The sequence below is a fragment of the Lissotriton helveticus genome, chromosome 12 (genome assembly GCF_964261635.1).
Source record: "Lissotriton helveticus chromosome 12, aLisHel1.1, whole genome shotgun sequence".
Lineage (NCBI taxonomy): Eukaryota > Metazoa > Chordata > Amphibia > Caudata > Salamandridae > Lissotriton > Lissotriton helveticus.
In genome coordinates this window covers 85,732,235-85,848,976 of record NC_136073.1, presented here as the reverse complement: position 1 = coordinate 85,848,976, position 116,742 = coordinate 85,732,235, and the positions used below count along the sequence as shown (strand labels likewise).

The window sequence follows — 116,742 nt, the reverse complement described above, 5'->3', positions numbered from 1 at the left end:
AAATGACTTATTTTCTCTCCCTTTTTGATGAAAAATGTGCTCGTATAGAGAACAAGCTGGCCCAAATGAAAGGGGATGTTGACTTAACTAGAGTTCGATTAGAAGCTACCAATTCGATCCCTAGTGTTAATAACATCGCACCACTACCAAGGGATTCACTTAATCAACCTAATAAAGAGGTTCGGCCTGGCTTTCCCAAGGTACATCAACAAGAGAATCAAAATCACATAATCGAGGGCACCACACTGAAGGTTACTGACAGGAAGGAGAATTCCATCAACCTAGGGCAGAAAAAGGCGAACCTTAATTCCACCAACAGTATGCCCCAACCAAATATAGATTCTTTAAACTTGCCACCTGAATCCTGTCCCTACGATTTGGTTCTAACGGGTGTTCCACATTTGAAACAAGGAGTGATAGAGTCCTGGTTTTCCCTCCGGAACAAAGTGGTGGATTGGCTAGTTAAACACAAGCACTTCCACCCCCAGAAACCCTACCAAATTCTTATGGTTCGAAGAGTAGGATGGGTCGGTCCCTCCCAAAAATCTATCCAGGGTGACTGTATTGTCATACATGTCAATACCCCTAGAATTGTTTGTTCTCTCCTAGCTGACAATGAGGAAAACATCCAAAACACCTACAGCAATCTTGTCTGTCCCACTTGGCTTCTTCTATAGGCCGGTTCCCAATCTCACCTCGAAAACAAATGGTTCCATCCTAACGCAGAATAGGTTCGAACTCCTGTCATTAATAGAGGAGATGGATTGACAACCAACTTCTCTGATAGGATCTGTTCGTCCTAACCCTGAGAGAGTAAGAAGTGACGGTCAATGGACATCAGTCTGTGACCCATCCCAAGATATTCAATTCCGGGTAAACTCTTTGATTCCGCCCTCTAACCCTGTTCCGCTTCCTTTAGAACAGGCTCAAGAACTGCCTATATTCAACCATGATCACAAAATAAATCAATCAAGATCCCAAGAAACAAAACACTCCGAATTAGCCTAGGTTTCCTCAACTAATAGCACCCCTCTTAAAGAAAGAAGTTGTTTAAATCCATCCTCTCAGATTGATGTCGATACCTTAAGAGGGCTTACTATTAGCGTAATATTTTGGAATATTGCCGGTCTCCGATCTAAGATCAATCAAGAAGGGTGGTTAACATTTGTGCGGTGTTATGAGATCCTGTGTTTTCAGGAGACATGGGCAGTATTACCAATCCATTTAAATGGCTGTAAAACATTCTTCTCCCCGGCACTTACTTCAGCCTCAGGGCGAGCCAAAGGTGGGCTGGTGGTGTATGTTTCAAACTTAATGCAAGTTAGAGAAACAAGCTCCCTAAAAACCGAGGAGAACTACCAGATAATTTTAATAACTGTAAATAAATCAGCCCATATAGTGGTAGTTAATTTCTATAACTTACAGTAATCAAAACTAGTGGAGACATTGAAGGAAATATGTTATTTCCTCTCTCTTAGATTAAATTAACATCAATCATGGGAAAAATCCCACAATTATGTGGGGTGGTGATTTTAACCTATCGCTATGCGAGAAAAATAACAACATCACCTGTGGCCTTCTGGAACCCCAAGAAAGCAACATTACCCATTTTTCCCACTCTCTTAAAGGGGAGTGTACAAATGAGACAATCTCACTCCTTCAATTGGCTTTCGCTAACGAACTGTTAACACCTCCTGTTACCTTAAGTCCTACCTTTAACGGCAGAGGAGCTTCCAGCTGCATTGATTTCATCTTCATGGCAACTAGTGCTTCCAACCTCATTACCAACTTTACAACGCATGATTGCGCATTTAGCGACCATTTTCCCATTTCCGTCACCATGCAACTGGCAGGAGGTAGAATAAAGCCAACGACAAATTTTTTTCCAGGACGAAAACCTCATAATGAATAGATTAAATGGTTATGCAATAAAGTGGGCCCACTTAGACCCTGAAATAATAACAGAAAAGTTTGTTAGAGCATCTATGACAGCAGTTAGCTTATGCTTGGCGGACAGTTCATCTCCTCAGGAGATTGTAGACAACTTCAAAATAATAACTAAATCCGTAAACGATGCTCTAACTATTATACCTAAAGGGAAAAGAAAATTCAAGACTAGCTGGTTGAATTCATCTTGTTCCAAAGTGTATTCCGCCCTTAAAGCAACTCTCAAAAAATCCCCCAGAAATAGGACAGAGGTTAACCAATTAAGGAAAACATACAATAAAACTCTTCAGCAGAGAAAGAACGAACTAAAAGAGGAACATTGGGTCGCCTTACACAATAGCTGTAAAACTAATGATAGCATAGCATTTTGGGAAGTTATTAATTCATCATTCCTTTCGGGCCCAAGAGAGAGCAGTAACATAGAAGCTACTATCACTGAAACTGATTGGATAGCTCATTTCTCGCAGATGTTCGGCCTAACGGTGGACCCTACTCAAACTCTTGGCAGTCCCGGGCCAGGACTTAGAATACCAACAGCTTCTCTAAGTTCATTGGCCCTAGATTTTACTCTGGCCGAAGTCGAGCTAGCCCTGAACGCAAGCGGAGGAGGGAAGGCCCCGGACCCGGACGGGGCCCCGTGGATCCATATCAATTTAAAATGGATTTATGGGCCCCACTATTACTTAGGGTCCTAGAAGCCACTGGAAAACTTGGACTCTTGGACTCTTGGTCGGAGTCCATCTTGGTTCCGGTTTTTAAAAAGGGTAACCGCAATAGTCCAACGTGCTACCGCCCTATCTCCTTACTTGACTCGCTGGGAAAGGTGGAGAGCCGAATCCTGTTAGAACGTTTGCAGTACTGGACGGAAGATAATAACATCATATCTGACCTCCAGTACAGCTTCAGGGAAGGCCTCGGCACCATCGAGCAGGTCCTAAACCTTTCGTTACTTAGAGGCAAGTATGTAGACAGGAAGGGCGGTAGATTACACATGGCATATGTAGACCTCACTGCTGCGTTTGACTGCATGGGCCATGTAAAACTCTGGGACATCCTGACAGTAATGGGGGTCGATACTCTGCTGGTCAACTACCTGCGAGAAATCTACTCAAACGCAACTGCAAGAGTGAGATGTGGCTTGGGGGGCCAGCTATCCGCACCCTTTAAGGTGGAGCGGGGAGTATGACAGGGATGTGTCCTGGCCCCCTTCCTTTTTACATTATATACAAAGGGCTTGGAAATAGTCATGTTGGAGGGGAGCCAGGACCTTCCCCTAGTCCTGAATCGTCCAATGCCCGCACTCTTATACGCGGATGACGCGGTCATCCTCGCCCGCACTCCTCTTGAACTGCAGCGCTCTGTAAATCGCTACAACGTATTTATGCCAAACTTAGACTTAAAAATCAACATAAAAAAGACCTTCATTATGACTTCTGGCAAAAAGTTAGGAAAGGGAAACGACATTTACATAAGCAATTCCAGGATCGACCACACTCCAACCTATCCTTACGTGGGAGTGGTTATAGACGAAAAGGGCACTTGGAAAAGGGCAATTGAGGTCAGAAAACTGCAGTTCTTAAAAGCTACAATGACCTTAGTAGCATTTACCCAGAGGCTTGGAAAAAGACCCCCTGAAGATATGCTACGTATCTATCATGCCAAATGTGTTAACACAGACATGTATGGGGCAGGGGTCTGGGGGAATGCGCAGGTTGAATCCATCCAAAAGGTCGAAAACAGTTTCCTAAGATTATTACTTGCAGTACCACAAAGTACGTCAACATTCAGCTGCCATTTAGAACTGAGTTACAAAAAAAGGGTAAACCCGGAATCAATGGGACCTGGGTACAATACGATGTGTATAATAGTGGTCCCAATGTGTTAATTACTTGGGTCTGGGGAGATAAAAATTTTGGTGAAGACATATAGTATGAAACCACATCATAGAAGGAAAAAGAGGGAAAATCAGTCACCAATGTTGTTTAATCACACTGGGACAACACATTATATGAACTGATTTGCAAAACAACTTTAGTCAAGTATCACATTACAGTGTGCGGTGTCAGAGGAGGGGGAGGAAAAAGAAATGTTGAGTGTTGGATAGAGGGAAAGGTTAAGTGAGAGTGAAATGAAATCACAAACAGCTTTGGTATATATACATCATATACCAGAAGGTCAGAATCAACAGTTATTGTACATGTTTGCCATATAAAATATTAGGACACAGTTTGTCAATCACTGTCTATCCAGTATTGGCAAAAGTGGTGAAGTCGACGTTTCGACCCCTAGGACTGTAGATATCTTGATTCTTCCTGCTGGGGTCTTCTTCAGGACAAGTGTAGGGTTTGGTGTGGAGGGTGGATTTGATGACACCTAAGAAAGAAGGGGGGGAGAATTAAAAACCTAACCTGTATTACGCTGGAGTAAGTAAAGTGGGATCTTGATTAATTGAAAGAGAATTTACCAATAATGAAAATGGGAAGAAGGGGACTCTCACAGATCAGTTGTGTAGAGAGAAAGCTCTGAAAGCCGCCAATCTCATCTGGGCCGGGTAGGAGTGAGGTGACACCTATATGATAAAGGTGTCCATTAGTGTCAATGAAACAAATCTGAACCTCAATAATAATGGGTCAGTGGCCGGTAAACTTACTTCAAATGATTACTTGGTGCACAGAGATTTGAATTTCAATGATGCCTTCGCTGTTGGATTATATCAATAAAGTTCGAAGGCTCGTCCACCCGTCTAAGTCCAGGGTCAGGACAGAAGGATGAATCTAAAACAAGGAAAATGTAAAACACAGCTAAAACCCTAGTGTGAACCAACGTTGCCAGACACTCGCAAATACTGAGACACACCAAATAGAAAAAAATGTGAGTAAAAACAGAGGTTGGCCTATTGGGTTAATAAGGTCACTGTGTATATACGTTGTAATGGAGGAAAGAAAAATCTGTGTATGGATGTTATTAACGCTAACCGTTGTCTAAATTCGTAAGAGATAAGTGAAAGTTAGGACCGTAAATGTTAGTTAAAACCGCTGAGCGTGACCAAAAAGCATCAAATGAGAGGCATATTGTAAATTAACACAGGGGTGCATGAAACGGAAATGTGTCTGAAATCCGGTCTGTGCTCTCGAGATTATTACGTGGCAACAGACCTTTAATGAAAGTATCCTTGGTTGTGCAATATTAACGTATGCCAAAGACAGTTTGGACCTGAGTTCTGTGTCAAAATGTCTCGGAAGTGCTGGGGGTAAAAACAGAATGTTCACAATATTGAACATTGGTGTTGACTACATGGGCCTTTATTAATCTGATGCAGCGACTAAACGACGAGTCCATCGGCTTAGAAAACTAATTGCAAATGCTTGTGAGTGCCCGAAAATGGAACCACGCTTAACGTTTTAGGCGTTTGAGAAAACATTACACTCGAACCGCACCTGTACTCGATACAATTGCCATAGAGAATGATTAAACGGAGTCTCTTACCGCATGCCTCGCCAGAGTTCAGCCGAAAGCGGACAGCCGGCAGATGGCGAGCTGTTTGTTACTTCAAGGGAATTCCTACCCCGGAAGCGTGCACGCTGGGTTGTCTGCATGACGTATCAGGAAGGTAGGGAGGTGGGAGAAATTACTGTGAGGGACCGAATTTGGAACCAAGGACGTGTCTATAAACGACTGAGGTATTATATAGTTCCAAATGACAAAGAGTGCACATGAGAATAGCAAATTGGTGACATAGTTAGATAATTTCAAGGAACACATTCAACAGTTGTTAATAAAAAAGAATATCATATTCATGGCACAGTTCAGCAGTTTGGAAAAGACATTGAATAAGAGTGTAAGATAAAGTTCTGGTCATGGGTAAATGGATTGAACGAACTTGACACTAACAATGCACAATTGGCTTGCCTCAGCATAAGATGAGTACTATTTCTCCTCACACTAGTGGGTAATGGTCTCCCAACATAGCACACTCCGACCTTTATACCCATCTGTCTTAAATGTCTTCTATGAGAGTTACCCATGACCAGAACTTTATCTTACACTCTCATTCAATGTCTTTTCCAAACTGCTGAACTGTGCCATGAATATGATATTCTTTTTATTAACAACTGTTGAATGTGTTCCTTAAAATTATCTAACTATGTCACCAATTTGCTATTCTCACGTGCACTCTTTGTCATTTGGAACTATATAGAATATCACTGTATGAAACAAGTTACTTGTACATGAGAATACTCTTGCAAAGCCATTTTTTTCATGATTAAGGAACTATATATATGTGATGAGTATATTTTTTTGCTTTTTATATATTTTTTGCTTTCTGGACAGCTTCATGTCGAAATCAATAGTGAGGTGGATGAATTTGCCCACCATGTTATAATTGACTGTTTGTTCTGTCGCTGTTTTATGATCAGGAATTATCAGGTAAGGAGAGACACAATGTTAAGGTACGCAGGCTGCCATACATGAGCATTGCAAAACCCTTGGGGGCTCACTTGTCATTGGCTATGAAGGAGAAGATATGGAAGGGGAAGTACGTGGATATTTTGAAGCTCTTGCATCGTGAGCTGATGGCAAAAGAAGGGTCTTTAGAGGAGGAGCTGGAGTTAGCCAGGCATCTCCGGGTCCCCTTAACAATCGAGAATTGGTCGGCGGGTTTCTTGATCTTTGCCAGTGAGTAATGGGACAAGTACCCAGATGCGACAAGTACATGGACGTGATACGGCGGGCGCAGGTTACATATGGGGTTTATGCTTGGTCACATTACGATGAAGAGTTCAAAGCGCGTTTGGCCCGGGAACCAGAGGGAAAATGGGGGGAAATCAATTCGGATCTATATCAGCAGACAATGGGGGGGCAAAGTTTGGCAAAACAATATACAAAGTCAGCGGTTTACCGCTTGCGCCCTGCATCTTTCCAACCCGGGGACAGGGAGAGAATACTGTTGGTGTCGTGGTGGCGGCGTGTTGGGACTACAACAAGGGCGCTTGTACAAGGCAATATTGCAAGTTCCGGCACAAATGTTCCAAATGCGCAAACCGCCACCCGGTGGTGCAATGCTGAGGAATGGGGGGGCGGAGGTCAAGGCCAGCAGTCTGCGTCGACGGGGCAACAATAAGAGGGTAGTGGAGTTAGGGGAGGACAGGGGCCTTTGGGAAAGGACTCATACGCCAGTTAAGCAGGAGCGGATGGAAATCTTCTTGGCGTCTTACCCAAGGACCAAAAACACAGGCTGCTATGGCAAGGGTTTAGGGAGGGTTTCCGGCTGGGGTACGAGGGTCCGAGAGTTGCCAGGTGGGCCGAAAATCTGAAATCTGCCAATATGCATAAGACGGTGGTGCGGGAAAAACTGTACCAGGAGGTACGGGAGGGGTGGATGGCAGGCCCTTTTCAAGAGACCCCTATTCAGAACCTGATAATCTCGCCCATTGGGGTGGTGCCGAAGAAAGATCCTGGTCAGTATCGACCGATTGAACATCTGTCGTGGACGGAGGGGGCATCGGGCCATGGTTACATAGTGGTCAAGCTGTCGTCGGTGTCTAACTCCTCAGTGGATGTGGCGCGACGTTTGGTTGCGCCGTTGGGTACAGGGGCCCTCATGGCAAAATGTGACATCAAGTCGGCTTTTCGGCTGTTACCAGTACAACCGGAGTATTACCAACTGCTGGGGATTCAGTTCGACGGGTCCATTTTTGTCGACAAAAATTTGCCCATGGGGTGTTCAATCTCGTGCACTTTGTCTGAACATTTCAGTACCTTCCTACAGTGTTTTTTTTTGTGGTGCACAGGCAAGGAGATGGTGATGCAGTAACTAGATGACTTTTTCCTGGTGGGACTGCCCAGTTCGGCGGACTGCCAGCAACAGGTGGACAGTTTTACAGAGCTTGTGGGCTACCTGGGTGTGCCCCTGGCGCCAGAGAAGACACAAGGTCCCACCACCATGCTGTCATTTCTGGGAATAGCGCTAGATTCAGTGGCCATGGAGGCACGCTTGCCGGGGGACAAGAAGGTGCATATGATGTTGTTGGTGAACACCTTGTTGGCGAAACAGAAGGTGACGGTGCGTGAGGTGCAGGTCCTTTTGAGTCATTTGAACTCTGCGTACCGAGTGGTGCGGGCGGGACGCACTTTCTGTAAGCCTTTGGGGTTGTCCCTGTCCGGTTTGACACTGCCACACCATCATGTGCACTTGTCAGTGGGTACGAAGGAGGACTTGCGCATGTGGCAAGCGTTTTTGGAGCTAGCGCACCCAAATGTGGTATTCAAGGTGGACAACATATCTGTGGTACATGTCATCAATCGGCAGTCTGCCACGGATCCACAGGTGCTCAAGTTGTTGATGGTTTTTGTACTGCAATGTTTGGAACATGACATTTTGTTTCAAGCCCATCATGTGCCGGGGTTGGACAATGACACTGCGGATGCTTTGTCTCGTTCACAGTGGCAGAGATTCCATGGGTTAGCCACGGAGGCTGATGAATTGAAGACGCCGGTGCCAGCGATGCTGTGGTCAGTAGGAGAGAAAGGGTCATACAGCTGGTAAGAGGGTCTGTGGCCGCTTCCACATGGAAGGTGTATGAGCAGGCATGGCAAGAATTTCCGGACAGTGGCGCAGGGCAACATAACAGCCAATGGGTGCATGACAAACAGGTGAGGTGGTGCAGTTTATTTTGGCAATGATAGACAAGGGGATGTCAAAAGTGATGATTGCTGGGAAACTGTCGGCTATAGCATTAATGGGGAAGATGTGGTGGTGCTATGCACCGTCAGTGGGTGAATTGGCCGCATGTCTATTTGAAGGATGGGTGCGGGAAAGGGGCACCAAGGCCCGACCGTGCCGTCCCATTACGGGGGGTATTCTGGGTGGCTTGAAAAGGGCCCATGTCGAATATCTGCTGCAACCCAGAGGAGGTCACTTTGTTTTCCACAATCGTGTTGTGGATGTATTTAGGGGCATTTTGGGTGTCGGAGCTGGTAGGGCCAAGGGGTAAGCAGGGTTTGCGATGGGGGAAGGTGGAGTTGCGGTCCAGGGAGGTGGCGGTACTGTTGCGGCACTGGAAGACCGACCAAAAGGGTGTGGGGAAGTGGGTTGTCATGGGACCGGTGATGGAGCAAACGGTGTGCCCAGCAGTATGGGGGGATGTTGGCGTCTGGGGTGAGTGCGGTGGCAGGGGAGGTTTTTCGCCGGGCAGACGTTAGACCGGTCACTGCGGCGCAGTTGCTGTGGGTTCTTTATCACGCCCTGCACGTTATGGGTGAGGACCCCAGACATTTTGGGACGCACTCTATTTGCATAGGAGCCGCAACGGACGCAGCGCGAAAAGGGTGGGGGAGGGAGGAACTCATGCATTTGGGGCGGTGGAAATCAGACCGCTACAAGACATACATCAGGTTGAAGAGTTGCGGGATGGAGGAAGAGGCCTAATTTGCTATTCCCTTCTCTTACATGTGTGTCTTTTCAGGTGCGGTGGTGGGCCGGACGCAGCAGGACTGTCCATCCTCATCTTAGGACATTCTTTTGTGAAGCAAGCGAAGCAATCCGAATAGGATAAGAACAGGAATCTTAATTTAGAATTGGATCCTAGGCATTTCAGTTGTCATTGGCAGAGCAAAGGGGGCATGAGGTGGCACAGGTTATTTACGGCATTAAATAAGGTGGTCATGGGAGGTATTTGTCCGGATGTCCTAGCCATTCACTTGGGAGAGAACGATCTGGTGCAATGCAAGGGCTTGGCGTTGATGAAACAAATGAAGCAGGATTTGCTGGAGATTCAGAGGCAGTAGGCAATTTGCCATATAACATGGTCTGAATTTATACCTCAGAGGATTTGGAGAGGGGCTGAGCGGCGGGCAGCTATAGATAGCTCACGTAGGAAAATCAATAGGGACATGAGAATTTTTTTGCGACAAGGAGGGGTTTGGGAGGATGTAGCATCCGGAGCTGTGTTATGCTGCAGTATAATTTTGTTTGTGAGGATGGGGTGCATTTGTCCTGATATGGCATGGAACTTTATATAGTGCAGCTGAAGGAGGCTTTGGACAGGACGATAGATGTGCGCAGGTACCCGAAATGTCAGGATGCCTAAAGGGGGGGTCGAAAGCCAGCAGGGACGACTTTCGAGTGGCCTATTTCCTAGGTCATCCAGGATATAATGATGTTGGTTACAGTTATGAAGGAACATAAGAAGTTTACATAGTTAGGTAGGCGTAGAAAATTTAGGAATGGCAAGTTGTGTTTATAATTGTTGCAGGGGGGAATATGTTTATGGGAGGGGGTGGGGGTAAGGTAGGAAGACAATATTTAGTGAGGATTAGTTTTGTACGGCACAGGCCAAGGGATTTTGTTTGTAAGGTGCACCTGTTTCCAATAAAGCGGCCTTTTTCACACCAACAAGCTAGTCTGTGGTCTGTGCTGCCCCCCACCCCCTTTTCGGCCCAAATCTTGCCACTACCACATAAAAAGATGTGGAGTAGATCAGATCCATTTTTATGAACATAACTCAAGCACAGAAGTATGAAAAATACTTAAGTAGACAAGAGTATTTATCCATACTGACAGAATTCTATCTCTAGGTCTGAGGTATAGAAAATAAACATAGAGAACAGACTGTTTCAGTATAGCACCCTGCTCCGAGTATAAATAATCACCAAGCAGTGAGAGGGACAACATATTGATGGTGCTTTTTCTACTAATGTTAATTAAAAGTGCTCCTGATGGACTGGACCAGTGTTCATCACCTAGAGAAGTTGTTGCTCCTCAATCGGATCAAGAATTTTCAATACAAACTACAATGTAATGTTTAAAGCACATTAGGCTTTGCAATAAAAATGTGTAAAATACTAAGATAGAACCATGAAGGTTTAATACCAGTTGAGATCATTACAGAAAGAAAACTTGAATGGTTAGAAGTCATAGTGGGGAGGGAAACAGATGAAATGTCTGCTCCCAGTGGGCGGGAGCATTTTCCATGCTCCCACCCGCTGGGAGAGGACTCAGGGTTCGATTATGATGTCGTTGTTCGGAAAGCATTCTGACAGAATCCGTCTCGGAATGGTTTCTGACCGAATCGGATTCGGGGAGTTCGACCAACAGATGATGATGGTTTCGGATACCATTCAGTCTGACTCACATTGACTTCAGTGGGAGCCTGTGTTCCGACCAAATACACAGGCTCCCATTGAAGAACAGGGTGTTTGGGGAGAATCATGCACTCTGTGGCTGGCACCCCTTGGTGCATGCAACACTGCATGGTCTGAAAGGGGAGGCCCTTGGGTACCCCTATGAGCCCCATTTGGAAGGATCCTGCTGCAGACCTCCAAAGTCAGATTCTGACAACCGATTAGTGTCGGAATAACCGATCTGGAAAGGCTGTCCAAATCGGACATCGTAATCGATTGGCCGAATACGCGATCCGTAGACCTGTACGAGTCGGCTCCGAACAACTCAGTTCCTCTGAATGCCATCTGGAATTGACTCGGAAAGTCTGAACGCTTTCTGAACATCGTAATCGGTTGTTCAGAGAGTTTTCCGAATCAGTTGGAAAGATGGGTTTCGAATTGGATTCGGCTGACCCGAATTCGATTCGAAGTTGAATACGATGTCAACTAACGGGTCGACATCGTAATCGACCACTTATTGTTTGCTTTCACTTTGCAGGAGCTTTAAAATTGCTCCCACCAAGCAAGAGCAAACATGCTATGTCCTGGGGTGGGCATCCCAGGTCATAACTGGAGATAGGGTCCTCAGGGCCATTAGTGGCTTCAGGAGGAGGGGCCAAACGACCATCCTCACCCTGTGATATTTACGGCTGAGCCTCGGAATGTGTAACCCCTGGGCCAAACGCTGCCCATGGAGGGGGGCTTCGCACCTCCTTTCTCCATTTTTTACTTTGACCGGTCCTGGAGGGTGGCGGTGCCCCAGGCCAAAATCAGCCTTGGCTGGAGGCCTCATGCTACCTCCCAATATATTGAGAGACAGCCGGCCCCACGAGGATGGTAGTCCCAGGGGCCGAAACCAGCTTAAGGAGAGGGACAGCGTGCATCATCCTCCCCCCAGGTTTATGGAAAAAAGGTTCCCCCGGGGACCTGTGCTTAGGTTTTTTAACATTTTTGATGAAGATGAGCAATCCTCCCTGAAATAGCTGCAAAACTTTTTTTTAAAAACATTATGTGCCTCCGGTGGAATCGCTGTGGCCTAGGGGATCATTGTATCCCTCCCTACCCAACCTATAAAAAAAGTGTCAGTTTGCCTAAATTTCATGTGCTAAGTGTAGGACTGTCACACAATATTGTGCTAGCCCTTATTTGCACAGTTTCATTCTATGTTAGGATTTAGTTCATTGTACAATTGTATTTGATTGGCTTTGCGTCAGATGCTGAGGCTGTTTGTGCTGAACCATTCTCGCTCCCTCCCCTCATCTAGACTAGTATAGGGTTTGTTACTGCACAATGCAGTGTTTTTTGGCAGTAAGGCTGCATTCATGTTCAGCACAAAGTAGTTTCTTTATGCAAAAGTTGATCAGTGCTGCTCTTTGCACCACTTTGCGTTTGACACCCACAAGCTCCTGCAGTTAGATGTAGAATACTTGGGCCAAGGTCGCCCAAGGTCACTAGTTAGGGTCAAGGCTTTTAATATGGTTAAGAGAATGTCTACTAGAGAATGAGCTTCAATGAATAACTGAATATTGTTGAGATTAGGCAAAAGAAATCTCCCAATTTGAGGAGGAGCGAATGGGACCTTTAGTGCTGCACAACAGAGTGTGGATTTTCCACCATTTTGCACAAAAACTCACAATCCGCCTCATACACGGTTAGTGCCTCTATTTAAATTGTTTTCAATGTCAACATGTAATAGTCCAGGTGCACTCTGGTACAGAACGGATACCCCCTGATGTACACGTCTGTAGGACGCTACCCGGGGGCCTCCTGGATTATGACAAGGCCAGTCCAGGCTTTAGACTAGGCCGCGTGGCCGGCTGTGTTATGTTCTGTATCGGTCACTGCATCTGCACTTTACATTTAATGCTTCATTGAAGAACTAAGAGATGAGCTTCAGGAGGAATTGATGAAAAAAGGTGGGAAGATGGGTCGTTTACGAATTGTTGTAAATGGATATTTAAGTATCGACCTATATTGCCTTCCCTTTTCTTTTCCTTCTTTGGTTATTATTTTAATGTACACTTCTATCTTTATTGATGGTTTTATTGTGTTTATGATTTCCGTGGTGACGATTCATGCTGCAAAGAATAAAATAAATAATGGTGAACAATTAACATAGCACTGAAATGATACAGTCAACAATATGGCACCCGCCAAAACGAAGCCCTCTTTTCAGAGTGAACCCCAATATTTCGAAGCTTGGTTTGGAATACATGAACGTGTTACTGTTGTGGGGCGAAGGGTGCACGGAAGAGCACTGTCAGCTCTGTTTTGTTATTTTACATTCTTGCAAAACAAGAAAAAAAAACTTGATAATGAACGGAAACGCATCTTGCGAAAGGTGGGGTGGAATGCGTTTTCCTCCATAAGTGGAGAAGTCCCTTGATTGTTCATTAACCCGTTGTGTGGTGTTTTCCGGAGTCGTAATTACTCGGTCCTTCTGCTCGCTCTGACTCCGGCCCCCGGGGGACTTTGGAGGGTACATTAGGGCCCGGCCCCGCTGGCTGGTAGCTCTTCACCGGGAGGGCGAGGGGCCGCGTGACAAGGATCCGGCGGACCCGCTCAGATATCCAGAGGGGCTGAAAACACAGCTTCCCGAGTCCAGAAGGACACGAGGGAAGAAGAGTCAGCCCACGTCAGGGGGGGGCTCAGCATTCGCAGATTTTAGAAGGTAGGTAAGGTGGCTCAGGCTGTGCCAGCTCTTGCAAGGGGCCCATGGCGACCCTCAAACTGAGAGTTCAGGGTCCTGGAGCCTGCTGTGGGGTGACATCCTAGTCCTAGAGCATTATAGCCAGGTGGGCACTTCAGGCGCTAGAAGGGTCACGCACCAGAGAGATGCTCTTAGCAGAGACTTTTTAAGGCATTGGCAAAGTGGGCTCTGGCCCCAGCCTTTCAGGGCCCCCTGTTAGAGCCAGCTCTGTCTGCAAAGGCTCTTGCTCTGATGACCTTGAAAAATTCTCAGAGAGATTAAATAATGTTTCTCTTTTTTATATTTATAATGTGAGTGATATATGACAGTCTAATGTAGACATTTTGCAGCCAAATGTTGCATTTATGTTTGATGCAATATCCATAAAATTGTTTCTTTTAGACCAAAACAAGACCTCACATATGAGAAATGGGAGGGTGTCACAGAGATTATTTGGAGTAATATTGGTGAGCTGCTGCTGTGTTACAATACTGAAAACACACCTCACCATCCCTAAATATTAAATGTAGCAGCCTTAGAATGTGGAAAAGTGTTCTTGGGCACTGTCAATGACCTGGACAACGAGGGCATGAAAGAGCTGAAATACGAACAGAAATTCAAAACCTTTCAGAAAATGGGCCACCTAAAAATACGTTTGGCCCAGGGCCCCCAAAATTCTTAAGATCTCCCTGGCTCGCAGGGGTGGGAGGAAGAGGGTCCGGGTAAGAGGAGGACACAGAGGTTGAAGCCTGAGGGTCTCGGCGGGCACAGGGCGCTCCGAGCAGATGGCACAGAGCAGATGGCACTGAAGCCTCCTCCATACAAGCAGGTAGAGCCTTCCGGACCACAGAGGGGGCAGGGCAATACTGCCCAGTTCGAGGTGAGGGAGAGGGCCTGTGTTGCAAGGGGCACTCAGAAGAGGCTACCATTAAGGCCTGCTCAGCCCAGCTTGGTGGATGGGCACTGCACGCCTCCTACACCCTCATTACTGCATCTCACTGCACAACTCCCACAAAATAGATCCAGGCCACCCTGGGAGGAAGACAGATGCTCTGCAGAGTGGACTCCGGGGAGGAAGCTGTCCAGCTCTCACCTATAGGACTCAGGCAGGGGGTTGTGTCCTACTGATGTCCTGTGTTCATCTCCACTCTGAATGTATCTTAGACTCCTGCAGTGGTCCAGGCGCACCAGCGTGGCACGGATGCTGTGGGTGACACCAGGCGCCCTGGTGCAGGCAGAGGAAACAGCTTGGCTGGCGGTGGGGCAGTAAAATGCAACAATTATCAGGGTTCAATGTGCCCCTCCGGCCCCTGGGCTCCGGTGGCACTGCACCTGCTGCACCAGTGGTTTGGAGCTCAACACAGCTGGATGCCTCCTTCCTCAGGCAAGGGCACGAGCAATCCCTGTAAATGTGCTGCTAGTTTATCAGCAGACCCGAGCCTCTGAAACAAACTGCAGAACACCCTCCGCGTCAGGGACTCCCATTTCTTTTACGCACCCCCGTTTTTGGTTTATGGGCACATAACGTGGGGGTGCTCCTCTCAGTACTGATTGCAGTTGCAGCCAGCGGTGCTTATGCATTAAATGTATGACGCGGCCACTCTTTCAGATAGAAGTCTTCGCTCCCCTCTAGAGACTATATTGGGCTCAGCGGAAATCACCTACATGTACTGTCACAGGTCACTGTTTATCCTACAATAAACCCCATTATTCTCACACCCCGCGTTTTGTCATGTTTTACTGTAATAGTGGATATAGACAGCGCCAGATTCAAAGACTGAAGTGTTGCGCACGGCACTGTTACTGATAGTCGGAGGAAGGCCTCGAAGCACTATAAGGCTGAGTGAACAGGCATAGCATGGGGTTCAGTGTGACAACCGGGCTGCACCGTCCGTGCGTGAAACAGGAATGAAACCTGCTGCAGGAGCGGGGCCCCGTCGAGCTGCGCCCTCTTTCCTCCTGGGCACATACACAATGTACGGCGACGGAGAAATAAGGCTCCTGGACTGGCCCCCGGGGCTGAGCTCCAAGTACTGAAATAGTGCATGCGTTTCTATCCAGAACTGCCTGGAAAGCATAGTGTCTTTCGGTCAATATATCCGGAGAACTGTGCTGCAAATGAATTGTGTTGATGAATTAATAAACAAAATCTGGGTTGGACTCTGTCAAGTCCCGGTCCCTACTCTCTCGGGGTATTTGGAGATTTGCTTTCACACAGCAACCTGCTTTTATTTGCAGGTTGGTAGAACGCGAACTTAGTCCAAGGATAATTATATGCTTATAGAAAGTCAAACTTTGTTTATAGGCTCGGGGAGATTAAGTGATGATTTGCCCAGGATCACAGTATCTTACGCCGACGCCGAGACTGCACTCTCGTTTCACAGTTCCAAAGAGAACATCGCTTCCCCTCCAATTAATTGCCTCTTTCTTTTCCTTGGCTAACTTCCCTCGGCAAGAGCAACTAGGTGGTAGGGAAGCGAGGGCGCAGGGGGCACTGGGAGGGCAGGTTAGAGTGGATGGGTGGTGGAGGGTTGTACGTGGTGTAGAGAGCCATCCGGGCTCTCACATACATTGTATCCTTGCACGCACGCACGCACACGCAACCTTGGGGCGGGCTCGCCCCTCGGTATAAATAAACAAGCGGAAGACCGCTCGGGGTCTTTCCGGCTGAGTGCAAGCAAGTGTTGGTGTAATTATTCAGTGCACATCCATACACGTGGTAGGCCCAGCCTCACCATTCTACATTGGCGACGAGGCCGGTGTACCTGGATCCGCGTGTGTCTGCCTCGCGCGGCGGTGCCTGCCGCTGTGCTGCTCTGGCCCCCGTGCGCCTGAGACCCGCCCACGCGTCTCCCGTGAGGGTGCGCCTTCGGCTGGCGGGACTCGGGACCGGCGGAAGCTGACGTGCGGCTGGGTGAAGGTCCTGCGGGTGAGTGCTCATCTGCCCCGCTTGCGCGGCCCCTGCCTTCCGCACTCCGCCTGCCACCGCGGAGGAGGCGCGCCTGCTGACTGCAGGCCCGGCGAGCGCCACGTGACGACCCGCCCTGGGCCCGCCCTCGCTCTTCGAAGCTGCCGCGCATGAGGCGCCCTTGCAGAGGCGCGCGCTAGGCACGACGCCAGGCCCCTCCTGCTGTGCTCCTGCCCTCGTGGGGCGAAGGGACGTTCTCACGGACTGTGAGTCAATTAATGGGGACATTTGAAGGAAACAACACGATCAACAAAAACAAAATAAATAAATTAAAAAGGCAACAAGCATTGGCACATGCAACAAGGCATCTCCATTCACATTGGCTCCCACAAGGCCGTGCATCATTGTCCTTGCCGCCACAGCTGGTCCCTGGGGTCCTATCCATCGCCACTGCTGACTCTTCCCGCGTCACGCCCTAAGGCGCCTCGAAACGCTGCGTGGCCTGCGCCCCTGCCCTGCGCCTCACGCCGCCGCCATCCCGGAAAGCACCAGCAAGGCCAGAGTGACGCCTCGCCATGAACAACGGCGCTCCAGGAGCGGTCCAAGACGGGGCTGGCCAGCCCCCCCAGCCGGCTCTTCAGCAGCAGCCAGCTGCGCCCGCCGCTCAACCACAGGCTCAAGCACAGGCCGGAGCAGGCGCCCCTGCAGGTCCTCACGCACCCGCGCCCCATGCGCATCAACACGCCGGCGTAGCACCCATACCGCCATTCAGCGAATCAGCAGACCCGGCGACGGCGGCCGTCCGCTGGAGAGCATGGGTCGGACGCCTCAATCTGTACTTCAGGGGCACAAGAGAAACCGACGGTACGGTGAAGAGGTCGCACGAGTTGTCGGATGCCCGGGCGGAAGAGATGGAGGTCGCACTGCGCACCCCGGTGATCGCCCCGTCTGGGGCAAGGGCCCCGGCCATCAAGGAAGAGCGAGTGGAGGCGATCCAAAGAAGATTCCCGCCAGCAAGGCCGCGAGGTGGCCCGCCAAGGGACAGCCAGTGCGGGTACTGTGGTGTGGACCATCCTTCCACGGCCACGTGTGGTGCCAAAGGCAAGACGTGCCTCAAGTGTGGGCGCATGAATCACTTCGCTGCTGTCTGCCGGGGAGGGAAGTTCCGGGCAGCAGGCCCGCGCGCCAGAACGGTGACCCAACGGGTCCGACAACTGTCTCTTGACCAGGAGAGACCCCCTCCCGACACGGAGGCTCAAGACCGCCGGCCCAGATATGAGGACGACGAAGACGATGAGGTGTATGTCATCTCCTACGTGAGCCGGGCATCCACGAAAAGGCGACCGCCTCCAATGTGTTCCGTCTCAGTGGACGGGACGAGTGTCAACGCGCTGATAGACACAGGGGCGTCCGTGAACGTCATGGACTCGGACCAGTATGAGCGCATGTCCCCAAAGCCGACGCTGGCACCGTCCGCGGCACGCATCTACACCTATGGCGGGACAGAGCCCCTGCCTCTTCGTGGAGTGATTCAAACCACAGTAGTCAACGGAGAATATTCGACTGTGACCAGATTCCACATCACCGAGGGCAAGAAAGGCACTCTCCTGAGCTGCCACACAGCAGAGGATCTGGGACTGGTGTTTTTCGCCAACCAAGTACACCAGGCTCACGCTGACTTCATGTTAAAGGACTTCCCAGAACTGTTCAAAGGCCTCGGCAAGCTCAAGGGTAAAAAGTTTAAGCTACACATTGATGCGACGGTGAAACCTGTCGCTCTCAGACACCGGCGAGTACCGTTTAACCTCAGGCCCCAAGTTGAGGAAGAGCTTCGCAAGCTTGAGGAGTTGGGAGTGATCGAGAAAGTGTCGGGCCCGACACCCTGGGTCTCGCCCCTGGTGGTTGCCCCCAAACCGAAGCAGCCGGGAGCCATACGTCTGTGCGTGGACATGAGGCTCCCCAACACCGCTGTCAAGCGCGAACGACACATCACCCCCACTATGGACGATATTATAGCTGACCTCAACGGGGCGAAATGGTTTTCCAAATTAGACCTCAACTCCGGATATCACCAGCTGGAGCTAGAGCCGGCTAGCAGGTACATCACCACGTTTTCGACGCACGTGGGGCTGCGTCGCTACACTCGGCTCAGTTTTGGGGTCTCGTCGGCCGCCGAGGTCTTCCAGAACGCCATTCGCGAGGTGCTCTCCGGACTAAAAGGGGTGATCAACCTGAGTGATGACATCCTAGTTTACTCAACGACCCTAGAGGAGCATCACGCCAACTTGAGGGCGACCCTGCAGAGACTCGCCGATAGCGGCCTCACCCTCCACCGCGCTAAATGTGCCTTCTATCAGGAGTCAGTGGACTTCTTTGGATATATCTTTACGAGGGAAGGCCTTAAAGTTGACCCTAAGAAGGCCGAAGCCATCAAAGCGGCCAGCACGCCTAGAAGTCAAACAGAAGTCCGCAGTTTTCTGGGCATGGCCACATACTGTGGCCGGTTTATCCCGAACCTGGCCGACTTAGCGGAGCCTCTCCGTGCCCTCACCCGTGCTGATCAGAAATGGGACTGGACTGCTGCTGCACACAAGGCGTTCCAGGCCGTCAAGGCCAGTCTGCTTGACAACACCGTCATGGCCTACTTCCAGCCACGGAGACGGACCGAGTTGATAGTCGATGCCAGCCCAGTGGGATTGGGAGCCGTGCTGCTGCAGGAGTACAGGCCGGAAGAGTGGAAGCCTGTCGCCTATGCCAGCAAGGCCCTGTCCGACACGGAGACCAGGTATGCCCAAATTGAAAGAGAGGCGCTGGCCATCAAATGGGCATGCCAGCACTTTCACCTCTATCTCTGTGGACAGGACTTCACGGTGGTCACAGACCATAAACCCCTGTTACCCCTCTTTGCGGGAACATCCCGGCTTGCTCCCCCACGCATCGAGAGGTGGGCTGTCCAGCTGCAGGGTTACCGGTTCAAGGTGGTGTTCAGGCCAGGAGCACACAACCCTGCCGACTACTTGTCGCGTCATCCGGATGTCACACCCCCACCGGCCCTCGATGCTGAAGGAGATGAAGTGGAGGAAATAGTGCACATGGTCACCCTAGCGGCGTGCCCCGAGAACATGTCGCTCCAGGAAATTAGCGACGCCACTGCGACGGACGAGACCCTGGCGAAAGTTAGGGAGGCACTCGAAGGAAATCGTTGGGCCCATTTCCTTGATGGCGCTTCGTGCCTCCGGCCGGAGGTGCGTCATGCCAGGCAGCAGCTGTGGCAGATACGGAGTGAACTTAGCGTCGGAGATGAGGGGGTGGTGCTGCGTGGGCACCTAATCGTCATGCCCGAAAGCCTCCAGCAACGAGCCCTGAGCCTGGCTCACGTGGGACACCAAGGGATGGCAAAGACCAAGGCCCGCTTGAGGAGCAAGGTGTGGTTTCCCGCGATGGACAGCCAGGTGGAAGCCATGATACAGGCCTGCCACGCATGCACGATCACGGGCGGAGACCCTGCCCCAGCGCCCGTGCTCACGGAAGAAGCGCCCCAGGCCCCGTGGGCTCAACTCAGCATAGACTTTGGCAGCTTTCCAGACGGGCGGCACATGCTAGTGCTGGTAGACTCTTTTTCCAAATTCCCAGTTGTGGAAGTCATCGCATCCACTGCGTTCCCGCAGGTAAAGAAAGTCCTAAACCGAGTGTTTGCTACGATGGGGCTTCCTGAAGAAATCAAGTCCGATAATGGGCCCCCCTTTCAAGGGAGAGAGTTTCAGGCTTACTTGGAGGCTCTCCGGATCAAACATCGGAAAATCACACCCCTGTGGCCTCAAGCCAACGGGGAAGTCGAGAGGCTGATGCGGACATTAAACAGAGCGCTGCGGATTGCGGTGGATAACGGCGAAGACCCGGAGGCCGCCCTGGACGACTTCCTTGGAGCCTATCGGCAGACACCCCACTCAACGACAAAGTGTGCTCCCTCTCATGTTCTGTTCAAGCGAGCTCCAAGGGATGGCATTCCCACTGTCAACACGTGGGTGCCGGGAGAAAGGGACGCTGAGGCCATACAGGCCCGGCGACAGGCCACCAACATCAAAGCGAGCGCACATCGGCATGCCAAAGAACCAGCCCTCCGGCAGGGGGACACTGTCGTTGTCAAGGATCGCCATCCTGGGTGGAAGTTTCGGACTCCTTTTGAGCCAGAAGTGTGGACAGTGGAGCGAGTGCAAGGGACTATGATTACAGCTAGGAGGAATGGCCAAACCGTGACGAGGAATGCCTCATGTTTCAAGAAGGTACTGGACAATGTCAATGTGCGTCAACGGACCGAGGGAATGGAACATGGAGACCAAGAAAGCATGGACTTTGATAATTGTTCTGATCCAACACCTACTCTGCCGCGAATGGCCACCCCACCAAGGCCAGTGTCACCAGGCCCTGCGGTCGGGCGGAGTCAGCCAAGGGTCGAGGATGCGAGCGAGGGTCCGAGGACAACCCCGGCTGGGGTTGTCGAACTACCTCGGACCCAGGATCGTCGCTACAACCTGCGGCCCAATCCTAGGCCGAGTCAACGGTTGTTGGACTTTGCTTGTTCGTCTCCATGAGTAAGAGACTATGAATGTGCCTGCAGAAAGAGACTAAAATAAAGGAGGGATGTAGAGAGCCATCCGGGCTCTCACATACATTGTATCCTTGCACGCACGCACGCACACGCAACCTTGGGGCGGGCTCGCCCCTCGGTATAAATAAACAAGCGGAAGACCGCTCGGGGTCTTTCCGGCTGAGTGCAAGCAAGTGTTGGTGTAATTATTCAGTGCACATCCATACACGTGGTAGGCCCAGCCTCACCATTCTACACGTGGTGCAGATGCCACGGGTAAGATTTTATCACCTTCCTAAAGTTGAGGGGGTCAGAGACAGTTCAGGCCAGCGGATTCAGAGACGATTCAGAGGGGTTGGGGTGGGGGAGGGAGATGTAAGAGACGATGCTTGAGGTAACTGAATGGGAGTTTAACTTGAGGGGGCTGTTTCTGGGCCCGCTGAGCAAGGAAAGCGTGTTACTCAAGTAGTCACATTTTTCCAAAGGCAAATCTGGCTTTGTACAAATAATGATTTCTGATGCACATCCATTATTTAACCAGATTCCAGGGCAAGGCTTTACAGTTTGCTAAAAGAAAAAAAAAGACCATAATTCTTATTTTATAGTCCGTTATGTGCCGTTTTGAAACTACAGAGAACTAATTCGATGAAACGTATTAAAATAGAACAACGTTTATTAGTGGTCTCTCCCCCAAGAATTACAGGTGTCTCCTTACAGTTACGCACAACATGTTTTATTCATTCAGGTTTCAATAACATTCCCTAAATATGTTAAATATGGTCAAATGTTTCAAGGTCTCACTAGCCATATTGCATAACAAGCGCCTGGATACTCTCTTCGATGATTAGTGCGCTATACAAATCAATATAACACAGCATAACAACACCTCCAGTTTGGTAACTGACTTGTTGTGTGTTCCAGGAAGAAGTCACTGACTTATTTGGTCTTTTATAGCTTTATATTTACTATATAAGGGTAAGTCAGTATCTTACCATAAATCAGCCAATTTTCGTTCACCAACCACGGTTTATCAACTCCTAAATAAAATGAAAGTCCAATAGGATTATGAAATTCTTATTTATTGATTTAAATATATGTCTCTCTATTCATCTAATAAAGGTCAACGCTAAGAAAAACTGATGGATTGATCCTGAGAGAAACCGAAGAATATGCAAAGGAAATAGAAAAAAAAGTGTAACACCCATCTAAGAAAGGAGAATGTGAGCAAATAATACACGTTTGGGAGCCTTTCTAAAAAATATCAGAAAATCTCCCTGAAAATTTTTACAAGCCCTACACAGGTGATGTAGTCTAGAACTGAAGTGGAAAGGTGATTGGTGTGCAAATAAAAGGCAGCTGCGCAGAGCAATGTAGTCTAAAAACAGAACACGACAGACAAAAGGTGGCAAGACAGGGTATATTTTAAATGGATAGAATAAAGAAGACAATGTCGATGGCATAAAACATTCATAAACATAAGACACTGGAAAATGAAATGGTGACTTCTTTTTTCTGCCCTTTTGTTTTCTCTCTTTTTCCAGTTAATTATATCGATCTGTCGCTAGCCAATGCAAACACCCCCTGACATCCAATATCTGCAGGGTTACCCGGTGTGCAGAAGGCAGTGGAAGTTTGTCATTGGACAGCCAAAGGTACCTAAATGAGAGGTTACCTCACATGGCTGCTGAAGCCATAAAAACGCCGAAGTGAAATGTATTTATTTATCCCAGTAAAGGAAGAAAACAATTACATTGGCGGATTGAGAGGGTGTTTTAAAACGCCAATATTCTATGCTTTTATTAGAATATTGTAAATGTCCTTGTCATTTTTCTAGTGGCGCATATATTTTTTTACAATCAGTTTTGAGTAAAAATGAAGGTGAACGCGCGAAAGCGCTGTGTTGATGTTACAAAAGCGAGCAATACTGAAGCAGGGAATGTCTATTGTAGTTTGGGTAGGTAGGACCAGTCAGGAACTGCATTTGTATAGATTCTAATTTTACATCATGTTAATAAGTATTTTTGTAATGAAACCGTATGATGTATTGCTTCAGTAATTGGTAAATGTGTGCGTTTCGTTGATGATAATGTATAAGTAATATTCAGTTTGATTTTTATTGTGAAATATTTACGGGCTTTTATTTAGTGTTTTTGCTATGGTAGCCTGTCTAGAAAGCAAGAAAACCCTAACTATTTAATATAGCGTTTCACACTGCCTGTTTCAAGATTCTCTATTTTGGCAGGTAAGGGACATGGAAAATGGGTGTATTAAGTGATGTGTCCAAGAACACCCATTTATGTCAATTGTGGGACCTAGGGTTAGAGAATCGGGTATATTCATTGACATGCCCAAGATCACACATGTGGTCAAATGGGGGAGCTAGTGTTAGAACTCGAGTTTCAGGTTTCTTCAAGTCACAATGCATATGCTGAACTAAATGACTACTTAAAGATGTGTGTAGCTTGCATGGCCTCACAAACTCATGTAATTTTTGTTTTTTACGTTGTTTAATCATGGGCAGAAAACTCGAGCTTCGGTACCAAGGACAAGTGGACGATGGGGCGGTGAAACGACGGTCCGATTTCCAGGCCGCAGAAAAGATGGCCACCAGGAGGGTCAACACACCTCTCCTCTGCCGCAGAGTTGTCTTGTACCTGGTGGTCAGCCTGGCACCCTGGTCCGCCTTCCTGAGCCCGATGCCCAAGTGCCAGCTCCAGACAGCGGAAGTGAGTGGGTTCTCGAGGGACGGGGACATCCTGATTGGTGGAATCTTCCCCATCCATGACCCCAGCATCTATCCCGACAACACTTTCGAGCTGAAGCCTGCCCCGCCCACATGTCAGACGTAAGCAGACCCGTCTTCTGTACTGTTTTGCATTTTGTGCTCTTATTTATTTCCAATTATTAGACCAAAGGGAAACCTTTACTAAATATTCACACAATGCAGGGCAGCGAGGAAAGTTGCTGCATTGTGTGAAAGGGAGAAAGCAGTAATGCTCCATAGTTACCAAGATGTGCAGCATTCCTCCTTGCACTGCAGCCAAGCGCTAACACAGGCATCCGTGCACCATACTGCGCAACAGGCGTGATTTTGTTTTCTGCAGGAAGGGACACCTTTCTGTACAAAAACAACCCTCAGCAGCATTTTTCTCTTTCTATGTGTGCTTTAGAATGCAGCACACACGATACATGGTTAATCCTCACTTACTGTAGCATATTGAGGCATTCCTAGGTTTATGTTTTGTAAATCTGGGAGTTTGCCTTAATCCATGGTTGAATGCATTGGAACGCTTAAGTCCACCCATGGAACGGAAAGTTAGTTGAAATGTAACATGATGAAGCACAAGCAGCTGCCTTGCGTTACATTTCTTTGCAAAGCCATGCAAGACCACGCAAATCAAGTCTCGTGTGGCTTTATAAATATTACTGTCCTATTACTATCCTATCGTCGCCTTGAGCAATGCAAGGACAACTGAAAGGCTTCATAAATATTGGCCCTAGTTTCCACCTAGTGTCCACAGGGATGTCCTGGCCACAACCCCACTTCTGCCTTCTCCCCAAGAATATGTCCATTTTCTCTCCTTACACACATGTGTTTTTACTGGGTCTAAAGATCCAGACAAAGGCTGGGTTTTGCCTATTTTTCCATCTCTTAACAAGGGGCGCCGGCATGACAGAAGTGGAGTTCATTAAATGGAATGTGTGTAGATCTCAGTAATGGAGACACAGCAAGTATCACAGGTCAGGGTTGGAAGACTGGTTGGGTTGTGTGCTTCTAAGCACTGGAAACACAGAATCTGCCACGAAGGCTTGTGTAAAGGTCTCCGTACTGGCATGGCAGGTCTTGCCAGAGGTCAGTAATGAGGCTTAATGGGAAAGTTGCGTGTGAATCACAATATGGGAACCACAGAGGGGGCTGCAGGCCAGGACTGAGGTAGATTGGAAGGGCAGTGCAGGCCTGAGCACAGCAATTACAGAGGGTTACCCCAGTACATTGTAGGGCTGTGTGTGGGCCCCAGTACTGGAGCCACAGAGATTGCTGCAGGCCATAGCAAGGTCATGTTTATTTCAGGGACTTTGTTTCTGAGGGTGCTACAAGCTGTGCTTAATATAAGCTTCTGTGTGGCAGTGAGGCCCACTAGCTCTCATTTTGGGGACCAGGACGTCATTTTTTTTACAATAATCTGTTGGGGTGCCATAGGAGGGGGAATGAAGATTCAATGCTGGCTGGTGTAAAGTCATGTTCATGGCGCGGGGACGACTGCTGCGTGGGAGGAGAGGCTGAAAATCGCACACCCCGGGCACAATTTCAGATTATCCAGTGGTAACTGCATTAAATGGCAAGAGGAAAGTTGGGGTACACAGGGAAACGTGTAACTTCTAGAATAAGGAACAGCCTTGGCATTGAACACAGCTCGTGTGAGGCCTTAGATGAAGTTTTGTGCCACATCTTGTATCCGTTTTTGGTAGCCAGAGCTGAAATGCTGAGACCTGTTCTGGAGTGTCGGTTCCTGGAGGGTACAGCTAATGGTTGTGCTCACTTCAAGAAGCTCAGCTGGAATAGTGCTCCGAATCTGGAGTACTCCCTTCCAATCACTCCTCCTCACACCTCCCCCTCTCCTCTCTCTTTTAACTCCCCCACAGCACCTTGCTCGACCTCCCTTGCTGTCTCATTGCTCCTCTGCCCTCTCTCCTCCCCCCTTCGTCGTCTCTCACTCAAACGTGCTAGCTTAATTATTGGCAATCTTGTCAGCTTAATGCTAGCCCTCGCCTGCAGCAGCCCCTCGACCCCCTCCTACCCGTTTCATTCCTTCTCTGTCCTCTCTTTCCAGCCCTCTTTGTCCTCTCTTCCTTTCCCCACCTCACTCCCTCTCCTGCTGTCAATCCCTCCTGATCCACCCTCCCCTTACTCTCCCTCTCTCTTCAGCCCTTCTCCCTCTATTCCAGCGCCGACCTCCCTGCAGCTCTTGAACACTCCTGCTCTGTTCTCTCTCCTGCATCCTTTGTTCTTTCCCTTCTCTCCCTCTTCTTCTCACACTACCTTCTTTAACCTTTGTCCTCTTCTTTGATCTGGTTTCCCACCGTTACCGGCTCACTCTTCTTTTGTTCTCTTTCCTACTCACTCCATCCTCTCGTCCCTTCCTCTTCCTCACTCCCCCTATGCTCCCACTCCCTCCCCAGCATGCCTCCCTTCACCCCCTCTACCTCCATTCCGACTTTGCCCTTCTTCCTCCACCTCTTGACCACTGTGGCTCTCTCCTGTTTGTTGCACTTCCTGCTTTCCTCTTTCCCCTCTTCTCTTCCTCCCCTGCTCATCTGTTCCCTTCTTCCCCCATTACTCGAGTTGTTGTAACCACTCCCTACTCTTAGACACATGCCTCCACTGTCATGTTATCCACTTGACTCACATTGTCTAGGTTGTGTTACCTGTATAACTACTGAGTCATTTATGTTCTTCTTAAAGTGCTCTCAGACCGCTCTGTGCTTGGCCCTATGTGAAACCAATAAATACATAAATTAACACAATTTATGGAGGACGCTCCTATAGGGCTGCACCCCTTAATGGTGACTACATCCAATATGCACCGTTTTTGTATTATTGGTTACCTGATTGTTTTTTTGGTATTATATCTTTACATGACTGCTATCCTATTATGCTATTCACTTACTACTGATTACTATATTGTACCCAATAATCTGTTTAATCACCTTCCTGTTGCCCCTACCCCTGTTTCTGTAAAGCGCTCTGATATCTGCAAATATCTTGTTCGCGCTATATAAAACTTTAAAATAAATAAATAATAAATATCTCATCTTCAGTATTGTATCCATTTCTGGAGGCCACACTTAGACTATTGTGCCAGTTACCAACAGTGCTGCTGAACAATTTTCAGACAGGGGTTGCTGACATCAATGTTACATCACTGAAGTCACAGGGATTGTGAAAAGTACAAGTACACACAAGTATAGCAAATGAACCACGCCAATTTAGCAGGCGATTGAAAAAGATGCGCCATATGGACGGTGGTGCATTTTGAACACAAAGATTACTAAAGCAGGGTAGCACACTGATATTTACAGAAACCACCTTTTCCTTTTAAATGGCATCAACATTTGTAGGGTTTTTTACTGATAACACTGTATAGTGCACAAATGATAATATGCCGAAATCAGATTTCAGCAAATATTTCTAATTTGCACATTACCAATGGAAGTACAACTGGTGCTTTGTAAAGCGCTCTAAAAAGTGTCTTACTTTGTTTAACTCCTATTAAAGTCTAGATTTCTATCACACTTCAAAAGTACAAAAAAATGAGCTTCGTATTTTAAAAAAAAGCAGCAATTTGTCGGAAGACATACCCTGACATTAGACCTCCGCCTTTGAACACATGGCAAAAAAAAAAGCTAAAAATAAAATGTAAAGACATTTTTATTGCAGATTCACCTTGTAAACTCCAGTATTTTTAATTTGAGAGAACTGTGGCATACCCAGGACCCCTACTTCCAGCACCTAAGGTTAGCAATGGTCTTTTTTGGCGAGTTCGATCCAGTTTTGGAGGCCACATATAAAGGTTATGCATACAGATTTGAGGGCCAAGCTGGAGTAAAGTGTTCAGTTCTCAGGGACCCTTCGGGGGTATGGTGCCCAAGGGTCTCACCTAGGGTATTGCATCCAGTTCATGAGGCCACATTTGAAATCTTGTGCCAGGACCCAAAGGTCTCACCTAGGCATTTGTGCCCAGTTGTGGAGGCCGTATCTTGAGTGTGGTATTCAGTTCCAGAGCTCTCATTTGGAGTGCGGTGTCCAGTTCTGAAGGTTGCATCTCCTTAATAAAAGGAATTCCAAAAACAGACTGCTAACTCGACATTGGGCTTACTCCATACATCCTATAATGAGAACATTAGAAATGTAAATGTTTGCTGGTTGCAGAAATAAAGGCTTTATTAGTTAGACGTTTAAATTCATTAAGCAGGTAAACAAAATACAAGCCAATGTATTCTTGCCATTGGAAAGGCTCTGCAGTAAAGTTCATGCATGTTTTCCCAGGCTGCTTTGTAAGGCCACAAAACAACCACTTAGCATAAGGGATATTTTAAACGGATTGCTTAAAAAATATTCAGATTCATGGGCCCAGATTCAACCACACTTTCAGCCAGGCGTGTGTCACAAAAGTGATGCAAACCCAACACAATACGTTGTGCCGTGATTTACTTTCAAATGCATGTGTGTTGAAAAGTTGACTAAAGTAACACTACTTTGCATCAAGGGGCATTCCATGGGTGGTAACTCGGTGTTCCCATGTAATAACCCATGGGTTTAATCGCAAATCCCTATGAACTAAGATTGGTAGACAGAGAGTTGTGCTAAAAACCTATGCCTCCTCTGGGCAGGCATAAGGGTGGAGCAAGTTTGAAAACTTTCCACATTTTCCCAACTTTCCTTGTGTGCTGCACTGTAGAGCTTTATACTAAGTAAGACAAGCATTGACACACACAGTTACTGTACTGAAAGGGCCCTTTCCAGTGCAAGAATTATGTTTGACAGAAGGCACACTCCCTTGCACTATGGTGAAAGGTGTGTTATCACCCAAAGACACTCCTCTATCAATACCACTCATATGGGTTGGGTTGGAATATTGCAAGACATCCTTTCTAAGATACCTCCGGGGATATCAGCAAACCCTCAGTAAAATGTCACAAAACCAACCAGAGTCTGGGTAATCAAACTCCTCCCTATACAGAGAACTTCAAGTAGAAAAGCTCACAACAGAAGGCTGAAGTTTGCTCACTAAAGTGCCAAGACGAGGTCAGATAACTGGCGAAACTGTGCTAGGCAAATATCCAGTAACATTTGTAACATAAACAAATATTCTTTACAACATAGCAACACTTGGAAGCTTTCCTAATGCCATACATGTGGACACCTGAGTTTGATGATCAGAGCAGTGTAAGCTTTAAGTATTACTGAACTGACTGCATATGTTTCAGCAACTTTCAGTATGTGATTGTTGACCGCTTGTTGCAGGTTTGTGTATGATTACTACCTGTGGCTCCAAGCCATGGTGTTCTCCGTTGAGAGCATTAACAGAAACTCTGGCCTCCTGGCCAATGTCACCCTGGGCTTCCATATTTACAACTCCTGTCGGATGCTGTGGCCAGTGCTGGAGGGGACCCTGTGGATACTCACCGGACGAGGGCAGCCGGTGCTGAACTACCAGTGCTGGGGGAAACGACAACCAGTTGCCATCATTGGAGACTCACTGTCATCACGCTCAATCCTCATGGCACGGATCCTTGGCCTGTACAGGTACCCTCAGGTAAGAAGAGGACCTGTTATGCAGGATGCAGGTCTGTCGGTGGCAGAGACAGACGCATCCACTGGCGTGAGCTGGCTGCTGTGAAAGAGCAATTTTAGTCTGGCGCTAATTGCTGCTGCTAATGCTGCTATATTGAATTGTTTTACCTGCATGAATTTTTAAAACTTTTAAAATTGGCTACCACTTCATAACTGTTTAAAATCAAAATAATTGTGTGAACTCACTGTGTTCAAACTTCTGAAGCCCGCCCCGGTCCGCCGCGTCCTTGTGGGCGTTTGAAAGCAGAGGGTGAGGCAGCCCAACACTTCCGGGCTCTGCAGGAATCAGGTTAGCACTCTAGTCGCGCTGTCCCGTCACTGTGCTTCATTAACCACTATAAATGCAGGGGAAGCAGCGGCCACGCAGCAGGCGCGCCGATGGCGCGCCGAAGGCATGCCAAAGGTGGGCCCGTCTGCGCCCGTCCGCGACTGTACGCGGCCAAGGGCCAGAACCCCTGCAAGTGGCGATCGAAGAGGATCAGGTAGAGTGTCTTATTCCAAAGAACAACTTCTCTACTTGTGTCCTAAAACCAAAATAAGTTGTGAGCATAAATTTCAGGCAGATACTGTACCATTCTGCTGCCATGAATGCTCTTTCATCTCCTGCCCCCTTAATGATATGCGGAAAGAGGTCGGCAACAGTCAAAATGCTTTTGCTGAATTGCCGCTCTTTGAAAAAGTACACAGTCGAAATCCACGAATTAATAGTGGATCGTCGGCTTGATGTGCTTTTTCTTACAGAAACTTGGTTAGATGAAACTTCATCTCCAGAAGCCCTTGACGCCATTCCTTCGGGGTACTGCTTGCTTAGAGTGGACCGAGGGCTCCAGAAGGGGGGTGGAATTGCGATCATTCATAGAAAGGAGTTAATCTGCACCTTGGAACAGGTTAAGATTCTGAATAGTGAGGCAGGACGCTTTACAATAAATATTACCCCCAAAAACATTATAAATGGCTATCTGATTTATCGTCCCCGGGCACGGCGGCAACGTTCAGTGACAGTTTGGTAGATATTGTTACACAACCGGCAATACGCTATAAGCGGCTCCTCATTTTGGGAGATTTAAATCTACATTTTGAGAATGCTGATTGTAAAGAGGCGCAAGCTTTAACGGGGGCATTGAACTCCATGATGTTAGAACTTCAATTATTATCACCCACACATTAACAAGGCCATCTGCTAGACCCCATATTTGCCAATTGGGACGAACTGACTATGTCCATCCCGATTAGAATCCCATGGTCGGACCACTGTCTTGTCCCTTTTGAGGCGAAATATGACCCAAATGTAGCTAAATTGACTAAGACCTTGTCTTATAAGCATAGAAATTGGAAAAAATGTACACAGGAAGCGTATAGACTGTCTCTGCTGGATGAGCCGCCCCCTCGGAGCGGCACATTGAATGAGGCTTGGCTAGCTTACGAGGAGTGGATGGCAAAGGCCTTAGATACATTGGCTCCTTGGACTAGTAAAGCACCAGTGAGACCAACTAAAACAGCTCCCTGGTTTAGCAAAGAACTCAAAGAAGCTAAAGCTACCAGCAAAAATTTAGAACGCTGTTGATGAAATAATTATGATATAGGATGTAAGCAACACTATAGAGTGGAGCTAAACAAGTACCATAAAATGATTAGAGTCGCAAAGGGAAAGTTCTTCAGGGAAAGAATTGAAACGGCGGATAACCCATCTAAAGAACTATTTGCTATCTATAAAGAGATCACAGTCTCGGATAGATTAACAACCCAAGACACCTTCTCTGATGAACTATGCGACTCAATCGCAGACCACTTTGTCAACAAAGTGGAACAAATACATGCTTCATTTACAGTTGGGACAGATGGATCCCTGAACCAGAGTGATATGGGCAGGAGCCTGGCACTAACCTCACACTTAAAATGTTTTAAAGTTCCAGATAGACAGGCAATGCTAAGCATTGTAAAAAGTGTCAGTCAGGCTCCCCGAATGATGCAGCTCCAACTAAATGCTTCAGTGGCATCCTTAATGAGGTGATAGATCACATTAGTCACTTGACTACCTTGTCTTTTCAGGAATGCCTTGTACCAGAGGCATGGAAAAGAGCACAGGTAATTCCCCTGAAAAAGAAAACAAATTTACATGTGTCCCAACTTCAGAATCTACTTCCTATATCACTGCTTCCATTCTGTATGAAGGTAATAGAGAAAGTAGTTAATTTGCAGCTTATGGATCTCCTAGAGAAAGGCCATCTCCTACACCTGACTCAATCTGGATTTAGAGCGAGATATTCAACAGAATCAGCCATCCTATACTCCACAGAACTATAGAGACAGACAGCGGATGAGGGACAGACAGCAGCGTTGGTACTTTTAGATCTAAGTGCGGCATTTGACACCGTGTCGCACACCACACTGCTGACACGGCTGTCAGAGGTAGGAGTGGTAGGAGCAACCTATGAGTGGATAAAGTCCTTTCTGGAGAATAGAAGCTTTCAAGTCCACTGCCCCCCATTTAAATCCTCGTCTAGACAGCTGAAGCATGGGGTTCCACAGGGCTCTAGTTTGAGCCCAACATTATTCAACCTTTATATGGAACCCCTTGCCCGCATAGTGGAATCATTTGGTGTAGATATCATTACCTACGCCGATGATACCAACTAATGATCACCCTTACCCAGGGCCAGAGTGAGGCAGCTGTAAACTTTTCCACCTGTCTGACAACGGTGGCAAGTTGGATGAACAATAACTGTCTACGTCTTAATGGGGTTAAGACAGAGGTGCTAATAATTGGGAGAACCCCTTCCATATGGTCATCAGCTTGGTGGCCGGCAGAATTAGGTCAGACCCCTGCCCCGACAGAAACAGCAAAGAACTTAGGAGTCCTGTTGGATTCAGAGCTTTCGTTTGGGAAGCATATCACAAAAGTGACAGGCAGGTGTTATGCAATTCTCAAAACCTTACGGAAGGTACTAGATCTCCTGCCCATCAGTACTAGGAAATCCTTGATTCACGCCCTAGTTACCCCACACTTAGACTATGGAAATGCTCTGTGTATTGGTCTTAGTCAGAAGGGGCTAAAGCAGCTACAAAGAGTCCAAAATGCGGCTGCACGTTTGGTGCTGAATCTGCCGAGAAAGCATCAGGGAAGCAAGCTTTAGTGAAGTTACACTGGCTACCCATCAGAGAGCGTATTTTATTTAAAGCATTATGCATCTCCCATCGCATAGCCCACGAGAAAGGACCGTCCTATTTGAAAAAGCTCCTAACCATTCACCACCCTAAACGAAATCTCAGGTCGTTAGGGAGTATGTTGTTCACAGTGCCCCGCATCTTTAGGGCAAGAATGGGAGGCCGATCATTTCGTTATCTGGCGGCTAGTCACTGGAACAAACTCCCCATTGAACTACGAATGGAACCATCTGAGATGAGGTTTCTCCTAAAGTTAAAGACCCATCTCTTCCCCCGCATATGAGAGCATGTGCTTAGCCTGTCACAGTCTTAATTGCTCTTTTCAGTGGTGGGCTCTCTGGGGCGGATTGTATCCACAGCGCGGGGACACACTGTTTTGAGTGTAACCAGGCGCTCTACAAATGGTTTTATTATTATTATTTTATTATTATGTGACAGTTTTGACATTATGTTCATATTATAGATCCTGCACACAGCAGCTTTAGGGTCATTCCCTTGAGTACTTTCTTGTATAGACCCACTAGACCCATCAGCTTCAGGGGCATCCCCTGCTCTGCGGTGGACCCTGGCCGCACACTCCTCAACAAATTGGTACTTGTCCTTTATGTGGTCATCCCTTGTTGGGTACATAGAAGGTATCAAGCTGGCAGGGCCCCACAATTCATAGTTATCAACGACCAACATCTGAGAGATGGGAAAAATAAAGGGAGATAAATCAAAATAATCCAAATTAATTTAAGGTCTTCTGAAAAATGCGGATAAGAGAGAGCAATATGCCTGTATGGGATACACATTTCTCAGAGACAAGTATGAGATTCATAAAATTAATAGGGAGGGTAAAACCAAATATAAGCGAGGAGGCATAGCTAGCTTCTCAGCGCACAAGCCAAACTATCAAAAGGCACTACTTATGAATAAAGAGGCTAACAGCTTGCAAAAACAGGATGAACATCTTTAATATTAAAAGGCATTTAATTATTTTTTTGATATCTGATAACATTTCAGTGCAACATAAAACATCATGTAACTGAATATTATTAAACTTCCTAAGTATTACACAAGAAATTAAAAAAAAATGCACAATTTCCTGACGCTATGTTTTGGAGTGTGAATATGCTGGGATTGGCTAAATCCATTCTCTGCTAGCTCTAGGAATACTGGTGCTTGATGCATTACTTGACTAAAGGCCACACTATGTGGTTAGAGCATGCTGTCCCCAATGGGATGTGTTGCCCACAGAACCACGGTGCAGATGATGCCATAGAACTTACTAAAGCTACCTAGTGTATTTCCTTAATGGTAATAAACATTTGATATATTTTTCATATTAATGATACTACTTGGCATTATAATTTTTTTAAGTCAATGTGATTTATGATCTAGGTGTTCTTTCTCACATCGACCTCCAAGAGTCAGCTTTAACTCTTCAACATCTCTGAACCTTGAAAGGCATAGAGAAAAGAGGGGCTACTTTCTTATTCAGAGTGCTTGCAGTAGTGCCTGGTTCCTGTGTAAACAAGGTTAGCAATAGTTTTCACCAGGGTTGCCTAATTGTCTGATAGATTGACAAACCATGGAAAACTAGCCTGACAAAGATTTCTAGCAAAATTGTTCTCTTCGCAGATCATTGATATGCCCGGGTGAAGGACATGTTGAGAGGGTGGTGGAGGGAAGGCCATTAAGTGAGGCTTGTTTAATGACATTGAGTGTGGAAACTGGGCCATGAATTAGTACTTGAGTCATGGAAAAGTTGAAACTCAACTATTTCAATAGCATTAATGTTTTGACACACCAGACAGTCTATGGCTTTTAACTCCTTCCGTGCTCCCGTCAGCCATTGGCTGTCGCGAGCACTACCTGGCTTGTGCTGATAATGGCCATCAGCCGACGCGGCCCTGCCCACTCCTTAGAACGCCCGCACTGTGCCGAAATAACGGCCACGGTAAACAAGTTAAACAATGGCCTCAGTCATCAGAGACTTTGAATTGAATTTGTGTGTCATTGCTCACATGTTGTACCCTAGCTAAAGTTCTTAAAGATATCTGTATGTGGGGTCGTGTAGTGTTAAAAAAGTAGTGGTGGGCGTAACTTGCATAATTCCAAGTAGTGTAATCATGTGGAATTATGTAATAATTCCATATGATTACTGCGAGAAGAGTAATTCTGCATTTAGTTAATTTCTTTTACGCAAAAATGCCCCCTCGCATCCAAAATGTTAAGAAATTGTGCTGAATGCAACAGAAAATTAATAACAAGTACGGGCAGCCACTTGCACCCTCTAAATATGCTTCTAGGGTAGGATTTTCTCCCAACTTACTAACGCATTTAGCACTATTTTCTTAGAGAAAAATGCACCCTTCCATCCAAAATGAACACAAACATGCATTTTGCATTGAGAAACAGTTCTAAATTAAACATCTCCCTAAATATGTTCTCTTAGTAGGATTGTCATCCCCCCAAATCACTCTTAATAAAGTGAGCAGGAGTAATTGCATAGTTATCCATAATTCCACATCAAAGAATAACACAGAATTAACAAACTCAGGGGCATATTACCAAGGGTGGCGATAGGCAATTATCGCCGGTTTAGCGGCCGTTTTCAGCCGCTAATTGGCGATAATTCATCGCTCTATTAGCAAGCTGTCGCTAGCTGATGTTAGCGACAGCTTTTAGGCGATAGCAATCGGATTGGGACCCGCTTTCCATGTCAGAGATATTTATCGCTAATGACATGCAAAGAAGGCGTACCCAACCTGTGAGCGACTGAATGGAGTCCCTAACATCGCTATCGCCTATTAGCAAGGCAGGCGTAGCGATGGAAATATTCCCGCTATCGCCAAAAAACAACGCCTGCTCAGATCAGTTCTTAGCCATGGTATCCAATGGGAGGTGGATAACATGGCTGAGAGCATTTCGTCGCTAATGCGTGAATATCGCTGTATTCTCAGTGATATTCACGCATTTCGCCGCTATCGCCGGAAAATTTATCGCTTTGGAGATAAACGTTGCTAACAGCAAGTTTTCTCAGCGATCAATTCCGGCGATGCTCAGTGATAAAAAAATCGTCGCTAAGCCTATTTAGCGATAAATATCGCTACTTGTTGGTAATATGCCCCTCACTCCAGTGTAATTCATATTCTGCTCAGGCCAATTAAAAAGGTTTGGGGCTAGAGCTGATCCTGGGTGGTCAGGTATAGTGAATGATTAGGATGGAAATGAGACTAGGTTTATGTGCTGGGAGTGAGATAGAAATGAAGAAAACTACATGAGGGTAGTTCCATCAACAACACAGTAGTCTATAAATGAATCACAATGTATGCCATAAACTATTGTGGCAAACACCACTAAAAATAAATTTAAAAAACAAAAAAAAAGTATGTTCTTGATGCTGAGCAATGAGTGAGTTTCTTGGATGTTGAGGGTAGTGCTCTCTGTATTTCAAGAAGGGTGGAATATGGGTTGAGAGAAGCACGGAATATAGTGCTTTTTCAGTATGCTCACAACTCAATCCTGGCACCAATTTCAATAATTGGGTTCAGCAAGGAAGAGCAGATATCTGATTTTGGCTGTTAAGAGGTTTTGGATCTGCACTCATCTTCGATAGTGGAGTAACGGTGGGTGTTTGAGTGGCAGTGAGGCGTTACCATATTTAAGAGAGGAATTAGTAACTTTGGTCATGATTGGATACAAATCTTTGGGAGAGTTTGATACACTAAGCATTCCATCTTTCTCAGCTATCAGCACAAGAACACAGATGATCTTGCTTACTTCTGATTCTTGAATGTAAGATCATTCAAAGGTTTTGATGGTGCATGAGGTTTGTGCATGATTACTGCCTGTGGCGCCAATCCACGGTGTTCGCTGTTGAGAACATTAACAGAAACACTGGCCTCCTAGCCAACGTCACCTTCAGCTTCCCTATTTACAATTTCTGTTGGATGCTGTGGCCAGTGCTGGAGGGGACCCTGTGGATACTGATAGGATGAGGGCTGCCGGTGCTGGCACATGAGGTTGGTGCAACCAATGGAGCCAGAAGAGTAAGAGAGAGGGTCAAAGGGTGGGTATTTGTCATCAAAGTTGGGCATGGGGTCATCACATAGTGATGGGAATATTGCCTTGGGGGAAGGAGTGGTATAGGAGGTTGTCAGCTTCAAATAGGCCTTGAAGAACTGTTTGGCAGGCACTCATGCTTTATCAAAGTGTGTTTGACAGTAAAGGTTTTCGATAAAAAAGAGCATGGTGATCTCCCTGTGGTGAATGAGGCAAGCCGAATGACCAAAGGCCAGATTATGTTTGATAGAGCGTTTTCCAGGCAATCTACCATGGCATTTTAGGAGGTGAAAGTCATTAGGATTTTGTTTTTGCTGGAAGAGGCGTCAGGGTCTAGTCTTGTGCTATCAACATTGCATACACAGCAGTGCAAGACCCAAATCTGACACAAACGGCACCTGTGGAACTTTAATATAAGCAGCCAAGGCCTGTCAGCTTTCTATGTTTCAGTGACAATGATAAATAAGCAGATCTTTCAATAAATTAGAGTGCACTTGAATGTTGGTTTGCAGAAATTTCTCTTTTGCCATTGGTTCACCAGCATTCTCCAGCCTCATGTTTCTGGGACGGGCCCCCTCCAGAATGACCCTTATCTGTTCTTCTGTGTGCTTACATATTTAGCCCAATACTTGAAGAGTTAGATACCCTGTTATCTTCTCTGAAATAGATGGTATGCATTACTAGAGCTAAGCTTGAGGTGCTCAAGCTCCCTTAAAAGTAGGGTGGATTGGGTCGTATTAGTTTTGAACTGCACTTCCTCATCTCACTGTTACAGTACTAGATGGATTGGTTGGATACTGATGAGAAGCAGAAAAAATCCCTGTAAAATGTTTATATTCCTTGCGAATGAGCAACTATTGCAGCATATGTGTGGAAGAAAGGGATGTGGACAAAGCTTGTGAAATTACCTTTCTAACATGGTGAGCTATTCAGGGGTTACAGTGTAAGCTTCCCAATATAAGATGTCAGTTATACATTTCCTGTGATGTCAGTTTGAGGTTAAAGAATATATAAAGGAGGAATCACTGAGTGATAAGAGTGGCGTAACAAACTGATCGCTTATTTTTCTTTGCGTTTATCGCCAGCATGATACACGTTTGTCCCTGATTTTTGTTCCTTGCAGCAGGAATTTGCTTTTGATGTTTTTTGGATGCCTTGCCTTGGCGCATTTCTCTGCCTTGGTGTTAGAGAAAGTTTATCTATTTCTGCATTATTCTTCATCTTCAGTCAAGAGCTGGAAGATTGCCGGAAGGGTTTTTACACTTGTAGATCTTTCCTCCTAGTCAGGGACCTCCTAAGGAGACTCATGACACCTTTCACATGTTCTATTAGGAGAAGATTGGGACAGTGACTAATGGAAGGTATTTCCCTTTTTATGATCAATCAAGAAGGAAACCTGATGGGCCTTACAGCATCTAGTCCTTGACAGACTATGGCAGTGACTCCATAGGTTTAATGGTGCTATGGATGCTTCAAAGGAACTAGTGTTATTGTTACACCATGAAAGCTCAGTGTTAAGGCAGATCTTGGTTTCAAGATCAGCAGACATTCCAGTAGTTCCTTCAAGTGTCTAACAATTTTCTGGGACGCTATTGAAGTTAAGAGCATTTTGCATAATTTTGCAAAATTCTATGATGACATAGTAAAGGTGAGATACTTGATTGGATACCTTACTAGACCTGCCTAGGCCTAGGCAACTCCTTTAATAAAAATTTTGGGTGCCTGGGTAGAGACTTGTGGTACCATATTATATTCATTTAGATAGATTGGACGTTTTGACTTATGAGAGCCAATAGCAGCTAAAACTACTTGGGTGGAAAGAACTCAAATTACTATTTTTGATGAGGTTTGAAAGACGAAATTAAGGACAAGTTGATTATTTTGCAGCATTCTATTTAATGTTCTGAACTCATTGATTTAAGGCTATTCATTGAAAATCGATTATATGAAAAACGGAAGACCCGGGGAAGCTTAATTAAATTTTATTAGAGTTTCTCCTTTTTTCACAAAGATGTTCTGGTAGAACCATTGCCTCAAGAAGAACTTAGGTTGGTTGGGACTGCAAGAGTCTCTTTGAAGAAGGATGAAAAAGGACAGCGGTATAAAACTATGTTTTGTCTTTGTTGTAGTGATGATGGACATATGATTCAGATTTGGCCCAGGTGGCCAAAAGGAAATGTAGGAAAGATCCCACCCATCTCCGAAGAAAGAGAAGAAAACAGAAGTGCATTGACTTACTTTTATTGGATCCTCTTTAAACCGACAATCATTTCTTTTATTTTACCAATCCTTTTGATAATGAAAAAAGGGAAAGTTGGTAATGTACCTACATTCCAGGAAAATGGGGCATGTGGACCAGTCATTGAACTATACAGGGACACTAAGTTTAATATTTCTATTAAACTTAAGAAAGCTCCTCAAATGATTCACTCAGTTGAACTTACTGGCTGCCTGATTACCAAGGTCTAAATGACATGATGACATACAAGAGACAGAAAGTTGCAGGGAGAAATGTTCAGCAAACCCCACCAAACACTGTGTATTGGGAATGCATCCTTTGCCCCAGTGTAAATTAGTTTCCATTACTTTCTATATCCTTCGGACAATCCCCCACTTTGAATCTACTCTGAACTAATAGCACCTGTATTTTGCTGTGCATTGTAATGCCGTAGTGTAGAAACAACAGTGTTATTTTCCTGGTATTCCTAGTGTATATTGTACAAAGCCACTGTCTTTGGAAACTGGTATTCCTTACTCTTAAGGTAAAGCAGCTTTATTAAGCAAAATAATGACATGATCAAAAACAGTTACAAGAATAAGATAAAACAGTAAACTAAGAATCATAAGATTTGAAGCTGTTTAACAATTTTGAAACTATACTGAGGAGAGGGAGGAGGAAGGGGAAGGCGTGAAATAAATAACAGGAAAACCAAGTTAACAGCAGTTAAAAAGGAGATAATAATATTATGCACTATAAAAAATCCAAACAACGAGTAACAAAATTTAGAACTCATGGCAGAGAAAAAGAAAATCAGGGTGGTTTACAATTTTCAGATGAAGAACAACTGGTATATTTAAGAGGACTTCATCCAGAAAAGAGGTCATGGGTAATCAATACTATTAGCAGAAGGAAAATACATAGATGAGAAGGCAGTATCTAATCTATGCTTATGAAAAACGTTATTCCACTAGGCTACATAAGAGATATTTGAGGTACATTTTCAATTAATAGCAATCTGTTGAAAGGCAAGAGTTAGCATAAGGTCTAAAAAGCGTAAATTACTGTGTGGTGAGTGGATATCTTCAGAAGACTAACCGAAAAGAGAGTGAAGACAGATAATGGACAATTTAGATGGAATAAGAGGGAAAATTGAGAACAAACTTTTTCCCAGAAGGAAGTCATAGGGGGACAATGGAACAACATATGCATAAGGTCGCCAGATTGGTGATCACAGGACCAACATTTGGGAGAGGAGTCCATGGAGAATATTGCTCCATTGCTGTGGTTTCTACTAATTGGCTCCCTTGAGCGTTGAGCCGACGGGCTCCTGGATGCTGCCCTGCGTGCCGGTTCGGGCATCGAAGCCATTGACGGTTGTTTGGTGGCCTTCTCCTCCACCCCTAACCATTTTCTCTACTGATGAGGGAAGTTATCCCAAAATGCGAGCCATGTCTCGGGCGATACCCAAAAACCCGGGACATGTATCGGGTCTAGAGATTCATCAGTCCAACAAGTACCGACTTGCACCCACCTGGGTGATCCACTATTGAACTACAAGTACCAGAGTCCCGAGGGGCGATCCGGAGGTGGGGATAGAGGTGTGCGCTCTATTGCGATGGTTTCTATTAATTGACTCCCTTGAGCTTTGAGCCGACGGGCTCCTGGATGCTGCCCTGCGTGCCGGTTCGGGCATCGAGGCCATTGACGGTTGTTTGACGGCCTTCTCCTCCACCCCTAACCATTTTCTCTACTGATGAGGGAAGTTATCCCGAAACCCGAGCCATGTCTCGGGCGATACCCAAAAACCCGGGACATGTATCGGGTCTAGAGATTCATCAGTCCAACAAGTACCGACTTGCACCCACCTGGGTGATCCACTATTGAACTACAAGTACCAGAGTCCCGAGGGGCGATCCGGAGGAGGGGCTAGCGGTGTGCGCTCCATTGCTGTGGTTTCTACTAATTGGCTCCCTTGAGCGTTGAGCCGACGGGCTCCTGGATGCTGCCCTGCGTGCCGGTTCGGGCATCGAAGCCATTGACGGTTGTTTGGCGGCCTTCTCCTCCACCCCTAACCATTTTCTCTACTGATGAGGGAAGTTATCCCGAAACCCGAGCCATGTCTCGGACGATACCCAAAAACCCGGGACATGTATCGGGTCTAGAGATTCATCAGTCCAACAAGTACCGACTTGCACCCACCTGGGTGATCCACTATTGAACTACAAGTACCAGAGTCCCGAGGGGCGATCCGGAGGAGGGGCTAGCGGTGTGCGCTCCATTGCTGTGGTTTCTACTAATTGGTTCCCTTGAGCGTTGAGCCGACGGGCTCCTGGATGCTGCCCTGCGTGCCGGTTCGGGCATCGAAGCCATTGACGGTTGTGCGGCGGCCTTCTCCTCCACCCCTAACCATTTTCTCTACTGATGAGGGAAGTTATCCCGAAACCCGAGCCATGTCTCGGGCGATACCCAAAAACCCGGGACATGTATCGGGTCTAGAGATTCATCAGTCCAACAAGTACCGACTTGCACCCACCTGGGTGATCCACTATTGAACTACAAGTACCAGAGTCCCGAGGGGCGATCCGGAGGAGGGGCTAGCGGTGTGCGCTCCATTGCTGTGGTTTCTACTAATTGGCTCCCTTGAGCGTTGAGCCGACGGGCTCCTGGATGCTGCCCTGCGTGCCGGTTCGGGCATCGAAGCCATTGACGGTTGTTTGGCGGCCTTCTCCTCCACCCCTAACCATTTTCTCTACTGATGAGGGAAGTTATCCCGAAACCCGAGCCATGTCTCGGGCGATACCCAAAAACCCGGGACATGTATCGGGTCTAGAGATTCATCAGTCCAAAAAGTACCGACTTGCACCCACCTGGGTGATCCACTATTGAACTACAAGTACCAGAGTCCCGAGGGGCGATCCGGAGGAGGGGCTAGCGGTGTGCGCTCCATTGCTGTGGTTTCTACTAATTGGCTCCCTTGAGCGTTGAGCCGACGGGCTCCTGGATGCTGCCCTGCGTGCCGGTTCGGGCATCGAAGCCATTGACGGTTGTTTGGCGGCCTTCTCCTCCACCCCTAACCATTTTCTCTACTGATGAGGGAAGTTATCCCGAAACCCGAGCCACGTCTCGGGCGATACCCAAAAACCCGGGACATGTATCGGGTCTAGAGATTCATCAGTCCAACAAGTACCGACTTGCACCCACCTGGGTGATCCACTATTGAACTACAAGTACCAGAGTCCCTATGGGCGATCCGGAGGAGGGGCTAGCGGTGTGCGCTCCATTGCTGTGGTTTCTATAAATTTGTACCTAGCTGCCATGTGGAGTAAAAATGTACAGGTGCCACATGACCCGTCCCAGCCATATTTTATCTGATGGAGGGCTCATTGGTGGCTTGACAATCAGTCCTGCCAGAGACCGCATAAATTGGTGGCGAGTTTCCTTCAGCCTTCCACCTGGAAAGTGCATGCAAAGAAACATATTTATTTATCAAGCGCAATCTGTCACCCTCAGTCGTCTCGGCGCTAGAAGTGCAGAGATGCACCCAACTTGGAAGTTAACAACATATGGATTTATATACCAAGGTCTTGCATCATACAACATTTTGCTCAAACCGCATGTAAGAAAAGGGGTAATGAATTCTTCTTCTTCTTCAGAAAACTTTATTTCGGCCAATAAGAATCGAGAAATATATTGGTAATAGCAAATAGGAAAACATACACAATATAAAGAAAGTGAGCATAATATTAGTTGATATATTTTACTTCTTATGTAGCCTCATGCCAATTACCAGTATTTACATAATCTGCTGAAGCGAAAGATGAAATAAAATAACTTGCATACCTGACTGGCAAGGTTGGTTGAATGTCAGAATATTGTAAAACTTGTAAACTTGGGGATTTGTAGAGCGCAGTTGATGCCCGTGGGCGTCCAAGCGCTAGGGAAATCGTGAACCTGCAGAGCACAGGGAGGGGAGAAGAAGATAGCGGATTAACAGGCAGATGTAAAAAGATGGGTCTTCAATTGTTTGCGGAACATAGCAAGGTTCTGGGTGGCTCTAAGATGGAAAGGTAGAGCATTCCAGGCCTTAGCTGCGTTGTACGTGAACGTCCTTCCGCCGGTTCTGGATCTCTTTATTCTTGGGACTACTGCCAAGAGGGTCTGGCTGGAGCGGAGACTCCGATTTGGGATGTAATGAGTGATCAAGTTACGGGTGATGATAGGACCCATGTCCCAGAAGGCTTGATGGGCTATACATAGCGCCTTGAACAGAACCCTCTGCCGGACCGGTAACCAGTGGAGGCTTATTAGCCCGGTCCTAACTGAGTGTCTGTGTGGGATTTTAAGTAGAAGGCGAGCTGCACTGTTCTGAGCAGTTTGCAGCCTTCGAAGGGTATATTCAGGTGCACCCAGGTAAAGTGCGTTATTAAAATCGAGCCGGGAGTGGATGAGTCCTTGAATGGCCGCCTGTTTGGCTTCCAGGGGGAGGATAGGGAAGATTTTGTTTAGCACTCTCAGAATAGCAAAACATGTAGCTGAGAGTTTAGTGGCTTGGGTGTTGAAGGAGAGTGAGCTATCCAGCCATACCCCAAGGCTTTTGATGGAATTTTTTGGGGTTGGCGGCGGTCCTAGGCTTGGTGGCCATAGGGAAGGGGGGAGTGCCGGTTCTGAGGGTCCTAGGAGCATTAGCTCAGTTTTTTCTCCGTTCAATTTCAGGGATGATGACGTCAACCAGCTCCTCACTTCCTCCAGGCATTCTCTGAGCCCGCCTGGTGCAGTTCGAGATGGCTCCTGCGCCAGTGAGACCACTAGCTGTGTGTCGTCCGCATATGAGATGATTTTAACTCCAAAAGGGCGGACGACACTGGCCAGTGACCTCATGTATAGGTTGAACAAAGCAGGGCTCAGAGAAGAGCCCTGAGGAACTCCACAATTTAGAGGTCTACTGGAGGAGACTGAGTCGCCGTCAAAAACCCTGAAAGACCTGTTCCTCAGAAAGGATTCAAACCATGCCCAGGCTCCGTCCTTAATCCCCACACTAGACAGGCGGCTTAGTAAGGTGTCATGACACACTGTGTCGAAAGCCGCGCTTAGATCAAGGAGAATACAGGAGTATACAGAAATATTGTTTGACATACATGTTATTATCCTAAATATCATTTACAAAAATATCATCGTATTAGGTGGAGATTTTTAATTTTCTACTCCATTGGAATTTTTGTAAATTATATTTAGGACACAAAATGTATGCCGGACAATATTCTGACTGCAATATCTGGTACCACAGCCCATGTTGTGTAGCAGAGTATCAGGGGCATGTGCCAGTGCCGATGGAGATTCTTCTCCTGGCACTGAACAATCTCTTCTGCCTGAAGCCACCATACAATGACCTATTGGTTGATTCTGAAATGACTGAGAAAGGCAGTCTTTGATCATAAAGTGTGGTGTGATTGGTCCTATGTGAAATTGTATTTTCATAGCACTTTTCTACAAAACCTATTTTGTTTATAAAATAAAGGGTAGTACTGGGTGCTCCTAAAAGGTAGAGAAGTTGGAACTACTAAAATACATGCAACATAGATATAAACATTGACATACTATTATAGATGTTAATAATAAAACTCCATCATAAGACTATAGTTTCATATATTAATCAATGCAAAGCAAGAAATACATATCAGATAATGGAGGGCAGTATAGGCCTAGCATATTAGAACAATGTGCATGCGACACCAGGAGCATCCTTCCTCCATATTGTCTACTAGACTGGAATACTCAGAGCGTTAAATCCTTTGGTGCAATAGTCACCATCAGAGGAGAGAAAACACTAAGAAAATTGTTGCATACATGGATCATTAGTCATTAGTGTTAAGCGCTGCAAAGACAAATTGTACCTAAAATGAGTGCCTTACAAATATATCTTCTCTATTCAAAGATCAGTTACTCAGCATCAAATCCCATCCTAAGTGACCGGATCCAGTTCCCTTCCTTCTTCAGGACAGTCCCCAGTGATGACTATCAATCCAATGGACTCGCCCAATTAGTCATGCATTTTGGATGGGTCTGGGTGGGCCTTTTGGCTGAAGACAGTGACTATGGTCAACAGGGGATACGCCTACTTCAGGATGAGCTTATCAAAGCTGGGGCTTGCATAGCATTCTCTGAAAATATCATATCAAATAAAGCTGACAAGAATGCCCTGCACATCACCCAAGTGATCAAAAAATCAACAGCAAATGCCATTGTTGTCTTCTCATTTGACCCTGATCTGGCTGTAGTTCTGGATGAACTGCTGAAACAGAATGTCACTGGGAAAATCTGGGTTGCCAGTGAGGCGTGGTCAACATCAACAATCCTTTCCACTGAAAAATATTCAGATATCCTTGCTGGCACAATCGGCTTTTCAACCTTCAGAGGTGAGATGCCAGACTTTAAAAAGTATCTCACCAGTGTCCAACCACTGCGCTCTGTGGGATTTATTAGAGAGTTCTGGGAAGATGCATTTGGCTGCAAGTGGCTGGATCACAACACCACTCTTAATGCTACTGATATGAGCAGTGGACAGTGCACTGGGGCTGAGAATTTGGAAAGTCTTGAAATCTACCAAAATGATATTACCAGCTTTACAGTGTCATACAACATATACAGATCCGTATATGCAACTGCGTTGGCTTTACACGACCTAAGCATCTGCGTACCGGGGCAAGGACCCTTCCGTCTTGGTAGCTGTGCAGATATTACAGATTATGAGCCATGGCAGGTAAGAACTGGCATTTTACCATATGTATTCTCATATTAACTGCAGCAAGTAGCAAATATTTTGTTCATGTGAACAGCAATGTTAGAATAGTGTCTATGTACAGGGCCAATTCTAGGATTTGCGAGGCCCTGGGCTGAAAGGGAATGTGAGAGGCCCCTCTAATATAGATAAGTGGCCCCTTGCAGGAGACCAGTCACAGACACTGTGGGAGGCCTATTGTCCAGCATTTTGTCTCCCCCCACAGTTTTAACTTTGAGCCCACAAGCATTTCTCACACCTTCAGTCCGATAGGTGTGAGAATTGCTTGTGGGCTAAAAGTTAAAACTATGGGGGTGCCAAAATGATGGACAATGGACCTCCCACAGTGTCTGTGAATGGGTCTCCTTTCAATTGAAGGGAGCGTCTCCCTCCCTTATGTATCCAGATATCATCCCTGAGAGGCACGGAGAGGGGGGCCCCTCCATTTCAAAGAAAGGTGACACCTTTCTTTGAAATGGATCGCCAGGGAACCGACGGGACACATCACCAGTGCGTGGCCCCATGCTGGTGGGCTGAGTGCGAGGCCCTGGGCAGATGCCCACGCTGCCCATGCCTAGCGCCGGCCCTGTCTATGTATATTGCATAATCCGCGGGTCCATAGACGGGTGGATGTCAGGGATGCTTTCTATACATTTCCTAGGTTTCTATCACAGACCAGATTCTGAGTCAGCTTCTTATGATGTGTTTGGTGTTGGGTTTTAGTCTATCTTTAGGTTGGGGTTTCTTATGTAATTCAAGGAACTGAGGGTGTTAGAGAATCTAGTGAAAGCATATCTCATGTTGGTAACTAGTCCAGCGCCCACCTATCCAAAGTAGCCTAAATATAGTGTTTCTAGTTGTGTGGCATGATTGCAGTGTGTTTGTTGTACATGTATTGTACTGTAAAATGGAGTCTTAGTGCTTCTGATGTAGGTGTATGATGTTTTGTTTAATATGTGCTCGTATGTGTGAATGTCACCATTATGTTGATGTAACTAAGCTGTCTGATGAATGAATGTGTGTGAGGTGTTCAGCCTATTTTAGTTTACTCTGAGTTTGGTGTATCGTGGTGTTAAGTGCTGTGGGTGTCCATAAAAAACAACAATATGGAAAAACGGTCTGAATTGTATGTATGAGAAGGTTTCTCTCTAATGTGCTGTGGTTTATGTTTGGCAGATGTTTATTTTAAAGGCTGTTCAGAATACCATGATACCGCTCTCAGTGGTGGCATTTTTTGGTTGCATATCAGTATGGAAATGGAAAAAATAGCAAGGCATTGGGCACATTTTACTGCAGCAGAAACAGACTGTATTGTGTTGTATGGAAATGTTTATTTCTATTATCAGTTTTATGCTTGACCGAAACGTATGATGTCTATCATAAGTGTATAAAAATTACAAGATTAGCCAAGAATTACTGATATCTTGGACTCAGCACTACTAGAAAGAATATATCATTCAATATGATTCACTGCCCTAAAATAATTTATCTATATTGTACCTTTCAATTTATTTTTCATGATTTTCTTGTCTTTTTAATCATTTAAAAAAAGAAAAATAATAGTAACATTTTTTAATTTAATAGGGAGATTGAATCTGTTACTTGTTTATGACATTAATTTCATAACATACTTTTTGTTATAACAACAATGGATTCCTGTTTTATATTCCATTCACATAGCAATATGCCCAATGCATTTCTTCAGGGGCTGTTCTAAACAAAAAAAATACAATAATAATGCATCAATTTGGAGGAATTAACAACTAACATCTACATTTACTGTTGTTATTTGTGTAACATCAACGCTTTGACCAACAATACAATAAAGCCATGATGCTTAAAGTGCATAATGGTGGATGCCTTAGACTATGTGGCCCTCAATATTGAATTCATCATGCTTGAAAGTTGAAAAGTCACAGTGGAAATAATCAGCAAACAGAAGTGAGAAAAAAACAAACCAAGTACCTGAATGGTATCCTTAAAATATACTGTGTCATCGAATCACCACATTAAATGAGCATAGAAAAATCCAAATATGCAAATAATGCCTTTCAAGTATGTCGTAACACCAAGTTCAAGTTCAAGTTCAAGTTTAAAATTTGTTTAGCGCACCTGATCACCGTATGGTTTTATGTGAGTGACTAATACTAAAGCGAATTAATAACCGACCTACTAACTTCTTCCTTCATCAAACCACCTTTCCTGCTGCTTAGCACTGCATCTATTAACATATATGCAACATAAGTTCAAATAATGTAATCTTTCACTTCCTGCCTCACCCAGGTGTGAGCTTGTTCATACCCTCCATGTCAGTCTAGTTTGCCAATGGCAACAACAATAAGATTTGAATAACCCATGCAAACTTCTCACCCAACCACCAACTGCACCTGTCTCCAAGCAACACCGATACTTCCTATTGTCCCCTGTGCACCACTTCCAATATAAAGCACCCTGCAAGGCTATGCAAGGAATTGTCTCTAAAGTGCCAGAAAAAATGCAATAGGAGTGGGGCAATACATTTTGCCTCTACCACGGCCCTACCAGTTACCATGTCACCTACCATCAAAATAGGGACACATAGCCCAATTAGACTGGTGATATGGCCCATTTGCTCAACACCCTACTGAAAGTGGCACAAAGACCTACAGCTGTCGCTCAGACAGCAGCACTCCCCGAACATCCTAGGGGGCATACATCCCCCTGGTTAACTGTCCTCAAATCCCTATTATGTGAGAGAGGTACAGCACAGATCACTGACCAAGATTTTTGTGTGAAAAAGGATGCTTTTATTGAAACAGTTGCACATTGCACATTTCCCTAAGCATTCCGTCTTGCAAAACTAATGCCTCACTGTTAGACCTGGCTCCATTGGTGTGAGTCTCCCTTCCATTTTTGCTGTTGCCTCATGTATTTGTGCTGGTGATAGCTGCTTTGGGCACTGAGCCACTGCTGTCCAGTGCCACAGTGCAAGTGCTCCCTACTGTAAATTGATATATTAATCAGTGGTTCTATGTTTGGTTATTTGGTTTACTTGTCAGACCCTAGTACAGTGCACTGAGTGTGCCCGGGGCTTATAAATCCAAATGCTGCTGGTGGGCTTGCAGCACTGGTTGTGCCACCCACAGAAACAACCTTGTAAAATGTGTCTAAGGTCTGCCATTGCAGAGCCTGTGTGCAGTCTGGTACTGTCATGCTGACTGGGCAAGTGCACCCACTTGCCAGTCCCTAAACTTTCCCTTTTCTTCATATCAGACACCCCTATGGTAGGCCCAAGGACAGGGTGCATTGTAAGTATAAGGCAGAACATGCCCTGGTGTGTGTGGCATGTCCTAATATTGAATTACAGCCATTTTCATTTTTCACTATTGCAAAGCTACCTGTTTTCCATAGGCCAGAATGGGCAGTTAGATTATTCCATACTTATAACCCTAACTGACTCAAAGAACTTGGTGGAAATTCGAGTTTAGTATGCCTGGACTCAGAATGATAAACTGCATCTTTTAGTGAAGTTGGTTTTAACATTCTGTGTTTGAAAATACCACTTTTAGAAAGTAGGTATTTTCTTGCCTAACCTTTCAAGCCTTCCTCTGCTGGTTTGTATATTCCTTGTCTGGAGAGTGAAGGGCTGGGGATTCCAAGAGACAGGATGAGTAAGCCTAGTGTTGAATAGAGAGATCTGCATCTAGATGGGAGGGAGGAGTTGCAACTGAACCTTGAATAGGGCTGTGTATAAATATTGGGTCCCTGATCCCATGAAATTAGATCACTTTTGGGCTACAAGAAGAAACCTCTGCTGAGGAGAGGAACCTGAAGAAACTGAGTAGAGACTATTCCTAAGCTGAAGTGCTGCTTAGGGGATTGGCCTGCTGTGGTTGCCTTACTGCCAAAGAGAGGAGAAAGAACTGTGTGTATCTTGCTTTCAACTTGAGAAGGATCTCCAAGGGCTTGGAAAAGAGCTTGCCTCCTGCTGAAGTCTCAGGGACCACAGACTTCACCCCACAGCTCCCCAGAGTTTTTTGGAAGTGTCTGCTGCTCTTTTGGGCCTTCTGAGGGACTGCGTGTCGCAAGGAGCTGGAAGCGCTACTCAACGAAGAAGAAGTGTGTCACTGCACTGCATCAAGAAAAGCGCCTTGCAACGAAGTGGAAGCGTGTCGCCGTCACTGCTGCCTGCCGTCGCACTTCTGAACAAGGGTGTCACCGCTGGAGCTGTCGTATTGCACCGCATCGAGGAAAGAGTCTCGCAATGAGGAAGAAGCGTGTCGCTGCTTCTGCCATCGCACTTCTGAACAAGGGTGTCATCGCTGGAACTGTCTTATTGCACCGCATTGAGAAAAGCGCCTCGCATCCCCTGAGAAGCGCGCCGCCGTCGGAGCTGCTGCCGTTGCATTTCTGAACAAGGATGTTGCTGCTGTAGTTGTCGCATCGTGCGGAAGCTTCACGCAAATGTGGAAGAAGAGTGTTGCAGCTGAAGCTGTTGCCGTCGCATCGCTGAGGAAGGGTGTCGCCGCTGCAGTGCACGCATCGAACCGAGTACTTCTGGCATCCCTGGAGAAGCGAGCAGCATCTGAAAGTTCTTCCAGTCTTTATTTCTTTGCACCAGAACTTTGCCGCATTTCACTCACAGCAACATTACTTGTTGTGGTAGCGAAACGCATCGTAAGGTATATTGACGCAAAGTGTCGCATCTTAAGAACTTAAGTGGGACGTCCTCTTACCATGCCTACTCTTTGCATACAGAAATCTCTAGGGCTCAGTCTCTTTGAGCTTCTCTATGGACACCCGGTCAGAGGACCTCTGAGTCTGGTCAAAGAAGGCTGCGAGCAATCTCCCAGGATACCACCCCAGGATGTATATAGCTGAATGCTGGCCTTCAGGAACCAACTCGGCGTTTCAGACAACTCACTGAGGCGAATCTGGAAGCCAGCCAGGAGGAGATGAAGCAATGGTTTGAACAGAATACCACTCTGGTAGAGCTTCAACCTTGCCAGAAAGTGTGGGTAATGGCCCAAGTGGAGACTTGCGTGCTCCAGGATAAGTGGACCGGACCGTTTGAGGTTGTGGGGCGCAAGAGTCCAGTTACCTACTTGGTGGACTTGCGGTCTCCCAGGAACCCCTTGAGGGCCCTGCATGTTACCCACCTTAAGCCCCACTTTGAGAGGTCTGAAGTGGGCATGCTCTTAGCAACAGATGCTGGAATGGAGGAGGAGACTGAGCCTCTTCCTGACCTCCTGTCTGCAACAGAGCAAGATGGGTCAGTGGATGGTGTTAACATCCCTTCCACCCTGACCCAAGAGCAACAGAATGACTGCCGCCAGTTGCTGGGACAGTTTTCTGATCTGTTCACCCTGGTTCCTGGTGTCACAGATTGGTGCGTCCATGATTTGCCTGTGAAGCATAAAACTTACAGGGTAACTAACAGGGTAAGGGTTTGCATCAAAGAGGAGCTCTCAAAGATGCTTGAGCTAGGGGTGATTGAGTCCTCTGGCAGTCCTTGGGTCAGCCCAGTGGTCTTGGTCCCGAAGGCTGCAGCGCCGGGTGCCACACCCGAACTCAGGTTCTGTGAGGAGTACAGAGGGCTCAATTCAGTCACTAAGACTGACACGCACCCCATCCCCAGAGCTGATGAGCTCATTGATCGTCTAGGGGCTGCACGGTACCTCAGCACGTTTGACTTGACGTCTGGGTACTGGCAGATCACCTTGACTGATGGGGCAAAGGAGAGGTCAGCATTCTCCACACCAGATGGGCATTTCCAGCTCCGGGTCATGCCCTTTGGGATGAAGAATACCCCTGCCACCTTTCAGAGGTTGGTCAACCAGGTTTTGGTTGGACTGGATGGGTTTACTGCTGCCTACCTGGATGACATTGCAGTGTTCAGTGCCAGTTGGGACGAACATCTGTGCCACCTCTGGGAAGTGTTGTTGGCACTGCGGGAGGCAGGCCTCACGATCAAGGTGAGTAAGTATCAGATTGGGCAAGGTTCTGTGGTGTACTTGGGACACCAAGTTGGGAGCGGCCAGGTGGCACCCCTACAACCCAAAATTAAAACCATCCTGGCTTGGGAGCCACCCAAAACTCAGACAGATGTGAGAGTATTTTTAGGACTCACAAGGTATTACAGGAGGTTTGTCAAGGGGTATGGCAACATTGTTGCATCCTTGACAGAGCTGACTTCTAGGAAGCAGCCCAAGAGGGTGATTTGAACTGACACCTGTCAGAAAGCTTTTGAGGCCCTGAAAGCTGCCATGTGCACGGCGCCCATGCTCCTGGCCCCCAACTTCTCAAGAGAGTTTATCGTTCAAACAGACGCCTCAGAGCATGGTGTGGGGGCTGTTCTGTCACAGATGAATGAGGAGGGCCTAGATCAACCTGTAGCCTTCATTAGTAGGAGGTTACTTCCACAGGAACAGAGGTGGAGTGCTATTGAGCGTAAAGCATTGGCTGTGGTCTGGGCACTGAAGAAGCTGAGACCATACCTGTTTGGGACTCACTTCCGGGTTCAGACAGACCACAGGCCCCTCAGATGGTTAATGCAGATGAGGGGTGAGAATCCAAAGCTGTTGAGGTGGTCCATTTCCCTACAGGATATGGACTTTAAGGTGGAACACCGCCCTGGTACAGAACACGCCAATGCTGATGGTCTGTCCAGATTTTTCTGCCTTAGTGATGAGAACTCCCAGTAGTTAGGGTAGTTCTCCCCACATTTCAGCTGGAGGGGACACGTGTTAGACCTGGCACCATTGGCATGGGTCTCCCTTCCATTTTTGCTGTTGCCTCATGTATTTTTGCTGGTGTTAGATGCTTTGGGCACTGTGCCACTGCTGTCTAGTGCCACAGTGCAAGTGCTCCCTACTGTAAATTGATGTATTAATCAGTGGTTCTATGTTTGGCTATTTGGTTTACTTGTCAGACCCTAATACAGTGCACTGAGTGTGCCCTAGGCTTGTAGATCCAAATGCTGTTGGTGGGCTTGCAGCACTGCTTTTGTCACCCACAGAGCAGCCTTGTAAAATGTGTCTAAGGTCTGCCATTGCAGAGCCTGTGTGCAGTCTGGTACTGTCATGCTGACTGGGAAAGTGCACCCACTTGCCAGTCCCTAAACCTTCCCTTTTCTTCATATCAACCACTCCTATAGTAGGCCCAAGGGCAGGGTGCATTGTAAGTATAAGGTAGGACATGCCCTGGTGTGTGTGGCATGTCCTAATAGTGAATTACAGCCATTTCGTTTTTCACTATTGCAAGGCTTCCTGTTCTCCATAGGCCAGAATGGGCAGTTAGATTATTACATTCTAGTAATCCTAACTGACTCAGAGAACATGGTGGAAATTCGAGTTTAGTATGCCTGGACTAAGAATGATGAAATGCATCTTGTATTGATGTTGGTTTTAATATTCTGTGTTTTAAAATATCACTTTTAGAAAGTAGGTATTTTCTTGCCTAACCTTTCAAGCCTGCCTCTGTTAGGTTGTGTATTCCTTGTCTGGAGTTTGTGAGTGACAGGGCTGGGGGATTCCACGAGACAGGATGAGTCAGCCCAGTGGTGAATAGAGAGATCTGCATCTAGATGGGAAAGAGGAGCCACACCTGAATCTTGAATCGGGCTGTGCCTGCCTTCCACAATGCTGGCTCCACCTCCTGGGGTGTGGCTGATGTTTCTGCCAGGCACTGTGAAAAGAAAGAAGAAGTCTGGTAAACAGAGTGCTCCAGAACTGGTTTGGACTGGGCAAATGCCCCTCTCCCCTCAGAGAACAAAGGTTTTGGGGTATACATTTTGGGACCCTGATCCCATGAAATTAGATCACTGTTAGACTACAAGAAGAAACCTCTGCTGAGGAGAGGAACCTGAAGAAACTGAAGATGGACTATTCCTGAGCTGAAGTGCTGCTTAGGAGATTGGCCTGCAGAGTTGCCTTACTGCCAAAGAGAGGAGAAAGATCTTTGTGCACTTTGCTTTCAACTTGTAAAGGATCTCCAAGGGCTTGGAAAGGAGCTTGCCTCTTGCTGAAGTCTCAGGGACAACAGACTTCACCCCCCAGCTCCCCAGAGTTCTTTGGAAGTGCCTGCTGCTGTTTTGGGCCTTCTGAGGGACTGTGGGTCGCAAGGAGCTGGAAGTGCGACTCAACGAAGAAGAAGCGTGCCGCCGTCGCTGCTGTTACGTCGCACTGCACCTCATCGAGAGAAGCTTCTTGCAATGAAGAAGAAGCGTGTTGCCGTCGCTGCTGCCTGCCATTGCACTTCTGAACAAGGGTGTCGCCGCTGGAGCTGTCGTATTGCACCGCATCGAGAGAAGAGTCTCACAACGAGGAAGAAACATGTCGCCGTCGCTGTTTCTGCTGCCGCACTTCTGAACAAGGGTGTCGCTGCTGGAACTGTTGTATTGCACCACATCGAGGAAAGTGCCTCACATCCCCCGAGAAGTGCGCCGCCGTCAGAGTTGCTGCCGTCGCATTTCTGAACAAGGATGTTGCTGCTGTAGTTGTCGCATCGTGCGGAAGCTTCACACAAACATGGGATAAGAGTATCGCAGCTGAAGCTGTTGCCGTTGCATCGCTGAACAAGGGTGTTGCCACTGCAGTCCACACATCAAACCGAGAACTTCTCACATCCCCGGAGAAGCGTGCCGCATCTGGAAGAACTTCACGTCTTTATTTCTTTGCACCGGAACTTTGCCGCATTTCCCTCGCTGCATCATTACTTGTTGTGGAAGTGCAACTCATCGTAAGGTATATTGACGCAAAGTGTCGCATCTTAAGAACTGAACTGAACAAAGCTAAAACTACCATCTTAAAGTAACAGTATTGTGTATTTTTGTCGTTTATGGTCTTGTGGTAATCTATATAAAGTATACTTATTTTTTATATAAAACCTTGTGTGGTGTCCATCTGTAGTGCTGTTACTGGGTTACTCTATGTGGTCACAAATGCTTTACACACTGCCTCTGAGATAAGACTGTATGCTCGTGCCAAGCTACCAAGGGGGTGAGCAGGTGTTATTTAGGAGTGTAATCCCCTTATCCTGACTAGAGGCAAGGGTCCCTATTTGTCACAAGTACCTTCCTGTGCCAACTAGAGACCCCTCAAATCTAACACTCACTATACAAAATAGTCACCTATAAGTTATCCTACCCACATCCCTAAATGCCCCCCACCTAACCTAACCCTGTTACTATCTACATCCTACTGTAATGTTTAATCTTTCACTTCCTACCTAGCCGAGGTGCGAGCTTGTTCACACCCCTCACTTTCGCTTGGATCACAGATGGCAATAATAAAATTAGCTAAATCCATGCAAAAGTCTCAGTCAACCCCCACTCAGAAAAAGGCCTTAACCCCAGATTTTTTCTGCCTCACATTACTGCTGCCAAGAGCATCACTCAATATCTAGAAATGTTTAATAGCCTCGCTGACTGCCAACACCTCCCTTAATTGTAACAGATACAGATCAATACAGCATTGGGAAAGATGCACCCAATACCAGTGAAAAAATTCAGCACTATCATACTTCAAATCCACATGCTGGCCAAACCCCACATTCCTATAAAAATTCCTCTATTGACCTTTCATTGAGCGTTATCAATATCTGAGGGCCTCTGGGCACCCCACCATATCCACCTGGGAATGAACTCTGTCCAAGTGACAAAACAACCTGCCCATTGCTGCTTAATCTCTCTTAGATACTTTTTAGTTGACTGCAGCAATGAAAAACCTTTTCCAACTGCCAAGTTATTTTTCCCCAAGATGAATCACGATCACATCAGGGCCTCGTTTACCCACCAAAAACGTGTTCAAAGTTGGCAGCAATTCCTTCCATCATGTACCTCTATTTCCCTGCCAAATGACAGAGTACTACAGAGGGTCAAAACCTAAACTGACTTCATTGACCCTCTGCACTGCTTGACTTTTCTCCCATGTTACAAAAGTGTGGCTCACGATCCAGATAGATAGATCATCGAATTCCGCACATGGAACCAAGTCTGCAATAAACCAGCAAATAAAAGTAAAGGTTACGATTCCTCCCTGTCATTTCCCACATACCTCTTATAGCAATCAGAGGACCACTGCCCCAGCTGCAAAATGTCCACTCAGTTCCAACTTTTCCTACCTGCCTCTATTACTACCCCAATTTAAAAAGAGTGTGTCCCGTATTCCCCTGCCGCATACCCCAATAAAAACAGATTCTTACTCAAAACTGCTAGCTGCTGAAATGCTGTCACACTTAGACCAAAATATCCCCCGTTACTCTCCCCCCTTGTAGCCAGCAGCTTGTCCCCCCCAGTAGACTGGGAAAAACATTTTTAAAGGATACGCTCACAAAATAACTCTCCTACCTGTTGCCCTCTGATATATCTTAGGTTTGTGCAACAACATTTTTAACTCAATCTGACTTCTCACATCTTCATTACAGTGCACCCCAGGACATCCCCTACTCCCAACAATTAAGACACGTTAAAGGCCTCATTACAAATCCATGTCATTTGCGTAGTAAATTGCACTGTCTCCTCAGTACCCTTACACACTGCCGGAAGAATCCGTATGACCTTGTCAAACAATTAGCATGTCAACAGCTTTCTCCTAGGCCCTGAACAGCACGCTTCACTGGCCCAACTTTCCTAAATCCTCTTCCCCAGCTCCCTGACAGAAGGCGCATAGCCCCACAGCAGCTTACCCTTAAATGCTATGCCCACTATCTTTCCTGCAATTGTGACCCTTAATACTCCCTTTACTGTCAATGACAAAATAAACTGTACCACATCTTCTGCTCTCCATCACCCAGTTACCCTACTCTGTGCACCTGATTCTGAGAATTCTGCTCAAGCCTATGTATACGTCCTCCTTGTGGAGTCAGCCAACAACCCTACTACCAGCTATAACATCCTCCTTTCCCTGTGGTCCAAAGTGCCACTTACATTGGTGTCTTGTCTCTGTCTGCCTCCATGGCCCATCCATAGTATCTCTCCCACTGTCAATGAGACAAAGCATCCGCAATGTCATTGTCCTCTCCTGGGACATGACGTCCCTTAAGCAAAACATCATGTTTATAAATAGCCCATCACAAAAACTTGTAACATTTTCAACACTTGAGAATCTCTGGCCGACTGCCTGTTCACATTTTGCCCCACTGCAAATTCATCAGTTCAAACAAGCACTCTCTAACGAGCCAATTCATCAACCCATAGGGTGGTGGCCACTAACAGTGGAAGAAACTCCAAATAGACAATACTACAGTCCCCATGTTTCAGCTGGCCACTGCTCTGCACACTAATGCCTCCACCAGTACACATCCATGCCTTCTGCTGCATTAGAGAAAATCTGCACAGCTCACTCTGTCCCACATAGAACGAGCAGTGGAATGCCATTGAATGGTTCCAGAAGGAATTGCAACAACTGTAAGTACTCCTTAACGCCTGCTGACAGACGGCTCAACATCCCATTTGTGGTAACTAGAAAGGTACATAAAAAGTGAGGGTAAAGCCTCAATATCCATTTTATTAATGTCTGTTGTGTAACTGAAACTCCCTCCCTGCACACCAGAGACATTTTCATGGTTGTCTGTGCAAGACTGCTTTGAATTAGAAGTCACTTGTACACTGTAGTGGCACCACCAACATGATGGCAGACTGCCCACCCTAAATCCTGAAGCTTCCCTGGAACCATTTCTGGTGGCATCACAGTCATTAGAACAGCCTTCTCAATGTTGAAGCCAGCTGTGGTTCTACCTTAAGTAATTATCCCTTACACTGTCCTCTAAAGGAATCAGGTGAACACCAAAGAAGGGGTGAGAGACAGATGCCTCTTTTATGTTGAGAGTCTGATTTGTGCTCTAAGCCGAATTAATCCACTCATCATCGAAACCAAAGACAGGGTAGTATTATAATTTACGATTGATATTTAGGTTTATCATATTAGAGCACAATAGCCTTTGAAGTGTGCAAAGTGGGTCGGCCACAATTGTGGATATTAGTGGCATGCTTAAGGTGTCTTCTTTCATACCCATCTGGTCGCCTATGTTTGGCATTTCTCTTGGCAGAGAAGTTTATGGAAAATGGTCATCATTACCCATGTTGTGTCTCTGCATCCATCATAATGCAGTCACCTAAAATGTCTCAATCCTTTGTTCTGGTCCAGCTTCTTCACTACATCAAAAACATCCGCCTGCATGGAAGCACTAAGACCTTTTTCGATAGGCACGGCAATCCGCCGGCACGGTATGATGTTGTGAACTGGCAGCGCAGTCACCAAGGCACCTTCAAGCAGGTGAAGGTAGGAGAATATGATTCCAGTGCCCCAGCAAGAGCAACCCTAATCATCAACAATAGCGCCATCTTGTGGGCTGCAGACAGCAAAGAGGTAAGAGGTTCTGCATCAGTATGAGAAGGTACCTTTGTTTTTTTGTGTGCCAGAACACAAACCCAGCTCTGTCAGCAATGAGAAAAAAAGTTGTTTTTTGTGGAACTCGATTTTGAGTCCCACTATAAGAGAAATTGCTCATCTTGGTCTTGTGAATTGTGCTTGCAAAGGAGAAGTGGGCTACTAACCTTGGAAGTGGATGTGTACAGTGCAGGACGTACCTAAGCATGGGCGTAAAATCCGCTCCGCTCGCGGATTTTTCGGATTTTCGGCAAATTCGCAATCCGCGAACTCTCGCGAATTTGTCGAAAATCCGTGAATTCGCTCGCGGCGGATTTTTTGCTTGGTGATACAATATTGCGGCGCGCGGCGTGGTGCACGGCGTTCACTTTCCGTCATTCAGCGTTTGCCGAGTTGTTTTTCTCGATCATATTTTGCGAGTGCTGCGCCATTTTGGATCTTGCTGCGGGATCCCGCGGGAGTTTGGCGCCCGCGAATACGTAATCGCGGCTTGCCACCTTGCACAGCACGCCTCGCGAGAGTTCGCAATTGCGAACACGTAATTGCGGCGGAAAGGAACAATCTCGCACTCGCAAAATAGAGATTTTGCAATTCTGCACAAGAAATCCACCAGCAAACAGGATAAACCTTCAGAAAATTATGATTTTTATCAGAATCACTCCTCAGGTTGACATTTGCATGGCCTTTTTTTTGTGCAAGGAGTCCATTTTTTGGGGGGGGGGAAGGAAGTGCTCCACAGTCTCCAACTTCCTGTTCCTGTCCAGCAGGCTCCTCCCAGTGCTTTCTTCATGTGCTGGTCACTTTCATTTGGACCTTGACCTGGAAGGATTACTTTTTGTGGGTGCTGCTGGATATTTGGATTTGAGGCCTTTTTGACTTTCTTTGGATCACTTTTGGATTAGAAATCAACTTTCACAAGTAAGTTTGTTTGGGGCATTACAGTTGCTGCAACTACAATTTTGGAACTTTTTCAGAACATTAAATAAAATATATTGTGGGTAGCCACAGTATCTAGTAGGACCAGTGTTGGTTATGGGTGCATGATAGAACTGTTTTGTTGAATTTAAACACCATTGAGGCCATGGATGGGCTGGGATTGTGCTGATTTTTGTTGTTTTTGTCGTTTTTTTGGGGCTGCTGGTGGGGCCCTTTGCCCAGGGGTGGTGAGTGTTGCATGGGCCTAGTCTTTCTGTGGGGTGTCTTCTTGAATTTAAACATCATTGAGGCCATGGATGGGCAGGGATTGTGCTGATTTTTGTGTTTTTTGTTGTTTTTTGGGGGCTGCTGGTGTGGCCTTTTGCCCAGGGGTAGTGGTGCATGGACTGAGTGTGCCTGTGGTGTGGTCTCACTCTCTTTAATGTAAACATCCTGGATGGCATTGGATTGTGGTGATTTTTGGGTTTTTTTCCGTTTTTTTGGGGTGTACTGTTGATGTGGACTGGCCATGTGGGTGGTGGTGGGTGGCCATCTTGAGTGCTGGCTGGTACAGGCAACATGTGCTTGGGGTGCAAGGGGCCATTTTGAAGAGAGGCAGTGTCTGAGGCCTGCACTTATTTTGCCTACTTTTCATCCATTATGCCCAGGGGTGGTGAGTGTTGCATGGGCCTAGTCTTTCTGTGGGGCGTCTTCTTGAATTTAAACACCATTGAGGCCATGGATGGGCTGGGATTGTGCTGAATTTTGTGTTTTTTGTCGTTTTTTGGGGCTGCTGGTGGGGCCCTTTGCCCAGGAGTGGTGAGTGTTGCATGGGCCTAGTCTTTCTGTGGGGTGTCTTCTTGAATTTAAACACCATTGAGGCCATGGATGGGCTGGGATTGTGTTGATTTTTGTGTTTTTTGTCGTTTTTTGGGGGCTGCTGGTGTGGCCTTTTGCCAAGGGGTAGTGATGCATGGACTGAGTGTGCCTGTGGTGTGGTCTCACTCTCTTTAATGTAAACATCCTGGATGGCATTGGATTGTGGTGATTTTTGGGTGTTTTTCTGTTTTTTTGGGGTGTACTGTTGATGTGGACTGGCCATGTGGGTGGAGGTGGTGGCCATCTTGAGTGCTGGCTGGTACAGGCAACATGTGCTTGGGGTGCAATGGGCCATTTTGAAGAGAGGCAGTGTCTGAGGCCTGCACTTATTTTGCCTACTTTTCATCCATTATGCCCAGGGGTAGTGAGTAATGCATGGACTTAGTCTTTCTGTGGGGTGTCTTCTTGAATTTAAACACCATTGAGGCCATGGATGGGCTGGGATTGTGCTGAATTTTGTGGTTTTTGTCGTTTTTTGGGGCTGCTGGTGGGGCCCTTTGCCCAGGGGTGGTGAGTGTTGCATGGGCCTAGTCTTTCTGTGGGGTGTCTTCTTGAATTTAAACACCATTGAGGCCATGGATGGGCTGGGATTGTGCTGATTGTTGTGTTTTTTGTTGTTTTTTGGGGGCTGCTGGTGTGGCCTTTTGCCAAGGGGTAGTCATGCATGGACTGAGTGTGCCTGTGGTGTGGTCTCACTCTCTTTAATGTAAACATCCTGGATGGCATTGGATTGTGGTGATTTTTGGGTGTTTTTCTGTTTCTTTGGGGTGTACTGTTGATGTGGACTGGCCATGTGGGTGGTGGTGGTGGCCATCTTGAGTGCTGGCTGGTACAGGCAACATGTGCTTGGGGTGCAAGGGGCCATTTTGAAGAGAGGCAGTGTCTGAGGCCTGCACTTATTTTGCCTACTTTTCATCCATTATGCCCAGGGGTAGTGAGTGTTGCATGGGCCTAGTCTTTCTGTGGGGTGTCTTCTTGAATTTAAACACCATTGAGGCCATGGATGGGCTGGGATTGTGCTGAATTTTGTGGTTTTTGTCATTTTTGGGGGCTGCTGGTGGGGCCCTTTGCCCAGGGGTGGTGAGTGTTGCATGGGCCTAGTCTTTCTGTGGGGTGTCTTCTTGAATTTAAACACCATTGAGGCCATGGATGGGCTGGGATTGTGCTGGTTTTTGTGTTTTTTGTCGTTTTTTGGGGGCTGCTGGTGTGGCCTTTTGCCAAGGGGTAGTGATGCATGGACTGAGTGTGCCTGTGGTGTGGTCTCACTCTCTTTAATGTAAACATCCTGGATGGCATTGGATTGTGGTGATTTTTGGGTGTTTTTCTGTTTTTTTAGGGTGTACTGTTAATGTGGACTGGCCATGTGGGTGGTGGTGGTGGCCATCTTGAGTGCTGGCTGGTACAGGCAACATGTGCTTGGGGTGCAAGGGGCCATTTTGAAGAGAGGCAGTGTCTGAGGCCTGCACTTATTTTGCCTACTTTTCATCCATTATGCCCAGGGGTAGTGAGTGTTGCATGGGCCTACTCTTTCTGTGTGGTGTCTTGAATGTAAACATCATGGATGGCATGGGATTGTGCTGATTTTTCTGTGTTTTTCCATTTTTTGGGGTGTATTACTGAACTGATGTTCCTCTGTCTTCCATTACTTTTAGGTGCACAAGACTCTAGAGAACCACCAGTGCCAGGAAGAAGTCCTGCAGCGGTGTGTGTGTGCAGCATAACGTCACGCGACGTCACGTCTGGACACAGACAACTCTGCAACTCGTGCAACTGCTGCCTGCTGTTCTGACCTGCTCTGAAGAAGATGGCCCCCAAAAAAGTTACCCGTAGCTCCTCTAGCAAGAAAGTTGCCAGGAAGGAGCAGAAGAAGCAAGTTACTAAGGAGACTGGTGTGCCGGCCGCCCCTTTTTTTGGGAGAAAAAAAAAAAGTATGCCTGAAGCAGCAGCGGGATCTGCTGGGGACCAAGCTGGGAGCAGCACCCCCGCTCCATTAGGCTCAGTGCCACCACCACCACCACGCCAACTTAAGTCCAAGCCCTTCACTGCGGCAGAGGCACTTTGTCTAGTTGTTCAATCACCATCGACCAGTGATGTTGGCTCATCGCAAGAAAGTAGCAGCAATGTCCCTCAATCAACACAGGTTGTTGTAACTCATCTGACGAGTGTTGAACAACCACAGCCGCAACAAAAACCACATGTGCAAGTACAAGCCCAAGTACATGTGGAAGGAGAGGCAGCGCAAGGAGATGCGCAAGCAGAGGTGCATGGAGGGTCACAAGTGCCCACAATAGTTGTTCCTCCCGAAGTAGGGGCACATCAGGAAATCGACAATCAAGGCGAGGTATCATTTGAGGAAGACACTCCTCCTGATGATCATTCATTGTCTTCCACACCCCTAGCAAGGAAGAGATCAAGGGTGGTGTCTACATCTTCTTCAAGCACACCTCCTTCTGATGATACGGATCAAAATTGGGAACCAGCACCACTGCCGTCTGAGAGTGAGGCACACCATGATCTGACAAAGGTAGTTAAGCGTAAAAGGAAGCTCGTCCAAAGTCTCACAGTTATGGAGTGTGATGATGATGAGGCTCAACAAGAAGTGGCGGATACTGCTGCTGATGAAAACTCTGACAACGACGACCCAGTCATCATAAAGGTCACTGCAGCCCCAGCGGGCATGCAGCAAACAGACATTTTCACCCTAGCCCGAAAAGCTGCTGAGCGTGATGATGATGATGTTGTCGACGAGGAGGCAGTGGAAAAACCACAATCATTGGAGTTAAGTAGTACACCAACTCGTACCGCTTCCATATTTCTTTCTCACAATAAGGGACCTCCATCCACCTCGACCTTAATTAGTGGCGGTGAAAGTGCACAACGTACAAAAGTTGGGCAATCCAGATCCTCCACTTCATCTGGCATTAGCAGCATGACCACCACCACCAGTATCGCCGCCTCCTCCGGGCCCCACAGACACTTCAAGTCCCCAGTTTGGGACTTCTTTACTGTTTGCCCAAAAAGGGAAAAGTTCGCCATTTGTACCCTTTGTAAGCTTGCAGTTAGTCGTGGTAAGTTAGGTACCAACTATGGTACCGGAGGCCAGAGAGGTCATCTTAGGAGACAGCACACTGTCCAATGGTTTGCGCACCTAAAGGCGATCAAGGAAGCCCGAATTGGAAGTCAAGAAAACTTTGATGTTTCATCTGATGATGACGAGGAGGAAGAAGAGGTGTCAAACACTTCACTTACACCCAGTACCCCTGTCAGCAGCACACCCCATGTGAGGCACACTAAGAGTGTTGGAGCGAGTGAGACACCAACGCGCAAAAGTTCACCAGCGAGCATAATTGGGTCAACGAAGTCATTATCATCCCGTAAATGCTTGGTCCAGGGCAACATCAGAACCATGTTTTCTTCAGACGCGCCATATGAACGGAACCACCCACTGACGCATCTGTATAACACTAAGCTGGCTAAAATGCTAGCTGTGGACCTTCTCCCTTTTGCTTTTGTAGAAGCGGTAGGTTTTCTAGAATTAGTGGCAGCGCTCTGCCCTAAATGGAAGGTTCCTAGCCGGTTCTATTTTGCCAGAGTTGCGGTTCCAGCACTACATGAAGATGTGCTGGAGGCGATTGGGGCAGCTTTGCAGAAGAGTGCTGTTCACACTATACATATGACAACAGACATGTGGACCAGTGGCGCAGGCGCTGATTACATGTGCATCACTGCACACTGGGTCTCTTTTTCAGGTGTTAAAGCAAAGCTAAACGCAGGTGTTGACCCGGACCAAGTTTTTAAAGCTGCTCGGAAACATGCAACACTAGCCATGTTTGGCTTGGAGAAAAGTCACACATCACAAAACATTTTGGACGAGTTTAACAAAAAGGTCTTTCACTGGCTGGCCCCAAAAAAACGCCAGATTGGTTATGTTTCCACGGATAATGGCGCCAATGTAGTTAAGGCCATGGCGCTGGGTGACTATTTCAGAGTGCCGTGTTTGGCGCACTGTATCAACCTGGTAGTTCAAAAATTCTTGAGTGATAAAGACAGTCCAGCGTGCGAGGTAATGGCCACCTGCCGCAAAATGTGCAACCATTTCAGCCATTCTTTTAAGGCCCGGAAGCATCTGAGGAGCCTGCTACATGAACGTCGAAAGCCATTGAAAGCACTCATCCAGGAGGTGTCAACACGTTGGAACTCAACCTTCTACATGCTTGAGCGTCTGTATGAGCAGTATACGGTACTCGATCACTATTTCTTAAAAGAGGGTACAGCTCAGAAGGACCTACGGATGGGTGCGGAGCAATGGGACATAGTTAAAAGCGTGACAGACATGCTTCGTCCTTTTGAGTTCTTCACGCGTGCAGTCAGCCAGGAGGACTGTAATTTGGGAAAAGCTATCCCATTGTTGTGCATGCTGGAGCACCAACTGAAGGCGGTGTCTTCTGAGTTAGAAAAAGATGAAAAAAACAAAGATCCTTTTGTTTTGTCGGAGAAATTATTAGAGCGCCTACGTGGTGATGAACGTCTTAAAAAGATCAACTCAGAACAGCATTACATTTGTGCTACTATTCTGGATCCACGCTACAAAAAGGCGCTGGCAGGCCAAGCATTCTTTCCTTTTGGTGATGAAGATGTTAAAAAGTACAAACGTTGGCTAGCCAGGTCAGCCAAGAGGTTTGAAAAAGAACGGCAGGATATTTAAGGAGAAGGCAGTACATCAGCATCAGCATCAGCAGGCCATCCCCAGTCAAAAGAATCCACTTCTGCACCTGTGGCTGTGGCACAAGTGACCTCTCAGCCATTAAAGACACCGGCAACCGGATCATCTGCACCACACACAAGAGTAACATTGGCTGCTGAAGAGGATTGGCTAACTTTGCTTGGGTATGGTTCTCGAAAAAAGGTCACAGGCACAGCAAAAAGTAAGCAGGAGGAACCGTTGAGGACCTTGAGTCGATGGTGCAGGACTATCTGAATGACTCAACAGAGGTCTTTCTTAATGATGAGCCATTGCAGTATTGGCATGGGAAAAAACAATTGTGGCCACAGCTCTCCAACCTGGCTATAAACTATTTGTTTTGCCCACTCGCAAGTGTGTCTTCTGAACGTGTTTTCAGTGCTGCTGGTGGCATTGTAACTCCCAAACGGAGCCGCCTTTTGCCCAAAAATGTGGAGAGGCTAACAATGATCAAGATGAATCAGCACCTCATACCACCAGATTACAAAGTACGAGAAAGCACGCCGCATGAAGACGAGGAGGACGGCAACGTAGATGAGGGGATTTGTTCTCTGTTCGGTGACGCTGACCTCATCCTGCCTGAATTCGCAGAGTATGATGACGAAATCCTCTTCTTATTCCCTGACACCGAGCCCTGAAAATGAGACAATGAATCAATAACTTTCTTTTTCGTCCTTATTCACTTTTATTCCTGTGTGTCTGTCTTTCTTTGTTTTGCACAGTTAATTTAATTCAAACTTTAATCACCTAATCCCAAAAACAAGCCCATCAGCAGAACTGTCTTCACTTGTTTGCTTATTGATTTGAAGGTGCCGCAGTCTACATTCCTCAGGTTCACAAGTTCAGAAGAACATGCTCCTCTATCCTCCTCCTCCAGACTCCTATTTCCCTCAAAGCAGAGGGCTGGATTACGCCCAATGAAGAAAGACTCAGCACTTGTGGGGGTGTTCTAATTCTTTGCGGGTGAGTTGACGGCTCTGGGCCCATTGCTGTGAAGCTCTAATAACGGATAAAAGTGTTTTGGACCAAATATGAGGCGGAAATTTCTTGCCGTTTTTGCTGACTTGCTTGCCTTTGAGGTGCTCTTTGGCGGGGTTCTGGGTGTTTGTGTGTGAGTTTTGGGGTCTGGGAGCACTGCTGCGACAGTCTAATGTTGATTGCATTTGCTTTTCAGGAAATCCGTGGTGGTAAACAGGAGTATGATGATGACCTAGCTGCACAGCGCGTTTGGACCGAAGGCCGAGAGATATTGTAAGTATGACATTTTGCTTTTTGGCTGTTTGGGGGTGTTGTCGCGTGCTTTTTTGCGGGTGGGTTGGCGGGTCTTGGGGCATTCCTGGGAAGGTCTAATACCGGATAGAAGTGGTTTGGACAAAATCCATAAGGAAAAGCCTTTTTTTTGCTATTTCTTCTGACATCTTGCTCAGTGTAGCGTTTTCGGGGGCCTGTTTGGGGGGCTTCCTGGTGTTTGTGGGTGGGTTGCGGGGTCTCTGTCGAAGCACTGCTGCGACAGTCTAATCTTGATTGCATTTGCTTTTCAGGAAATCCGTGGTGGAAAACAGGAGTTATGATGATGACCTAGCTGCACAGCGCGTTTGGACCGAAGGCCGAGAGATATTTTAAGTATGACATTTTGCGCTTTGGCTGTTTGGAGGTGTTGTCGCGTGCTTTTTTGCGGGCGGGTTGGCGGGTCTTGGGGCTTTCCTGGGAAGGTCTAATACCGGATAGAAGTGGTTTGGACAAAATCCATAAGGAAAAGCCTTTTTTTTGCTATTTCTTCTGACATCTTGCTCAATGTAGCGTTTTCGGGGGCCTGTTTGGGGGGCTTCCTGGTGTTTGTGGGTGGGTTGCGGGGTCTCTGTTGAAGCACTGCTGCGACAGTCTAATCTTGATTGCATTTGCTTTTCAGGAAATCCGTGGTGGAAAACAGGAGTTATGATGATGACCTAGCTGCACAGCGCGTTTGGACCGAAGGCCGAGAGATATTGTAAGTATGACATTTTGCTTTTTGGCTGTTTGGGGGTGTTGTCGCGTGCTTTTTGCGGGTGGGTTGGCGGGTCTTGGGGCATTCCTGGGAAGGTCTAATACCGGATAGAAGTGGTTTGGACAAAATCCATAAGGAAAAGCCTTTTGGCACTTTTTGTAACTTAGGGTTCGTTAGGGTTAGCCCTAGCAGCAGGATTGCATGTGTTTCGGGGTGTTCTAGATTTTTGCAACTGAGTTCTGGGGTCTTAGAGCACTCTTGGAGCGATGCTGGCTATGGATACTTTTGCTTGCTTGCAAGTGGTTTGAATACAATCCACGGTGGGTAAGGGGGTATTTGGGCCTACTTTTACTTTCAAAGTACGTTTTGTCACCATTTTTCTGCTAGGCCTCGTATTTTGAGATCTGATTGGGGGTCTTCTACATTTTTGCGACTGGCTTTAGTAAGGGTCTAGGTGGGAGCACTGCTGGGAAGGTCTAATTGTGTTCTAAAACACAGTTTACAGTACACCTAGCTTGAGGGGAAAGATCCGCTAAATTAATTTGGCCATACCTATTTATCCTTCAAAAGGTGACTCAGACAGAGTACGCAATTTCTAAAATATTGTACTGTCTATTAGGAAAATCAAAGTGTGACTTTTTGCACCACACAGCGTACATACCTTATATTTATTTATCAGTGGTATTGTAATAGCACTTCCTGTTTTCCGTTCAATAATTACAGGCCGGGTTTCAGTCTGTGCAATGGGGAAAAAAGATGGAGTCAGGCTTCACATTAACGAGCCGCAATTCAACATCCGCCAGGCAGGCAGTGGACAGGGTGTCTTCTGTCAGTGGTCACCAACATTGATGGACGATGCGTCAGCTAGAATGGAGGAGTGCCGCTAATAAGAGGAATTGTTTGCTGCATGCAATTTACTTACCAAATTCAACAGGACAACTCCAACAACATACAGATACAGTATCCATTGTTTTCTTCTATGAGTGTGACTGCATTTCTTGGATCTCTCTCTGCTTCTAAATTGATCCCAGATTTCTTTATCTTCAATTATTGTTTGTCCATGCTGTGCTTTTTTTTTCTTCTCTCAACAAAACCTACCCAAAAAGAAACCCCCATTCCCATCCATTTTCCAAACCCTAACCCTCTTCCCCCGGGCTGTGTGGTTTTGCTTGATGTGTGACTAAATGACATCAATAATTCCACACACTTGCTGGGGAGGATAAGGTAATAGCAACAGGCTGGTGAAGGAATCCGAGGATATATTCTAGACTTACTCAGCTTCAGTACTATTTCTTGTAGTAGTAGGAGCCAATGCCAAATAAATTCAACGCAAGTACTAGTTATACTTGCGATTAAGCATGGGCGGATTTTGCGGATCCACGATTCACGAATTTGCGGATTCACGGATCGTGGATCCGCAAAATCCGCGGATTTAGCGGATCTGCGGATTTGGGGGCGGGGCTTCCTCGAGTGTGTGGGCGGGGCCAAACGGACGGGGCTTCCATGCGAGCGCACATGCCTCTTGTGTGTATAAAAGGTCAGAGACCGATCAGAGCAGCAGATTAAGAGACAGAAGCCCCTGGTCACAGGAACAGCACGGGGATTGCGCTCGTGAAAGTCAAAGATGCAAATGCCTCTGGCCAGCATCACAGCGGATTTTCGATGGTATATTTGGGAAGAAGGCACATCTGCCCAGCCTCCCAACGCTCACGATTTTTTTTGGGCTGATCAATGAGTCACTGCATTTGCGCTTCAACTAGTTCCAGCGACCAAGTGTGTGTTACTATGCAATCGCGCCGAAGTGCGCAGGGGTCCCTTGAGTGAAATGTCCATCATAGTGGGTAAATGGCGGGAAGACGGTGCACACCTCGAGTGTGTGGGCGGGGCCAAACGGACGGGGCTTCCATGCGAGCGCACATGCCTCTTGTGTGTATAAAAGGTCAGAGACCAGCATCACAGCGGATTTTCGATGGTATATTTGGGAACAAGGCACACCTGCCCAGCCTCCACAACGCTCACGATTATTTTTGGGCTGATGAATGAGTCACTGAATTTAAGCTTCAACTAGGGCACATGCGTTATTGATATCTGCAAGTGTTTCCTGTTGAGGTTTATTTTTTGTGCCAGGACCGTCGTGCCAGAATGAACCCTGCCCTTCATATTTATTCAAGCAGACACCATGTAAATAATTTAAGATGGCGCCGGCAAGCTGCCAGCGCCATCCTGCAAAAGTTACTTAATTAGCTTCAACAGGAAGCTCCAACTGATAAAATAAAGCAGGCGCTCGAGCCCCTGCTTTATCTTATCTGTTAGAGCTTCCTGTCGAAGCTAATTAAGTAACCATTTGAGGATGGCGCTGGCAGCTTGCCGGCGCCATCGTAAATTATGCATTAGGCTTGAACTTTTGACCGCAAAATCCGCTCCGATCGCGGATTGCGGATTCTCGGTAAATTCGCTAGAGTTCGCGGATCGCGGATTTACCGAAAATCGGCAAAATCCGCGATCGGAGCGGATTTTGCGCTCATGCTTACTTGCAATACTTTACCATTTGTTAGGCTACATTGTGGCACTGTTCTAGTGTACTGTCACCTGCTATATTCTCTATCGTAACCGTTGTAATGCTACAGTAAGGACAAACCAGGTTTCGTTTTCTTTTTTTCCATAGGCATGCAACTGCCACTGTATCACACCACTAGTACCACCGCAATGAGGACATTTCATCCGCCCAGGATTGCCAACCTTAATCCCCATTTCCCGTGGAGCCAGCCCTGGGCCTAGACCTACTTTCAAACACAAATTACAGGTAAGATAAGCGTTTGGTGGGAGGTAGTATAATGGACTATTAGGACTAGACGAGAGATTGACGGTAGTACTACTAAAGTCCTAGGACTCTTCAGGAAAACAAACTTACTGTTAAACCCCCACCCACCAGACTCAAAAGCAGTAAAAAACAGGTATAGTCAGATAAAGTTTAAAAAATTATATTTATGTAGCCCTAACAAAATAATCTCCCTCAAGACCCTTCCTAACCCCAACGATTGTCTTTCAAAAGTCCCAAAAAGAACCCAACTCCCAAATCCTACCCCCCCAAAGTCTCTAAAAAAAAGGGCAAAGGACACTACACTACTGGAGGGTGCTGTTGAATTTAGCGGCCAGGGCATCATACTCCTTGCGGAGGGTGGCATGGTCGAAGCGGAGGACCTCCACCAAGTTCTTGTAGCTAAGGACCTCCTGCTCCAGGTAGGACATTCTTAGGGATAAGCGGCGCTGGCGTGCCTTGCAACTCCTGTGGGGGGCAGCTGATGTCTTTGCTGCTTGGCGGTGGCGGTTGGCTTTGGTAGCCCGGCTCCGTACCGCTGGAGCACTGCGCTGTCTGGCAGCCCGTGGGGGCACGGAGGAGGATGCAGCTATCCCAGTGGAGGATGTTGTGGTTCCACAGGTTGACTGCGTGTCCTCCTCCTCCAGGGCCACCAGCCGCCGATATTCGGCGACAGTGGCATCCAGCCTCCGTTGCCGGGCCATTCGAGCCTGCTCCCTCCGTGATGGTCTCGTTGATTTGGAAGGAGCAACTATATGAAGAAAGAAAGACATAGTCTGTAACCAATGCTCCTTAACATTAATAACACAAAGTGATTGAGCCGAAAGTTGTGTCACAGTACAAGTAGCAAATTGAAAGCACAGTACATAACTATTGAGGACAGTATCTATCTAACCTCCCACTTCTGCATCCTTGCTCTAACATTAGTGGGAGTTTAATGAACAAATTCTACGACCACCATGGACTTCCATTACAGTCGACTATGACAGTACACCAGTCTCATTCTTCTTCTTCTCTCTTGTTTAGGAAAATTGGTACGTTATCTTATACAAGCCGGCAGAATGCCAGCGCAGTGAACTTGCACCCGAGAAAAACAGACGCACACCATGATGAGTGAGACAGACTTGCGTTACTGTATCGGTCCAGTACATGCAGGTGGTGAAGCTATTACTTTTCTATTACGGGTGGCACTGAGAATACTCTGTTACAAGGGCTACTGCTTAATTAATTTACCTTTCACCCTACAGTGCAAATGAGTACTAGAAAAGGAAAATGAAGAAGCTAAATAATTTGATTATCTATCACTTCACATGGGATTTATTTTAATGACATATGGGATGACTTTAGGTGCTTTGCTTATTATTGAGTGAACAGTGATACACCCACACATGAATGACGTACTACTACTAAACTAAAGTTATTAAGAGAGGTACAGAGTGTCCACCGTAATAACCGGATATATGCTGTGCTTGCAGTTGCAATACAAACTACTGCTACTATTCATGGTAGTATTTGGACTAATTTAGAACTTCTTTTCCTTGCCTTCCCTACACTGGAACGGACGTGCGGGTGCGGTGTTACATGCTCTTCAAGGTAACACTTAGTTCATCCAGTGACCATCTACTCTCTCTAGATACACATATGCTATCTAAGAGTCAGATAATACCATGATCCAGGCATCCATCCATTCAAAGTATATGCACACATACAGTTTCTGTTTCACCCACCCAGGCTGTTCTCCTTCCACCCATCCTTGCTTCATCATTGACCCAGCCATGCACCATACCATATTCTTTCCTTCCCAGCCACCTCGGGGACCAAGCAAACACATATCATTCTTCTTTGCCAGCCGTCATAAAATTTCTCGTCCTTCCACACTTACTTACACCCTTCTTTCGCTTTTCGTTCATCCCATCCATCAAGTTCATCTAAGATCTTATTGGGATTCTTCTCACCAAAAACTTCACAGCTAAGTCGAAGTACATTTAGAGGAGACTACTACCTGGTTGATTTATAATACACCCGTGCAGAAAGCACACTATGCAGTCTTCAATCTCAATAAGTAAGGAATATATAGCTTACCTCTTCCCGCCACCACCGTGTGAACCCTCACAGGAACGTCCGCCGGAACTTCCACCGCATCCTCCCCAGAGTCCTCGTCCAAGACCACCACCTCCGCGCTGGCCCCACCACCAGATGTTACACCTACAAAGTACATTTAAGAATGTTAGAAATACACCACTCACTACTATATAATATTTGGTCTAGGAGGAATAAAGAAATGTTAAAAAAAACGATATACAATGTAATAATTTGTAACTGTCTACTCTAAATTAAAAATGTCCCTTTTTCCAGGGAAGGCTGTTGTCTTGCTGCACTTTTTGGCACCACTGATGAATGCTTGCTTTTTATTTTTAACACCCACCACTTTTTCTCCTAACAGAAGCTTGACTTCTAAGAACACGATCAGGGTCAAGCTCAAGTTCAAACCAGGTGAGAGCTCAGCTCGACCACAAGAAATGTGTCCAATTAATCGTTAGCACTAAGCACTTTTCCATTTTCAGTGAAACGTTTACTTTTATGACAAAGTTGATTTTAATAAATGTGTTTAGTTTTAATAAAGCTTTTAAACTTAAATAGACTCTGTGGTTTTTGGTCCTCCAGACTAGAGTGGATGAGCTAAAGGTTTTGGAATTTTTGCAAGCATGAGTGCCTCTGACACTTCTTGACTGTGACTCCGTACTCTTGTCCTGCGTTGGATAATCTAATCATCATTGGGGATCAATCATCGGTGACTTTGGGAGCTAAATGACTCTGCCACACTATCTAGTCAGTAAGGAGATTGGGGGTTCTTCAAAGTCTGATATCACTGAAGTATGTGGAAAGAAAGTCTACATGCGCCTATTATAATTGATAAACAAGGCACTATTTAGTGTTCATAGTTCGGTTTGTGCAGATTTGTCCCTGCAACAGTAGTAGAATGGATTGTCCTCCTATCCAAACTAAAAGTAAAGTAGTATCTTATTCTTTCTTGGTGGTCATTCAACTTTTTATTGTTAGCAATTGTCAAAGCATAAACATTTAGAAGACTTGAAAATACATTATGGACAATCCCAGAGGACTGCACTCAGTGCATAGAGCTATTGCTGAGTAGAATGGCGATTTAGAAGAAATCGAATGAGGAACGCTAGGAAAAAATAGGTACTCTATATAAAAAATTAAAACTTACTGGGGCCAGCAAAGGAGCCCTCGCCTGCCCGATCCTGGCCTGCATCCTCCTGAACAGCACCCTCCTCCTCCTCCTGTGTCCTCTTGCCCTTGGGGGAAGCTGATGTACAACATGAAAGAAAGAAAGACCAGAAAACATGGATGAGATTTGTCAACCAAATCAAACATTTCAATAACACAATATTTTGGAGAAATAGCAAATAGATAGACAACTATTCCACGGGATATATTGACCAATCTCATGTATACTACGTTATTCGTATTGCCTGATTTGTGGACCGTTGACTTTGAAAGTTCCTATGTAACTCACTAAACAGACTACTAAAAAGGTTTGCCTAGGCCTGGCAGGCAGCAGTCCGCAGCACGCGAAGTGACAGACAAAGTCCATCGTGCTTGCAGATCAGTGAATACTCAAACTATCAATCCACCGACCACAACCACTATTTCTTCTTATAGCCATGTGTCTAAAGGAAGTACTGGACTTCAGTCTGTTGGGGCTGATTTAGAAGTCCCTTGCGGCTCATTTTCCTCCATTGTTGCGTGAATTTTGTGACGCAGCGGCAGAACAAAAGAGGCGCCATGGTGCGGCGTATATATAAAAAAAAGGACGCATATGGGAGATGCATCACGTTGTAAAGCCCTGCGCCATCAGGTTGTGTTCCGGCGCAAGGGAGGGCGTTCCTGCGCAGGAACGAATACTAAAAGTGGCTGAGGGAAATCTACAAGATGTCAATAAGTCACTTTTAGGACAATGATGCGTGATTGAAACCCTGCGCCTGCTTGAAGCCGACGTACGGCTTGATGCAGCATTGGGGAGATAGGGCACCCCAGAGCATTGCTGGAGCTGCGCCATCGTTGGTACGCAACTCCAGCAATGCGCCGCCTTTACGGCACAGATGCGTAAGGCTTCTGTGACGTTTTAGGCCCATGGGTGGTGGTGGTGGCATGGCGCACAATTAGTGCCGCATCCCTGCTACTTTGCAGGGATGCGCCGGTAATTGAAAATATGACCCTTAGTGTCTAGCATTACGCAGTTCTTTACACTACACTCATACATAATTTCTCAGGCCAATGAAATGAACACAAAATACAAAACAAATAAGTATAGTAGCAAGCAGGGCTACTGAGAAGGAGAGCAGTGCACCTGAAATGCATAGAAGATTTTGAAATATAATTTACCTACAATGTAATCAGCAGCATTATTGCTCTTGGTAAAGAACAAAGATTTGCAAATAACAGAGCCGGATAAAACAGAGTAGTGATGAAATAGCTAGAAATAGCTACTACTACTCACCAAGCCCGGGGACCTCTACGCCGAGCGCGTCCAGCAAGTCCCGTTCCCAGTCCATGACATCCGTCCAGCGGTGGGTGGCCTAGTTATAGGTGCGCCGGACCCCAGAGAGCTTAAACATGGCCCGGCACACCTTCTCCCACCGCTTCCGGCGCTCCTGGATGCCATAGCCGGTTGCGATCTTGCCGCCTCCCAGGATGGTCTTGGGGAGGCGGCGCTGGACGTGGAAGATTAGTGCGGCCACCTCCTCCGCGCTAAAGCTCTCCCGTGGCATCACTAGCTCCCCCCTCAAACGCCCGCACGGGAGCCGGGCACGGGGTGCGGGATCCTTCCCCTTCTCAGGGTGCTTCCCGGCTCCCTTTACCATGGTCTGGGCAGAAATGAAGTTAAATAATAAAGAAGAAATAGAATAGGGAAGAAGAAAAGAAAAGAGTTTAAAAAAGTAGTTTAAAATTAACAAAAAGTAGCAGAAAACACAAAAATATAGAGCTAGAAAAATAGAGGGATAGATAATAAGTAAAATAGATCAAATAAACTTCAAACAAGGAAAGGATGGCAGAGATTCAGAGAGGATACAGAAAGCATGCCCAGAACCATAGCAATGAATGAGAAACAAGATGGCCGCGCCCATTCATGACCGCGTGGGTAAGTTCGCGCGAGATTTTCCTCGCGATCACGCGCGAAATTGTACTAGCGAGCAGCACACTTTGCGAGATTACACATAGCGGCCGGAAACGGAATTACGTCACGCAAACAAGATGGCCGTGCCCGTGTACGACCACGTGGGTAAGTTCGCAAACGTATCACTACAAGCACCTTGCGAACATGCAAAAAATCACACGAACATACACGCCGCAAAAAAAAATAGTGTATTCGCACGCATTCGCGGCTTCCGAAATCGATCTTGCACAGATTCGCGCCCCGCAAATCGCGCGAAATTGCAGAAAAACGATTTTTGCTAAACTGAAAGCAATCACCAGGTGCAAAAGTTCAAACTTAAAATTAGTAACCATTCACTCTAGTGCTTCCTGAGGGGCCCCTCCAGAGTTCAGTTGCCTATTTGCAACTATTCTATGACCCTGCTATGACCCAAACAGCAGGCTCATAGAATAGCTACAAGTAGACCATAAAGGTCCTGTGAAAAAAAATTGCACTGCAACAGAAAGCATATTACAGATAAGGAAGGAAGCAGGTGCCAGCCAGACTGGAAGTTTCAAAATCACTGACACATTAATCAACCCCAAATTAATTCATGGCAGTTGAAGCAGGGCAGGTGTGCTTGCTTTTTTTCACCCCCATAATCTACAGTGATAAACAAACCTAATGGGTGGCAGTGAGGATGTACCAGAGGGTGGCATGGGTGTACCAGAGGGTGGCAGTGGTGAAACAGAGGGTGCTGTGAACCTGTGATGATAAACCAGACGTAGAAACAACATAGTCGCGGCCGTTGCGAGCCGAAAAGTAAGTTCGCAATTGCGAAATGGTCCACAAATCCTCACGAACGCGCGCCAACACAAAAAACGTAAAAATCCGCGAGAGTTCGCGTATTTTTGCGGATTGCAAATTCGTAAATTCGCAAATTCGCGTACGCGAGATCCGCTAGATTCGCCCATGCTTAGACGTACCCCATGTGCCCTCTGATTTACCTAATTATATTAATGAGGTACCACTACTATAATATTTGTAGCATGGGATGAATTTCATTGAACCTAAGTAGCTGTTATTGCAGAAAAGCTGGAGCTCCCTGGACATGCACAGGTACAGATGTGCTGCACATTCCTTTATTGGGATATTACAACCATGGGCAATGGGGTGGAATCCCATCTTGTTACACAATACAGTAACTAGTGGTGGGGGTACATTGTGGTCCCACCCAGACCTTTTCAGACAGATGTCTTATACTATGCACATGCTCATATCAGGAGTCGCATTCACTCTCTCAGCCATAGCACCTACAACACATATGAGGCATAGGTTGAGAATCCATATCCAGTCTCTTTCAGTACCAGTGGGTGCATCATCTAATTGTGCAATGTGAACATTTCTAGGGGAGAGGCAGCAAATTCATAATGGCATGTGAGGCTACTGAGCACAAGATATGGCCCTTGGCCACAGCCTGTGTCCATACCCACACCACGTAACCTACTGGGCACCACCTGTGGCCTTGTTCAGTGGACCATGAGTGTATGGTGTGACCTCAGACAAATAATATATCTACTCATGTCGACAACATCACAACACATATCTTCAGTTATTCACAAAGGCATATGGGAAAACCATACTGAAAGAATTCTGCACCCACCACTCACATCCCATAACTCTTTGCAATAACCTTTGCGCAGTTTGCTGCCAGTGCATGGCATGACCGTCAACCACATACTGTAAATAGTCCTTGTCCCCACACCCAGAGCACTCATCCATTGGCCATGTGAAATTATCACTAGGCACAGGGTGTGAGCTCTGCCTATTCCATGTGCCAACACTCCACGTTTCTGTTTTTTTAATCTGTCCTGGTGTTTGAGAACAGCAACAGACATTTGTTTAAAAAAAAAGAGAAAAGGTTTGGTGCCCTACTTCCTAGATTTCCCCTGCACAGCGCTTGTGCTGTGCTTGCAAAATCTCTTGTAAATAAACAAAAACGTTAAAAGGAGTTTAGAGCTCAACCAACACTTACCTTAACTTACCAATAGTTGACTCCCACGTCACTTTCAATTCCAGTATTCCTATTGATCAGCAGCTCCTCCTGGGCGCCGGTTTCATCCAAGCCTTTGAGTCGATCCTTCGTCTGTAGAGCTTAGACCAAGTACTCCTTCCAGTGCCCTGTGCCCTTACACTGATCACAAGCTCCTGCACATATTCTTTTTAACTTTTTGGTGCGACCCTACCCTTCTCTTTAACCCACTCAACATTTCAGCGTGACCCATCACCCTCTTTAAACCATTATTGTGGCAGCTTATATTTTACTTTTTGATGTCTCTCTCCCCCTTCTCTTTAACTCACTTGTGTTTTCAAACAATGTGCCCTCTCCGAGACTTCATCTGCTCAATCCACATCTTGCAGTCCATCGCCATGCTGTCTGCTCCACAGTACCTCAATCTCATGTCGTTGGCTTTCCCCTTTCCACTCCTGCATACTTTTCTGCCCTGTATTGTTAATCTTAATGCACAGAAGATATCAGGGAGATATTTGCCTGAATTATTTGCATTAGAAGCTGGAGAAAACATTGCAACATCCTGTAGATTCCACGTAGGCAAGACCTATTGGCTTTGCCAGTGCTTGATTAAAATGTTTTTATATAGCTCTGTGGAAGGGAGCAGCCTCACAAATTACTTTAATAAATGTTTGGGGAGAATTAACATGTTTCACTATGGATTTCTGCTCCCACATTAGCCAGCAGCTGCCATGGTCCTCCTCCCACAGCAATTAGTGGGAGAGGACAGCCAGATTGCTGACCAAGTTGTTCTGTGTCTTGTAACTAAAATAGACACCAAAAAAACAACTATCCCTAATGCTATAACTGAGCAGTGGTTCCAGAATTGAAGGGTAAGTTAGATTTTATATTATTCTTTTTACTATTGTGACATGGCGCCTGCTACTCCATCATCATTGGCATTGGCGCAGCCCGATTGCTAACAGATGCCACATGTACCAGTTCTATGCAGGGTAGCTGACTATTTCTCTGGCCAATACATTATACCTCTGACATTGGGCAAGGACATGAACCATCTTATAATGCATTGCCCAGCCCTTGAGTATGGCTGCTTGGGGGGCAGCTCAAGGAGTATTAAGCAAAGACTCTACTAGGATTTCCACAAAACTACCAGAGAAAGGGAACACTCATGTAACACTCTAGCACTTTGCCCAGAATGCAGTGTTAGACATTTGTTTGAACTGAAATGTGAGTGACAATGAGAGTCATCTTGATCAACAGTGGATAAGATGAGATATGGAGGTGGGTTTAGGTGAAAGCACATTTCTTAAGCATGCATGTCCTTTGGGGTGCATGTCCTTTATGTCTAACTGCTTCTAAGAACCTGCAATATATGTTTTACCTTTTCATTGCCAATGTTGATAGGACCAGTTTAATTAGTATTTTGATTATTGGAGTCCTTCTCAGCTTAGAGGTTGCTCATGGTTGCTGAGTGAGCACCACACGATTTTCTAGCAGGTCTACTTCAATGTTTGACCTAGTGTGTTTGTCCCTTGAGTTGACCTGTGGGTTTCACAGTTAAATGTCTAAAGTGAAGGGAATTTAGAGGTGGACTGAATCAACAAGGATTGAATCCTAATTTTAAATATCTGAATTATTTAAAAGGGACAAGGTTTAGGACAGTAACGTAATTGGTTGGTTTGATGCAATGTCAGGTTGGACGATTGACTTTCATGAGTCTCCTATGGTTGAATACAGAGACGGCACCCTAATTGAGGTTACGATCCCGAAGAAATATGTTGTCTTCTGAGTCTGAGAGTCGCATGGTTAACTTAAATTGCAAACATACTTTTCAACTAGCTTGCTTGGTCTTGGTTGATCCTTCTGTATTTTGTTTGACTCCTGACATTACAAACCTGGGGCCTTATTTATGAAGGCCTTGCGCCGCCAGTGCATCACTTTTAACATGGGAAAAAGTGACGCACCGGTGGCGCAAGGCTTTCATAAATGAGGCCCCTTGAAATTTGTGTATGTTTATATTTGCATCAATGTTAGTTTTGGTTGACTCATTTCTGAAGCAGTGCAGTCCCATTCTAATTAATCCTAACTTGTGCTGACTTATGGAGTAGTACTGTAGAGGGTTGGAGTAGTACTGTAGTGGGTTGGACTCCATGGTAGTTCAAGAAGTAACAGTGACTCAATTTTTTGGTCAAAATGAGGCAGTGAACTTTAAATTCCCGATAATGTCCACAAGTACTTTGTGGTAAACATGTTCTAATCTTTAGAATGTAAAACCAAACAAATGAGACATTGTATCAGGAAAATAGTCCTTCCTTTACACTATTGTGCCTTTTTAGTTAAGCAGGACAAATAAACTTCTATATTCAATCTAGTAAGGATATTTGCTTTATATATATTTCAGCTACAAACATAATATAGATTAGAGACTTTTATTCACAAGAAGTGATTGATCCGATGTTTAGTAGCAGACCAAATCCTCATTGCCCGATCTCTTGAGAGCCGCTTGATTGTACTTTAAGACCAGCGCTGGAAAATGCCGGTAGAAGTCACAAGCCACATCTGTTACTGCATAAGCCATCTCTGCAACAGCCCTGTGACCTTTCTCCACCCAGAGGAAAGCCTATTGCTCTCCCTAAGTTGCATGTCCACCTGCTGGCTGTAGTTCTCTGATCACCAAAATATGCTCTGAGGCTCTCAATTTTGTGTATTGGCCAAGCTTAATGGGGCTGGATAACACTGCATAACACTTCAAGTCATAGCAAGGTCTAGAGTCCCCTTTTCTCCCCTGTCTCTGTGCATGCTTGACTGCTTGCATTCTCTCAGTGGAAGACATCGTCCTTATTTAGCTCAGCCACAAATATCTAACTGGAAAGTACAGAGGCGGCTTGTAGAAGTTTTAGAGTCTTAAGGAGAGTTTTTAGCGAGGAACTTCAATTTAGACTCACCAGAGCGCCATATCCTGGTTTATTATCCAGCTGAGCATAGCTGAAATGTCTGGCCTGGATTGCTGAAATGTCAGTGAGTTGCTGTTCTCCACTGGCATAGATTGGGTCTATTCCTTACTGCCATAAATTAGGTCTCTATTTTTGAATGCTTATACGCCTCCATACTCCTCAATCCCCGCTGCAGGAGACAAGCTGTGAAGGCTAATGTGGTGTTGAGTGCCAGAAATCCTGCTCTGCTACAAATGTATAAGAGAGAGGTGCCACCATCTGCTTTCCAATTCATAACAGCCCAGAGAGGCCTTTTTTGAGCAACCTTCATCAGCAGACAATATATAAAAAAAAAAACAGCCAGGAATAAATGGCATGTGCACTGTGGTGCATGTGAGTCTTACCCAAATGCAACAGTTTGCCAGTTTTGTTGAGTTGTAGTGGCCTGGTTAGGGGCTGGAGAGACCAGCAGTGGCTTTAGTATGGAGGCAGGAGAGGGGGCGACGGAGTGAGAAGAGGGCAGCTTGGTGCTTTAGGAGCCACAACAGCTTCACCCAATCACTAGGCAGCCTGCAGTTCCAGATTCCATGCTCGACGAAGCGCTGGATTATGAATCTGCCTGCTCTGGTTTCAGACCACCGCTGCAGTTGCTACGGACCAGGTTACAGGAATTCATCCTTTTTGTGGGCTAGATCAAAGCAGTGGACAGAGAGATGCTATACGGCACGTTAGTTGCCTGCCATGATGGAAACACACTCAGACCTCCCAAAAGAAGCCTCAACCATGGAGAACGACCAATCCTCTACCAATACTATACTTCACAGTCATACCTCCTTTACTAGGGGAGCCAGACTTAGATTTCCTTGGACAGTGCTGCAGACAATCTCACCAGATAGATTATTGGACCAAGTAGCTCAGGAAAAGGATGGGTCAGTTCTCGAACCCATGAGGAGAGATTCCGTCAAGGGAAAAGAGCCCACGGCATCCATGGAAGCTAAAAAGAATGGATCCTTAACCCCGGAAGCACTGCATCATAACCTCACAGCCAAGGGTAAATGGCCTAGTGTGATTATAGCTGAGAGAACTCTGGATTTCTCCAAAGTAGGTGAAAGAGGGCAACGCTATCTACCAAACAGTACTTCAGGGATCAGGAAGCAGCAAAAATACCCCTTGATCTCCAATACTGGTATCAATGAGCAATAAAAAATGGGGGGCACCCAACACCAGAACATAACAAAAGTTGTAATTCAACCACAGGCATTCAGTAAAGTGCACTGTATCTTCACCAAGCATCCATTGCCCCTGCTTCACCCATGGTTTGGGAAAGTCTGCAGGAGATTAACAGTGGTGCTCCCTGAACAAATGCTTTGACATCTAAACCTCTACAAACACAAGTGAAAGTGCAAACCTTTGAGGCAGGCAAATCCCAGGCTTCATCTATGAATATACTCCTTCACCAGATTTTAGTCGAATTAAGGACAGTGAGAATCTCCCAGGACCAGGTGCATAAAACAATAGAACAGCAAGTAATCCTAATCCACACCAAAATGCAGCAGTTTACTACATGAATCTCCAATGTTGAAAAAGTAGTTTCCAATTTAGAAGATGCTATGCCTCATCAGGTATCCCTGTCAGTTAAGTTACAGTCTGGACTAGCAGAGCTCCACATTAAGTTCAATGACACTGAGAACAGATCACACCGGCCTATCCTAAGGTTCACAGGGTTACCTGAAGTGTGCGAGAATTGGCAGACAGTTGTTAGCTTCATAACGGATGTCATTTCCAAACATGTGTATCCTAAAGCTGCTGCTCAAAATATGGAGTTAAAAATCATGCGAGCTCCTCTCATTCTGGTGTACCAGTCTCCCAATGCAAAATATCCATGGATTATCTTTGTCAACTTTGTTGACTGTCAGATGAAGGAGTGCATTTTTGCCAATGCCATTAGAGACAAAATGTATCAGACTTCAGAGAATTATTCTTTTAAGATGTGTTCTAATATGTCAGTATTTTCTGCATGGCAATGCAAAGAGTTAAAGGCATGATCAGAATCTTCCAGAATCTCTGTGCCCCTGCTGGAATTGTTCAGCAGTTCAGACTGAAAGATCTCTACAAGGGCCTTTCACATATCTTTCAGTCGATGGAGCAAGCACATGACTTTTTGCACTCTATGCATCAGACAGAGGAAGGGTGTGGAGAGCGGGGTCAGGACAAGCAATTTTGATAATCAAATAGCTCGAAATGTTTAATGTTTGCCATTACCCATGTGCCACTTTGATTTTTCAAGTAATTCTACCAAGGTAATCTTTGTATCTCCACCATAACACTCTCAGGGGCCAAGGCACCCTCCAGAAACCATGTCAAGGCACCATATAGTAGTTTCTTGGGGGCATTTAACAGTTATGTGGATGAGGGACAGGGGAGGTATTGCACAGGGGTGGCGGGGGATGGAGCTCTTGGGTGGGCCCCAGGCAGGGTGGACTCCAAGGATGGAGGGAGTTCGAGGGTGGGAGTGTGACACTTGGGGAGGGATTAGGAAAAGTGAGAATCATCAAAATGTTCATCAGGTTGAAATTCTTCACATAGTTCTACTGATATCAGCACAACTACAAAAGTCTATGGACCTAGGGGTCATGGTATGGTTTGTACAGTCTAAAATGTAATTACATTTTAACTTGCTGGGCATTGTGTTTGTTTTTTAATAAAACATGTGAGGAGCTTGAGAGTTAATCTCCTGCCTACCTGTGCTCGATAACGGGTCTTCCTGCCTCGGTCTGACGCGGTGTTTCACCGTTGCGCGGAGGAGGCAGAGCCAGGTACTTCCGGTTGATTGGGCAGCGATCTAGTTGTTGGGAGGGCTCTCATTTAAATTCAGCCTGCCTCTGTGGCCGCGCTGTGGATGGAAGGACAGTGGCAGTGTCCCTGAGTCTGCTGGTGGTGCGGCTTGGAAGCAGTAACTCCCTTTTAAATGTAATTACTTTTTAACTTGCTGGGCATTGTGTTTGTTTTTTAATAAAACGTGTGAGGAGCTTGAGTGTTAATCTCCTGCCTACCAGTGCTCGATACCGGGTCTTCCTGCCTCGGTCCGATGCAGTATTCACTGTTGCGCAAAGGGCGGGGGAGTCGGAGCCAGGTACTTCCGGCTGGTGCGGGCAGCGGTCTATTTGTTGGGATGGCTCTCATTTAAATTCAGCCTGCCGCCGCGGCCGCGCTGTGGATGGAAGGACAGTGGCAGTGTCCCTGAGTCCGCTTGTGGTGCGGCTTGGAAGCAGTAACTCCCTTTTAAATGTAATTACTTTTTAACTTGCTGGGTATTGTGTTTGGTTTTTAATAAAACTTGTGAGGAGCATGAGTGTTAATCTCCTGCCTACCTGTGCTCGATAACAGGTTTTCCTGCCTCGGTCCGATGTAGTGGTTCACCGTTGCGCGGAGGGTGGGGGAGACAGAGCCAGGTACTTCCGGCTGGTGCGTGCAACGGTCTAGTTGTTGGGAGGGCTTTCATTTAAATTCAGCCTGCCTCTGCGGCCAGGCTGCGGATGGAAGGACAGTGGCAGTGTCCCTGAGTCTGCTTGTGGTGCGGCTTGGAAGCAGTAACTCCCTTTTAAATTTAATTACTTTTTAACTTGCTGGGCATTGTGTTTGTTTTTTAATAAAACATATGAGGAGCTTGAGTGTTAATCTCCTGCCTACCTGTGCTCGATAACGGGTCTTCCTGCCTCGGTCCGACTCAATGTTTCACCATTGCACGGAGGGCGGGGGAGACAGAGCCAGGTACTTCCGGCTGGTGCGGGCAGCGGTCTAGTTGTTGGGAGGGCTCTCATTTAAATTCAGCATGCCTCAACGTCAAGTTGGCGACTGCGAGCGAGCAAAATTACATCCCGGCGAGACTTTTTCCTTGTTCGTGATCAGCAACGTTAAATTGCTGATCGTGAGCGTGGAAAATAAACCTCCTGGCAAGTTTCTCAAAATGGGAAGGTCAGGTTCCTCATTGCGAGTGGTCGCTTATGCTTGCGACGGCTCGTGATGAAAAACTACCGGTCTGAATGAGAAAGCTACCACTCGAGTAGAAATCTACTTGAGTGCCAGAAAACGACGGCTGGCACTGTGCAAGATGTGGTTTGCACTGAGTGCACAGTGCGGGCAAGCATCCGGCACTGTTCAATCAGTGCGAACAGCATTTTGCACAGTGCACTATGCAATTCACATAGCTCTTGTAGTGCGAAGTGCACTTTAGGTCGCTACCCGTAGCGCTACTATGCCAACTACGCCCAGGGTTATCCAAAACTAGATTGGGCTCAGGCTAATCTGTTACGAGATCTTGCCTTGTTGGATCCCTGGCACACTGACTACCCCACGGGGTGAGGATTTACCTGTTTCTCCAGACGTCTTAACTCAGTGTCAAATATTTATTTTTTCTTAGCATCGCATAACATGGGAAGAACTCGATCCAGTATAGTGTCGAACCCTTCTATGACCACTCTGTCCCTTTTTTAGATCTAAGACTAAGCATCCCTTCAAAAGAGTGAACACGGTGGTCATTAGACTAATGTAGGAGGGTTGGATTGCAGTCATGCATGAGGCATCAGAGTGATTTTTATGGAGAAACATTGGCACAGACTACAGCTTTACTGTTTAGGGGGCCTGTAAGGCCACCATTTGGGGACAATCGATCTACCATACAGCTCAAATTAACAATTTGAGACGAGAGGAAATTTCTACCCTGCAACAGGATTTAGAGCAAGCTAGCAGGGAGGACTCAATTTTTCACACTGCTGAGTTAAAAGCTAATTTTGTGTCAGAAAGTGAAAGACTTCTTCACCTCCAGGGATTTTCTCAACAGAAGTCCTGCTTCCTTGAACTCTACAAAGAGAGGGAACATGCAGGGTGCTTCTTGGCATGGTTAGCCAAAACGAAACAGAACCAGGGAGAGATTAAAGCAATCTTTGATGAGAAGCAGAATTGCACTGTGACGGATGCTGATCAGATTGACAGGGTGTTCTTAGATTACTATGCAGATCTCATTGCTTCTACTATCAACCCCTTGCCTAGGTCAATTAGAGCACACCCGATAAAGCTACCCTCACTGAATAGTGAGCTTCGAGAAAGGGTGGGGGCCCCTATTATGACCACAGATACCAAAGACACCATCAAACTCTTGCCCCATGCGAAGGACTTCTGCAATGACAGCGTACAGGCTAAATGTATAAACATGTTGCAGTGTACCTAGTGAACGTTTTAGTTGTACTAGTCAATGAAATCCTGGAAGGATGCAAAATCCCTAAGAAGTTTACTGAGGCAGTTATTGTAAGGTTCCTTATAAAAGACAAATCTCCTGAACAACTTGTTTTGTAAGGTCCCATTAACCTTTTAAATTGCAATTACAAACTGTTCACCAAATTATGATGTGAAGAGTAGCTCCTGAGGCACTCTCGGGAGTAAACGACGACTAAAATGGATTCTTGTCTGGGAGATCAATAACACTAAGGCAATGAGTTTGAAATTGGTCGGAATGCCTCCAATCAACATCTACGGTTTCAATTCTGAACGCCATATTATGAACACTGCGGGCTGAATTTAAACCGGCTGGTCATTCCGTCTGGCTTCTGATGGGCTCATGGAGATAGTTGTCCAGTCGGAACTGGCACGTAGTTACTTAAGAACGGCGTTTCTGGCGTCGGGATTACGATGTTGGTTTCCCGCAGGCTTCTCGTGTAGGGCTTTCCAACATGAAAAGTATGTCGGAAAGCAACTTTGGGGGCCTCTAGCAGGGCTCCATTGCAACAGTTAGCTTTAGTTAGAGGCCTGGGGGGCACATATGGTGCCCCACTGTCAGTCCCTGCACCGAGTGGCACGCACCGTGTGGGGCCTGCCACACAGTGCAGGGATTAACAGTAACTCCCATCTCTCTTTGGGAGCTTGTGCTGCAGCCAGTTTCTGACCGCAGCACAGGCTCCTTTAGAGAAATGGGAGTGTGCAAGCACACCATGTGTGGTCACATCCTAATAATGCGGTTTGGACGCCCACGGGAGGTCGGTCGGTCCCGATTCTGCAACAGTGTCCTGCCTGACATCGGAATGATACATCAAGTATAATGGGGTGACCCAGTGTCCCTCAGAACCTGGGCGTCTAGAATATGTGCTACAGTGGGTTCTGTCAGGTATACATCATAATGAGGCCCTAAATACGAACTTCCTTTTGCAGGCAATCAACTATTATTCTACCAATAAGACTGAGGCTGCAGTAACCATGCTCAGTGCCGAGAAGGCATTTGACAGTGAGCAATGGGATGCATTGTTTGCCATCCTCATTCATATTGGATTCCTCTCTAAACTTGTTGTATTGTTGAACAATCTATATGCCAAGGCTAAGGCTAAAATGATGATCAACTCCCAAGCCATACAGCTAAATCCTATAGAGAGAGGCACAAGACAAGATGGTCCAATGTAGCCTGTGCTATTCATTCTTTTTTTAGAGCCTCTGGTGACAGGTCTTAAACAAAACTTTGAGATTTGGCCACTGTGTCCAGGTGCCCTGATATTTAAGCTGTTTGCTGATGATATAATTCTCTTTATAGCCAGCACAGCTTGCAATATTCAAAACACCCTAGCCAAATTCCAATTTTTTCAGATATTGGGGACATTAATTTACATCCCCATGCATAATAAGGTGAATCTATTACTAATTGGCATAATTTACTACTAACCATTATATACATTAAAATGTCATTCCTTACCCTGTTTACCTTTGTCTTTTCAAATGTTTTGGTCAAAATTCAGCAAACATTTTTATTGAGATTGACCTAATTTGTGCCATTTTTTTATGACAAGGGAGGACTACCCGCGCTTAATTTACTGCAATCCAGGTCTACATACAGGATGGAGGTTTGGCCTTTCCAGATACAAGGGACTCTAGTGCAACCTCGATCACATTCCTGCACACTCTCGGCCAGCAGCAGAAAGCACGCAGCTCCCCTGAGCCAATCACCCAAGCACAATCGGTGCTCAGACAGGGATAGGGAGGCTTCGTATGTTCCTCACCAGGCTGCATTACACAGTGTGCATGACTGTTTGGACCGGCCAAGCAGTTACGTGCACTAAAGGAGTGCAAACCACTCCTCTCCCTGCTCTGCCAACCCTGGCCCGCCCAAGAGGCACTGACAGCTACAGGAAAAATAAAATGATAATAACAATAGTTATTATAAATTTATTTTACCTTTTGATCAGAGGAGCGACCACTGAAACTTTTTAAAAATGGCCATCTCTTCTAAATGGGCATTTTATTATACCCCGAATAGCTTGCAGCATATGTTCCCAGCCAGATTAGTGATATGCTTTTGTTGCTGGTACTCTTGAGGTGATTTGCCCCATGTTGTGTTCCTATATCCTAAATTATTCACCTTTTGGACTAAATCCTTTGCTTCAAACAGTGAAAAGTTACAAGCCCAAATAGAGCCATACTTGTAGGGGGCTCTATTTGGGATTTCAACTTCCAACCCCCATTTAACGCTAAGACAGCAACAGTATCTTTTTATTGGGTCTCTGGTCACTATGTCATTAATTCTTCAAAGGTGGATGTCTCCTTATCCCCCCTAACGTCAAAGGATGAGTAACAAAAATTAGTCATGTAAAACAATGAGAAGTGCTTTACACACTAAGGGTGGGTGCATTGAAAAAAATCAAGAATATTCGGGATAATGTGTGAGTTGAATGAAGGTCCCCAAGCTATCCCCTTTTAAGAGGTAGACTGAGACAAGCGACCAAACTCTTTGTACTTCTCCTATGCATTTTTGCACTGTAATTGATTTGAATTAATGTGCTAACCTGAATGTTTTGAAATGAATAACTTGATACCTGATTAGCAAAAAAAAAAAAAAAAAGAAGTTATTGATCGTTCTTTTCAGCTTTAGAAGGTATGTTGATGCCTTAGACCTTTATTATCGGACCTTTGTGGCATTTTTATTATATACTGTGGCTCCTATAACTTGGCCGCTCGATGATTACTGAGATCTAATTTTATACTTGGAAGTTACATGCACATATACAGGACTATTTGCAAAGGGAACTTACAGTTTGAGCAATTTATACATGTAACTTTACTCTTCCACTTTTAAGTAACTTTACTACCTTTGGTTATTCACAAAATACAAGTATAAAGTAACTCTAAAGTTTATACTTACACATTTCAACTCCCTGAAAAAGGGTGTGGTACCAAATATACAAGTGTAAGTTGCTTCTAAAAAAAACTGTAGTAAGTCCAACACCACACCTGACCATTCATTGGTACTGCAACACTCTCCCATAGAAAATAATGGCAATAGGGACTTAAATGTAAATCCCAAAGGATTTTTTTAAAATTTAAATTAAAGTAATACATATAATAATCATACATGTAATTTAATGGTAAAAACAGGTAAAAAGATTTTAAAATTCTGAAATTTAGAACTAATGCAACACATCACTTAAAAAAATATATTATTATTTAATCAATAAAATATATTTGTACTTTAGGTGGGAATTTACTTTTTACTTCAAAAAGAGAAAAATTCTTTCATTTTAATAAAGTATATTTCTGGCAATTACATGTAATTTTTTTACTCAAAAGTTTTATCTTGAGTCGATTTGTATTAATTGCATATTGTTCTGTGTTCTTAGTTTGATGGTAATATTTGTCCTTCTTTTTCAAACCAATTTATTTAGAGTGTATGTGTTAAAGGTTTGTTAGGGATTTTAACTGACACTAATTAAAATGTGCCTACTGAGTAGTTAAACAAGCCAAACATTTCCTGAAGTACTGGTTCCCAAACCTCTAGGTGTTTTTTTACATGTTTCATAAATATCTTCCCATTTATGAGCCGTAAATTGTTGCAAGTAGTGGATTACTTAAGCAGAAAGCTGTTTATATTTGTCTGAAGCTAACATCACTGTCCAAATGAAAACCCACACTTATCTATATTTTCCCTTGTCTCCAGGTACCGCCCTCAGTGTGCAGCTCTAGCTGTCGATACGGTTTTAGGAAAGCCTCCAAAGAAGGAGAGCCTATCTGCTGCTTCCAATGTGTTCCGTGTTCCCAAGGAGAGATTTCCAATCACTCTGGTGAGTTCGTCTAAAAAAATCCATTGAATATTAATTCAACTAAAATGTTAAATGAGCTCTTCAAACTCCCCAACAATTTTCTCTTTCAGATTCTATTGACTGTTTCACATGCCCCTGGGACCAATGGCCAAATGTAGAACAAGACGTATGTCTACCAAAGACTACTGAATATCTGTCCTATGATGAACCTCTTGGTGCAGCGTTGGCAACAATCAGTGTTCTTTCCTCATCTATTCCTATTGCAATCCTGGGGATCTTTATATGTCACAAAGACACAGCTATTGTCAAGGCCAACAACCGCTCCCTCAGCTACCTCCTGCTCATCTCACTCACCGTCTGCTTCCTCTGCTCGTTGACTTTCATTGGTTTTCCGACAGCAGACAAATGTTTTGTGCGACAGGCTGCCTTTGGTATCAGTTTTGCTCTCTGTGTCTCTTGCATCTTAGCAAAAACCATCATGGTGGTCATCGCCTTCAATGCTACCAAACCCAACAGTAACTTAAGAAGATGGGTGGGGCCCCAGTTGTCATATACAATAATCAGTGTATGTACATTGCTCCAATTTATTCTGTGTATCTCTTGGCTAACCATCTCTTCGCCATTTTCTGTATACAACATCCACTCACAGCCTGGCAAGATAATATTTGAATGCAATGAAGGGTCTCCTCTTGCTTTCTGGTGCATGTTAGGATATCTGGGGTTTCTAGCAACCATAAGTTTCATAGTAGCTTTTTTGTCCCGAAAACTGCCGGACAGTTTTAATGAGGCAAAGTTTATCACCTTCAGCATGCTCGCCTTCCTCAGTGTCTGGCTTTCATTTATTCCAGCTTATCTCAGCACTAAAGGCAAGTACATGGTAGCCATGGAGATATTTGCCATTTTGTCATCTAGTTTTGGTTTGCTCTTCTGTATATTTTTTCCAAAATGTTACATAATACTTCTAAAACCAGAGATGAATACAAAGGAGCATTTAATAGGCAGGGGGGCAGGTCACAGAAGCAGGTAAAAACGTAAAACAAATCATTAAGCTAATGTTAGGTTTATTGTAATCTCCATAAGATTGACTAAAGGAACAAAAAACTTTATACAGCAACAAAAAAAGTGGAACAAAATTAGATTTTTTAACATAGCATGTGGCGTGGGCTGAAGAAGAGTAAGCATGAAAAGGGTGTGAGTCTATATGTTTTTTTTGTTTATTGTTACTATGTTCAAGTTACCAGTCGGTTAGTAACAACTCTGAATGTCCTGACCTTGGCATTTTGTTGGTTAATATTTACTCTTTACTCCAGGAAGCCTCCCTTTGCATCTCAATCTGGCCCTAGGTTTAATCTCTCAAACATATTCTGGAATTTCTTGCACCAGCAGTACTTATCACCATTAGAAAGTGTCATATGCTGGGTGGGTATGTTTTTATTGCTATTACAATAGGCGCTATAATTTTGATGCAACCAAACTACATAATTTTTTTTCTAGCATTGACACCTGTATGCTAACAAAATAAAAAACACTTGCCTATTATCAGTGTGCAAACTGTTTTGTGTTTGCAATTTACTCTGTAGTGAGCTTCCACATCACCTTCTAACATTCAAGCGAAATACATGCATTTTGTTCCTTTAATCAACCCATTAAAACTATGAATTCTCTTCCATAGTACAATGTTTCACTTACTTCCATGATAGAGTATTGGTTGGTTGTCTGACAGAATACTTTGAATAAAAATATCTAAAGACAAAAAGATTGTGTCAAAAATATGGTTTAGCAATATATTGGGTTCCTATGCTTCTAATGGGAACAACCAAAATATTGTGGCAAAAGTATTGTGGGCAAGAACATCTACCAGAAACAAATAAGCATATAGCGTTTTACCAGATATAGACTTTAAAGTTATTTATTTAAAGTAGTTAATTAGTTCAAAATAACATGATGTTGAATAAAAAGCTTTAATTATTTATTAAATCTTTATATATATATTAGGTATGTATGCAACAAAAAATGGCCCTTCAAAGTCTTATGAAGGATGAAAAAATCATCATTAAACCTTCAGACAAAGGGGGCAATGTCGTAATCCTCACCAGGGAGTACTATAGACTCGAAGCATTGCGCCAATTATCTGACACCAAGTTCTATGTAAAGTGCACCAATGAGGTATACTTGGAGAGTATCCGGAACTATGATAAACTTATAGGGAAATGGCACAATCAAAACATGCTAAGCAAAGATGAATTTCTCTACCTCCGGACATCTCAACCCCTCATACCTACCTTCTACCACCTGCCAAAATTGCATAAGGACAGCTTGCACCCCCCAGGCCGTCCTATCGTGTCATCGATTGGCAGCCTCACTGAAAGCATGTCCCGATTGATTGACAAATTTTTGTTTCCCTTGGTCCTGACATTGCCTTCTTATGTACGGGACACCAAGGATTTCCTGAACTCCATAAGGAATATCAATTGGGACAAGGACTGTCTGCTAATCGTACTTGACATTACAAGCTTATACACCGTCATTGATCACCGACAGGGCCTCGAAGCTGTTCAACACTTTCTGAACTTGAGACAACTGAGGTTTACAACCCACAATGATATGATCATCGAGTTCATCGAGTTCTGTTTGAACAATAATATATTCTTATTCGAGGACCAACTGTTTAGACAGGTGTCGGGTACGGCGATGGGTACCTGCTTCGCTCCCAGCTACGCGAACCTTTTCGTGGGTTGGTGGGAGGAGCAGGTACCCAGGAGCTGCATGGTGGATGGAGTGGAGGGTAAAACAGAAGGGTGGTACAGATATATAGATGATCTGTTCATTGTGTGGCGGGGCTCCTTTGAAACAGCACAAGCCTTCATCAACCAACTGAATGAGAATACTTACAATTTACACTTTTCAGGGACTGTAAGCGATTCATCTGCAGAATATCTAGACCTAAAAGTGTTTGCAGAGGACCATCAGATCCATACGGCTCTACATAGAAAATCCACTGCAGGCAACTCCACTCTGTTTGCCAACAGTAGCCACCCCCCTCAACTAATCAAGAGCATTCCTTACGGGGAGCTACTCCGGCTCCGTAGGAATTGCTCAAGATTGGAGGACTTTGACAAGGCAGCACAGGATTGTGTGAAAAGATTTGAAGTGAGAGGGTATGGAAAGTCCATCCTGAATAACACCTTAAAAAGAGTAAGGGCCATCCCTAGAGACTCCCTAATCACTCCGAAATCTGCCATCAAGGATAGGGAAGATGAGAAAGGGAAATTCAGACTCATAACTCCCTTCTCGGCTGGAGCACAGGACCTTAGGTCAATGATGCACAAAACTTGGCACATTCTCACCACTGACAGTATCATCAAAGATGATTTACCGACCCACCCGCTTATAACATTCAACAAAACTAGATCCCTTCGAGATTATCTAGTGACCAGCCACCTAGAAAAACCACTCCCGAAAAGTAACACCTTAAAATCGATGAGTGGGTTCTTTCCCTGCGGGAAATGCAAAGCATGCGCAGGAAGCAGGAGAGTTCTTGCAGTGGAGAACGTAGAGACAGGCAAAAAACTGCATATAAAACAGTTCATAACTTGCAGTACTCCCCTAGCAGTGTATTGTTTGGTTTGCCCCTGTGGCCTCCGCTACATAGGGAGCACCATTAACATGCTCAAGTTGCGGATCCTGGAACACCTAAGGGCCATTGACAAGGCCGACCAGGCTTATCCGGTCGCCCGGCACTTTGCCGAAAAGCATAACAGGGACCGCAGTCAGCTTCAGTATTTTGGGCTTGATACCATCAAAACCAATGCTAGAGGGGGTGACCAATTGCGACGTCTCCGTAGGCTGGAGTCACGTTACATCATAGACCTCTCTACTAAGTGGCCGAAAGGGATGAATAGCGGGGAAGAAATGGTCTTTCATCTAGGCAAAGCGTAAATAGATGATTGTTAGATCTATATGTACTCCGTTTCAATGGATCTGTTCTGTATTATGAAATCTAATTCTGTATGTATAGCACTGTATATATTGTCACTTAGATATAGGGGTGTGTATATAAAGTATATGTGGGTATATATCTACAAGAGGAGACATCTAGGATGAATTGAAAAAAACCCTAATCTCGCTAATGGCTCCACTGTCCCCACCCGGCGGATGGGATGGAACCAATGTATACACATACCCTCACTGTTAAATAAGTGGCAATCTAATGGATCAAGGGGCTCTTTGATTCATTTGAGTTATGCCAGAATGATACTAACTGGATAGTTTTAGTGGGATATCCACGTAGTCTTTGGCACCTCGCGCTATCTGCTGGTTGCCTGAACATAGGTATATCTGAGCAATTATATTGTAAATATGTTGTACATAGGTTGTATATAGTAGGTCACCTCTCATTAGTGTAAGAGGACCATTGCCGATCCACGGCTGTATCAAACATTATATGGAAGACATATGTTATAACATACAAACTTTCTCCCGCAAAGACGCACATCTACCTATCTATAGGGAGCAATACGTTGAGAATATGCAATATATGGTGTTGCGAATATGTAGATAGATATGTATATATGTATATACTTACCATTTAAAGATGGCGCGCACTGGGAGGATTGCAGTCCTCTGTTGATATCAACTGAGAGGTGTTACCTGTGTACGCAATTATCTATATTAAGTGTACCGGTTTCTTCATGTGTAAACACACTGACGAAGGCCTAGTGCTGAAACGCGTCTGTGGCGTACTTGTAGTTAATAAACTACCGTGTGAGCAAGAAAACCTCCGAGTGCTGTCATTTCTTTCCCGGGATCCTGGGATGGTGAAGAGCGCAATATATATATATGTGTATATATATATATATATTATATAAATATAAAACATTTGTATGTGTATGTATATCACTAAAAAATGTTAAAGTAACATTATAATTAGGTGTGATAAAAACGTAGAAATTTACTGAAAAAAACGAAGGTTAATCAGTTCACTATGCGCGTCGGCCAATAGCCGTCGCAAGCACTACCTGGCTAGTGCTGCACACTCTTCAGAACTCCCGCACTGCGGCAGAATTTGTGCTGCGGTTAAGGAGTTAAAGTAATGCTATGGTTAGGTGAATATGTTACTGACAACATTAACTTTTTGAATTGAAAGAGTCAGAGACATTCACCAGTTATGGTTAGCAGAGCTAACTATACCTTGGGCTCCTCAATGCACTGCTTCTGATCTCACAAACTATAACTCTCATACATGTCCAATGACATCATTTATGACATCACTAATGACATTCCAAATTACATCATTGATGACATCAAAAACAGATATTTTTATCACACTTAACTATAATGTTAGTCTAATCTTTGTATTTTTTTATTGAATCTCTAGATTTTTTATTAACGTAAAGTAATATTTTATTACCATACGTAAAGCCAACAGCCCTTTCAGCATGGCCTTTGGCTGTGCACAGCGGGGAGTTGTCAGCAGGGCAGAGGCAGCCAACCCCATATGGCCATTGGCCCTGCACAGCAGGGTGTCAAGCAACTGGGCATGGGAGCAAATTGGCCCAATGGAAACGAAGCACCTTGGACAAATCAGACTGATCTGATTTTATTTTGGCGCTCCTGCACCCCCCACGGACCAAACTGACCAGCTGTACAATGTGTTTTGTACATTCATTTCTCAAAATCTACTGATCTCAAAATCTACTGAATGGATTTCCACCAAATTACAAAACGCATCAAAAAGCACAATCTGCCTGCCAAGATCTAGCTTCTTGCCAAATTTGGTGTCATTCCGTAAATCGTTTTTTACTGTAGCCCTGCCTAAAGAAAATGGATGGAAATTTGACATTTTAGGACCCCCATATTTTTGGGCCCTTGCTTGACGGACCACCCCTAAACTCTCCATGCACATACTTAGGCAAACAAAGAGCACTTTTTATGGAACGTTTCGTGGTGATTCATCAACTAATGCCAAAGTTATAAGCATCACAAAAAATCTATTTTCTATGGAAATGAAGGGCAGCAAGCAAAGTGGCATGAAAGGGCGAGAGCAGACATTCTCCATATTTACAAAGGTAGGGAGCATTTCGGCTCTCTCTGGGCTGCCTAGTGCCAATGCAGGCCACCCTGCACCATAGTGCAAGGGCCTTCCATTACATGCAGAATCATTTTTGTGCATGCAGGCATACCTTCCTGCATAATAGAAATCCATGGAGGCATAATCCTCTTTCCGTTTGTGCTGCAGAATGCCTCCCAGGTTGAACAGAACGTAACATATTTCTTTACAAAGCCATTCAAGGCGTCACAAAAAAACCCTAATAGTGAAGCCTTAGTGTTGTCCTTGGTTTACCTTTTGCGAAGCAAGGAAAATTTAAGAGATTGATAAATCTGAGGCTTAAATTCAAAACCCTTGTGTGCCTTTGTAAATTTTAGTGAAGGCTTAGCGTTGTCCTTGCATTACCTTGCATGGACAATGCAAAGGCTTGATAAATCGGAGCTGTCATTTTAAGCATTAATAGTAACAAAAAAAAAGACAAAATTTGCAAAAAACACATGCAACCAACAAGAATATCCATCCTAAATCATATATTAATATAAAAACATAAAAATTGTTTTATCCATTACTCCAAACTAAATATAGATATAAAAAGTACATAAATGTTTTGAAAACATAACATGATAATATTTTAACAATTTATAAAAATACTATTAGCGCAAAAAAAAAATACACTGATATAGTAGGGAGAAAGACAGAGAGAGATAGAGAGAGGCAAGAGGTGTAGAGAGATTATTTACTGTAATACAATAAATATGCAACAATAATTAAAGATTTTTTTTAACATAATGTAAACATTTAAAAAAACTAAATATTATACAATAAAATGAAACAACAATATTAAAAATAATATGAATCCACTCTAACCATCTTTAGGGAAGCTGTTAGAGCTCTGACACTTTTGATTTACAATTTCATTTCAGTTCAAGCAACAGTAGGGAAAGTGTCGGACTTCGGAGGAGTTAGATTTACTATTGACACTCCAGTCCCAGCAACAGAAGAGAAAGTATTGGACAGCAGACGGTTTAGATTTACAATTCCCATTCTAGTATAAGTAACAGTTGGGAAAGTGTTGGACTTCAGAGAGGTTTGTTTACTATTCACGCTCTACTCAAAGCAATAGTATGCAAAGTGTTGGACTTCAGAATGGTTAGCTGCATTATTCCCACTTCAGTCTAAGCAACCATAGGCAAAGTGTTGGACTTCAGATGGGGTTAGTATTTTTAATTCCCATTCCAATCTAAACAAAGTAGAGAAAGTGTTGGTGTTCCGGTTATGGCCTGATAGTTCAGGTTGCACTGTTCCCAGTGGAGCAGGGCCAAGTCTTATTTGCATATGTATAGGTTCAAATTGAAATGGCATGGGATGCAAAATAACGGTAGACTGGGACATGGCCAGAGTAATTTCCAGTGGCTGAAAATAATTCAAGCATTCCTTCCATCATTTTTACGTCTACTTTAGTGCGTTGCCTTAAGTGGGATGGGTATGGCCAGATGTGAGTCCAGTGCACACTGTGCCACTGGAACCAAGCTTTACCTTGCGAATAAGCTCCAGCTAGGGCAAAACTGATCCTAACAATACATTTTTAAATCACATTTTATGTAACAAATGCACACAAAACAAACTTGTAAACATTCAAATACTATATAATGTAAAAATGAAAATTAAATTCACATCACTCCTAACAATTGCCCAAAAACCAAAACACCCACAAAAAATAAAAACATATGTAAATGAAATAACACCAATTAAACAAAAAAAAACTTTTAACAAATTTAAAAAATTCACAAATATTAATATTAAACACAAGTAGTAATACATTAATCAATAAATGAAATACAATACATCATTTAAATATTAAATAGACAATTGAAAATATGTATAAGTAATTATCAATACTAATTAAATATAACAATAATTTAAAAGATATATATTTTAAACAACTTCCCACCCTATTCCCATACAAATCACTTCTAAAATGTAAATTAAATGTAAATATATATATTTTAATTTATGAATTAAATATGAATAAATTAAATTAAACTTTGATAATTAAAAGATTTAAAACCCATTGATCAATTAGATATTTAATTTAGATTCAAAATACATTAACATATCAATTAAATGAAGGATAATTTAATTGCCTGCCTACCCAGTTGCACTACAAACCCAACAGCCTGCTACTAAAATATAAATGATTAACATAAATATTTTTTTTAAATAAAATGAACATTATTAAATTAAACTCAAACAAATAAAATAACACTTAATCAATCAACTAAATAATATACCTAACATCTCACTACTACAATCTAAATTACTAATTAGTAAAACAAATATATTGAAACTAGAAACTATATAAAATAAAAATTGCAATGTATGTAATAATACTAGTAGTAATAGTAATATACTATTATAAAATGAATTATTAAAGAACAATATAGATTACAACTATATGAAAGTAAACCATATTAAATGCAACAGTATTACTAAAAAGGACAGTATATTTAAAAAGAAAAGTAATATACTTTCCATAGATGTTCTGTTCCACAATGTTTTATTAATCATGATATTTTTGACACAATAGTCATGTCACAAAAAAAACGTAATTCAATATGTTGGTCATTCAACCTTCTCACCAATATCTAGTGAAATGGTGTCCTGTGGAACTTAGCAACCCGTACAATCCTCCAAAGCTGCTATTCATGAATGAACAAATGAGGCAGATTTTCATCACGTTTCCTCCTATTTTTAGCTTGATTAGACGCCACTAAATCATGTAATTGGTACTCTAACTGTTTCACCCATACAACCACAGTGTAGTGGATCAAGGCCTTATTGCCCCTTATGGTGTTAGAGGAAGCCAGCTCAGAGCTGCAGCAGACTGTCTAGAAGCATAGTAACATCTGTTCCTGAGAACTCCAGGGGCTTGACTCACCAGGATCATATCTGCTCTAGACAGTCAGCACCTTCCTGCATACTTTACTTGTTTATGAACACCAACATTCAAGGCCTGCATTAGCCACCATCTTAGAAATGGACTTACGTCCTCCATGGCACTGCTATCTCACCTTTGCTTTGCTTTACACACTAGACTCCATATTGTCATGCTTTCACTTCCTCGTTTCCCAACTACTAATCCTGACCCTTCTCCGGTATGAGCAATCTTCAATGTTGTCTGCTGCTGGCTCTCTGACACTGAGAATGCTACCTCATGTTTTGGTAACCCCAATAATCTGGTCACCCGCAGAGACGGCCCTTCATTACGTTTAGTGCAAAGCATGATCTGTGGCTAAACTTACTCACTTGGGATGATTGCCCGCCATGTGCTACATTGTGCTACTCAAAATCAGTGCTGGTCTGCCGGACCCTCCAGAATCTGAAGGAATAGTATATCTATTTTGGAATGGGAAATATTTTTACTAACCACCTAGTAACCACTTTTTAACCATAGCATTAATTAGATTAATGTGGCATTTATCTAATTTTATCACTGTGTATTTAAATAAATATAATGATGTGATAACATATTGCACTGTGATAACATTAATTAAAAATAACACAAAATGGTCCTTAACAGTAAACGAAAATATATCAATATTACCCAAAAGAAAGGGGCAACTAGTCATGCTGATATTCTAATCCTATATACAGGTGGGGGGCTCGAGCAAGGCAGACCTTTGTTAGTAAATCCCTCTAAATGTATATTGTAAAGAACATCCAGCAGGTCACAGCGCAAACATGTATCTGTACTTCTGTTAGTAATTAGATTGCAAGCCTTTATTCAACGGCAAATATTTAGCCATTTATCAAATATTGAACATATTCTATTGTAGGGTGACAACTGTTTCACTCGGATTCTTACCTGCAACAGGGCTCCAGACTTAAGTGACATACTAAGATGCAATTATACATTAAACATTTTTTTTAAAAAGCATTGCATAATTGACATACTTTGTCATAAAATGTTATTATGAGTTATATGTAAGAAACGTTTACCCAACAAAGCAAGCCACCTTGCTGCGCTGCATGATATGGAGAGGGTAGGAAATCCCCATATTTAACATTGTACGGCACATTCCTGCTCTCTGCCTGAGATGGTATGCAACGTGCTGCCTAGCGCCAATGGAGGCACCCTTGCACCATGGTGCAAGGGTGTCTGCATTAGATGCAAGATTTGTTTGTGCACAAAAACAATCCTCAGAGGCATTCTCCTCTTTCTGTAATTGCTGCAGAATGCGGCACTCTTAGAATGAGGAAACAATGAGAAGAAATAAATGTATTTCTCCTTGTAAGGTCTGTGACTCCAGGGGGCCCCCTCCAGGACTGTGCACAGGCAGCGAGCCTGAGAGCTCCATACTGTGTCCGATCCGTGGGGTTCCCCCCTCTTTATACTTTGCAGGGGGGCCCCACTAGTTCTTTATACCACTGGTGCCCAAGTGGTGACTTGTGCTGCACTGTTTGGTTAGGGAAGTGAAGCTGCTGTGCTAACAAAGAGCTAAGCGGCTGACAGTCAGTGAGTGGGTCACTGAAAGGCAATTGACCATGGAGCCGTTCCAGGTAGTGGCCGCCCTGTACTCCTTTCCAGTCCCCTATGATCTTCCTGGGCCAGGGAGACCCCGCTGCTCCTGCTGTCGTGCTGCATTGGCCTCTGCTGTGGGGGACTTCTGTTGCGGAGTTAACTGGAGGCCACCGGGTCTCTGTCACCTGAGGAAAGTGTTGCCCACATAGGCAGGGACCCTCCATGCATGTGATGGGAATTATTACCCTCCTTTAAATGGTCCATGAATATCCTCGAAGTACTTGAAAGTAAGGTGCATCCCTGCAGCCGCGGGCTGTGGAGGGAGTTACGGTGGGGCAGGGAGGCGGGGAGGGGGAGGTGCAGGGTGGAGGGTGCTAAAAACAGGCATATGGATCATTGCAGGTAAGTACACAATTTAATTAATAAAACGAAATTCGTAGCGCGTACAGCATTGCTGTTTGCCATGCAGTGCGCGCTACGAATTTCGTTTTATTAATTAAATTGTGTACTTACCTGCAATGATCCATATGCCTGTTTTTCGCACCCTCCACCCTGCCCCTCCCCCTCCCCACCTCCCTGCCCCACCGTACCTCCCTCCACGGCCCTCGGCTGCATCCCTGGCTGGATGTGGGAAACTGAAGATGGCTGGACTGGCTCTGTCCATTGATCTTTCCAACACTACCATTGGATTCTCTGGAGGTGAGTTATGCATCTCCCTGATTTCCAGTTGTGCCAATTCCTGTGAATCCTCACACTATATTAATCTCACTACAGAGGACTTATATATAAGAACTGCACTTACTGTGCTGCATGGATGGTGCTGCTGGCTGTACAGTGATTGTAGAGTGACTTGCCTTGATTCTTGAATAAATGACTGATCGGGTGATTGTGGTTCTATGTCCTAGGTTGTGTGAATAGACTCAATTTAGACCTACTGATACTCCTCTTATCCTTGCACAATGTACAAGTGTGCATGATGGGAAAGATGACCGCATGCAATCAAAGCTCACTTTTGATGCTAAAAATCCATGACAACTTGAGAGAGAGTGAATTTCCATCAAATACACAGAGGCTTGTGATCCACGCAGAGGAGGGTGACCTGTGTGTCATACGTAGAAAAATGCAACTGAGCTCGCATACAGTTGACAGCAAGATCGATGTGTTGTCATATCACATGGATAACAGAGCCCTGGGGTGAGCTGTGATGCAGAAGATGCAACAGCATGCTCTACTATAGAGGAACATGACTTAGAGTTTTGTGATTTTCTTCCCCTCTATGTGACCAGTAGCTGAACACTAGAGTAGATTCATTTGTCTGATGTCAATAAATGAACACAATATTGTTACTTTCATTGTTAAATGCCATTGCAACCCAACATTACATGCACTACAGTAGAGGTGGTAGTGTGCTTAAATATGATAAATATGAGCTGTATTACCTAGTAGTGGCCACCACCACTGCCCTCCCTAGATGGCGGTTGAAGCACACTGTGTTCCACTCCATGAGTACTCTACCACAGGTTTGTATATTTTTCTTTTGTTGGGGAAGGACAAGATGGGTTATATCTCACTGATAGAAGGCAGGGAAGGGTAGACATATTGTAAAATGTTCTGGCGACATTTGTGTACCTGTACACAAAAATATAGTTTAAGGATTAATTCTACTGATGAGCACATCACATAGGGATAGTAAGATTACCCTTAAATTGATGACCTGGGATGTTTGACTCCCAAATTACCATAGTAGAACGTGCAAGGTACAGGCATATTTTAAAAGACATTTTATAGTAGACACATCTGTCACAATTAGATGCTGGTAGTCTCACCACTTACTTAGAGGTGCGTGCAACCCCTCCTAATTTAGTACACGTGCTAGAGGTGTACTGACTTGGATCAGTAGGGATTGTGACATGAGGACACTGGATTCAGAAGGTAGATCTATAATGCTCCTGCGTACTATTGATAGCTGAAGGATGGTACTAGCGAACACCTATTGTCCTAGTTATACTAACCCACAACATTTCAGCCACTTACAGCATACTATAACCAGATTTCAATGTAATATAATTATTTGGAGAGTGATTTACAGGGTATTCTACACCCGATACATGAAAAATCTCCTGGGCCTCCCAGGAAGTTATAACCTAAAGCACATACCATTAATAAAATGATGCAACAGGCAGTAGCGGTCGGTGGTGGGAGTGCAGCGGGCGGTGACCTGGGCCGGGGGAGGGGCAGAGTGGGGGGTAATAAACTATGGAATACGGCCAAATACAGGTAAGTAAACATATACTGCGTAAGTAGAAAATAAAAATCCCTTGGTGAAGATGTACACAGATACAGGATCTCTAAATTCCCAGCAAAATTGTAGCCCATATGTTAGAAAATGCTGAGTTAAAAATTGTCCTACACAACTATGGATTGTATATTAAAAGTTTTTGTTTTATTTAAAATGTATCACTTAATATGAAAATACTATAAAACTGATTACACTGAAAATAACATCAAATTCATATACCTATTAAAATACTTTGGGACATGCATTCAGAAAAAAAGACATAAACAGACAATACAATACAATAAATCCCGATACGATGGCGGATGGACTGAAGTTTGTCCGCTATCGTAATCAGCCCCTATATTCTCAAATTAATATTACTAATAAATCAATGTTATTTATATTTAAATAGCACAACACAATAAACATGTAAAATAATAAATAACAAATTTGTAAAACATGAATTACCTATTTTAAAATGTATTATTACTTAAATACCTTTCTACCCTATAGTTATAATAAAGTATACAACACATATCTAAAAATAAATCTTTAAATGGTAATATTTCCATGTGTTACATAGTTAAATAGTTATCTGGTTAGTGATAATAATTAACTATTGATAAAACAATGATATTTCATTACCTCACCAGCCGGTATCCATAAAAAACAAACATGCAACCCACACCTAATATATAAAATAAAAAATATGATGTGCATCATTTTCATAATCGATGGTAAATTTAACAATGATAAATAAATAACTATAAAACATTAATTATATGTAAATAACTTCACTTCCTTTAATCATACAAATCCCACAATACACACCTATTATATAACATAAAGAATACCTTAATTACATATTTAACACAATTATTTATTATTTCAATAATTATTATGAATTAACATTTTTAATTAATAGTTATAATTAACTTCCTACACACCATTTACCCATACAAAAACAAACCCTCACCCCCAAAAATTGTATTACACAATTTACATAATTAATTGTCAATTACATTATTTATAATAATTAACAATCAATTATAATTAATTTACTTCCCACCCTCTTTCACTACACAAATCATGACCTGCACCTGAAATATTAAAACATAAAATATATATACAATTAACATAATTAACATAATTATCAATTACATAATTAACATTAATAAAAAAATATTTATTAATTATAGTTAATTTACTTCTTACCCTATACCCCTACAAAAAAACACAACCTGCACCTCAAAGTTAATTTAAAAAGTAGTTTACTGCCCACCCTATACCTCAATAAACCCCACAACCTGCTACAGTATCAAAAATGAAAAAGAAATATAGACATTTACATTTCAAAACTGCTAACAATTAAAACACTATATTAAAAGAACATTAACAGCAATTAAACAAACATTTTGTAACATAAACAATAAAAATACATACTAAAATGCAAAAAATATATATATTTGGGTAAATCATATTCATGTTTTCGATATTGTTAAAATCGATATTACTTCCCTTAAAGTCAATATTCCTGACAAAATTATTGCACATGATATTTCTGTGTGACAATATTTCACGCTGGATATTTCTGTTTGATGTTATTTTTTTTAAATATTTTGTCAGCACCACTTAATCCAACCAAGGGCCAAATTAGGATGTCGGGAGCACCACCACCTGCAGGCCGTCGGTGGCTGTCCTTCCGACATCCAAAGTATCGGTCTGACTGTCAGGGAACAATGCAGGTGATTGGAGTGATTTGGGCTGGGGAAAAGGCCGATGCAGAGGTCAGAGCCTATTCCCTACAATGGGGGCTGTGCCAGTGGAGACACCGCTGTAGGGATTAGGATGTCCCTTTCCCTCTGCCTTTACATGCTGGTCTAACCGCGATTTAGAGGCAGACGGAAAGGGACTTTGAGGTCCCGTAGCAGGGCCCCTACCCCTTGTGGGCCTCCACTATGGGTCGGGGGCACATCGGGTGCCCTCCCTAACATTCATGCACCGTGTGCCTGGCACACGGTGCATGGATATTTGAAAACATCCCTTTTTCTATTGCTGCTTGTCCACAAGCTGCAAAAGAAAATGACATGTTTACGACTACTTGCATGGCGGCCGTATTGTAACTGGGCTGTCGGGACCACTGAATCCTTGTCTGACGTTCCCGTGCCCAAAACAATGGCAATCGGTCGTAATGAGGCCCCTAATCCCCTAATCTGCAAAAGCTAAAAGCAATGCCAAGAATAATTGTAAATTAAATTATGTTAATTGCTTCATTCCCCTTAAAATCAAGTGAAAAGACAAATGTTGCAATTGTAGTAATCTCCCCAGAGTAAGTAAATCAAGTGACTATGTGATTCAATCTTCCTAAACTAAGATACCACTGCTGGGTCTGCCTTGGAACCATTAGCCATATAAATGAACAATTTTAACCGTTATGAGGACAACGACGCAAGAGAATAGAAGGGAAAGTATTATTTTTATTGATAACCAAGTTTCAACAAATCAGTTGATGCTAGATGGATTATGCAGATGTGTTCCAAACAACACCAGAAAAATATAGGAAGAATGTATTCATCCCCTGATAAACAGAAGTACACACAAGTGTGTTGGCTTCATTTTATTGATCCTCTTACTAGCATTTGTTTCTTTTAACAATTACCTTGAGAACAGAAGAAGGGAAAGTTATTATCACATCTGTGTTTCAGTGAAGTGCCCATCTGGAATATATTCATTGATCTGAACTTAGACACTAAGAATGTTTTTTTTCACAGAGTTAAGACTCCTGAAGTGAATAAACTGTTTATGGTTGACAATTAACTTAAGGTCAGGTATGACAGGCTTTAAACTGAAGTGCTTTTTGGCAGTCCTGGAGCGGGGTGGTGGTGTGGGCGGTGGCATAGCGGCCAGCTCAAGGACTGCCAACCCTGTAATCAGGAAGATAGGGCCACATTATGAATGCAGTGGGACTGCCACCACCATCAGGCCATGGGTGGCAATCCCACCGCCATCGGACTATGCAAGGCCGCCCGCCACATTAGGATGGTGGGCGGATGGTCGGTGGGTAGAGAGACCATCCAACACAAATACAACGGGCTCAAGGATCCCATTGGACAGTCTGTAATCCCTACCATGGTGGCGCTGCCTGCTCAGGCACCGCCAAAGGGATTACAATGCCAGTTTCACGAGGCTGTTTCATGGCAGTTAACCTGCCATGAAAAGGATGGCGGAAAGTTATTTGGGGTCTCCTAGACCCCCCTTTCCCCTGGCCCTCCTATATGGTGCAGGCTACATATTCCTGCAACATGTGGTAGGCAGGCTGATTTAGAGTTTGATGGAAAGGGTACTCTTGGTCCACTCGCCTGATTAAGAGGTGGGAGGACCCACAATATGTTGACGACAAGACCCTACTGCTGCTCCTTTTCTATCACAATCCACCAATAGTCCAATGGAATATAGGCCAATAGAGGTAGGCCATCTAACCATCTGCCCTTTTTAGAGTGGGTGGTGGGCTTATTTATTTCGCATGGTGTGGTGGCCATTAGCTTTATGTATTTAAAAAAAACTAACTCTCCCTTCGGGAGTTTGTTTTTGAAAAATGAAACAGTTCGGCGGCTGACCATCATCTTCGATAAAGCTGTCTGTCAAATGTTTACAACATCAGCAGGAACTACTGTGACATCAGTTCTTGCCAGTGTATAGAGATGTCCAGAGGGCCAGCAGAATCTCCCATTGTAGAGTAAAGTACACCATTGACACAACAGATGTTGGGAGGCTAGGAGAGGGGTACTGCAGGAGTACATTTTAGCTCCTCTGCTGTTCACACTCTATATCAATAAGCTAGGGGACCTCCTCTCATCCAGCAATAAAGATATCCTTAGAGCCGAGCCCAAACTGATACCTGCACTTCTGTACGCAGATGATGCAGTGCTGTTTGCCAGAACCCCTGTAGGCCTTCAAAAACTTTTAAATGTTTTATTGATTTTATGTATTCACTTGACTTGGCCACTAATTTTTCAAAATCTCACACCATGACGATAGGCAGTAAAAAGGCTGTTAAGTGAACCTTTTTTTTGTAGAGGGGTAGAATTAACAAAAGTGTCTACCTCCCTTTATTTGGGGGTAATGTTTGATTATCGAGGGACCTTGGTGGCGCAAATACAGCTCAAAAAGAATGTTTTGGCAAGAGCAGTAGGTGCTATGTGGGACTTTGCAAAAAGGCTTGGGTCAAAACCCGTACCTGCCCTGCTTACTGTGTATAAAGAAAAAAGTATTCCTATGGCCACATACGGGTGTGATGTCTGAGGCTATAAGGATGTGACTGGCATTCAGGGGGTTGAAAATAAATTAATGCGTGTCATTCTTGCTTTCCCCTATAGCACACAAGCCTTTATTTTGCATGAGGAGCTTGGTCTGGAGTACATTTCTAACCTCATTGCTGCGGCGCCCCTGATACATTGGATGAGAATTTGACCGAGTCCAACTACCACCTTGAACCAGCTTGTTATCCAGTATTTGGGTTTCTTTCATAGATTCACATGCCTGAATCATTCCCCGTCGTCGAGACGGGAGCCTCCGGTATATAAAAAAGTAATGTCCTAGAGACATACATAGAAAAGAATAGGCCTAAGGATCCCACCTTAGTGTCCTATACTCGTCCGTTTGTAAAAAGGACCAAAATAGAGTAGGCCCAAGGGCCCCACCTTAGTGGCCTATCTGTGTCCTTTTGTAAAAAGGACCAAAGTAAAGAAGCCAACCAATCAGCTACCACCTCCTTCTAGAACCTTCCTGTCAGGAGCCTAGGTCTCTCAGATTTTCTACCGCACGTTGTGCTAGGGAGTCTCCACCTGAGTTCTCCTCAGGATTTTTCTTCTTCTTACTTTAAAAAACGAATTTACCAAACTTATTACATTATGGCTGATGGCCAGAAAAAGGGTCTCTTTAGAGCCTGTTCCTCGTGTGGAAAGAAAAGGCTACATGTAGAGGACAAGCATGAAGCCTGCCTGTATTGCCTCTACCCTCAACATCAACCCAAGGACTGCAAAATATGTAGGACCTTCTCAAACAAGACCCTCAAAGACAGAGAAGGACACCTGCTACTCTGGCTGAACAGGCTGAAGGACAGGACAGACGACTTGGTGTCGGACGACGGTGAGAGTGTCTCTGGTATTTCACAATTTTCCTTGAAGAGGCCAAGGGTTACTTCCTCTAGCCCCTCAGACACCCCTCCTAAGAAGACTCTCAAGAAGTCCTCAAAGGGCAAATCCTCAGTGTCTGGCAAGGATTTTCCTGTTACCAGGAAGCAACCGCTGACCCTGACAATGACAGCGTCGATTATCTCTTCAGCGCAAAAAACTGCGCCAACGTCGACGATGACAGTGTCGACGACGACAGCATCGTCGGCCACCTCCTCGACGACGAAGACGACGCCTTCATTGACGGCGAGTAGACCAGTGTCGTCGACCATTCCATTTACTCCATCGACGACGAAGACCTTACCGTCGACGACGAAGGTGACATCGAAGTCGAAGTCGTCGACGATGATCCCGTCGACAAAGATCATCCCGTCGACGTGTCCTTCGACGACGGGGAAAATACCGTCGACGAAGGACACGTTGACGAGAACACCGTCGGCGGGGACACAGTCGACGACGGGGAAAATACCGTTGACGAAGGTAATATCGACGACGACACTGTCGGCAAAGTCGTCGATGACCCATGGAACTGCATCTTCGTCACCGGCGCCGCATCTGACAACGCCAACAGGGAAATAGAAAGAGTCTGAGCTACTATCTCATGCCATGGATACCTTGCCGCCACAGACATCCCATATCGCCATTAAAATCACGAGGAGACCAATTACGCCAGACCTGACGTCACCCAGTAAGGTGCAGGAGCTGCCTCCAACCTGTCTATTACAAGGCGAGGAGTCTGAGGAAGAGTTGTACACACAAGCCACAAGCACATCAGACCTTGTGGTCAAGTGCCAAAGCACTGATGAGGAAATGGACGAGGTCGAACACATAGAACATTCAGTCCACACTCAAGTCCGCACACAGGTTACACCGATGGTGTGCCTACCAGCAGCCATTGTATCAGACCTGCAATTCTTAATACAGGACTACAAACAGCAGTTTCCAGAGAAACCCACTACGCCTACACCTACAGCTGTACACACGCCCGCTCCTTTGTCCCGACACAAGCCGGCGCCACTGGTGCTTAGCAGGGAACAAGAGCCGGTACAAGAAATTCACTCGTCTGATGACGAAGAAAGAGACCAGGAAGAGGGCGAGGTCCATGACGACGAGTCTGACCCAGATGTAGATCAAGACTATATCGCTCCTTCTCCGGCCTCCCCGGAACCACAGTCCTCGGAATCACCACCCGCAGACATCGGTGGATTCCATAACCTTGTAGAGCGTGCAGCCAAACGATTCCATATGGCTATGGAATCTCAGGAAACCGAGTGCTTCCTGTACGACTTCAAGGAACCAACTAAAAAGACAATCAGGTCAATTCCCATCATTGACTTTATATGGAAGCAAGGGAAATTACTGATGCAAACACCAGCTTCAATCCCAGTAGTTGTATCCAGGCTCGACAAAAAATACAGAGCGACTTCATCTGCGCCAGCATGCCTCACAGGTCACCCCAAGGCAGATTCTGTGGTAACCCAGGCGGCACAGAAAAATTCACGTAACCCAGCATCGCCTCTGTCAACACCACCTGACAAAGAAGGCAGAAAACTGGATACTATTGGAAAGCGTTTCTCCACCACGTCGGCCATGACAGTGAAAGTAGCAAATTCCATCGCACTTCTGGCCCGCTACAATCGTCAACTTTGGGCATATATCGCACCTTACCTGTCTAACCTGCCAGAGGTTGTCAAGGAGGAGGGTCATTCGCTTCTCTTGGAAGGCCAAACATCTGCCTCTGAGCTCATTGACTGCGCAATGGATGTCGCCATGACCGGTTTCAGGCAACTGGCAGGTGCTGCTGTACTCAGAAGACAAGGCTGGCTCAAAGCCACCTCTTTCCTCCAGGAGGTGCAAACAAAAATCCATGATATGCCCTATGACGGCCAGCATCTCTTTGGAGAAAAGATTGATGAGGCTTTAACAACTATCAAAAAGGACACGGACACTGCCAGAGCTCTTGGCACACTGCAATTCCGGAACCAGTCCTTTCGTGGAAACAAAAATAGAGGACAATCTTCTTATAGAGGCACTTACCAGAACAGGTCCTCCTATTCATACAACCAGAACAGAACGCAATATCAACCGCGACAAAAGCAGCAAGGGCGTCAGACTTCCTACGGCAAGTCGAACTACAGGGGGAAGAACCAGAAAAAACCCGCTGGCAACCGCCAATGACTTGTGTCAATGGCCAGTCCATCCACCATTGAACTTTTTAGAAATTGGAGGGAAACTCACACACTTCCTAGACAATTGGAAATTGATAACAACAGATCGGTGGGTGCTCCAGCTCATTCAATTTGGACCTTCCCTAGAATTTGTCACGATTACCTTGACAGCACCACCTCGCAAACGGTCCCACAGGCACCTACGATTGCTACTTCAGGAAATCTCTTCCATGCTACAGAAGGGAGCGATAGAGAGAGTTCCACCAACCCACAAGGGAAAAGGTTTCTACTCCCACTTCTTCCTGATCCACAAGAAAGGGAAAAAGTGGAGACCAATCCTCGACCTCAGGGCACTCAACGTGTTCCTAAAGAAACAATCGTTCCGTATGGTAACACTCCAGGAAATCCTGGGACTACTGGAGGAAGGGGACTACATGACGTCCTTAGACCGGCAGGATGCTTACTACGATATTCCTATCCTCAAAGGGCACAGGAAATACCTCAGGTTTGCTGTAGCGGGGCAGCACTACCAATTTTGTGTCCTCCCGTTTGGTCTCAAATCTGCTCCACGGATATTTACCAAATGCCTCTCCCCTGTGGCAGCCTTCCTTCGTCAACAAGGACACCAGGTCTTCCCATACCTGGACGACTGGCTGGTAAAGGCACCATCTGCGACCGGCGCAGCCAAATCCTCCAGCGCCTGTCTGGATATTTTCCAACGTCTAGGTTTGACCCTCAACCACGAGAAGTCGGCACTGGAACCCAACAAGGTCATTACATTTCTTGGGGCGACTCTAGACACGGAACGCATCAAGGCTTTCCCCTCTCAGGAAAGAAAAGTCAAACTCATCTCCCTGGCCACGTCAGTGGCATCAAGGAAGACTTTACCGGTCCGCACCTTCAAGTCCCTCCTCGGCATGATGTCCTCATGTATCATGCTCATTCCCCACTGCCGCCTCAAGATGCGCCCACTCCAGGAGGAGTTGACGAACCAATGGACACAAAGTACAGGATCATTCGAGGACCGCATACGAGTCACTCGAACTATGCTCAACCACTTACAGTGGTGGAGATCGCTGAAAACACCTGTCACAGGGATTGCCGTTCCTGCTTCCCGCAGAGCCACATGTGATAACAACGGACGCATCCCTGGAAGGCTGGGGAGCGGTCCTCCAAGAACTCCAGATCAATGGCAAGTGGACAAAACAGGAAACCCAGCTCCACATCAACCTATTGGAGTTAAGAGCGGTCTTCCTAGCTCTACGAGCTTTCCTACCACGCATTCGAAACTCCCCAGTGCTCGTCAGGACAGACAACACCACGACGATGCACTACCTGAACAAGCAGGGGGGGACGCGATCGCTCTCACTATCTCGAGAATCGCAAAGAGTCTGGAACTGACTTCTGGAACATGGGATAACGCTGAAAGCAGAATACGTCCCGGGCAAGGACAATGTCTTGGCGGATGCTCTGAGCAGAGAGGGGTCTCCATCCCACGAAAGGGAGCTAGATACGGAAGTGCTGGAACACATCTTCGCGGAATGGGGAACTCCGCATATAGACCTCTTTGCCACAAGAGAGAACGCCAAATGCCCAAGCTTCGCAAGTAGGCATCACCACTCAGGAACCCTCGGAAATGCATTTTCCATCGCATGGCGCAACGTCTTTGCGTACGCCTTTCCGCCATTTCCATTGATACCCAGGGTTCTCAGGAAGATGAAGTCGGAGCCCTGCACTCTGATTCTGATCGCTCCATTCTGGCCGAGGCAGCACTGGTTCACGGACCTTCACCGCCTCTCTGCCCAGCCACCTATTCGCCTGCGTCAACATCCAGCTCTGCTCACAATGTCCCATGGACAGGTACATCACCCGAATCTGAGCTCTCTAAAATTGTCAGCTTGGCCCCTGAATACCGGGAATTCAGCCACCTAAACATCCCTCAGGAGTGCAGAGACGTCCTTGCAAAGGCTAGAGCGGAGAGCACTAATAAAACTTACTCACTAAAATGGAAGCGGTTTTGCTCTTGGTGTGTGGCCGGAGGCTTGCACCCCTTCCACATCACTCCACAGCAGCTGCTTCCATACTTACTACATCTGGCGCAATCGGGCCTTGCACACTCATCGAGCAAAGTGCATCTGGCGGCGATCTCGAGATTCACCAGGACTTCTAAGGGTCCATCCCTGTGGGCAAACAGACTTATAAAGCAGTTCCTTAAAGGCCTCTTCAGGTCCTTCCCACGACCAAGACCGATCCCTCCGTCGTGGCACCTCAATGTGGTCCTTCACCAATTAATGAAGCACCCCTTTGAACCCATCCATAGGGCAGACATCAAATTTCTCTCATGGAAAACGGCCCTCCTCCTGGATTTGACTTCTGCCAGAAGGGTCAGTGACTTGCAGGCTCTCTCAATTCAAGATCCTTTTATGCAGTTCAGGGAGGACAGAGTCATTTTACGAACTAATCCTCGGTTTATTCCGAAAGTCCCCTCGGACTTCCACCTCAATGAACCAGTGGTACTCAGGTCATTCTTTCCAAATCCTACCACTGTAGCCGAGAAAACTCTACATTCGTTGGATCTGAAGAGATGTCTTAAGGTCTACATTGACAAGACAAAACACTTCCGAAAATCATCTCAACTCTTTATTGCCTTTAGTAGACCACGGAAAGGCATGCCCTTATCAAAACAAAGCATTTAAAGGTGGATTTCCTCGGCGATCACCTTTTGCCATGACAAGGCCGGACGACCCTTGGACTCAAGAGTCAAAGCTCATTCGACAAGAGCCATGTCCACGTCTGCAGCACTGTTTGCTGGAGTGCCGGTATTGGACGTCTGCAGAGCGGCGACCTGGAAGTCCCCGCATACCTTCACCAGGCACTACTGCCTGGATACTGAGCAGATGAAGGATGCAGCAGTGGGCCGAGCAGTGCTTCGCCATCTATTCCAGTGAGGTGAGCCTTCCGACATCCCTCCATCCTTTACTGGTATGCACATTCTTTTACTAGTATTTACATGACAATGCATTTTGGTGGTTTGCAGTCGCGTGATATGTATTATCTACAGACTCATATATGATGTTCCATCAAAAATGTGCATAATATATTGCTTGCTACTCTGATTCAGGCATGTGAATCTATGAAAGACACCCAAATACTGGATAAGAAATGCGTTACTTACCTGTAACTGCAGTTATCCAGTATTAGTGTCTTTCATAGATTCACATGCACCCTCCCACCTCCCCTGGAAGGACTCACCTATCTCTCTAACAAGTTTACGCCTACCTAGCTTGGTGCGTACGAAAATCTGAGAGACCTAGGCTCCTGATAGGAAAGTTCTAGAAGGAGGTGGTAGCTGATTGATTGGCTTCTTTACTTTGGTCCTTTTTACAAAAGGACACAGATAGGCCACTAAGGTGGGACCCATGGGCCTACTCTATTTTGGTCCTTTTTACAAAAGGACGAGGATAGGACACTAAGGTGGGATCCTTAGGCCTATTCTTTTCTATGTATGTCTCTAGGACATTACTTTTTTATATACCGGAGGCTCCCGTCTCGACGACGGGGAATGATTCAGGCATGTGAATCTATGAAAGACACTAATACTGGATAACTGCAGTTACAGGTAAGTAACGCATTTCTTATAGCGGACTATACTGCCCACAAGGGAGCCCTACGCATTTCCTGGCTAAAATACATAATGGACCAAATTAAATGACTAAGTGGCCCTGACATGTAAACTAAACCCAGACACTTAGGTCCGGTAGCCATCAGGGATGCTAAGCAGTAGGTGTTCAGGGAGGGCATGGAGTTAGCCAAGCCCTCAGTGACAAGGTATTTCATCTTGAGTGTGTGCTCTCAGATACAGCCTTATTTGTCACTGGTCTCCAATGCGCATCATCGTTTTGTTTTAAGCAGGTGCAGGGATTAACAGGTGGGCACCATTGGTGTCCCCTCTGTCACCAACCGGAGGTGGAAAGGAGAAGAGGGCCCTCCTAAGGGCCCTCAAACTCACTTTCCACTGGTTTTCTATATGAAAAAACCCAGCATTGAAAGCCTGTCGGAAACTGAACACTGTAGTCCCTACGGCGGAAATGCCATACATGGTGATTACGGGCCCATCTCTGACTCCCATTGGAATCCAACCAGAATGACCAGCCAGTTTAAATTCTGATTGCCTAGATCGTAAATTGGCGGTCGGAATTGAAACCACGATGAGGCCTGTGGTCAAAGGCTTTCCAGGCCTCCTTGCATAAGGCCCCCAATGTTCCAAATCTAGGGTATTCATGCTATATTAAACCACCCGATTGTTAAAATCCACTTTAAAACAGAAAGAATAGTTAAGAGAAGGATTCTCCATCTACAAATATTAAAGTGCATTCAAAAGCAATTAATAGAGGAATGGTGGAATTTGGCAAATACTCAGTTTTACGCCTGTCTCTTGATTATCCCCCTCAGTCCCTTTGTTTCACAAGTTGCACTGTGACCATCATACGGGCTAGGGACCCCAAGGCATAAAGCATATATGTAACAGACTTTTTCAAATGCTCAGTAAACACTGAATTATAATTAAAAACATGTTTTAAAATCATCCTTGACCGGCCTTGTGAACTCTTTTCCTAATGGCCCACACATGGCCAAGAACTTTAGCAACCGTACAAACATGGATCATAAGATTTGAAGAGCTTAGGTGTGGTTGGCAGTTTTGAGCAATTTTCAGATGGGGTTTAGCCAGTTTGCTCTTGGAAGTGCATATTCTGGGCAGGTGAACATTACATGAGCAACAGAATCTGTAGAGGTTTTACAGCTAAACCAGCACTGAGGTAACAATGTGTTGCTGTGCCATCTACCTATTAGGTCTTTCCGGGGAAGGGTGCCAAACATAACGCGGGTGTATAATTTTGTATCCTTTGGTAGCTGTCGGACAACGTTAAAATTGTCTATTGGATGGTTCAGGAACAAGTGTTTGAAATGGTTCCTGTATTCTGAGAGCTGAAGTGGACTCTCACTGTGTCATCATATAATGTTTTTTCAAGTGTTTTCTCTTCAGGTCTTTCCTAAAATTGAGCAGGGTTGGGGTGGTCCTGATTGGTTTGGGGATGTTGTTGCAGATCCTTGGTGGAGAGCTGGATAAGGCTTTTGCCATGTTTTCATTGTTGTGCACTTCTTTGTCAGTCATGGTGACTTTGTAGATGTTGTTGCTGGTTTTGAACATGGGCTGAGCCACAAATGGGAGCCAGGAGAGTTTATTTCCACCATGCGGTTATGACTATACGAGGGTTCAATAGCAATCTTTAAGTTGCTTTCTTGCAGGCACAGTCTCCTTCTCTTCAGAAGAGAGAACTGGCACCGCCCATCTCAGTGTTCTTGGCGAGGTTTACATTGAGAATGTTCTGTTGTTCTCTTCTTTGTAACTGTGTTGTGTTGTTGTTTTAAGATGTGCTTGCATTTGTTGTTGTGTAGTAGTTTCATTGTTGGGTTTGCAGGATTATATTGATGCTTTATGTGTTATGATAACGTTTCATTGCTGTTGTGCTATTATGTTTTATTTAAGTGGTATGGTATTGTTGTGTTGGGAGATAGTATCTTTGTTGTATCACGATTGAAGTTCATCAGCCTAAATATGTACATGCACTCTAGGAATATGTTACCGCTACTGCAAATCCACTCTCATGATGCATGAGTAAAAAAACGTTTGCACTTAGCACTGAGACTTTACTATCTAATCCAAGACTTAATAAGGCCAGTTTCATCTGTGTCTAAGTTGGCTGTAGGTCAAGGACGTAGTGTAGCATCCGCCATGGCAGCTTAAGAGGGGGTGCCATTGGGGCAGGACAAAGTGTTGTACGACCCTTTCTAACTTTGATCTGTGCCTTCTACTGCTGCAAGAAAAATGACCATGACAAAGCTGTGGGATGGAGGCCGTAGGTTGCCAAAGACGCAGAAAACAGTGAAAGACACTGGGGCATATTATCAAGGACCGGTGTTAAAATGATCGCCGTTTTATCGGCAGAAAACTGCCAATAAAACGGCGATAATGGGCTTGATAATACGCCCTTGTTAATTCCCACAGACGCCCATGTTCTGATGTTAACATGGGCTTCAATGGGAATTAACAAGGGCATATTATCAAGCCCATTATCGCCATTTTATCGGCAGTTTCCTGCTGATAAAACGGCGATAATTTTAACACCGGTCCTTGATAATATGCCCCCAAAATTATTAATTATTTAAATGTTAAAGAAAAAATAAGTGAGAGGCAAATGGAGTTAGAGTGCGAAGAAAAGAAGAATAATAGAATGCAAATAAGGAGAAACAGATGGAAAGCAAAAACGAAGCAGGATGGATGAAGGCACGAAAGAAAGAAAAAAAGAAAGAAAGAAAGAAAGAAAGAAAGAACGAAAGAAAGGAAGAAAGATGAAAATGGAAAAAATGGCAGTAAGAAGAAACGATGGAAGGAACAAATCAACAAAATTTAAAATAGAATCAGGAAAATAAATAAGGAGAGCATGAACATCGAATTAAATAAAGGGAAAAGAAATGGGAGGCAAAAGGAAGGTTGGTGGAAAGAAAGAAGAGAGATAATTAACACATAGAGATAATAAAAAAGAAGGATGGAATGAAGGGGAGAAGGAAGGAAATAAGGATAGGAAGAAACGAAGGAACAAGAACATATATTAAATAATTAGATAAAGGATAGAAAGAAAATTAATATAAAGCAGGATAGACAGAAAGAATGGGAGAGGGCATGAAACAAGGATGGACAGATGGAAAAAGATGGAAAGAAAAAAGAAAAGTGAAGGACAAAATTAAAGAAAGCACAACAGAAACCAAGATAGAAAGTTGGATAGAAAGAAGGACACAATGAAAGAAAAATAAAATGAAAGGAAGAAGATAGAAGGAACGATTGAAAGAAAGAAGTTAATATGTAATTGCATTTTTTTTACCAACTTCCTTTAAATCTAGCTGTAAAATGCACTATTTTGCACCATTTGTGCACAATTTACTCAGCTATTTAATGCTATAGGGCTCAAGGTCGGGGGCTTATCCCTTGTTGCAGGTCATTCAGGTTCCAGTGAAGGGGCAATAATTCTGCCCTGGCTCTATTCTCTTGATGCAGGAGTGTGCTCACTAATCACCACCCGGGAGCACCGTGCACTTGCTGCAATTACTACAACACTCTGCGCTCCCCTCACCCTCATGGGGACAGTGGGTGATATTTAGGTGAGGCTGCTGCCCTGACACTGGCATCTGCAGCACATTGTCAGACAGAACCGCCAGTGCTGGAGGAGGAGAGAACGATTGAGAACGACTGTATCCCGTAGAAAATTGTGGTGTTTGTGCCTCGCATTTCACCTCAGCCCAGCTACAGAGAACACCCCATTTTCTCTCAGGTCTGAGGGCGCACTTGATATTGAAATGCCAGCTTTTTTCATCAAGCTCAGACCTGGACACCCATAGACTAGTCTCACCCACCCATCTGTGCCTCCCTCGTGCTCCCATGGATGTGTGGCTCATCCACGAATGTGAGCTAAGCTGCTAACTCTTGTATGGCCTCTGAGACTCATAGACTTGCAGGTCCAGCACAGGGGCTCTGCCTTTCATCTCTTCAGAGGCCAGTGGAAAAAGTCCTGGTGAAGATCAAATGAAGGGACATGTTTGGGCACCAAGATGCTGTGAAGGACATCTTTTATCACCTTCCAGACTTTTTAAATAGATGATACTATAGCACTTTGACTTATATTTGGAGGATATATTCAAGAGAATCCATAATAACAT

At 45.1% G+C, this 116,742-nt stretch overlaps 1 protein-coding gene across 1 annotated transcript; it reads left to right on the top strand.

Moving 5' to 3' along the window:
- The first annotated feature begins 17,281 nt into the window (after positions 1–17,281).
- LOC144797886 (vomeronasal type-2 receptor 1-like) lies at positions 17,282–89,787 on the top strand. The gene is made up of 7 exons (XM_078668688.1): positions 17,282–17,760; positions 23,816–24,139; positions 29,321–29,612; positions 45,019–45,843; positions 57,987–58,208; positions 88,658–88,781; positions 88,871–89,787. The coding sequence occupies exons 1-7, from the start codon at positions 17,282–17,284 to the stop codon at positions 89,785–89,787; spliced, it is 3,183 nt and encodes a 1,060-aa protein (XP_078524814.1).
- Positions 89,788–116,742: the final 26,955 nt, after the last annotated feature.

What these genes read in the sequence shown, in the direction of transcription:
- LOC144797886 (XM_078668688.1), top strand. Translation starts at nt 17,282, where the DNA reads ATGAACAACGGCGCTCCAGGAGCGGTCCAAGACGGGGCTGGCCAGCCC. An exon ending in CCAAGGGACAGCCAGTGCGG is followed by an intron (nt 17,761 to 23,815) that starts GTACTGTGGTGT and finishes AATCATGGGCAG; the next exon opens with AAAACTCGAGCTTCGGTACC. An exon ending in GCCTGTACAGGTACCCTCAG is followed by an intron (nt 29,613 to 45,018) that starts GTAAGAAGAGGA and finishes CTCTATTCAAAG; the next exon opens with ATCAGTTACTCAGCATCAAA.